The sequence below is a fragment of the Coffea arabica genome, chromosome 6c (genome assembly GCF_036785885.1).
Source record: "Coffea arabica cultivar ET-39 chromosome 6c, Coffea Arabica ET-39 HiFi, whole genome shotgun sequence".
Classification (NCBI taxonomy): Eukaryota; Viridiplantae; Streptophyta; class Magnoliopsida; order Gentianales; family Rubiaceae; genus Coffea; species Coffea arabica.
In genome coordinates this window covers 50,686,206-50,830,384 of record NC_092320.1, presented here as the reverse complement: position 1 = coordinate 50,830,384, position 144,179 = coordinate 50,686,206, and the positions used below count along the sequence as shown (strand labels likewise).

The window sequence follows — 144,179 nt, the reverse complement described above, 5'->3', positions numbered from 1 at the left end:
GTAGTATATGAATTCTATGCATGTTAGTGTCTATAAAAATCTTACAGGCCAATAAAATATATGTATGAATGGTTAAAAGATAAATGATTTAGTCAACATAGTTTTGGCAGGACTAGTTCTGCTTTTTGAACTTTTGGCTCCCTATTGAGTTACAGTAGCTAGGAATATGAATGTCTGGCCCCTTAGAGGGATAACATAGATAGAAAATGATTGTCTGGCCCCTCCGTAGGCTTTTATAGCCAGCATATGAATGTTTGTCTCCTTAGCATGTTATAACAGTTGGGATATGAACGTCTGTCCTCCCCAAAGAGTTAGAGAGATTAGGAATAGATCTCCTTGATTGCCTAAACAGAACTTGAGCCAATTATGAGCTTAAATGCAAATATGAAACAAATATATTCTGTGTATCAATGGTTGTTAAAGCAGTATTTCTTTCATATGCTTCATATGCGTCATGCCATTGATTGCTAACTTCTTAGTGAAGGAAGTTCGTTATTAAGAATGATATTGTTTTGACTAATTGATACGATCATATACTGTATGGTAAAATTCCTGAATGGCTAGAACTGTGCATGCATTGCTTGCTGAGCAATGCGCTTGCTCTCCTCACGTTGTTTGTCATTTTTACAGATTTGGAAATTTAACACTAGAGCTCAGCTAATAGGGAAATCTCTTGATCTTTGATTTGGTCCAGATTTGTCATTAGGATGTTTTTTTTCCTATGGTATTTCAGAGATAATAGTTAGTATTTTGATTATGCTACTTTGATTATCTATTCCAGGGAAGTTGGAGTCAAATATTGAAACAATTTTGTACTAAAGGCATTGTTTAGTTTACTCTCTGGCCTCTCAAGGCTCGCAGATTCAGGGCATGACTCCATCGTTGGTCCTACATCGTAGAATAGAAAGAACGTTCTACAAAGAGAGCTCATAAGTTTCGGAAGTGAATATTTCATCCCACTTCTGTTTCAATTGATAGTGATAGTTATACTTGTTCATCGGTGTCAGTGAGTGAGAAAGTAAGATAGGCCAATCCATGTCTTGTACGTCTAGCTGCTATGCATCTCATCACTTTGCTCCTATTTTAGAGGAGATGGAGAAGTGTTTGAAGAAGCTGGAAGTGCAATTTGAGAAAATGGAAATCAGTCATTACTCTTTTGTGGAGAAATTGGATTGCAGCATGTTCAAGGCTCTCAGGGATCATATTCAAACCTTACTAGTGGACTTCAATTTCTGGATAATGTTTCACGATATGGTAGGCAAATTGAGCTCTGGGCTTTGGATTGAGTTGAGATCCTCATTGCATAAAGTTGTAGCTACAATTAATGATATTGGAAAAGAACTTATGATTTCTCACCGTACTAACAAGGTTTCCAAACTCATCCTCACGTTTTCCAGCTTGATGAAAAAGATTGAGGTTTTGCAGCCAGAGATTGAAAAACCCTGCAACTACTTATTTGAGGTTGAGCATAAGGACCGTTGCTGGGTGCACTATGATCATTGGGATGGGTTCACTTTCACATTTGTTTGAGGGAATATAGACACTGTAGCAAGGAAAACCGATTTGCATATTGAGGAGCCTCTTCAAGGACAAATGCAAGCCTTCCTTAAGAATCTTAGTTCTCTCAGTCATTTCTTGGTTACTGTAATGATGTCTCATCCTCTAGAATGGAATCTCAAAGCTCTGATAATCATGCTGGAATTGTGACTATTTGTGCAGCAAATCTATCTTGTTTGCGTTGGCTCAAAATCAGGAGGAAGAAAATGGATCCAAGTATGACAGAAACAATGACTACTGCCTTTTCAGATCTACAAGACAAGCTGGATCCTGCTACTAGTCCACAGTTGCTTGGCATGATACTCCTGTCGGTGAAAACCAATAAGCTTCATTTGGATCATCACTCTACATTAGACAGATTTTTTGTTTTGTCTTCTCGATATGCAACAAACTGATAACCTCCATCGGGAGATTGTTGGCCTGATACAATTCTTTATTCAGGTACAAGAAGAATATGGCAAGGAAGCAGAACAGCTTCTCCCAGATATTGCGGCAGTAGTTAGGAAGGCAAGATCTCTCAAGGACTCATCAAACAAAGGAGTTGGACCTTATCTTGTGTATTCCAAGTTGGTTCCAATGATTTATCTTCTCACAGAAGAGCTTTTCTCCATTGGACAACTAAACTATAGCAGGTGGTGCATTTAGAGGAGTAAAGATGACGTGCTAGATATCTCAGTAGAACTGTCAAAGCTCAAATTGAATTCCTCCGTTCCAATTTAGAGTTGTTTACACTCAAATTTGAATATCAACCACAGAAAAAATGCAATACTCGGGACAAGTATTCACGTTCTTCAAACTAGCAGTTAAGGTGCTGGTATCGCTCAAAGACTCATTAGATGCCAGAAGAATCACAAGCAGTGAGACAAGGAATGTACTGTTCAAGTTGCTTGCAAGGATTTTGGTTTTCAAGGCAGAGGCATATTTACTGGATCTATTCAACAGTAATCAAACCTCAATTATCCTAGTCAAGGATCAACTTGAAGCCCTCAAATCCCTAATTGCAGCACTGACAATTATGCCCAGGAAACTTATCTTCACAGACCTTGGGAACATTCAAACGGATGAGAAATTAATCTTGATGAATTAATATTGAATTAGTAGTCAGGCAAGTGCTATCCTTCTGTCATTCCCTCAACGCTATTGAAGGGGTGAAAGAACTCGGCCACCTGCTCTATCAATTGATAGAGAAAACAAAGGAAATAATAGAGGAGTTTGATGTCCCAGTTCCAAAAATTAAGTTCCCCAAGACTATCGGAGCATCCTTTATTGATTTTCTCTTGCTAAAGCTAAGAGGGCAGTTTCTGACGTATAAATGTGGTCCACTTGTATGTGTTGAGCAACAAATTAATGAGATCTTACAAAACTTGATAATCTTGAGATCTTAAGTATCAAGAATTCATGGATCCAGCTTATATGGTGGAATTCATCATTGACTCAATCTTCTTGGCAATGGATGCAGATGGCACAACTTTTTATGGCTTTACCATGTATCGAAAAATATTGGATGTGTCAAGATTCTCTAGGAAACAGAATTTCTAGAGGCAGCCTGCAATGTGGAAGTCACTAATGCTATCCAGACTACAGACCGTCAGATCTGACAGCCTAGTACCTTTAATCCTGAGGTTGTATATCATGATCCTGAGGTTGTGTATTACTTCCATGTTCGTGCATGGTTCTGTGTTTCACAAGTGCACACAAAAAGAGACTTGAAATCTTACCGAGATAATTGAGCATAATGACAGTTGCCTAATTATCACCAATGAAGATTTGGAATTTGGTGTTGTATAAACAATTGAGGGGAAATCGCTATCTGATTACCATGGATGAATTGTGGAACATAGATGCATGGGATGACTTGAAGAGCTCATTTCCGGATGATGGAAATGGAAGCAAGATTCTGATAACCTGTAGCCCCAAAGACATGGTTTTGAAAGTCTCATAGCAAAGTAATCTTCTTAGTCTTTGTCTACTGTCCAATGATGAGAGTTGGGGATTACTAAAGATGAAGATATTTCGAAAGGAAGCATGCCCTGGGGAAATACTGGACGTTAGAAAGGAAATTGCTAGAAACTGTAAAGGACTACCTCTTTCTCTTGTTGCAATAGCTGGTCTTCTACAAAAGACAGGCTTGAAATCAGACATGTGGAAACAAATTGCTGAGAGTTCAAATGCAATACTTGTTAATGATCTACAAGCGAGGTGCATGGACATCTTAAAACTGAGTTACGAGAAATGGATTCCTGTGAGGAAATCGATATGGCAATGGATGGCTGAAGAGAGAAATGATTCAAAGAGCTTTCAGGATCTTGCATTGGATTACTTGAGAGATCTGATTGGTAGAAGCCCGATACAAGTTTCCAAGAGAAGATCTGATGGTGGGGTCAGAGTATGTTGGGTGCATGATATGGTACACAATCTTTGCTTGTTAAAAGCTAAAGAAGAAAACTTCTTAAGAATATTGGTAACTGGGGATGATGAACCTTGTTCTTCTTTGTATGGTAGCAATGATTTTTGTTAGAAATATACACTTGTTTTTAGTTGACCATGTTTGTTTGTTTTGTTCTACTTTAGTGGAGTTAGTGGAGTAGTTAGTCGAGTTAGTGGAGATAGTGGAGTTAGTGGAGTAGTTAGTGGATTTGTTTTGAATTCTATAAATAGAGCAGTTTCATGTTATGAGTTAAGTATCAGCTTTACAAAGAAATAAAGTCTAATTTTTGCTTCTCTTATTATTTTGCTCATTAATTGTATCAATTTTGATGATTTTGATCCTTCAAATTCCATTATGTAGAACAACAGTACAAGGAACATCGATTGTGCATTTCTGTGAGCCGGCAACACTTTGTTATCTCAAGACCTTTTGGCCCATATCTTCATTCTCTTCTGTTCTATGCCACCCCTGATGCCTATCCAAGATGCCCTTATAATGTCTCATTTATTTCCAAAAACTTTAAACTTCCTAAGGTGTTGGATTTGGAATCGATCAATATGGGCAGTCCCTTTGCTGATGGCATAGATTCCCTAATTCAATTTGATTTTTCTAGCTGTTGGTGGTGATATTGACTCTATTCCATCATCATTAGCTAATCTAAGGAATCTGGAAGCTCTTCTTTGTTGGATTTTGGGGCTCCCAACTTATGTGAAAAAGTTCAAAATTAATGGATAATTTTCTAGGCCCATTAAGGAGTTGTCTAGGTCAAATTTGTTTTATTCCAGCAGCAAAAAAGGGTGGCAAAAACGCTGAAATTTCTGCAGTTTCAGCAAGTTTCTGGTTTGAGTAGTTGTGATAAATCACCTGATTGACATAGCAAAGGTTGTCTGATTGGCCTGAAATCTTAATTGAAGGTAGAGGATACCTAGTTCTATGTTCTATACGGTAGAGATTGGATTTCAACAGTTCAATCTTTAGTTATAAATTTCAGACTGCTGCTGTATTCTGGTGAAGTTTTTCACAGCTTTTGTTCTTTATTTGGGATTTAGTGACTTTGTTGATTGGTTAAGGCCATATCTCAATTGTGTACTTGCTAAAAGTTGTACTCTACTTTTAATTGGTGATAGTGGAGTAATTTGTGATGGGCTCAAGACTCTCGTGATTTTTCCTCTTCACATTGGATAGGTTTTCCACGTAAAAATTCTTGTGTATTCTTGTGGTTGTTTCTTTTTTGTTTTTGTGGCTAATTTATCTTCCATTAGTTGCTGATTTTTTGTCTTGCTTAACGCTCCTAATATGCTCTAACGGATCGGGGAGGTTTTCGTTGCGTGTTGTGGTTACTTGAAATCCGGTAGCTCCCAATAGAGTGGTGTCATAGCTTATTCTGATTTGTTAGAATTATGGAGGTTAATACAAGCAAAGATGATGTCGTTGAATGGGTTGAATTATCACAAATGGAAAGATAAGATGAAAGACCTTTTATTTGTGAAAAGTATGCACCTGCTTGTGTTTGCTACGGAAAAGTCGGAATCCAAATCTAATGAAGAATGGGATTTTGAGCATCAACAAATGTGTGGCTATATCAGATATTGGGTGAAAGATAATGTTCTCAATCATATTGCAATGAGACACATGTCAGAACACTGTGGAATAAACTTGAACAACTCTATGCTTCCAAACTGGTAATAATAAATTATTTTTACTCAAGTAGCTGATGCAGGTGAGATACACGGAAGACACTCCTATCTTTGACCATGTGAATGAGTTTCAAGGTTTGTTGAATCAGCTATCTAATATTGCAGTAAAATTTGATGATGAGATTCTTGGACTGTGGTTGCTAAATATTTTGCTTGATTTGTGGGAGACATTTCGGGTCTCACATACCAATTTTACCCCTAATGGTATGATGACCATGGACTATGCTAAAAGTGGAATTTTGAATGAAGAGGTGAGAAGAAAAACTCAAGATTCATCTTCACAGACCGAGATTTTGGTTGCAGAACAGAGGAAGAGACAGAAGAACAGAGGTAATGACAAGGGCAGGAGTAGAAGCAAATCCAAGCCACAGTACAAGAACGTCGGCCCTGTTAAGGAAAACAAAGGGAAACGGGTAAGCTATATACTTAGTAAGTAAACAGGGTAAAAACATAAATTTCACATTAAGACAAACAATTACGCCACAAGGATGTCAAATCACAAATATAAAAGTAACAACACAGTTAAGGATACAGGTTGGCTCCAAAGCCAAGTCGTTTGCCATGTCTGACCTCCTATCGACACTCCATCGACCACATATAAGGGTCCGTAGAACTCCACTTGTACTCCCACCGTACACCTTATCACCCTCACTGGCCAATCACCTCACAAAATGGCTCGAGCAAACAAAACGAAATTGAACTTGATTTACAAGCTCGGTTCACAAACTTGGTTCACAGAACCACAAACTTGGTGACCTTAAGACTAGGTTGGACTGGCTTCGACCAAGCTCCGGCCCGCTCGAATAGTTTGTCTAGGTCTTGAGATCGGGCCCCACAAAAGTCACCCCAAACTACAAGTTCAAGGGGTTCAACACCAAAATAATTCATATATACACATCTCATAAAAGCATAGGTGCAAATTAGGGTTTAGATCGAGTGTGATCAAGTACACCTTCGCCTAAGTACCCTCTCATCCATACCAAAGCACATAAGCAAGTTATACACAAAAACGGTTTGAATACTTACACAAAACACAAAGATAGCACAAGGGTGAAAATCACTTTGCGTGTGATAGTTAGTAGGCCCCACCGGCTCCGTCTAACTCGCAACCGTTTGTAATAGAAGGTTGCACCACATTATTATACAAACCACTACTAAAGTACCTAAATCAAGCAAAACGGCAAAATGGGCACATGCACGCACAAAAACGGCAAACGAAAACGGAAACGTCCGGCAAACTGAAACGGGCAGATTTGGCACCTAGAACTGTTTTGATCAAATTTCAGGTTACGGTTATCGGATCGAAGTGCATGAGGTACCATTGAGAAGCTAAGAAGAAGGGCTGAAACTTTCATGAAGACACCTCAAGCCAGATCTCAATAGGACTAGGACAAAAATGCGCAAGGCAGTCCCAGCCGTTTCAATTCAAGTTATCGAGCAGGCCCTATTTGAATGACTATAACTCATTACTCAGAGATCGGAATCAAGAAATTCCAGAGGCATTGGAAAGCTCATTTATAAGGCTATAACGTTTGTGTTTTGACCAAAAGCTAAATCAATACAGAGCATAGGGAAAAATGGGTCCAAAATTCCTGTCAGAACTGTCCAACTTCAAAGGCAGTTCTGACACCCAATCTTGTTTTGGATATAACTAGAGCTACGGAACTCGGATTTGGACGCACTTTATACTGTTTTGAAGTTGAAACAAAGATCTACAAGTCTTATGGAGAACTCAACACCCAGTTCCTTCGTTATCAATGTGAACTGAGCACGGTCAGAAGCAAAATCAAGAAATGTAGCACAATTCAGAGTTTAGAACAGAAGAGAGGGTTTTGGCCATAACTCAGGCTACAAGATCCATTTGACCTAAAATTTTGTAGGCACAACAAGTACTTAAGAAGCTACAACTTTCATGTTTTGGGCAAACCATGAATCAGTACGTAGCACAAAGCAAAGCGTAGCCAAAGTTCAGATTCTGGACTGCCCTGTTTTCCAGTTTAACCGGTTTCGTACGTCGCAAACGCATGGTCCATTGCTATGGTTTTTATGCAAGTTTTCTAACCAATTTCATACCAATAAACACACATAAACCAGCTCCTACATCTTACACAACCGATCCAAAGATTCTTCATGGAATTCCACAAAAACTGTCCAAACACTAACCACAATTTCGAACCTAGCATTCTATACATTACTTAACCTAATCTAACCATTACTTAGCCAAACCCTATCCAACCAAACCCTAATCAAGCTAATACACCCTACCTTAACCTAGGGTTTCTTGATTCAAACCTGCCCTTGCTATCAACCAACCAAACAAATGAGGCAAATCATCAAACATATCACTTGCAAGTTAAACAACACAAGATTACAACTAATTCACATATGCATCATTAAACCCTAACTAGGGCAGCCATAACCAAAAGTCTTAGAGCAATTAACCACCAATATAATCCATGGAAACATCTCACCATCACTTCATAAACCATAATAAGGCTCAACAACAACCATACACTTCATTTTCAACCATCTCAAAAATCATTAACCAAACTTAAACTTGCAAGAGCTTTTTTACCTTCAAACAAGGTTGATATGGGTGCAAGCTACCACAACAAGCTTCCAAAGAGGTTCCTCCAAGCTCCAACTTCAAGATTGATGGACAAAAGTTGATGCATCAAAGAGATTTTTTCTTCTCCTCTCAAGCTTCAAGTGCCGGCCCTCTGTCCCTCTTTCTCCTTTGGTTTTTTGTTTTGTTTTTTCTTATGATTATCTAGGAAATCCTATGATATAAACTTAGTCAAAGTATTAGAAGATATTTTCCCTAACAACCAATCACATAAAAGCTTAAATTTTGCTCTTTAGCCCTTACACTCCAACTTTGCATGTGATCAACTCTTGCCCTTAAACATTTGAACTTCTTAAGTTTTACTCCATAGGATCTAAACTTAATCTAGTCCAAACTAATTAATCTTACTTAGTTTCTCTACTAATCACCCCACTAACTTAATCATCTATACTTAACCATGTATTAACATACACAAATACATTTAAACAACAAGCTTTTTGTCATGGAAAATATTAAGGGTTTAAAAACCCAACTTAGGATTCTAATAAATCATATCACTAGAAACTTTTTTCTAGTTTAGGGTTTTCTAACTTTTTAAACTCACTTAATCTATATAAATTGGATCAAATCCTATACTTACCTGTACTAAAACACACACTAGCATAACTAACTTTAACTACAACTCGAACTTATGATTAATACAAAAACTAGGGTTTCAATCCTAACCCAAATTAGGGATTTCTAATTAGCCCTAAAACCCAATTTTACCGCACAAATAATTCACCTCACCTACTATCAAACTTAAGGACTAATCGGGGTCTCACATTCACCAACAAATACACGAAGTAAACATGAATAAACACTTATATACATATGTTGGAACTTTACAAGTCAAAGGGTGATATTGATAAAAATACAATTAGGGTTTGTAAATATAAAGGAGCTTAACAAAAGAATAGCTAGAGCTCACTCTACTCCTTTCTTCAAAATCGCAGTTCAAATGTGTTGTTTCCTGTAAGGAAAACAAAGGATAACGGGAAGGGGGTGAGATGAAACTCAACGAGGTACAAAAAGTACAAGTAGTCACAAATCATGGCATTACACTTTTAAGACACATATACACAACATATAAGGAAATGAACAATCACTTCAAATGGAAAGGATACAGATGGCTCTCAAGAACCAAATTCCCTTTTTCTTTCCCAGTGCTTGATCAAATAGTAGTTGACACTCCGTCAATTTTCAAATAAAGTAACCAATTCCAGTAGAACACCACTTATCACCAAATTCCGTCCACAAAACATACCCCTTATCGGGTCCGAACACCTCAACAGGAACAGGAATGCTAATACTCGAGTATACCGAAAATCTAGAGTCTCAATTTCCTCTAGAGTCTCAACAGGAACAGGATTGTCAATTTCCTCGACCAAGCCCTTGCTGGCTCGATTCAATTAACTCTCCATGAGATTGAGCTCAGATTTAACAGGAAGGTCGTTGGATACACTTCCAAATGACATTATAACCGACACAGGTAACTGATTCAAGCTTATAACAGGTACAAGTAACAGATTCCAGTTTATACAGTAAACATTCACACAGGTCAGAGAACGAGTGTGATAAAGTACACCTTTATCTCATACAGAATAAACAGATGATACAATCATTCAAGTCACAATTTGCAAGTACATATAACCCAAGTTACGGAACAATTGAGGGGCATGGTACACTCACCAGTTCAAACAAGAATAACTTCAAAAGTTTCCTCCCAATGTATGCCTTTGATCATTGAGAAACCCTAAAATAACCAAGGTAAAACACTTATGGTTCCTACATCCATAAATCTCATAAACGGAATGCACAAATGAGACTTGACTACGAGTCATATGCTTATCCAAGCGAAATACTAATACAAAGAGATAAAAGGTGGCTTTGGAGTAAAAAGGTAACGGTTGGTCTTAATAACATGAACAACCCTAGAACCCTTCGTTTCTAGTCAGAATCAACCCAAACTCAAAGGAATCGAGTAACCCTAAAATTTTGGACAGCATACCATTTGTATTTACCTAATTTCTAGCCATTATGGCTTCATTATTTTTCTCAATTCAGCCCCAAAATCACACACAAATAATCTTATCACAATAGCTTTTCACTAGGCTCAATGTCATCCAATTACAAAATAATGCTAGCAATGCAACCGAAACTACTGTTCAAGACCAATAACAAAATAACAGGTTTGACATCTCTTGGCGTTTCGATCACAACCGCAGCTACGCTTATCGGATTGGGGTAAACTTTATACCAACTCAAAGCTAAAACAGCGAACTACATTTCTTGTGAAGGCCTCCAAAGCCAATTCATGCATAGTCATGGTCAAAAATTGAAATCTCAAAGAAAATAGAAAACTGTCCGTGAAACAGGGCTTGTGAGCAGTCAAGGGTATTTTGGTCATTTCACATACTACAGTACTTAGATTGTGCTGAAAGTTTTCAGACAGCTAGTTAACACTATTTCCTACAACTTTTATGTTTTGAACTAAGCCTGATTAGGCCTCTAACATGGACGAATTAAGTAAGTCAAAACAGAACAGGTTCATCCTTAAAGCTGGAAATTTGGAGCGAAGGCCAGAAATTTCTTTAGGCAAGTCCATCTAGCACACAATACACTAATTTATCACATAATTAAGCTAGCAAACCATGGCTAATCATTAAGCTTCATATGAGGGCAGAAGATTCACCAATAAAACTGAAAATTTCCATAAGACCACTTCAAACCATCATGTGTCTCACAAAACTACACATTCAACAACCTTAAACCACTAATATCCAATTATTGGAAGTAAAGATGGATTTCTAGAAAAAATTACCTTGTAACCTCAAGAAAAATGGTGGCTTAGAGATGCTGTTCGACTAGACAAAGACACTAAGTCAAACTTACTACGTACCTCTTTCGGAATCCCTTCGTGTTTCTTTTTCAGCTCTATGTTATTGTGCTGTAGCTCAATTTTCTCCGAATACTCCTGTTTCCATCGTCCTTCCCAGTGCTTAGCTAATCTCTTTTGGAACTCTATTTCCTTTCGAAGAATCTCTATCTCCTTATTCATATAAGCCAAATATGCCATCTTACCGATTCGCTCAAACTCAAGTGATAGCCTGCCAGACAAATTAGAAAATCAAAATAAGTAACTAAGAGGGACTTTAACCATATCACTGTTAGGTTCCCTCACTCCCAATCCAACCACGAAAAATTAAACTTAGATATTTCCAAATGAGGTAGACGAAAAAGTAGAACATAGTTATGACAATATCTTAATATACTATACCACTTATCACTTATATACATAACGAAACCCTAACCAGACTAGTACAAGAGTAGTCCATGAGAACACTTCCATATCAAACCCTATCGATCAGTCTAATTATTAGGTCCAATGTAAAATCTTCTGTGCCTTGGCCTTTGCCATCCAAAATTACCTTAAGTCCAATCAAGATACAGACCCTTCTTCTAGCGCTCTCCACCATTTAGTATTCAAGTACAAGAATCCACAATAAAATAATTCACAACTCGAGCAGGCTGGTCCCAAGAATAAATCATCCATATTAAAGATTCCTACCCGACATACATATTTATCCTTCCCCAAGCAGCATGATAAAGATTTTTACACTTATAACATGCATGGTTCATAGCTTACGCTTAGAAGAACACTTATACCTTTAGACACATTCACGAAATTAGGACGATAACACTGCTTGGCCCAAACTCACCCCGCGCAGAGACCACGCGAAACAGCTCTGATACCAACTGTGTAGCCCCACCTTCCCCTATGGCGTACCAAAGGGATTAGCGGACCGCCTGCCCAGATCTCGCCAAGACTACAGAGTCGAATCACACAAACCCTATATTACGCGCGATCGAATCCTAAGAAAACGAACAATTGAAGACCACCAAGCTCAAATATAACTTACCAAATCATACGGTGAAATGGGACATCGATTGAACCCTTCAATGATAAGAGAAACGAAAACAAGAAAACGAAGCGACATGGCCACGTCACAATCCGGTCGGGTTCTGGCCGGATTGGAGGCTGTAGCGAAACTCAAATGGGATCAAAATTCCCCGGCCAATCCGGCCAGCTATCCAGCCAAGAACTGGACAAATTTGCGGCCGGATTCTCTTGCAAAAATTTCTGCCAGAAATTCTTCTTTCTTCGTTCAAATTCCCTACTCGTTCGAATCCCAAAAAGATACAAGTAAAGTGCACATAAACCTACAGTACGTATATTCACTGTGACGCCCCCGCTTCTCCCAAGGACGAACCCTAGGGTATCGGTGGGACGCCTGCCTAACTCGAGCTAGAACTCAAAAATACAAAATAAAAATAACTATATAAATCAAAAGCGTACGATTCACAATATATATAACCCCAAAAGAGTTCTATTTACTTCTACAAAAGGAATTATTCAGACTACTACGTTATCCTGTGCTAGTATACAAAAGTAAAAAGTAGACCCAAAGAGGGGTCCTTATACAGATCACCAAAACAAGAAAAAACATCTTAGTTGTCTGGTTATTACAACCCAAGCCTAACTATTCTAGTGATAGTGCCAAAAGTTTCCCCCGCATCGGCCCTGTTAAGGAAAACAAAGGGAAACGGGTAAGTTATATGCTTAGTAAGTAAACATAGGTAAAAACACAAATTTCACATTAAGACAAACAATTACGTCACAAGGATGTCAAATCACAAATATAAAAGTAACAACACAGTTAAGGATACAGGTTGGCTCCAAAGCCAAGTCGTTTGCCATGTCTGACCTCCTGTCGACACTCCGTCGACTACATATAAGGGTCCGTAGAACTCCACTTGTACTTCCATCGTACACCTTATCACCCTCATTGGCCAATCACCTCACAAAATGGCTCGAGCAAACGAAACGAAATTGAACTTGATTTACAAGCTCGGTTCACAAACTTGGTTTACAGAACCACAAATTTGATGACCTTAAGACTAGGTTGGACTGGTTTCGACCAAACTCCGGCCGGCTCGAATAGTCCGTCTAAGTCTTGAGATCGGGCCCCGCAAAAGTCACCCCGAACTACAAGCTCAAGGGGTTCAACACCAAAATAATTCATATATACACATCTCATAAAAGCATAGGTGCAAATTAGGGTTTAGGTCGAGTGTGATCAAGTACACCCTCGCCTAAATACCCTCTTATCCATACCAAAGCACATAAGCAAGTTATACACAAAAATGGCCTGAATACTTACACAAAACACAAAGATAGCACAAGGGTGAAAATCACTTCGCGTGTGATAGCTAGTAGGCCCCACCGGTTCCGTCTATCTCGCCACTGTCTGTAATAGAAGGTTGCACCACATTATTACACAAACCACTACTAAAGTGCATAAATCAAGCAAAATGGCAAGACGGGCACATGCACGCACGGAAACGGCTGGCAAACGGAAACGGGTAGATTTGGCACCTAGAACTGTTTTGATCAAATTTCAGGCTACGATTATCAGATCGAAATGCATGAGGTACCATTACAAAGCTAAGAAGAAGGGCTGCAACTTTTTATGAAGACATCTCAAGCCAGATCTCAATAGGACTAGGACAAAAATGCACAAGACAGTCCCAGCCGTTTCAATTCAGGTTACCGAGCAGGCCCTATTTGAATGACTATAACTCATGACTCAGAGATCGGAATCAGGAAATTCTAGAGGCATTGAAAGGTCATTTATAAGGTTATAACGTTTGTGATTTGACCAAAAGCTGAATCAGTACAGAGCATAGGGAAAAATAGGTCCAAAATTCCTATAAGAACTGTCCAACTTCAAAGGCAGTTCTGACACCCGATCTTGTTTTGGATATAACTAGAGCTACAGAACTCGAATTTGGACGTACTTTATACCCTTTTGAATCTGAAACAAAGATCTACAAGTCTTATGAAGATCTTAACACCCAGTTCCTTCGTTATCAATGTTAATTGAGCACGATCAGAAGCAAAATCAAGAAACGTAGCACAATTCAGAGTTTAAAACAGAAGAGGGGGTTTTGGCCATAACTCAGGCTACACAGATCCATTTGACCTGAAATTTTGCAGGCACAACAAGCACTTAAGAAGCTACAACTTTCATGTTTTGGGCAAACCCTGAATCAGTACGTAGTACAAAGAAAAGTGTAGCCAAAGTTCAAATTCTGGACTGCCCTGTTTTCCAGTTTAACCGATTTCAGAACTAATTCACATATGCATCATTAAACCCTAACTAGGGCAGCCATAACCAAAAGTTTTAGAGCAATTAACCACCAATATAATCCATGGAATCATCTCACCATCACTTCATAAGCCATAATAAGACTCAACAACAACCATACACTTCATTTCCAACCATCTCAAAAATCATTAACCAAACTTAAACTTGCAAGAGCTTTTTTACCTTCAAACAAGGTTGATATGGGTGCAAGCTACTACAACAAGTTTCCAAAGAGGTTCCTCCAAGCTCCAACTTCAAGATTGATGGACAAAAGTTGATGAACCAAAGAGATTTTTTCTTCTCCTCTCAAGCTTCAAGTGCCGGCCCTCTCTCCCTCTTTCTCCTTTGGTTTTTTGTTTTGTTTATTTCTTATGATTATCTAGCAAATCCTATGATATAAACTTAGTCAAAGCATTAGAAGATATTTTTCCTAAACCACCAATCACATAAAAGTTTAAATTTTGCTCTTTAGCCCTTACACTCCAACTTTGCATGTGATCAACTCTTGCCCTTAAACATTTGAACTTCTTACGTTTTACTCCATAGGATCTAAACTTAATCTAGTCCAAACCAATTAATCTTACTTAGTTTCTCTACTAATCACCCCACTAACTTAATTATCTATATTTAACCATGTATTAACATACACAAATGCATTTAAACAACAAGCTTTTTGTCATGGAAAATATTAAGGGTTTAAAAACCCAACTTAGGATTCTAATAAATCATATCACTAGAAACTTTTTTCTAGTTTAGGGTATCTAACTTTTTAAACTCACTTAACCTATATAAATTGGATCAAATCCTATACTTACCTGTACTAAAACACACACTAGCATAACTAACTTTAACTACAACTCGAACTTATGATTAATACAAAAACTAGGGTTTCAATCCTAACCCAAATTAGGGATTTCTAATTAGCCCTAAAACCCAATTTTACCGCACAAATAATTCACCTCACCTACTATCAAACTTAAGGACTAATCGGGGTCTCACATTCACCAACAAATACACGAAGTAAACATGAATAAACACTTATATACATATGTTGGAACTTTACAAGTCAAAGGGTGATATTGATAAAAATACAATTAGGGTTTGTAAATATAAAGGAGCTTAACAAAAGAATAGCTAGAGCTCACTCTATTCCTTTCTTCAAAATCGCAGTTCAAAAGTGTTGTTTCCTGTAAGGAAAACAAAGGATAACGGGAAGGGGGTGAGATTAAACTCAACGAGGTACAAAAAGTACAAGTAGTCACAAATTCTGGCATTGCACTTTTAAGACACATATACACAACATATAAGGAAATGAACAATCACTTCAAATGGAAAGGATACAGATGGCTCTCAAGAACCAAATTCCCTTTTTCTTTCCCAGTGCTTGATCAAATAGTAGTTGACACTCCGTCAATTTTCAAATAAAGTAACCAATTCCAGTAGAACACCACTTATCACCAAATTCCGTCCACAAAACATACCCCTTATCGGGTCCGAACACCTCAACAGGAACAGGAATGCTAATACTCAAATATACCGGAAATCTAGAGTCTCAATTTCCTCTAGAGTCTCAACAGGAACAGGATTGTCAATTTCCTCGACCAAACCCTTGCTGGCTCGATTCAATTAACTCTCCATGAGGTTGAGCTCAGGTTTAACAGGAAGGTTGTTGGATATATTTCCAAACGACATTATAACAGGCACAGGTAACTGATTCAAGCTTATAACAGGTACAAGTAACAGATTCCAGTTTATATAGTAAAGATTCACACAGGGCAGAGAACGAGTGTGATAAAATACACTCTCGTCTCATACAGAATAAACAGATGATACAGTCATTCAAGTCACAATTTGCAAGTACATAAAAGCCAAGTTACGGAACAATTGAGGGGAGTGGTACACTCACCAGTTCAAACAAGGATAACTTCAAAAGTTTCCTCCCAATGTATGCCTTTGATCATTGAGAAACCCTAAAATAACCAAAGTAAAACACTTATGGTTCCTACATCCATAAATCTCATAAACGGAATGCACAAATGAGACTTGACTACGAGTCATATGCTTATCCAAGCGAACTACTAATACAAAGAGATAAAAGGTGGCTTTGGAGTAAAAAGGTAACGGTTGGTCTTAATAACATGAACAACCCTAGAACCCTTCGTTTCTAGTCAGAATCAACCCAAACTCAAAGGAATCGAGTAACCCTAAAATTTTGGACAGCATGCCATTTGTATTTACCTAATTTCTAGCCATTATGGCTTCATTATTTTTCTCAATTCAGCCCCAAAATCACACACAAATAATCTTATCACAATAGCTTTTCACTAGGCTCAATGTCATCCAATTACAAAATAATGCTAGCAATGCAACCGAAACTACTGTTCAAGACCAATAACAAAATAATAGGTTTGACATCTCTTGGCGTTTCGATCACAACCGAAGCTATGCTTATCGGATTGGGGTAAACTTTATACCAATTCGAAGCTAAAACAGAGAAATACATTTCTTGTGAAGACCTCCAAAGCCAATTCATGCATAGTCATGGTCAAAAATTGAAATCTCAGAGAAAATAGAAAACTATCCGTGAAACAGGGCTTGTGAGCAGTCAAGGGTATTTTGATCATTTCACATACTACAGTACTTAGATTGTGCTGAAATTTTTCAGACAGCTAGATAACACCAGTTCCTACAACTTTTATGTTTTGACCTAAGCCTGAATAGGCCTCTAACATGGACGAATTAAATAAGTCAGAACAGAACAGGTTCATCCTTAAAGCTGGAAATTTGGAGCGAAGGCTAAAAATTTCTTTAGGCAAGTCCATCTAGCACATAATACACTAATTTATCACATAATTAAGCTAGCAAACCATGGCTAATCATTAAGATTCATATGAGGGCAGAATATTGTGAGAACTCGAAAAATTTTCTTATTTTCTAGGCATTTATTTTAGTCTTTTGTGCCTAAATTCCATATTTTCTTTCTTATATGAATATTTTGAGAATTTTTATGAGAACATATGATTTTTAAATTATTTTTCCCTGTAAGTTATTTTCTGTGTTAATGGTGGTGTGCAGTGGATGTGGGACCCGCTGTGACGCCCCCACTTCTCCCTAAGGCGAACCAAAGTGTATCCGCGGGACGCCTGCCCAACTCTCACCAGGACTCAAGCAATTTCCGTCCAAGCTTAATACAATACTAGACGTTACGATTAAATATCATAAATACAATCAGTGCGTAAGCATTCAAGCTTATCAATATTCAACATCTGCCCAATCATTACATCGGAATCTCGAAATACATCAATATTCAAAAAATATATATATCAATCACAAGTCTAGCCCCAAAGTACAACGGAAACCCTAAAACTAGAGTACGCCAAGAGGGGTTTCTCCAACATTTCTCCAAGTCCAATCCTGTTAAGGAAAACAAATCTATAGGGTGAGCTAAACACTCGTGAGGCCAAGAACACACATGCAAGCACATTGTTCAAATAGCAATCCCAAATTTGTTGCATAAAATCATGATGTTTCAATAATCAACCATTCGAACAGGAAAAGTAATCAGAAACAATTCAAGGATATAGTAGCTCTCAGGAGCTAAGTTCCACTCGCTCTACCGATGTCATTCGTATACTTTCCCGCGTTGACCCTCCTATCAACCGGTTCGGTATTTCCATTTCCGTAGATCACCACTTATTTCCCCTCCGTCCACCGTACACCCCAAGGGCCCACAAGTCTATTATAAGGCGATACTCTACGAGTATGCCAAGCAAGACCTCTTAATAGGTCGAGCTTATATATCTCATGGCTCGCCTAGGTTCTGTGAGGCCCCAGTTCGTACTACGTTGATATATTCATTAATTTGGCGGTAACGTTTGGTTTTGAGAGTATTTCGAAAACCCTAAGTAGGGATTAAGATTTAAACCCTCAGTTCCGGTTAAGATTGAAAACCCGTTTTCCTACATTTTCTTTATTAGAAAATTCCCCAGATAATTTTTATTGAGTAACTAGAGTTTTTAGATGATTTTTCTAGTATTAGTTAGTTTTTGAGAAATTAAGAACGTATATCGGACGTGGGACCCACTAGTGCGAAAAGTTCGGAAAAATTCGGCCAATTAGGTTAAATTCCGGATACTGTGTAAAATTTATCGGATGTTAAGAGATAAGTAGAGTGTGTAAAATGATTGATGTGAGAGAGAAAAGAAAGGATAGAAATGCATTTAATGGAGTGACAAGTGTCACATTTCCATTGGTTGAAACCTAAGACAACTATTCACCTTTTTGACCTTTCTTACCCATGAAATAAATATCTCAAAAATTGACCAAAATTCACCATTTCTTCTCCTTCTTGTGGCCGACCAACATCAAGCAAAAGGAAGGGAAAAGCTCTTCAAATTTCATGCTCCAATCTTGCACAAATCAACAAACTAACCGATTAAACTTGAAACCTCTCCATAAAATCCCTTAAGTGAGTGATAGTGAGTTGTGTGGTGAAGTTGGTTGGAAGCTTAAGGTGCTAAGTGGTCTCTCTTCTTTGGTTCTAAGGTAAGTGACTATGGAGCCCCTCTCTTCTATCTAAAGATGCTTAATAAATGATTTGTGGTTGTTATAAGTGTGATTTTGTGGACTATTTCTTGATTTTAGTCAAGATTGATGAAGTTTTCTATTTATTTGGGATTTTTGCTGGTTGCATATGATTACTATGATGTGGCTAGGTATGATGATTGGAAATGATTGGGAATGAAGCTAGTTGGTGTGGATGGTAGTTAATTGCAGCAAATTTCTGGTTTGGAAGATAAATTAGCAAGTTAGGGTTTCATACCCTTCAATTCTGTCCGGTTTTGTATCTCTGGGTTAGAGGCCGAATTGGCATTGGCTTAAAACATGAAAGTTGTAGGTATTGATGTGTTTGAGGTGTCTGTAAAATTTCAGGTCATTTGGATTAGTGTAGAGTGAGATATGATGAAATTACTGTAGCTGTTCTGCTTTGATCAGAATGCTAAAACTGCGATAGTAATTGGCCATTTTGACTGGAATTGGTTTGGATTTTGGAGTTGGTGTCTTCTGATGAAATGTAGCTGGATGTCTTAGCTAATCTATGCCTTTGGAATTTCAGCATTTGGACTTGTATGGACTGAGATATACCGATTACAGTTTTCTGTGTTTTGCAAACCTGTTTTGGTAATTCTGGATTTGTATTTTGCATATTTGACCTAGTTGTGCTAGGATTTGGACTGAGTGGCCTTCTACATTGTTGTACTCCTGTTTTTTTAGCTTCGAAACGGTGGGTCTTACACCCCCATCCGATAACCGTAGTGAATTTGGTGCCATTACCGCATATTGAGGTCAAATACGGTTTGTGATTCTGGTACGTTTTTGGAAAGTTTATGGCTGGAACTTTGGCTTCACATTTGACTGAGTTACAAGCTGTTTGGGCTTCCGACCAAAACACCAAACTTATAGCCCTATATCAGAGCTTTCTAACGCCCTTGGAATTTCATGAATCGGATTTATAAAACCTGAGATATAGCCGAGCAAACAAGGCCTGCCCGTGAAAATGACCAGAAATCTGTTTTGGTCCTGATGACCAATTTCCGTTCCGAATTTGGATTGCCGACCTTCATGAAAGTTGTTCCATTTGGAATGAACTATCTAACTGCCAATTTTCAGCTCTTTTGACCATGTGTAGCATAGAAAACAGTTCGTACTCAAAACTAACCATTTGTGCATTGGCCAGATTTCGTAAGTGATTGTGTTTGGTTCATTTGGGACTGAAGCCTCCAGTTTCAGTTCTGGATGTCTTCATAACAGTTGTTGTTCATCCTTTAAGCTTCGATTTGGCATCTCATCCGCCTTAATCCGATATCCGTAGCTCAACTTATGGGTGAACTAGAAATGAGTATCAAATCTGCCGTTTGCCGTTTCCGCACGCGTGCGTGTGCCCTTTCCGTACTTGCGTGTGCCGATGTTGCTGTTTTATTTGTTTTGGGCACGTTAGTGGCCGTTTATGACATCATGTGATGCAATCTTCTATTTCAGATCGTGGTGAGCTAGGCGGAGCTGGTGGGCCCTACTAGCGAACACGCACGAAGTGATTTTCACGTTTGTACTACTTTTGTACTTTGTGTAAGTATTCAGGCCGGTTTGGTGTGTTTTCTTTGCTATGTGTTTGAGATATGTAAAAAGGGCACTTAGGCGAGGGTGTACTTTATCGCACTCGACCTAAACCCTAATTTGAATGTATAATTGTACTTGGCATATGTATATGAACCTTTTGGAACCAAAACCCTTGAGCTTGTGGCTCGGGGCGACTTTCGAATAAAGTTTGTGAAGTTTGCAAAGTTTGTGATTTTGAATAATTTTGTGAAGTTTGTGAGTTTGGGGCGAACTCTTGACCTGGTTGGACTATTCGAGCCGGTTAGGGCTTGGTCGAAGGCAATCCAACTTAGTCTGAGGTCACCAAGTTTGTAGGTTCATTTTATGAACCAATTTTGTGAATCCGGTTCACCGAGAAGGTGACCAAGTTTGTGACCCGAGCTTGTGACTCAAGCTCAAGTTTGTGATTTCGTTCGCCCGGGCAAGTTTGTGAGGTGACTGGCCAGTGAGGGTGATAAGGTGTCGGTGGGTGTACAAGTGAAGTTCTACGGACTATTATTTGCAGTCGACGGAGTGTCGGCAGGAGATCACGCATGGCACATGAGTTGGCTTTGGAGCCACCTGTATCCTTATTATGTGATGTTACTTTTCTGCTTTTGCTTTACTCTTATTGTGTAACTGTTACGTGAAATTTATGCTTTCGCCCCTGTTTACTTACTAAGCATATAACTTACCCCATTCCTTTTGTTTTCCTTAGCAGGGGCCGACGCGGGGACTTTTGGTTCGTATACTAGTATAGTTAGTTTGGCTTGTAATAGTTGAATAGTTAGGATGTTTGTTTTTGTTTTGGTGGTTTGTATAAGGACCCTTTTTAGGGTCTATCTTCTGCTGGTTGTGATTGTAGTATATTAGAGTGGTTTGACTCGAGACTTTTGAAGATGTGAATATAACTTTTGGGATTGTATATATTGTATTTAGTGCTCTTTCGAACTTTAAGTTTTGAGTCCTGGCGCGAGCTAGGCAGGCGGCCCGCCGATACCCTTGGGTTCGCCCTTGGGAGAAGTGGGGTCATCACAGGTTCCCGACCAAGCCCATTGCCGGCTCGAGTCCAAGGTCGGCCTATGAGTTTAGGCGTCCCCCATTCATTTGAAAGTCGAGGAGATTCACTCCAACGACACATGCATTCATGACATAACATTTCATTTCATTCATTCATTCAATACATTTCATTCATTCAATACACTTCAATCATTCATTTGAAATTAGAACGAGTGCGATAAAGTACGCACCCGCCCTTATTTTTTTAAAATTCCCAACAATTAAGCAAGTATCAAGAATTCACACACTTGACACTCACCGAGCAATTCAATAGGGATTATTCTTTGGAGATTCAAGTGTCCACAGTGAGATCCTCTTGAAGGTCTCCTTGTGCGCCTGGCAATTAATAGCGGATAATCACACAAATAACCCACTTATCAAGGAAGATTGTACTCTAGTACAATCTAAAGATTATTTCACAAAAGGAACCTCAATTACACGCAAATCGAGGTTCAACTAGCCTTTTATTATGTACAATATTATTTGAGTTTTTATCACGAAAAGCGAGGGCAAGACGTTTGAATAATACTAAGAGAATTAAGAATTTTGGAAAAACTCCTTTGCCTTGAAAATTGAGAAATTTCAGTTTTATCCTAAATGTTTGAAAAATCGTAACTCGCTCGGCATAAGTCGAGAATTGGAAAACTTTATACCGTTGGAAACCTCTTAGAAAGTACTATAAGTTCCTAGAAGACACTTTTCCATGAATCAAAGTGGAAAGTGTTCAAAAATGAGCTTGAAGATGCAGGATTGGTTTACAAGGCAGAATTAAGTTGGATTTCGGCCAACTTTGAAAATTCGGCACGATTCACACGTTGCAAACCAGCCTCTGAAATTTGTCACTCAATTAGAGTTGCAAGTGAGGTTTATAACAAAACAAGCGGATCAAGAATCGGAGTTTCGAGTACCGAGATACGGTAGCTCAAAGTTGGGGAAATTCAAGACTGGAGAATAATTTCCAGATTTGAACCTCTAACTTTAGTAATTTAATTGGGTATCGAAACAAACTTGGATTGGTACCAAAATTGGTAGTATTTTACTCCCATATGAAAGGTACCGCTCTATCAAATTTCAGGGAAAAATACCTTCGGAAAGATAGCTAATTAGTCAACCAAAGGTCAGGAAAAATTCTAAGGCAATCTGCCTTTTGACTTTCATGTCCCAATTTCCAATCGTTTAACCAAGAAAGCTATCCAACCATGGTTCATTGGTGAAATAAAGGTCTAAGACACATTCATGATACCTTTGGTAATGGTTTAACACCAAAATTTCAATTAATAAGATCACTCCCAAGTTTTTGTCCCAAATCAGTCCAAATACTACGTTTTTCCAAAATAGGGCAGTCCTCTTGTTTTAGTCACAATCCAATCAATTTAACTCGGAATCGAGCATGGCTTATGCCATTGGAAAATACATTCATAGGGCTAAAATACCACAGAAGAAATCGTTCCAAAATTCGGCACCCATCTGGTTCAAAATCGGGCATCAATTTGCTGCCTGAACACTTCATTCCAGATGAACGGAGCAACAGGACAGCGAACTTAAAACATTTGGTTTGGCTTGCTCACAAAGAATCAGAACGTGCATTATATACCAAATTAAATCCAGGAATGTCTAGTTTCAAACGCCACCAACGGCACATGATTTCGACATCCGAGGACAGAGTTATAGCCGAATTACTACCACTGGTCAGAGTCATACGCGAACATTTTTCCAGATTTGCTAGTTTCTTAAAAAAATTCATTAGCTCAATCAAACCTCAATATTTTCCAATGAAATTTTTCACACATCTAATACATCCTATAAACATCCAATTCAAGCCATTAGACCATTAAAAATTGGCCTCAAAATGGCCGAACATGGCAGGGGTAAAATCGGAAGTTTTTGCTTCTTACACCCAATGAAGTTTCTACTAATTACCCACCGCTAATGCATCAATTTAACCACTAAACCAACAATATAACCACCATCAATCATCAAATCAGCAACAACCCAAGTGTGGGAATCCATAGAGCCCACTTTTCAAATTTTCCAACAATATCAAGACACCCATACACATGCAATAGCTTAAAGATGCATTTCTACTATCATAATCCAAGTTTAAGGTGTAGGATGAGATTATACCTCCTTGTTGCTTTAAACCAGAAATTTCGGTCCTCAAGATGCTCCAAGAAACCGTGAGAAACTCCTCCTTTTACTAGCTAGATGATCTCTCCATGTGACAAGCTAAGTGTAGTTCAAATTTGGTGTGAATCCATGAAGTTTTTGTGCAAGAATTGAAGATGAAAATGACATCTTGGTGTTGTTTTTTTGCTGCTGATAATTCGGCCAAGAGAGAGACTAAGAGAGAGAGTGTTTGGTCCAAATTTAGCTTCTTAAGGAAGACACAATGTGTGGTGCAAAAATCATCCCCAAAGTCAACTCTCACTAGGGTGCGTTTGGGCGCGTTTCGGCTCTATTTCTCGCGCGTTTGGTTCACTAGTGCACTAAACCTCTAATGCACTTATATTCATGTAAATATTATTCACTCTTGATTGTCCCGAAATAAGGGTCTAAAGTCCCTCAAATAAAGTCGCGCGTGTGAAAACGCGTACCGTCAATTTTAACGCTATAACGCGAAACTTCCGAGAATTTCTTATAACGATTGTACTACTAACTATCACTTGAGTATTTATTCATAAGATTACCTATTTTAGGACCATAGTACAAGTCTCCAATATTCCAAGCTTATTGTGCTACTACGCGGATAAAATCTCCAAGCACTATTCACTATTTTTACTAAACGTACTCCAGGAAATTAATTCTTGAAACAAGTCACTTTAAAAATATAACGAAGCTATATTTCCACGTAATTAGGTTCAATAGGTCTAGAAAATAATACTCGGAATAAATGAACAAGTAAATAATTAAATAAGCTCAAATTAGGGTTTTAATAGGAGTTTTACGAGTCCTCACATGAGTCGAGTATTAACTCCTCAAATCTCCAATAAATTTGTATCCATGCGTCTTTTGGAAAACTATCCACGCGTGAGTAGTATATGCTCACTTAGAACTTATTCACCTTTAAGTCTCGATTAACTTTTCTTAATCTGCTATTGTCCGTTCTTAATTTCCCCAGGATAATCATACTCTCGAATACAATATCACCTTGAAACACTCGTGTTCATTATTTCTCACTCAAACAATCCTCCGAAAATTGAAGTTGTTAACGGGACGTTTTAAAAGCATAATGAAGACATTATTCCATACGAATGGATTTAAAATGGTCGTAATAAATTATTTAGGAAAAACAGGTGGATTAATACTTAATTAAACCATTAATATTCGATAAAAATAAGAAATTTTTTGGGTCCTCACATCCTCCCCTCCTTAATAGAATTTCGTCCTCGAAATTCACACCTGAGAAAATATCATTCCCTTCATGGTTAAGCCTATCTGATCGATCACCAACGTACGTTTTTCGAACTTACACTTGACAATTTCCATTCATTCGACTAGCAGTCAAACCTTGATTTTTTTTTCTTCAATAGGTATTTTAACTTCCAAGTCATAGAGCAACTTAATCGGCCTCATGTCTACCTCATATAGGCAATATCTTCACTTCTTTAAGGCAATTATTGTAGTTATTTACTCCCAATCAGGAGGTGGCTACTTCCTCTCGTAATATTTTAACTTCCTATAGGCATATACAATCACCTTATCATGTTTTATTAATATACATTCTAAACCATCCTTTGAATCATCTGTGTAAATCACAAAATTACCTCCTACACATGTACACCGATTAACATTCTGCATCTCAAGATTTTCCCTTACATATAGAACCTCAAATGGTTTGCCAAGTCTTGCACTCTTACAAAAGTCCTTGATAACCAAAGGAAGTATTCGGCTAAATCCGAGATTTCCAAACTTCAATATGCTTTTCTGGTCGTTTCCTCTTATACAATCTTTCATTTTAGTTGAGTCAATAATAATTCCTTCCTTAGATACTGTATAACCTAGAAAGGCTATTTCCTTCCAATCGAACTCACATTTGTCAAACTTAACGAAAGTTGGTGCATTCTCGGGGTTTGTAACACATCTCCAAGTATCTTTCATGATCTTCTCAAACCTTAGAATATACCGATATATCATCAATAAATGCCACCAAAGGTTAATCCAATTACGATCTAAACCCCAATGCATTCAGGTCATAGTTGCTACTAGTGCATTGGTCAACTCAATGGCGTAATTGAAAGTTCAAAGTGTCTCTATCTTGAATTGGAAGTGATTTTAAACACATCAGTTTTTAGAGTCCTCAACTGGTAATAACTCTACTTCAAATTCAACTGAAATAATATCACGGCTCCTTGCCATTGGTCGAAATTTCCGACTATGTGAGACAATGGAGCATTTGCTCTTAGTGGACACATCGTTCAAGTCTCGTTATTGTATATATATATATATATATATATATATATATACCCTCAAGCTTCCATTCCAAATGTGATATCCGACTCCTCAATCATTATACTCGGAAATCTACCAAAGATTTTCTTTCATTAACCCAAGTCTCACAGTATTAATATATCAAATTGGTAACCAAACATGGGATTCCAACTTCAACATCAAGCTCTCGATTTGGTCACGATCCCTAGTTGCCTCCAGACCTTAGGGCGGTCTATATTCTCAAGCACAATCTCGACTATGTCTAATACCGTTCGTGTCTTATTAAAAGTCTAAAAGTGTGGGCAAGATTTTGAATATACATGTAAGTCGTAAAACAAATCAAAAGCGGAGTAAAGTTTCATATGTCATAAGGACCATAATAGGTACATCAAGTGGGAATAGATTTATCAAATCATTTCAAAAGGAAAAGGGGAAACAATAAGGTCGTAACAAAACGTGCCAAATTACCAAGATACAAAACAAAAGACTTTTTTTTTCCCTTTTTCCACAAGGTGAAATGTCCAAAAGTGCTAGTCTATTCTAGGGTACTACAACCCCTATCCCTTGAGTGCAGTCAAAGCATCCTCACTCGCAAAACTTCCACTACTAGAACCCCCTTCATAACCATTAGTACTAATTACTTCCATCTGGCACTTGATTGCTTTATAGCAGCCTAGCTGGCTGCTGAGTATTTCCTCTTTTTGATAGGGTTACCAGGACAATTCGAAAACTTATGCTCGGTACTACCGCACTTAAAACATTTTCCTTACTTTCTCCATCACCCGGCTTCAGTGTGGTTAATCTTGCCACAATATCCACAAGTTACACGAGAAGTGACGGCCTGACTAGTTTGAGAATTTCCTTTGTGTTTCTTCTCCAGTTCTACGTTCTGGCGTAGCAACTCAGTTTTCTCCGCATATTCTTGTTTCCACCGTCCCTCCCAGTACTCAGCTAGTTTTCTTTGAAATTCTACCTCATTTCGAAGAATATCCATTTCCTTACGCATTTCGTCCAAGGTTGTCATCTCACCGGTTGGTTTAAGTCAAATGCTAGCCTGCCAGGTAGATCAGAGGATCAAAATAAGTAACTATTCATAATGGAAGCTCAAGTCATAGTACTCTTTCATTCTTTTGCTTATAGGTCACCCCGAAATATAAATCTTAGCTATTCTCTGCCGAACATGGATGAGTTCTTAAGTCTCCATAAAATCACTACCATTAATTCAAATTACAACCAGATACGGGGACTTTATTCCTTGATATAAAATTTTCCATGTCTTACTTCAATTTTCGATACTTGTCTATGAAGTGGTTTGAAAAGGGATCAAAATCTCGTAGTCCCATTAGTGCCTTATAGTATCCTTTCAAATCAATCTTACTGTTTCAAGGTTAGGTCCCTTGGGAAACCAAGATAGACGACCTTCAAGAATTATTTCATTTTCACACCTCTCCTGATTCTTAGGCTGGCTTATTGGTCCAGAGCTTTGGTATTTAACCAACCGTTCTAGGATATCAATCGTATGGTCAATGGTGGGAGCTATGTAGGTGTTTTCCTTCATTTCTAGGGTTTCGGTTCAATCCAGCAATCATTCCCTAATCATCCCCTGGAGCTTGGGGTGGTATAATCCTTCGCACTCGGCTCTTTTTTTTTTTTTGGCCACTCATAACTTTAACAGTCATCTAAACATGGCATAAAATGAATGCACATAAACGAAGTTTGAAAGGTGAGACTTTGATCATGCTAAACAAATACGAGAATAAAAGGAAAGACGCTAAGATAATCGCAAATACGTATAATCCCAATCATGGATTTGAGATCATAAAACAGTAAAGTCAAACATGTCGTGAGAAATGTTTAATTGCCTCAAAAGGTAGGAAACATATTGAAACAAGACACAAAATACAACGGCCTTTAAGCGAGCGTCACCCTGTCTATCTTTGGCAAAAACTATCAAAATAGTTTAAATCACTAATTTTGTGATTGGCGGAATCCAAAAGTCCTCACTACCTCCGTAGGATCAATTTCATTTTCAGCACTAGGAGTTTTAGATCTCATGTCCCTTATCGAATATCTTGTCGTTCTCCACTCATTCGACCAAGGTAACACACCCAGCCACCGACTCATCCATCCTGTCTTTAATTTCGAGCACTACTCTAACAAGTTGGTTTTTAGCTTTTGAAGCTTCTCACTAGGAGCCTTTGTCTTCCTCGCTCCTTAAATATCTCAATCTCCACTTCAGGAATCCTAGTAATCTAGACATCCGCAATCGCCATCGGTTCTCGATTATCCCCTTGAATCACCCTATTTTCCTCAAATAGCCACTTCCGATGATCGGCCACTATAAACACTCCATTACTTGGGCACGAGTAAGTCCTTTGGAAATAACATATCGTACTAGTTCGGCGAGTTGGATTACACTTCCAACGAGTCCTCCCCTAGGCCCTTCACGGCCATGGTTACCATAATGCGTCTCCAAGACGGTGCAATGCCACCATTACTTTCCGCAACTTACAATTAAGATTAAAAGCTTAAATGGGACCAAATACACCAAATAAACTGGATTTGATCATCCCATACTATCCCACATGTATCACACAAGATCAAGACTCCTTATCATCGACTAATTCAAACCTAAGTTCTAGTTTTCGTTCCCACGAGCAGTTACTTAACTTTCCAACCAGTTCCACAGTCCGGCATCCTAAACTTTTAGGCCTAGGACACACTACAAAGATCTGAAGCCTAGGCTCTGATACCAACTGTGACGCCCCCACTTCTCCCTAAGGCGAACCAAAGGATATCCGCGGGACGCCTGCCCAGCTCTCGCCAGGACTCAAGCAATTTTTGTCCAAACTTAATACAATACTAGACGTTACGATTAAATATCATAAATACAATCAGTGCGTAAGCATTCAAGCTTATCAATATTCAACATCTGCCCAATCATTACATCGGAATCTCGAAATACATCAATATTCAAAATATATATATATCAATCACAAGTCTAGCCCCAAAGTGCAACGGAAACCCTAAAACTAGAGTACGCCAAGAGGGGTTTCTCCAACATTTCTCCAAGTCCAATCCTGTTAAGGAAAACAAATCTATAGGGTGAGCTAAACGCTCGTGAGGCCAAGAACACACATGCAAGCACATTGTTCAAATAACAATCCCAAATTTATTGCATAAAATCATGATGTTTCAATAATCAACCATTCGAACAGGAAAAGTAATCAGAAACAATTCAAGGATATAGTAGCTCTCAGGAGCTAAGTTCCACTCGCTCTGCCGATGTCGTTCGTATACTTTCCCGCGTTGACCCTCCTGTCAACCGGGTCGGTATTTTCATTTCCGTAAATCACCACTTACTTCCCTCCGTCCACCGTACACCCCAAGGGCCCACAAGTCTATTATAAGGCGATACTCTACGAGTATGCCAAGCAAGACCTCTTAATAGGTCGAGCTTATATATCTCATGACTCGCCTAGGTTCCCGACCAAGCCCATTGCCGGCTCGAGTCCAAGGTCGGCCTATGAGTTTGGGCGTCCCCCATTCATTTGAAAGTCGAGGAGGTTCACTCCAACGACACATGCATTCATGACATAACATTTCATTTCATTCATTCATTCAATACATTTCATTCATTCAATACACTTCAATCATTCATTTGAAATTAGAACGAGTGCGATAAAGTACGCACCCGCCCTTATTTTTTTAAAATTCCCAACAATTACCACAATTAAGCAAGTATCAAGAATTCACACACTTGACACTCACCGAGCAATTCAATAGGGATTATTCTTTGGAGATTCAAGTGTCCACAGTGAGATCCTCTTGAAGGTCTCCTTGTGCGCCTGGCAATTAATAGCGGATAATCACACAAATAACCCACTTATCAAGGAAGATTGTACTCTAGTACAATCTAAAGATTATTTCACAAAAGGAACCTCAATTACACGCAAATCGAGGTTCAACTAGCCTTTTATTATGTACAATATTATTTGAGTTTTTATCACGAAAAGCGAGGGCAAGACGTTTGAATAATACTAAGAGAATTAAGAATTTTGAAAAAACTCCTTTGCCTTGAAAATTGAGAAATTTCAGTTTTATCCTAAATGTTTGAAAAATCGTAACTCGCTCGGCATAAGTAGAGAATTGGAAAACTTTATACCGTTGGAAACCTCTTAGAAAGTACTATAAGTTCCTAGAAGACACTTTTCCATGAATCAAAGTGGAAAGTGTTCAAAAATGAGCTTGAAGATGCAGGATTGGTTTACAAGGCAGAATTAAGTTGGATTTCGGCCAACTTTGAAAATTCGGCACGATTCACACGTTGCAAACCAGCCTCTGAAATTTGTCACTCAATTAGAGTTGCAAGTGAGGTTTATAACAAAACAAGCGGATCAAGAATCGGAGTTTCGAGTACCGAGATACGGTAGCTCAAAGTTGGGGAAATTCAAGACTGGAGAAGAATTTCCAGATTTGAACCTCTAACTTTAGTAATTTAATTGGGTATCGAAACAAACTTGGATTGGTACCAAAATTGGTAGTATTTTACTCCCATATGAAAGGTACCGCTCTATCAAATTTCAGGGAAAAATACCTTCGGAAAGATAGTTAATTAGTCAACCAAAGGTCAGGAAAAATTCTAAGGCAATCTGCCTTTTGACTTTCATTTCCCAATTTCCAATCGTTTAACCAAGAAAGCTATCCAACCATGGTTCATTGGTGAAATAAAGGTCTAAGACACATCCATGATACCTTTGGTAATGGTTTAACACCAAAATTTCAATTAATAAGATCACTCCCAAGTTTTTGTCCCAAATCAGTCCAAATACTACGTTTTTCCAAAATAGGGCAGTCCTCTTGTTTTAGTCCCAATTCAATCAATTTAACTCGGAATCGAGCATGGCTTATGCCGTTGGAAAATACATTCATAGGGTTAAAATACCACAGAAGAAATCGTTTCAAAATTCGGCACCCATCTGGTTCAAAATCGGGCATCAAGTTGCTGCCTGAACACTTCATTCCAGATGAACAGAGCAACAGGACAGCGAACTTAAAACATTTGGTTTGGCTTGCTCACAAAGAATCAGAACGTGCATTATATACCAAATTAAAGCCAGGAATGTCTAGTTTCAAACGCCACCAACGGCACATGATTTCGACATCCGAGGACAGAGTTATAGCCGAATTACTACCACTGGTCAGAGTCATACGCGAACAGTTTTCCAGATTTGCTAGTTTCTTAAAAAAATTCATTAGCTCAATCAAACCTCAATATTTTCCAATGAAATTTTTCACACATCTAATACATCCTATAAACATCCAATTCAAGCCGTTAGACCATTAAAAATTGGCCTCAAAATGGCCGAACATGGCAGGGGTAAAATCGGAAGTTTTTGCTTCTTACACCCAATGAAGTTTCTACTAATTACCCACCGCTAATGCATCAATTTAACCACTAAACCAACAATATAACCACCATCAATCATCAAATCAGCAACAACCCAAGTGTGGGAATCCATAGAGCCCACTTTTCAAATTTTCCAACAATATCAAGACACCCATACACATGCAATAGCTTAAAGATGCATTTCTACTATCATAATCCAATTTTAAGGTGTAGGATGAGGTTATACCTCCTTGTTGCTTTAAACCAGAAATTTCGGTCCTCAAGATGCTCCAAGAAACCGTGAGAAACTCCTCCTTTTACTAGCTAGATGATCTCTCCAAGTGACAAGCTAAGTGTAGTTCAAATTTGGTGTGAATCCATGAAGTTTTTGTGCAAGAATTGAAGATGAAAATGACATCTTGGTGTTGTTTTTTTGCTGCTGATAATTCAGCCAAGAGAAAGACTAAGAGAGAGAGTGTTTGGTCCAAATTTAGCTTCTTAAGGAAGACACAATGTGTGGTGCAAAAATCATCCCCAAAGTCAACTCTCACTAGGGTGCGTTTGGGCGCGTTTCGGCTCGATTTCTCGCGCGTTTGGTTCACTAGTGCACTAAACCTCTAATGCACTTATATTCATGTAAATATTATTCACTCTTGATTGTCCCGAAATAAGGGTCTAAAGTCCCTCAAATAAAGTCGCGCGTGTGAAAACGCGTACCGTCAATTTTAACGCTATAACACGAAACTTCCGAGAATTTCTTATAACGATTGTACTACTCTCTATCACTTGAGTATTTATTCATAAGATTATCTATTTTAGAACCATAGTACAAGTCTCCAATATTCCAAGCTTATTGTGCTACTACGCGGATAAAATCTCCAAGCACTATTCACTATTTTTACTAAACGTACTCCCGGAAATTAATTCTTGAAACAAGTCATTTTAAAAATATAACGAAGCTATATTTCCACGTAATTAGGTTCAATAGGTCTAGAAAATAATACTCGGAATAAATGAACAAGTAAATAATTAAATAAGCTCAAATTAGGGTTTTAATAGGAGTTTTACGAGTCCTCACATGAGTCGAGTATTAACTCCTCAAATCTCCAATAAATTTGTATCCATGCGTCTTTTGGAAAACTATCCACGCGTGAGTAGTATATGCTCACTTAGAACTTATTCACCTTTAATTCTCGATTAACTTTTCTTAATCTGCTATTGTCCGTTCTTAATTTCCCCAGGATAATCATACTCTCGAATACAATATCACCTTGAAACACTCGTGTTCATTATTTCTCACTCAAACAATCCTCCGAAAATTGAAGTTGTTAACGGGACGTTTTAAAAGCATAATGAAGACATTATTCCATACGAATGGATTTAAAATGGTCGTAATAAATTATTTGGGAAAAACAGGTGGATTAATACTTAATTAAACCATTAATATTCGATAAAAATAAGAAATTTTTCAGGTCCTCACACCCGCTAGTGCGATAAGTGCGGTAACTATGGTTAATTGGGAGAAGTTATATACAGGGATTATATTACATGGTATTGTGAGCTAATTAGAGGTTAGCTAGTTCATTAAGTACTGCAAGACAAGGAGTTGAGATAAGCTTAAAAAGGCCACTTGTTGCATTTTCATTGGATGGTGGACTTTTGACTAGTCTTCTTCACCTTTAGTAAAATAATTTTTGACCAAAAATCATCATTATTTCCTCCCTCTTAGCCGTGCATATTGGAGACAAGAAGAAAGAAAAGCTTCTTCAATTTTCCTTCCTTTCTTGCTTGAATCTTGCAAACCTACCGTTTAAATTCCAAATTCATTCACAAAAGTGAGTTGATAAGCTAGTTTAAGGCCTTTGGTGGTGTCATTTGTGAAGAACAAGCTCTAACTATCTTGTTTCTTGGAGTTGCAAAGGTAAGTTGTCAAGGAAATTCCCTTTTGTCCTTAATAATGTGGAATTGGAGGTTTATAGAGGTTGAATATGTTAGTTTGTGGACTATTTCATGACTTATGGTTGAGTTGTGCAAATTTTCCTATTTATTGAGGAATTTTCTGTTTTATATAGTATCTTGTGGTTGGCTATGAATTGATAGTCTTATATGAAGTAATTTGGAGCCTCTATGTGATTATTGTGGTTTATTGTGGAAATTTCCAGATTTTAGAGGGATTTTCGGTTTTAGGGTTTCCACTGACCCTGTTCTGCCCGGTTCATTTTAGCCATGATGGAGGCCAAATTAGCCTTAGATTAAAACATGAAAGTTATAGGAATTGATGTTTTATAGTTTCTTGTAAAATTTCAGCTTAATCCGAGCTCTGTATCCTGTGAAAAGACCGAAATACCTCTAACTACCATAGGTAGAGTTTGGTGGACAGGGTTGGCATTTCACCCAATCTGATCGTGTCTGTTCACCTTGATGTGTACTGATTTAGCCTTTGGTCAAAACACAGAAGTTGTAATGCTATTTCTTAGCTTTCCAACGGCCCTGACAATGCCTCAATTGGACTTCGGTAGCCTGAGTTGTTGTTGTTTAACCGTAACATGGTTAACTAATCTGATTATGAGACTTTGGTTTGGTAATTTGAAATTTTGACCTGGATACACTAGGAACTGGGTTAAGAGGTCTTCATCAAAGTTGTAGCCCCCTGTCTTAGCTTTGAAACGGTATAAGTTGCACCCCAATCTGGTAACCATAACTTCGGTTGTATCTGATACGCTAAATGACGTCAAAACTGTCTTTTGATTTTAGGGCATAAACTTCATTTCCGGACTCTCCCAAGCTTGATTATGCACTTATACGTTCTATTAGGCCTTATTTTTGATAGTGTGTGGATTTGATTTGACTCGTGTTCGAGTTTTAATTGTGATATTCTTGTTTTATAGGTCATGCCGGTGATCCGACACCTACGCCTGAAGCTAACTTGTGAATTTGCTTACTTACCTTGGTGAGTGTACCATTATATGATCTAATGCTTAGATGGTTATTTATACTTGTTATGTGAACTTGAATGGCTTGAATGAGACAAGAGTGTACTTTATCGCTCTCGATCTCTTATCTGTATTACTGTTATTGTCAAATGTGAAATTGTATACATGTGTGATTTGACATGGCTTAGGGCTTTGCCCGACAACTTAACTGTTCTATCTAAGCTCATACCCCATTGGTCTTTAATCGAGTCGAGTCGGCAAGGGCTTGGACGAATCGATAACGGACCTTGGGTTCACTGCAGTCGAGTGGAGTGTTAACTCCTCGACCTTATGGTATACTGGAGTACTACTCTCTCTGTTACTATGAGGTGTTCGGGCCCTGTAAGGAGGTGACCGGTGGAAGGGATATGGAGTAAAGTGGGGATCTATGGGATGTTTTTCTCTTTAAAGGTTGACGGGCAAGTGGAAAGTGGCTCTTGAGAGCCAATTGTATCCTTTTTATTGACTTGTTTTGTTTATGAGCTTTGAGATCACTATGTGATAAAAGGTGTTTACTGGTGTGTCTTGTTGGTACCTCACGAGCGTAAGCTCACCCTCGTTACTTTGTTTTCCTTACAGGGATCATTTTGGAACCGTATTAAAGAAATGGGTTGAGCTAGTTAGGCATTTTGTTCTTTTGCATAGTTCCTCGTTTTTGGGAAAACCTTAACTGTAACCAATCATACATTCTCTTTTGATTTGTGCTTGTAACCCTATACCTTTGAGAAGGTGTTTTGTTATGTTATATAATGTATAGTTTACATGATATGTTCCTACACTTTTAGTGATGATAAACTCTGTGTATGTTGGTCGGACTTTCGAACAAATACGAAGTTGCAAAAGAGGAAAACTCTTGACGTGGTACTGTTCATCGGCGGCAATTTTGTTTCTTCATTTTCCGAGTCCAGTTCCGCGTTCGAAGGCTGTAGTCTCCTTCATGATGATATCCCTAGTGTGTGAATGATTTATTAAGCTTCGATAGTTCGTTTTCTTTGATTTCTCTTGCGAATTAAATTATTATTGCATGTTTCGTCTCCGTAGTCCTGGCGAGAGTTGGGCAGGCGGTCCGTCAAACCCTTTGGTTCGCCTTAGGGTAAGGTGGAGCCGTCACAAATATTCACCAATAAAACTAAAAATTTTCATAAGACCACTTCAAACCATCATGTGTCTCACAAAACTACATATTCAACAACCTTAAACAACTAATATCCAATTATTGGAAGTAAAGATGGATTTCTTGAAAAAATTACCTGGTAACCTCAAGAAAAATGGTGGCTTAGTATTTCTTCTTCCAAAATAACTCCGCCAAGGCCTTTAATATCCCTTAGAGAGCAACTTCTATGGAGTAGTTTGAAATTCTAACGGTTGAAACTCAAGATTTGGACAAGAAAAGATACTGCAAGATGAAGTTCTCTTCCTCTCTTTTTTTTGTTCTAAACAGCCGGCCAAGAGAGAAAAATGAAGGAAATTATGGTCAAAATTAGTTTTAGTAAAGTGAAGAAAATTAGGTCAAAGTCCAACTATGAATCAGATCGCGACACTTGGCACTTTAAGGGTTTAATCTAATTCTCGTCTTCCAATGGTTAATCTATCCAGTTAACCTCTAATTATTTCCTAACACCTTGTAAAATAATATCCCTTAGTACAAAACTCCAACGAGTTGTCAAAAATATATCGCATTTACCGCACTAGCTGGTCCCACGTCCATAATACGTTCCAAACTTGAGATGAACTAATTTATACTAGGAAAATAATTTAAAACCTATATTCTCTTATAAAAATATCTAGAAAATTAATAATAAAGTAAAGTAAAGAAAATACACGCAAAGACAGGGAATAAATATAACCTAGTTTTCCAGGTTCTCACACAACCCAACATACTCCATTTAAAGCCAATACCCTTCTTGTCGTCAATCATTACTTGCGCTTATACAAGGACAAGGAAGGCATCAATTAGCGTTAGGAATGCGGATAAATTAACTGTGAGGAAGAAGGAAAAGTGTTAGGTGTCAAGCTTGTGTAATAATAAAACATACTCAAGAAAAATAAGAATTTGCACATAGTGGTGAGTAGAATCGTCTCCACAGGGATTGGAGAGAAATTTGTTTCTTTTTAGAGTAAGAATTATGGAGGGATTTTTGGAAAATCAAAATAAACAATTTACATAATTGAAAGAAATCAAACAAAAAAAATTAGAATTAAATCAATAATAAGCAAGCTCTAGCCAAAAAAGAAAACGTCAAAAGTGGTACATATAACTGCTCATTGATATAATGATTATTTCATTTATTCATTAACAAACAAGTTATAATTGCCAAACAAGCAATGATAATCAATTTTTCCATACCATATCCATAGTTAAGGTACGCCCATTAACTATTTTCCTAATCAAGAAATAACCCTAGATATTCCCATAAAATTTAATTTTCAAATTGCATTAAAAACTAGAAAAACCTTATTCTAACCAATAAACTCGTTACAAGAGTTTATAGCGAGTTTATTTAGATTAGATCATATGTTTTTCTAATAGATAAGCATCAATCATATGCACTATTCCTCCATATTTCAAATCTAGCGTCCATAGATATGCTTACCACCTTTCGTCAAAAGCCCATGAGTTAAAAAAAGGATAAAAAATAAAAAAGTTTCCTGTGGTAAATTTAATACACCTCCTTGTGATTTGAGATTCCATTTACGTGCACATTTGTGCTATTACCAAATTTGGGCTGTTCAATGCAAATTTTAAATGAACGGCCTAGATTAACTTAATTTCTTATGATAAATCTAGGCCATCAACTATTATTTGCAGTTGCACCATCAATCGCAGATCGCCTAAATTCCATTATGAAGCTTTATCTTGGTTTTCATATTCCTGTGAGTAAGTTAATCTCTCTCCTATTCCTTTTAGTTGCCTTGTCCAAGTTGTAAACTTGTCCTAACTTTTAGAGTTCTTTTTTTTTGGCATTAATAGAAGGTTTGTTAGATTTTACAAAATGAGGTATACAAAGCCCCTAAAATCATCATCAGATAGTTTTGAAATTGAAATGGGCTTACAACAGAACAAAATAAAGTTTTCCATCAGCAATGCCTTAGCCAAAAAGTCCACCTGTTGGTTCGCTTCTCTAAAAATGTGTCTAATAGAAGCCATCTGAAAACTCTGCAAAATGACCTTGGAATAAATTAATTAGAGGAAATTAAATTCATTTTTTCCTTTGAAAAGACAGCTTGCATTAATAGTAAAAGTTTATACAAAGCATGGGCAATGGCCAAAATGAGCTATGCCTCCTGTGCAATTCAACACAGAGGATCGGTCTTGATGCATTCCATGTCTAAATTATTGCCTAAGGCAAAATCACCAAGATTTTATACTAACATCATTTTTACCCTTATCAATTAAGCAGATGGAGCACATGATAAACAATGAACTCACAAAAGCATAAAAACATGCAAAAATCTTACACATTTTGTATTACCTAATAATAAAAGCATGCAAAAATTCTACACATTTTGTGTTACCCAATAATAAATTATACTAACTTCTTAAGAAACTGATTTTTACTTGTTATCGAATTACTCCTATGCACGTACATATATTGAATTTTTAGAACCTATCAAGGATAAATACAAAATTTTTCCAAAACTCAACACCTAAAACAGAATTTTTTTTTTTGTCAATGTGGGCACAATTACAAATTTAGTTAGGTAAAAATAAATTTTTTAAAAAAAATTTCATAACTAATTCAATCATTTTTTGTTTTGTTCAATGAGGGCATGTGCACACCCTGGCCAATACGCAGATCCAGCAGTGCCAATAGAAATTTCACTACTACATCTTGCACCAAGTTGTCTCATTCCTTTCCTTAATGCCCATCTTGTTCTGTGCTGGTTTGTATATCTATAGCAATAGTAGCTTGATAGCATCAATCTCTCCTTGATTGCTTGAGCAATTCTGCTCTTAGTGCTATTGTTCCTTGTGTGCACCCTACTCCTTGTATTTGCCTTCCTTATTGCATTGTCCTAATCGAGACAAACTGTAGTTGCTTTTTGGATCACCCTAAAAAAGCTCTTCTTGCTTTACAGTGAATTCCCAAGCATTCCTAGCTCTCCAGATCTGTTGCTATAAAATATCAATTGTAACTACTAATCGCTAGTTTTCCAAGCATCCTCTTATGTCTGAAACGCCATCCCACTGAAAAGGGGCTATGTTCCAAAGTTCTCAACTCTACTACACTCTGGCAACACATTATCAATAGTTTCTACACTTTCTCCACATCCAAAGCATATTTTATACATCACCTCTTTGAGTTCTCTTGTATATCAACTCTTTAACTGGCAAATAATCATATTGAAATTTCCATATGAATAACTTCAGCTCGTGCTTGATATTCAAGCTTCAGAGAACTGTCTTGAGTTTATTAGCAGAATGATTCAAGCTGATTCCTTATCCTCTTCCTACAACAGGTTAATCATCTTGAATTCTTGATCATCTTGATCTTTTTTAACAGGCCGTTAGACCGTCATTCAGATCAATAATCACTCAGACTTGACGGAGGATATTAATAGACTTTGTCAAATTAAGTCCATCTCTTGAGGCTCAAAGTTTAGCTGTATTGTTTGTGGCCCAACCCAAAATTCTCCCATTGGAGTGTATAGGTATTAGCCCATTAGTAAACACTTCTGATAAAAGGACTTCTAATTTGTTAATGCTTCTCCTTTAAGTACTTCTAATTTGTTAATACTTCTGATAAAAGGAATGCAATTTTATTGTCTGAGCAATGAGCATAGAGTACAACTTAATCAACATCTTGACCTCGATATTTTGTTCATTTCGTACATATGAGATTAAATTTTGATGTTTGGTTCCAAAGATTACCAAACACATGGCAACCATACTACTAGATTGGTGAGGTTTAGTCATTCAATGAACTTTTTTTTTTGGGATAATTTCACAAACCTCCCCTGAGGTTTATGATAATTTAACTGGGCTCCCCTCAGGTTTTACGAATTACACTGACCTCCCTTATCACAATAAAATGACTATAATGACCTTCACTTAATAAATAATTCATAGTATAATGAATGAAATTAAAAAAAAAAAGAAAAAGAAACTTAATCTCTTCGCCTATCCTATTTACAAGTTACAGCCAAAGACGATTATCTCTCATTTAATGTCACTCCGTTCTCATCCATCAACCCCTTCCTCCTATAACTCGTTCTCAAATTATCACTAACCATTGCCTATAACTGCAACTAATCACACCACAAGCGATCCCTCAAACTCTACTATATATTCCTATTCCTCCTTTCTTCTATTTGGAATTGTCAAATCACAAGTTTACTTGAGGGATTAGATTTAATGGTTAAAGTAAAATCTGATTTCATGGTCAAACTAAAAGAAGATGAAGAGACACAATAATAATGCAATCATTGGCCAAAAAAGGAAGAGGGATTGAAATTGAAAAATTTTGCTAATTTGTCTATCATCCATCCAAAAAATTTTTTAAGATGTTAATAAGTACATTTATATTTCTTTCTATACTTGACAATTTTTGGTTGTGGCTTCACTATAGAGATAGAGTTTCTTCTATGTATTTAAGACATTAACATGTTTGGAAATTTGATGGTAGGTTAGATTATTTTGTTTTTAGAAGGTGTGGGCTTTGGGTTTGAATTTGGGATGTGATTAGTTGTAAATAGAATTTTGATTTTTGGCAAAATGAATTTTTTGAAGATCTCTATAGTCATTACCTTTCCTTCTCTTAAACTTGATTAATCCCATCCATGCCTAAATCTCCCCTAAGGATTTTCTTCAAGGCATAATATGGCTATGTAGTAGGAGTTGAGCCACTTATATGGAACCAAACCATGGCATCCTATGTTGAAGATTAAGCAAACACAAGGGCGGTTGATTGTGAATTTAACCATTCCATGAAACCGTATGGTAAGAATATTTCTGAAGGATGGAACGAATCTTTAGAATTGAATGCATGATTTGGGAGAAGCAATTTTATAACTATGATAATGGAATTGCTTGAGTTTAGAATTTGGAATTAGACTATTTGTTAGGCTAGTTTGTTAGTATAGTGGGTTTGGTTGAAATATGGAAGAAAACAATTGGCAAAATAATTTTTGTTTTATTTTGGTACAAAAAGGGTATTTTAGGATTTTTGAGAACAATATAGCCTTTTGGGCCTATATTGTTCTATAAATAGTAAAAGCAAGGGTAGGTGTAATTTAATAAACTTGAAGGGAGGTCTCTGAAATTATCCCTTTTTCTTTTCTGGTAAAAACACGTCAAGGTTTGATTTTCACCTATGTATAATAAAGTACTTAAATAGTACTATTAAGTGACTTCTCTCAATGTGTCTCTCGATCTATAGAACATTTATCTTTTGATCATATTAACAATATTCTTCAAGACACTAGTCTACAAACTGTAATAACATTTAGACAGTCAAGGAGACTATGGACTAATGGCTAAAATTGAAACCCTGGGTTCACATTCCTCTGACCTCCACATAGTTAGATGGAATTGGAGGGTATTATTGTGACACCCAAAAGAAGAGAAAAAGGAAAATTTCTGGTGAATAGTAATCTTGACAAATCTGGCCGCAAATCAAGCCAGTTCTTGGCCGGATTGTTGGTGGATTTTGAAAAAAAAAAACTGCCTTGAATCCGGCCTGGAATCCGGCCGGATTGTGACATGTCGCAGGCGGCAGCCAAGTTTGACTAGCTATTTTTCTTCATTCTTATCTTGTTTCTTGGCTGAAATATCTTCCATTCTTGCTCCTTCTTGGGCCGTGCATCATAGAGAGAAAAAAGAGAGAAAGTTCTTCATTTTTCTAGCTTCAATCTTTACTCAAATCTTGATATTTCACCGATGGTTTTGGAAACTACTCCGTACAAGCGTGTACTAAGAAAGATTAAAGAAGTTGATGGAGTGATTTTTGAAAGGGAAGCTCTAAGTTGCTAGCTTTCTTGAGTTTTGAGGTAAGTGGGATAAGAAAGTTCTCTCTTTGCTTTAATAATGGTTAAGTAGTGGTTTGTAGAGGTTAGATATGTTATTGTGTGGATGATTTCATGATTTTAAGTAAAGTTGGACCAAATTCTGATTTATTGGGGAATTTTCTGATTTTATATGATTATTGTTAGTTGGTCATGGAATGATAGCTTGATATGGTGTGAAATGGGGCCTTTATGTGTTAATTGTGGTTATTTGCGGAAAATTTCAGAATTTGTGCGGAAATTCCAGTTTTAGGGTTTTAATTTGGGACTTTCTTATGGTTGGTTCTTGAGCTCTTAATTGGTTAAGATTTAAGGGTATTGTGGCCTTAACTAGGTATGTTTTATATTCTATGATTTGTATGTGTAATGGTGATTGAGTTGAGATGGTATTGGTGTTATTTATAGGATGGAAAATAAGGAAATTAAACAGAAATGATGTCCAATCTTTGAGAGCATTTGATACTTGTGTTATGTGAAATATTGATGTTATATGTGCTAGTTTCACTTGCCTCCGGAAATTCCAGCTTGTGTAGGTCAATATCCATGTTAGGGTTTCGAATTGGGGCTTAATTATGATTGGTTTTGGAGCTATCAATTGGCTCATATTGAAGGCGCATTGTGGCATAATTAGATATGTGGTATACCTTATGATTCGTATGTCTACTTGTGGTTATATACAAATGTTAGTTAGAAGTGTAATTTCAGTTTTACCTTGTTTCTAGACTCAACTTGGACTGCACATTTCTCCCTATTTTAGACCAAACCAGCTTTTGGATAAAACATGAAAGTTGTAGATGCATGAGTTAGTTAGCTACCTGCAAAATTTCAGATCGATTGGATTACTATAGCTTGTGAAATAACCAAAATACCCATGACTGCCCATAAGCCCTATTCATGGACAGTTTCCATTTTTCTCTAAGATTTCAGTTTTTAACCCTGAAAATGTATGATTTGGCTTTGGAGGTCTTCATAAGAAATGTTGGTATATGTCTTAGCTTCATAACGCCATAAGATTCGTTTCAATTGGATAAGTGTAGCGGCAATTGTGATTAAAATGCCAAAAGGTGATAGGAATTTGATGCTTTTAGAATTCCGTTTGTTTGACATGATAATTGTGATCTAGGGTTTGGACTCGAGCCAGACAATGATATATGATGGATGAGATTCATGAGCCATGATTGGTGAGTGATCCCCAAACTATTTCCAAAGTTACTTGTGAACTATTTCTTGCATTGGTTACTCGATTGCATATCATTTGTGTGCCATGACATGATTTGGCTCCATTGAGTTCTTGGAAAATCTCGTGCTTAGAACCAATGTCTCCCCCACTGTTTACGTGTTATTTGGAGCACCGATGGCTCCCATGTACTATTTGACTTACTAGATCTGTTTGAGCATTGAGGTTCTAAGTACAATGACTTCACTGGCTCACAAGAGCAACATACATACATTTGATCACTGCCTCAAGATATCATCTAAATGCCTTATTATGAAATGTACTTGATTATTGATTTTACTGGTCACTCGCTGAGCTTCTAGCTCACCCCAAAAATATATTTTCTCCCCATAGGGCTTGAGGTGAAAGAAGTGCTTGTATTAAGTTTTCCGTGTGACTGGCTGGATTACCTTCTGTACAGTTTGTTTTAGATTCACCTTATGTACCAGTTGGCATTGCATGAAAGTTTGGAATTAAATCGGATGTATGTGTACGTTCCACGCTTGAGAATTAGTATTTGCCTCGCTTGATATGTATATTCTTGGAGACTTTGATGTATTATTTGAGATGTCCCTTGTAAGTTATTTGAGGCTTTGGATTGGGAATGTAATTCGTAGAGCTTTTGAAGCTGTAATAATTGAGTTTTACCTTGTAATTTAATTGAGAACTGTAGTGAGTGAGTGAATCCCGGCGAGAGTTGGGCAGGCGGTCCGCCGAACCCTTTGGTTCGCCTCAGGGGGAGGTGGGACTGTCACAATTATTATTTGAAACCTAAGAAATAATCGTAATAGAACAGTTTTTGATGGCTCTTATAGGGATCCTCTCAATTTGATTTCCTTGTCTATGGCATTCCTAAAACCGTTCCATGGAGTAATTCTAATGATAAGATTAATATGCCTACCTCTCTCCAATCAAGGTCATAAATATATCATTAGATATAGCCTATCACAAGTTTTGTTAAGGCAAATTTTGGTAGGGCTGTCTATGGATGATGAATCGCCAGGGTTTGGTGTTGTAATTTGAGATGACAAAGGAAATTCTACTGCTGCAATGTCCAGAAAATTCTCATGACATTAGAACCAGAGGTGGTTGAATTATATGCAACTAAATATGCTATTCAATTGCTACATCATTTGGGTTTCAATAAGATTGTTCCAAAAGGAGATTTAGAAGAGTCATCAAAATGATTCAACATTTGGATCTGATGATTTGTCATGTGATTTGTTGATTGATGATGCCGTTGTCTTGATTCAAGACTTTATGTGTTAGGAAGTTTCATGAATTCCTAGATCATTTGATATTCCTGCTAGTAACTTTGCTAAGCATGCTATTTATCTTTTAGATTCTTGTGTATGGAGAGACTCTCCTTCATCTTTTATTAATTCTACACTTGTTGCAAATTTGGTTTCGTGATTAATAAAATCATTCTACTTTACTATGAAAAGAAGATATAAAAACAGTTGAAAAACAGCTTGTCCAATGCATAGTTTAGTCTAGTAAAAGCTTAACATTTTCAGCAATGAAGTCCATTGTTATAAATGAAATAGGCTATAAGTTTTCCATCAGTTATCATACTTTTTTTTTAAGTGGAAGTGTCTTGAACCCGAGACTTCTTATCTACACTCCCTTCTCCTACCACCCAACCCCTCCCCCCCCCCGGGGGCGCTTTCCCAATGGCACTTTTTACTTCTTGTACAAATAAGTTAATTAGTTTTTATACAGTTAAATTCAAGGGGCAGGCAAAAAAAAGTTCTTTAATTTCCAGTATATCGTAATTAAAATAAACATTACTTATGTAATTAAGGCTTTACAATCACAATTTCTTTCATAATAATTTCAGAATAGTTGGATCCCCATGAATGCCTCAATGTCTTCTTCTGCACCATCACAAATTCATTGAGTTACGTCCATCGTAAGAGTTTAATTCCTATGGATTCCTCTACAACTTAACGAATTCTTTTGCTGGCATGCGTTGGATGGGATTAGGGTTTTATGCAACTATTAGACCAATTACATGGTGTAATTGATAGTTAGAATGCATTTAATTTAAATTTGGATGGATGAGATTGATTGTATGACACGAATATCAATTTGTGATAAAACTTATTATGTTCTTTTTTTCCTTTTATAAATGGATGGAATCGATTGTATGACAAACTATCAGACAATAGTTGCATGTTTATCTTAGTGTCTATGTTTATTGTATTAACATCTATATATGTTTTAGTGTATCCATTGTATAGTGCAATTGAAAGTAGTAACTGCAGAAGACATGAATCACACGGATGCCTCGTTAGAAATTGAAGGGTCAAGGTTTGGTTAAAAAATCTCCAGGAGTGCCTTGAGGATGAACGAGACTTCACAATGGATAAAGCCTATCTGGAAAAGATTAGTTACCAATATTGCAATGACAAATAATATTACTCCATGTATAATTGTCTTCTTTTCTCCGTTGACATGCCCGTTTCTCTAGATAATGATCACAAGTAATCTCCAAAATATTCTATTCCAAGAATAATTTGCATTTTGGCCCCATTGGCCATAATCAAATGATTTGGATTATTCAGGAAAGGTATCCACTTTCCCACATGAAATCTATGCCACATGTGTACATGGACAAAATCCAACATTGGATCTCAATAAGTCTTTTCCTAATCAATAAATTTCATGAGTGGTTACACTCTTAGCGAATTGGTTTTGAGATGAAAATTGAGGGTAACGTTATGATATTCGGTTTGTCTAATGGGGGCCAATGCTCGTTAAAATATATTTCAAGTGTTATATTTTTTAAAATATAAGATTAATTAGAAAAAGTAAATAAATATAAGGAAGGGTAGACAAAATTAAATAGGAAAAGTATATAAATGCAAGAAAAGATAATAATTATTAGTATATATTTATGGTAGATTAGATGACTATTAAGTGGGTTAACGACACCTGTTAGAAAAACTCTGATATTTAAACTTGTAGACCTCAATCCAAAGTTCCATACGCACCTTTGGCCCTCTTAATTGCCTCTTACAACTCCATGGGCTTTGAGCAAGTTCCAATTTCCCAACAAATCCGAATCACATATGATAAGGAGTGTTAAGGAAAAACATCCTCATGAATTTCTGTAGGAATCTTATATTAAGGAATAAAGTTCATGAACCACTTTCTTTATATTTCCATTTGAGATGCCAACCACGTAAGAATAAGTCGCTTTCAGTTGTTATATAATAAAGAAAATCAGATTGCACTCCTGCAGTGTCTAGAGACATCAGGTCTTGAATGATGTTTACTTCAAGTACACGACCGACAATGTCCAAAGATGTAATTGACAAAATTTGGTTGGTTTCTGCACTGAGTTGAACGTTTAAATTAGATGATCTTAATAGCTTTTAGTGAACCTGAGCTTTTTTGTTCTGCTGATATGGAATTTTGGGTTCTTTTACCAACCCTGAAAGAAAGTCTCAGGTTGATATGAATGTAGAACTCTGATCCATGGAATACTTTCCAGCTGAATGCACATAAATGGAACCACTTTCTGCAGATGTAACTAAATGGTCTTCCCTAGGATCATGATTTACTTGGAAGTGTGTATCCGTCGAACACCTCTGGATAGTTGAGGCATGTATGGATATTTAGTTTAGGGTGTCCTTGTGTAGCGATTGCAGGTAGACCGTCTCATTTTGGCTATGATGATGTTGTCAGCTAGAATTTTTCTTGAAATGTTTCATTTGAATATTGGCCACATCTCTTTTGTCTGGAAAAGGTTGTTATTCTTTCATTAACTCTTATTGGATGCAATCTCTGGTTATAATTCTACAAATAAAGCCTGCAAAATCTGGGTAATAAATATGATCCTGTGCTATTTTTGGTAATTTGAATGCAATGGTGTCACATTAATTAATAGACCTGGTATATAATTCTTTCTGTCGTATATGTTCAGCTTTATTGTTAATCTAGAATGCAGTTATCCTCTCCTTGTTATTAACTTTTTCTCTGCTTATTAAACATAAGGAATTCCACAACCTGTCCAAAAAAAGGTCTTTTTCAAATGTATTTTTATATTTAGTAATGTGTATTTATCTCTTCATAATAGCAATTCAGGCTGTGAATTAGTTCCAATATCTTTGTAGCATGTTTTTTTGGAGCAATTATCCTAAGTTACAGTCTCCAAGTGTTTGCTTGTAAGTGGATGTTGACGGTAGTGTCAATGACATGTATAACCATTGGGAAGTGAATTCTAGGAAGAGGCAGTGAGCAAAGCCATGCTTTTCATAACTGGATTATGTTGTTTATGTGTTTGCATTCATCAAATTGTGTGGTTCATTTGTTTGTATTTGCATGTCCATGTGTTTTTAAAGCACAGTGTGTGCTGTTTCTCGTATAGATTCTGATTGTACCCTAATTCGAGATAAAAGGAAAAGGCTTTAAGCTCATATACGGGTACTATTACAGGGTGATGCCACCCTAAATGAGTGAATGTATGCTTTGTATGTGAGGTAGGTGTATGGGAATTTTGGATGTACCTTTCCTTTAAACCCCCCCCCTGGCCGCCCGGGGGGCGTTTAATTATGCCTTTTAGGGTGAAAAAGTTAGAAGCGGCCATTTTGAGTGAAATTGAAGATTTAGAAGCAGCCGAAATTTGATCTTCTTGGGTTCTATAAAGGATTTTTCTCTTATGTATACAGCGATATGCACACCATTTTTGTCAACTTGATCAATTATAATTCTGGCTTATGCTTTTAATGTTCTTCATTTCCCTCTCGTGTGCAACACCTCCTGCCTCTGCCCTTATGAGTTTGCAAAAAGCTTTCTATTTCTAAATGTGCAGCAACTGTTGCTTATGGATAACCCTGTACTCCGCTGTCTCAGCTGATCTCATTTCTTAGATTGCTATAATTTCAAATTATGGACATTAGTTTTTATAATATGGTGCCTATCTAGAAGTGTAGTTCCAGTTTTAACACCAGTGCTCATTGCTTCAATTTTGGTAACGTGTAGGTTCTAACACAATTCCCAAGAAGAAGAAGCCAGTCATTGCTGTGAAGATGGTTTTTGAATTGAAGACTACAAGGCCTATTGTGCTCATGTTTTGTTCTAGATGGGAATCGTGCTCATATTTTTGTATAGAACTTTACTACTCTCTATTGTGGATGGGAAATCACTAGTATTGTAACTGAATGGCTTATTTTGGATGGTGCATGGTTTATGACTCATTTGAGGCAACATTTATATATATATGTATTTGGGTTGATCTTCTATTGGAAATGAATGTTGGTTTTCTTTTCGTATGTTGGCTTTTTTTTTTCTCCTTGCTACTCAATGAACGTTTTGTGATTGTTGGCAGCTATGTTGCGTAATTAACATTAGCTTATTGCTTTTTACAAAAAAATAAATGACAATAAAAAAGTTGTCACTGCCAACAAGTTTTACTAGTGACACTACAAAGTCGCCACTTTTTATGGATGGAAAACAATGACAACAAAAGTCGTCACTGAACGGAAGCATAATGTGACAACTCCAAGGGTTGACTATGACAAGAATTTAGCCAGTTTAGTGACAATAAAAGTCGTCACACAATGTACAACAATGAGTGACGACAAGAGTCATCACAAAAACGAAATCGTTTGTGACGACTTTCAACAGTCGTCACATGGACCCCCTTTTGTGACATAGAACTAGTGACAGCTCTGTGACAGCAATAAAAGTCGTCACTGAATTTTTTTGTGACGACTTCTGAATTTTTAGTGACGACTTTCGCCTGTCACAGAAACGCAATTTTCTTGTAGTGACGTGTGTGTGTGTTTAAATGCAATGGACACAATGATTGTGATGATAATACACAGTAAGTTACCTATAATTAAAACATGCTCACGAATGCACCCAAAAAAAAATCTATACATATATATATATATATATATATATATATATATATATATATGTTTACACACACATGCATGCATGCATACATACACACACACACACACACATATATATATATATATATATATATATATATATATCAAAATTAGTAGGCGTGCAACAAGTTGAATCAATTTAATATTTATATCATTACTGGGGGGAGTACCTGCGCATCGCGCAGGTGTTTGGTGCTTGTGGTTAGAGATGATTTTTCATTAGATAAATAAGAATACATTTTGGAAAGAAATAGTCATCAAATATGACAAACCTAATAATAGTACATTTTAATTGCAACACAAATTGTATACTTTGTGTTTATCAATACTTTTATAGTTTTACTATTACCAAAAGGCCCCTATAAATGTTAGTTGAAAATCATCCAAGAGCAGATATAAGTTGTTTCAGGTAAAAGAATATCTTCCAACGGCTAGTTATAGCAACGTATTAATTACGCAACATGTTAATATATTTTTGTATTAATTGCACAACAAAAGTCACATTTTAATTAAGTGTGTCTATAACACCATTTCAATAATTATACCAATACATGAGCTTATATGAATTGTATTTGATTCGAAAACGATTGCAAAATAATTACATATTCCAGAAAATATTCAAATGTCTCCACAAATCAAAACTTTAAATGTACCAAAATAAGGGCATTTTAGGAAATATATCTAAACACATGCTGCCCTTAATTGTATCAAAAGTTTTTAAAAACTGCACATATTTCACATTTCCAAAAAAATTCTATCCATGTGGTTGAAATTCAAATCCCCTTTGACCACAATTCACTCTTATATAGTATAAGAAATTTGTGTTGCAATTTTGTAATCAATCGTGTTCAAATTCTAGCTAAAATTATGTAAATTAGTAACATGAAACTCTCATTTCCTGTACAATTTTTCTTTTTGCGAGTGCATGTTCATGCCTTGGCTATGACTTCCCTCTCTATTATGGCACGTAAATTTGGATGCCATGCACAACACAATTACAAATGTTACAAGCACAGTACAAAATAATTCCCTTATTCTTTATCAAAAGTAGCTCAATGAGAATATCTATCAAAAGCATTATCAGCACGCAAAGATGTCAAACTTCCCACTTATATATAGTTGATCCTTGTGTGCTTTAATTCACAGGTTGAAGAAATACATTTACCAGCATAATGATAATCCAAAAGAATTTACATGAAGAGGAGGAGAGTGGATTGCAACCAAGGATGATCTGCTGGGAATCACTACTAAATTATAAGACTTTAGTTTTAGTCCTTCCCCCCGGCAGATTGTCCTTGGCTAAATTTCGCTTTCTTTCTCTCATGTAACTCTTTTGAGACCTTGAGTTGTGCTCTATTAAGTATTCAACTTTAAGGCCAAACTCTGTCATTGTTCTTGAATAGGTATATTGTCTTATGTTTTTCATATTTTTATCCATGTAAGTTTCAACATCCCTTATTTTTAATCTTGAGCAGAAATTTAAAAAAAAAAGGGGGAATGAGGTGTGCTCGGTATAACTTACTCAATCATTCATGCCCTTAATCCAAACAATTAATATTTTTTTATGTAATTCAAACAATTTATATTTGTTGGTAACACCAATAACATATTATTATATTTTAGTCCTTTGTGACACACCAAATATAATTTTTAGATTTTTTTTAGGCCTGTAAATGTTAACTTCCCTCATTTGCATTATTTCTATTGGTTGGTAATAGCGATAAACTAGTAGTAGGTTTCAAATTTAAATATGTTTTTTCCTCAAAAACTTAATCATGATTTAGTCCTTTGTGACATTTCATATTACCTTTCATTTTGTGTGCATTGTTCAATGTACTATTATTCTTCTCATTGTCTTTTCTGTTTTGATTCAATAGATAGCACGACACTTGGTTGAAACGTTCCCTGTTAGCCTCAAGGACCGAGCTAAACCCTAATTGAGAGGATTCTTATCTCTATGATTTGGGTCAGGTCAGCCTTTGCAGTGAAATGAAGCTTAAGTTACACCAATTAGAGAAGGCCAGATGAGGTTTTATCACAAAAACACGAGACAAGTTGGAGGAAAAAACATGGGCACCTTGATCCTTGGATTACATTCAACACATATAAAGTCTCCAGCCCAAGTGGTCGGAGGGAACACCAGCAGAGGGTTGGGTTGAATGATAAAATTAGAGCGATTATAAGTAAGAGATCCTGAATTCAAAATCTTTCCATTTACAAAAAAAAAAAAAAAAAAAAAAAAAAAAGTTCTCTAACCCAAGCCTTATACTTCCCCGCCCTTTTACAGTTCCCTCAGTCTATCTCGCGAATTTCAGATGGCGGCAAAAAGCCAAGGCAAGGGCTGTGAACTTTACTTCATTTCTATGTTTGCTGGCTACAGGGCTTTTTTCTATACTGAACTGAAAGATGATATTATTGTATTAATATCTCCTTCATTAAAAAGAATCAATCACATCGGAAACCTCTTTAGAGAGCTACGAACCCTTAGTTTCGAGTAGACCAAATAAACCTCAGGCAAGAGTCCATAGTTCTTATTATCTCTAATAATAGAAAGAATCTACTTTCTTAATCTACAAAAGTAGTCGTTTCCAAGGCTGACCTTAACCTTCAGAAGTTATGTAACTATACTATAGATGGATGCCGCTAAGGGCTTTCTTGCCTAGTATAGTAGCTGTGTTTTGGTACATCCTACGATCTGCAGTAAATACCTAGTGTAGATCTTAGTTTAATTAGAATTTCCTTTTGCACAATGTTTAAGATTTACAGAAAGTTGCACTTTAATTCTTATCAAAATTCTAGTTGTCAAAATTCCTAAAAAAAGTTGCGTAGTAAAATATTCTAATTAACATCTTTTAGATTTTGATACTAACATTAGGCATTATAGGTGGCAATTGGATATGTTGGATTAACTTTAGGTGTTTCAATAACGGGTTTAGTCAAAATGGGTTATAATGGGTTTAGTCAAACTTGTTTCAAAATCTATCACCAAATAAATTTCTATATTACTATTTTCACAATTTCTCAAGTTCTCATATTTACTTCGAATATAAAAGTTCGTTGCTTTCAAGCTATGAAGATTTCAAACAATCATAAAACTTCAGTTGCATGGACTAGTTTTTAGCTCTCTAAGCTTTATAAACTTGCAAATATCCTATACATATGTGAAAAGGAGTTTGTAGGTGATTGTTGAGAAACTTTCATCCACCATCTTTGGCGGCATTTTAGGCAGGGAAAAACGTAAATACAAATGGTTAATCCAAATGAACAACATTGTGATGTGCAGGTAAGTAGAGTTTGACTATTATGTCCTCCCATATGCAATTAGTTTGTATTGCACATTATTATCAGACTTTTAAATGGTGTTTATAGATGCAAAATGACTAGCTTCTCTTCTAAGCTAATCATCAACTTCTGCATTAATACAAACAAAATTTTCATTAGATTACAAACCACTAGAAACCCTCAGATGTGCAATTGAGCTTCTATAACAGATGGGACTCATTGAATTTAGTAATTAAGTCACATTTAAGGTAGTTTTAACACATTATAGGCAAAAAATTAGCATTGCAACTACTTAAAAGTGTAATTGCAGTACTCTTCCTCTTCATCTATAATTGTAGGGCAATTTTTTTAAGTGCATTAATGAAGACTCTTAATGTTGAAGATGATTGGTTCAGGAAACTCTTAATACTCGAAACTCTTGGTTCAATTGGTTCTGTTTCATATTTTGGTGTACCTGTTTGGAGAGGTGTTTTCATTCAAGTCAACAATTGATTTATGTTTAAGGGAATTTTAATGTACAATAGGTGAAGTATCAATTTTTAATCCATTACAAGTATAATTACAATGCTCTTGAACTTTCTAGCAACAATAGAGGCTTTTAAAATTGAAGATTGTTGGTTCAGGTGTTTATGCTCCATATTTTGTTACAAGTGTTTCGACAAGCATACTCATTTGTTTTCTCTCATTTTCTACAATTGTTGGTGTTTAACTGATAGAGCAAAAATTGTGAGTTTTCTACAATAATATTTTCTCAAGATCTTTTGTATGAAACCGAAAATTTTATTATAGTATACATGATACCTGTGACTATATCATTGGAACTTTCTTACATCTTTTAACTGTATTTGTAAAATCTGATGTTCGTAATTGCATGTGATTAAACTGTGAGCAAAGGTTATCTATCAACTGCAATTTCGTAATCAAGGTAGGATCTAAATGTGGCCTCACAGTTGATACATGTTAATTGTGATTGCTGATTGGATGTTAATTGTTGTTTGAGAAAATTTTTGATAGTTTCTTTAGTAGAAAATAGTTTGTTGTAAATTTGGCTTGCACAATCATTTGAATAAATATTTCACCACATAGATTAAAACTCCCGTGCTGAATGCAAGCTTCCCCCAAGTTGTATAAAGTAGAATTAGCATAACTTTATTCTCCCATAGGGCGCAGAAAAGAGTTTCTTTCTCATTTTGATTCTTTTGCATTTTTCTTTTCATGCTTGCCTGTAGCCTTCTACGTGCCATCATTTTGACCTACTCTTGGAACATATTTAAAGATTATTTAGATTAAACCACAACCTTCGATCCACCCACTCAACCTTACATGGTTTTCAACGAACTTATTCACATTTTTGTTTATGCAATAGATAAATTTTATTTATTTGCTTATTTATTTTTTGAAAAAACCCAAACATCATTTCCATGAATCCCTATTACACCTAATATAACCATTACATTCAAACCCTAGCTCATAATCTCTAGCCTAGCTATAAAGTTCCAATCCACTTTACATACATATCAACTAAAAACAGTAATCGTCCTTTAAATTCCATTGATAAACAAGGAGCTATTACTTCAGTTTCAACAAGAGATGGCATTGCTGTATCCTAAAATCAATGTAAGGCGGCATTTCTTCGTAGGAAGAAAGAAAGGAGTTGCAAAGTAACATAATGAAATTCTCGTTCTCTTTAAAATTGTGCTTATAGCTTACATTATCGGTCGAAAAAACCAAAACTGAAAATCAACCCTGGATGTACGCAACCACCTAACTTTCATCAGAGAGGAAATGAAATAGTATCAGACCGGTACATTTCAAAGTTCAGTCAGTTATGGTCAATAGCTAATTCTGACAAAAGAAAAAGAAAAGAAACAAAGAATAATCAGATCAGGGATGTTCTCAGATCAAGAGCTACAGATGTTATTATTTCGTACAAGAATTCTCCCAGAACTAGTTTTGATGCTATTTGAGACATTGCGTAGCTGCAGAACAAAGCAGAAAACTGTCCCATAACAGACTGGAGGAGTTGTTCTATGACAGATCATCCATCTGTGATTCCCCAGGGGTGTGATATTCGGTAACATAGAGCAGTTGTTTTCCCATTTCTGGAGGCACGGCTAAAGAATTTCTAACAGAATACAAAAACACCCTTCTCTGATGTAATCATTCTTTTTGCAGATGCAGAACCAACAATTCTTTCAAGCTGAAACCATAAAAAAGTACGCATCACAGGAACTTTAAAAGAAAGTAAAATTCATGTGACACAAGGACAAAGGTAATTTGAGAGAGAAAGCAAAAAAAAAAAAAAAAAGGCATATACAGGCTTATAATCTTTTGAGTATTACAACCAAGGCAACGAGTCGGAGAAAAGGGAAGGAAAAGCTGGCATTATCATCTATATGACCACTAAATTAACAGATTTGTAATCCCATCCATTGTCCTATGCCTTCAATTCCAATAAATATCTAACAATTTCAAAAATCGAAGGATCCTTGAAATTAACTGCTATAAATTCTGAGTAGCAAATATACTTTCCAAACGCGAACAATCTCAAGATTCTTAAGCAACATAAAAGCCAAGGAGCCAGAAGGTTTGATTACAACCTCAATGCAGTGTAAGCCATTCTTAGGGGAGAGTCATGTCAATTCAAGATTAAGAAAGAAAATTACCTTCATTGGAATTAGAAACTTTCAAGAAATTCAAAGAGAAAGTTTCCTAGACGATGGTACTTGCCTTAGTGACAGAAGGTAATTTCAAGAAAGATCTGACCGAAAAAGGGGAAAAAGAGGAGAAAGGGGGGGGGGGGGGGGGGGGGTACAGCTTGATGCTTGACAAAATGCAGATAAGTCTACTATAACCATTACTGCATCAATATTCAAGAGTAAGCCCTCCAATTTCTGGTCTCAAACAAGTCAGACTTGCTTAATAAACTAAAAGTTCTATATCAAAATTTTAACATCAGAAAAGGAAAAAGAAGTTAGTAATAGTCCAAGCAATGTCCCTGAGTGCTTTCTTCTATACCCTGATTTTGCACAAAATGTGTCTTTTAACATATCCAACCCATGATAAAGAGTTTCGAGTTTAGTTCTCTCACAAGTCAAAATTGCTCAAGTTGAATTACTGGAAAGCACTGCTAGTAAGAACGTGACAAAAAGTAAGATAAAACAAGGAAAGTCCTCCATGAAACATGATTACACTGAGGTTCTGTGAACTTGAGAGCATACTTGATATTACTATCCCCTTAAATGTTTGTTTGTGAAGCAAATCTGTTTGTGCATTTTTTTTTTTGGTGAAGCAAATCTTGTTGTTGTTGTTGTTGCCACTTTAACTAGTAAATAGGGAAGAATTTCCTCACAGGACTCTGAAGGACCTAATCAAATTTCAATCTCTATGAACTTTGTCTATTCTAAAGAAACCTATCAGAGAGAATATGAATAGAAAATTTTCAAGGGACACTTTCATTTCATTGCATGCTCGAAAAGATCTTACCCGGAACTGATCAAAACGAGAAAATAGCACGGTACAAGACATGTTTTGAGATCCTTCGAGCATATTTACTATCTGAAATACACGACAATGGTACTTCAATCAAAATTCCTCAATAGACAGGAGAAAAGGAAACATGTGCTTACAGAATAAATTGTACCTCAGGGTAAAATTCTTTCCTCTCCGGAAGAGAATAAATGATCAATTTCTGAATAGCACGGATCTATACACAAGAAACTTAGGATCAAAATAATGTCATATGTTCAATCTGAAAGCTTGTTAAAACTATTAGGAAAACAATGAAATCCTAACCTCTGAGGTCAACTCTCATGGTACAACATTTCAATCTAGAAAACTTAGAGACAAACACACTGTGTATGGCTATGAACGGTGAGAAAGCCATGAACATATAGGACAAATATTAAGAGAATGACTTCTAAAATAAGATTAAATATTATGAGAATGACTTCTAAAATAAGATTAAACTTCACTAATCTACTTGTATCTTGATTTCCCTTCTTTAATTCTGAAACATCAAAGTTAGATTTTTGGATATACATGTAATTTGCCTCAAATATGAAAGTATCAAGAGGATGAAATGCATAGGAGAGATGCTGTTATCAGCAGTATTATGCATCATTGCAATTATAAACAAATAGACCAGAAGATTCTCATCAATTATATTAATTCAGGTCCAGTTTTTGATATCTCATCAATACAGCAAAGCCTTGTAATCCTAAAGCACTTATTTCTTATTTAAGTAAACGTTTTAGCCATATGTAATTTTAAGAATTCAACTAGAAGATAGCGTCATTTTAAAGTTCTGTGAAACAAAGTCAAATCACTGTGCCAGAAATAACATTGATCACCAATAGACCATGGTTTCTCCCTTTTCTTCATCAGTTTTGTTGTCAAAAAAAAAAAAAATCATGCAGCAGCATAAATGATCTAATATCTATTTTCTCAACTAGTTTTACAGCCCACCAATCTTAATTGACTTAAGAGTACAATAAAGGTGGTAGTAGGAAACACCAGAAAGAAGACAAAAAAGAAACTAAGAACCTTGTATCTGTGGTAGAAGTGAGCTCTCTCAGTGTATAGCATGATTTTCCGCTGTCCTTGGAAGAACCAAACTCGCCCACGAGATATATCACTTTGTTTGGTGTACCTAAATAGGACAAAGAAATTGCTATCAAACGTGGAGATAGTCAACCGTTTGCATCAAACTCAAATATTGTGCTGAAGAAAATGTGAATTAAACCAGCACAATCTAAAAAATAAAAAATAAAAAAAAATAAAGAAAAAAGTGATTGCTCCTTACTCTCCAAGAAGGCAGAACGATGCTTCTTGAGATTTCAAAAAATTTCGGAGTCGAACAAACTCGAAATAAGAACTAATACATAGCATAATTCCACCCTGCATAAATGGAAAGGTTCATAAATGTTCAATATGATCTTAAGACCAGATGTTCTCAGAAAATTATCAACCAATTCAAACAAGAAATAAATACCTGGATAGAGTCTTTTATTTTGGGAAACACCTGCAATGAGAATAAGTTGCATCTGGATAAACTTAGCATAAGAGAACAATGCTTCCCGAGAAAAAGACTAACCATGAGAGTTATGATTAACTTAACCATGCAAAAAGATCCTCTCAATTAAGTCTCAAGTAGAATTACATACCATAAACTGAATTCATAATTTTTAACTCCAATTTACAAGGGGCAGAGATCATTTCAATGCAGTTAGCAAAGGTAGTAAACAGTAAGAATGCAAAATGAAGCAGATGAAGATGGTGATGCATCCAAAAGAAGCTTCAGAATTGCTTCAATCACAGGCAAATGACACAAATGTAATTGATATTGTACTTCAATTCCCTAAATCTAGTCTAGAAATTCGGCCCTTAATGATGTTAGTCCCATAGTCCTCCTCTGTTTTCAAAACTCCTGAAAAGCCTAATAACGTCTTTTAAATGTTATTTCAGATTGGCAATTAGTGTTTACCATCTCTGGAACCATGAAAGTTTCAAAATACCATTCTCTCTGGTCCTTCTATGCCTTTCCTTCCAGTAGTCTCTTTTTTTTTTTTTTTTTTTTTTTTTTACCTTTCAAACTCTTGTATGCAACTTCCCGGTGTCTATTCTGATTTCAATTTCATCACCTACAAGCTCAAGTGATTATCATGTTCACAATTGAAACAGAAGTCAATATGATATGTTCAGACTTAGTTCTGCCTGTTTAAGCAGGAAAGACAACATATGGACTCCGAAGAGCGAGTGCAGAACTGTGATCCCATCAGATAATTCATCTTTTCTCTCAACTATTTACTCACTTCGAGAATGCAAACTGTCTCTGGTACAACACTGACTGAAGCTTAGACATTGTTGAGTTCAACACTATATGTGAAATATTGGAAACCAAATTGTCTAAGATGATAGATGCCAAGTCCTGTATATTTTTACATGCACCCAACTTATGAAACCTGACTTTATTTTCCCTTTTCTTTTGGATAGAATTCCCCAATCTAAGGGTACTTTAAATAGCTCATTATGAAATGCAGTTGGTTTTCAGGTTTATTTCAACTAGGGAAAGCACATGCATTGCATACATTTTCTGATAATAGACAAAGACCATTCATTTCACCATTTACAGAAGTTCAGCAGAAAAGTGAGGAAGCTCATTGAGGACATACTCCCTGGAAATAAAAAATTTCTTGCATTCATGACAAAATGTTTTCTAATTCAGATTAAATGCATTCTTACAGAGGGCCTGATAATGCTTTCTTACTGATCTCATCTCTTTTTGGGCCAACATGTCTCCTTTCCTATGTTGCATGCATAGTTGCCATACTGAAAACACCTTCATCTGAGTTCTAACCCTGCATTTGTTTTCCGTAGAGTTGGGAAAAGACCTATAATCCCACTTGCTACAATTTTCTTAATCTAACCCAGAACGGGAAGTTCCACTTCCCTACCCTCTGCAATATAATCATGCACTTGGATTTTTTCTCTTTTTTGGTCAACGTGCTGTAAGTGTGAATACGTGACATTGCATCTTGGTGAAATTCTAATCAATTTCTTGATCATGTATATTTCACAAAGGACAAACTGGAAACATAGATATAAAAATGCACTGTACTGAAACTTTAACGCTGGCCACTGACCCAACTCTATCAAAGCAAACGAGTCACCAATGTGAATGATTATCTGTAATATCTAAAAATAAACTACATAGGTCCAAATGGAAATAATATGCTGCAGCAACTTTGTTGTCAATATATATTGCACCATCTAAAGTGACAATCCAGCTATCAAACAAACCTTCTTACAAAAATACTGGAAACGAGCATCATCAACATCTGCAATCGAGTCTGCTTCAAACCGCTCGTATATCTGTCATGTTCAAATAAGGGACAAAACAAACAAGAAGACTAGATGAAGGTTCTTCTACGAGTTGATTGATATACAAGAAATATTAGGTGGTAATCCAAAATAAAAGTTTAACAGCAATCTTGCTGGAAAAAAAAAAAGCAAATCCTAAACATCTAAATTTTGCTTAAACACACATTAATACTACAACCCACAAGTATATATGGAAAATTAGCAGTTGCGGTCATTAGCAAAGATTTCTTTTCAACAATATTATCATGTAATAATTGGTCTACCATACAAGCAAAAGCCTATCCCCTGAAGACTAACTGACCTGCCGTACAGGGATCAATACTTTTGGAAGAACACCTTTATAGAGGCACACCAACTTGACCTGCACAAAGACCTCAATCACTGTAACTTGCTACAAGGACATAGACTATGAGCCTGTTTTTATGTTAAGCAAGAAGATCATACACATTATTTACCATCAAGTCATGTTCAATCACATTTCCTTTTAAAGAGAAAACACGAAACAGTTATGCAATGTTTTGCCCCTAACATGTTGGATGATGGGGGTGGAAGCATATTAGAGATTCCTTTACAGTTGAGGGAAATGCATAAGCATCCATACTTCAGACCTCTTGCAATTAGTCACGGAAAGTTAATATAGGAGGATGAGGTTATTATTGAAGTTTAATGAAGAAAATTGGCCACTTTGCCTCACACTTCCCAATCTAAAATCTTCTTGTAAGACGCATTGCATGAGAAAAATGAAACAAAGTAAATCAGACTCATGTTAGGCTCATGTTAGCGCTTCAGTCCAATATAGCAAGTAAATTTCAAGCAGAGGAATTTCACCAAAATTTCCTCATTCCTCCCCAAAATTGGTGATACTTCATTTTGGAGCTAAGGGGAAAAAATAATGCAACTGGAGCAGGCAACCAGCATTGGCAAGAGCCCCAAAATTTAACCTACATATCTTCACCAACAAGATGATAAGCATTCCACCCATAGCATCAGCAGCTATAATACTGCCAAATTAGTAATCTGGAAATGAGAATTAGAGTGGGCAATTTGAACAAATCAAAACTCTCAGGCTTAACTGTTCGAAAAGAAAGAAAATGAAATTTATAGAATGAAAGACTGCAGAAGTGATAAAAAAAAAGTTTCAGTTACAACTATACTGAACTGTATTCATTTACTTCTCCCTTCACAAGGTTGGTGTAAACAAATATAAGGCAAGGGCTCACACTTGGGTAGACATCTTCAAAGACCCAATGGCCCAAATTGGGGTCTTTGAAGACTGGGTCTACACAAGTTTTGGCCTTTTAATATTCATGGATAGTTAAAATCAAAATAGTCAACTAAACATGCCAATAATATCTACATGCACTTAAAGTTATGAATTTGGGCAAACCTTTCCCTCGTAGTTAAGGCAGTGCCGATTGAACAGTGAATTGACGTCTGAAAAAGAGAATGGCAGAGTGAAGCGTCAAAAGAATTATCAGCTCCAACTGTTGTCTAAGTATCTTATGAGGAATTTTAAAGTTCAAATGCATTGGTTTGCATGAACAGTCTCAATTCCATACATCCAAAGAAACAGTTCATCTTTTATGACACATAAAACAAAGAAAGCACAAAATAGTCTTTAGAATGCACATTTTATGTGTAAAAGTAGCCTGCGTAATATATAAAGATGAGGATCAGAAAAAGGATTCCTGTGGAGCATTATAGGATCTTTTTGTTTTCTTTTTATATTTTTTATCTGCAAAGTGGGTGTGCACTTCTTATCTTCTCTTTTGTTATGGGCATTGGCTAGTTGTTTTGTGGGTGGGGGTAATGCATGAGGTGGTTAGTTTACTATTCTATTTGGACGAAAGGCCTAAATGCATGAGGTGGTACTAGTTTACTTTCATCCCCACCCACATACCAACATTAAGCATGATCAAGAAGAGAAAAATTTATAAAAAGCGCAAAAAAAAAAAATAAAAAGAAGAAAAGAAAACAGAAAATCCTATATACTTGGTGCAACATATATCTTCAGAGGTTAAATTGGAGTCAAAAAGCATTTAGCTAAAAAGTCCACATTGCTGTTTAAGGGAACTAGTTAACAGCTGAGGCTATTGTTTAGATGTTGGATTTAGGTTTACAGTTACAAAATAACATTCTTCAAAATCCAGAAGTAATGGAATTATTTCCTTCGCGTTTGGCCTTATGATCCACTCTTAGAGAGGTCAAATCAAACATCTCATAAACTGCATTTGGCAGTCCAAAACATAAAATGTTATATACATGCAACAACTATTCTTAAAGCAACAGTTACACATAATGAAATTAACAATGTGCAAGTAATTACCTGGGTTTAAGTGAGAACCTAGAATTATTGTTTGTCGATAGAATTGCGCTTGTCCATCTAGGTACCTAGAAGCAAGAAAGCAAAAGTTTACGTGGTGTCACACAAATTTAAGAGATCAGATGTTATGAAGGATGATCATTTTTATTGCAAAACAGAGTTATTCCCGCTTGCCTTACCTTTTCAAAAGCTGCTTAAGAAAAAGTTAATCCTTCAAATGTTGTGTGAAAATAAAAGATATATTTGTCCTATAAGTTTTGAAAAGGAAAAGGACATTTACAAATCAGCCTTTTGGGCTCAAAATAAAAAGGCAGAAGTCAAAGGCAAATGAGAACACCTGAAAACAACTTAAAACCTAAAAACAGCTAGAATCAACTAATATTAAAGTAACAAGAATACACAATCCTTGACTCAGATATTTAAAAATAAATTATTAATATTCCAGAAGCTAGGAAATGTAGCAGAAAGAAGACCGAGTATGACAGGAAATACATAGGGCTCATCGAAAGGTGGATGTTTGCCCATAGAGAAAGGTAGGAATAAAAATATACCATGGTCGTATGCGCATTATATCAGTTCCATGCTGCTTCACAGGTAACCGGTTTAATTGTTCAACTACTGTGTTCACATGAGACCAATTCTGCAGATCAAATGAGGACAACAAAAAAGTAAACAAAAAGTTATTAGGAAATGTGCACTTTGTATCAGTTTCAAGCTGCTTGGCACCACATTATCGTTTCAACAACTGTATATAGCTGGGACTCATTCTTAAAGGCCATACACCTAAAACAAGGAAGGGAAGTAGTATCCATTCTCCTCCTTTTATATGAGCCCGGTTGGAGGGGAAGTGTGGGAGAAGGGAGAAATGACTACTTAACTTGAATAAAGGAACCAACAAAACAAAACTCTACCAGAAAATAAAGTCACCTGCATTAGTATGACATCTGCGTGGTCAATAATCAAAACCTGGAAGATGCAAAAGCCCTCAATTAATTGAAGCGAAACAATTAAAGAATTTATTAAGATAAATATTGAATCATCATGGTAGTGATTAAGTTCAACCAATAAAACGTTCTTTTCAGCCCAAATGCACACAAACCCAAACACACACACACTTATATACGTAAATATTAAATGGAAATTACATGGCTTAGAACTAAATAGTTTACCTCTATGGAGGAAAGATAATCAATATCCTTTTCTTTCTCTACTTCTGCCGCGCCAATTTTCTGTAAATTGCCAAATAGAACAAATCATTATGCATATCACACTTTAAGAGAGAAAGGAGGTGATTGAAAAGTCATCTGTTCTCGGCAAACCACCCCAAAATTAGAGAGAGATTGAAAACCAAAAAAACAAGATTCTCTTTAGTCATAATGACATTTTTGAGCCATAGAAAACAAAATGACCATCTCTATTGAATCATAATTTGGAAAAAATACAGACCTTTTAGTGATTATGGTTTTTCAAAGCTCAATCAGTAAACTAAAGTAGAGGTCTAATCTCATCAGTAAAATCAAGGTCACCTTATGCTTTAAAAAAAATACTACACTACTGAATCCTGACAGGGCTAAGAATTGATTTCCACTCTCGGAGTCTAGCCAAACTTTTAATTTATTGAAAACAACAATTTTTGGGTTTTAATCAAATCTGTTAAATCCCACCTTGTTGCACTATCCTAAAATATATTGATCTGCATTCTTTTTTTCTTTAACAGAATATCAAGAACTACTTCAACTTATATTAGATTTAAAATTCCCAGATGATAGAACATGTTACAAAGCCATATTGGTTAGCTATTATGAAAGAATATGTTCCACAAAATTTGGGCTTCATTGTGTTCTACAAAACTAGGGTTTCACTTGAATACAGCCTGTTCCCGGCTGTACGCTTTACTCCATGTGCTTATTTTTCTGATGATCTTTTAAGAGAACCCTTCGATTATTTTAACCAAATTTACAGGCAAGTTAATAATCCCCACTCCCTTTATTGCAGGAAAAAGGAAAAGGTAGTTGAGTTTTGATGGTCATAGAAATGGAGCGCATTTTAAAATCCAATAAGCCCTAACTCTGACCCCCACGATAACAATCTCAAAAGGCATACTGCTCCACATTATTATGATCTATACTTGAAACCTCGTTACAAACCTCAATGTCCTAATATGATTTTTTAGAGCAAAATTGAACATTTTATTGATAAGAATAGTAAGCTTGTACACAGAATGTAGAATTTCTACTGCATCAATAGTACTCTATGCTATACAATACTAGTCATCTAAAACAAGTCAGAGGTAGTCCTGACTCTACAGCCAATTCCCAGCTTGCCTTGTTTACTGGAAATTTTCCACAACCCGCCACTACATCTCTTACAGCAGTCAGCACTTCATGAACAATGTCCTCTTCTTTTACAGGCATGTGTTTGAATAAAGCTTGGTTTCTAGCCTTCCAGATTTTTTAAGCTTGTTAGATGCAACAGTTTGGGTCCTAGTTTAGGTTTGGACTTTTGAGGGTTTACAAGCCTCATAACAGTTGCTAAGGCAGTGGATCCACGACTAGAGATGACACACCTAAACAACAAATAAATAAATGAAGGCCTAAAAATCATTTCAAGACTTGAAGGCTGGTAACTGGTAGAGGTGCTCTAAATATAGGTCAAAAAGTTACAGAATAAAAGTACAATCTATCAATCCTTTAAATACGTATTATACAGTTCCTTCTAAATTTACTACTGTCATGTAAACATTTCCGTTGAATGCGACTATTAGTTTCTTGTATTACATAAAAAATGTGGAGTAACTCAGCCAACTGGATGGTTGAATTGTACTGCTAAAATTTCTTGGTTAAAATTAAAAGTTGGACCAAAAATTGGGTTGGACTACACCTCTTTATGATGCCCAATTGAACCACATAATTTTTTGTTAACTGGTTAACACTAAAAACCTACATAAATTTCCAAAAAATCTGAAAACTGGTCATAATCACCGCTAACAAACACAGTATAGATAGCAAAAAGATAATACACAGTAAACAAGCAGCCAAGGGAGCAATCCATGATGAGGAGTTTATAGTTTACTGGCAAGATTTTCAACCTATAGCAATCCAAAACTCAAAACATGCTCGATGCAGATAAAAGAGATCACATGGCATAGTATGCATAGCATTAAGAACCAAATCACCGTGACCAGTTAAAGACTCACAGTGATCAAACCAAGAGGGGAAGCAACTATTATGTCTGAGGAATAAAAATCAGCATATAACTTGATCTTCCTCCTGCCAATAAACAATCAAATGAAGAAATATTATTAGAAGCAAAACACCAAAGCTTAATAATCAGAATAATGAAGACACCTCAGGGCTTTTCCAAATCTTCAAGAACAACACGATTAATAAGGAACCAGAGCTTGAAAAGAATATGTGATTTCAAAACAGAACAAATTACTATTGTGCATCAGAGAAAGAATAAAGAAGTTATTTCACAGCTAAAAACTAGTATGCATGATTTCTCAATGGACTATACAATTCTTTCGGATTCATACATATAACAATAAATCCAACTTAACCCTCAAATTGTGCCTAATCACCATTTTGTCATTATCAACAATTCCCTAGCTCATCTTATGAAGAATCTCTTTTGAAGTCTCTACAGATTTTTTCCACTCATGAAAATGACCTTACTTCAATCAGAAGAACTAAAACTCACTACTTGGTAAATTTTTAAAGCAATACTACTAGGCCAATCGCTCTAAGCATGCACCAAGAGCCCTTTGGTGGTTAGTGGTTACTGGTAAATTAGGTCTGATGCCTGGATGTTGAAGTATTTTAGCCTGCCGAGGGGAATTGAGGGATGGAAGTTCCTGTCCCATCAACACCTCCACAAGCAATGGTGATAGGGAAGACTTTTCTTGAGAACCAGGAAGAAGCTTCAAACCAATATGTTAAAATAAAATAAAAGGAACCATGTTATGCAATCATGTCCTGTTATATTAAACATTAAACAAACTCACACACTTCCCACAAAACATATCATGTGATGCTTAGACTGCAGAAAGTCACCGTCAGCTCTTTCCAAAAAAGAAATCTCTTGACAAAGTTCAAAACCTCCTTTTATTTGATGCTAACCCAGCCAATCATTTCAAACCATCTATTTCCTTGGTACTAAGAAACGACAAAGTCGATACTCCTAGAATGCAAGCCTTCCCAGTCAAAGACATTTAAAGAATATAATTTCATATAACTAAGTTCTGTCACAATGCCAAGGGTCATGGAGGGAACTGTGTTAGAGCATGAGTAGTCAGAATTTTCAAGGTTACTTATTCAACTGATTGCTATAGTTTTGGCAACTGGTCCAAATCAGTACATTATTAAATCATATACCATAAAATTGCACAATGGGATAAAAAGCATGAATTACTTTGCAGCCTTTAGATGTCCTCATCAAGTTAATGAAGAGTGACAACTTAATACGAGAAAAAAGCTAAACATATGAAAACAAATGACTGTAATGTTAGACTTGGCTTAGTCACAACGGACAGCCAAAAGCCCAAATGATTTTATTTCTCCAAGAAATTACAATCAATATAAAAAAATACAAGCATTGCTCCATTCATCTTTTCAGAAAACACCCAATGAATGCGTAAGAATTGACATGCAATAGAAAAAGGAGCTCCCTAAAGAAGTCTGCTCAAACAGAGTCAAATAATTAAGAATCTCTCAATAGTCAACAAGTCAAGATCAGATATTTTACCCCATATACTTGATGCCTATCATGAAATGATCATTGTTATTCCCACCAAACAATGACTGAAAGTCAGAAGGTTTAGAGGACTTCTTTCTTTTTGAGTTCTCAACATCCTCATCCTCCTCCTCACTTTCAACTCCTCCACTCCCAAACTCCTCAGTAAAGCGATCCATGTGTTCAATATTAACCTGGGGAATAGGACAATGCAGAAAATGCATTGAAGAGACTGTTCATTTTAATGACAATCAATAACTATAGCAACAAAAGACTGATTAACTCCACACAGATGACCTATGCAAATGCCCAAATAATGACAAGAAGCAAAGATTATAAGACATCATATTTGCAGCTACCACAGTCAATTTAGTCCCTTTAAGTTCTAAGCATCACAATTATCCAGACTCCACAAGAACTCGATTGGAGAACTTAGAATGCTCGTCTCCTCTTCTACTCAGTCCATGTAGAATCTACTGTTTAGTTGGAAAAGTGGAGATCCATAACCAGTCTAGGAGGACCATTTGCCAGTCTCCCGCATGTCAGCATGAACATTACACCACACACATTCAAAAACACATTAAAATCTCCTTAATTTCTTCCCATGGAAGCAATAAGAAATATATGCCATCGTTGTTCCTACTTCTTGAGCATAGTTGAAATTTTTAGTCACAATCAGTAATTATCACAGAAGACTGGCTTTTCTTTTTGGTCACTAGCATGCGAATGTGCATCTTGACATGCATTGCATTCTTTTGCCCAAGTCAATGGAAAGTCATATCTGGGCGTAAGACCATGTATGTGCTCCAGTCCATAAAGTATCACTGTCCATCAGGCAAGTTGTATTAAGTGCAGAAGACTGAAAAGTCATTGTCGACTACACAACAGATACATTTGAGTTTTCGATAAGAAGTTATGCAAGAATAGTGCTAAACAAGAAGATAACCAGCCTCAGTGGGCTCTTATGCACAAAAACTCGTTGACCTTTCCTACCAGTGCTCTAGTACAGTGCAGCAATACCTTATGCTTTGAAGGGGTTAACTGGATCAACCTCTTTACTACCCAAAATGCAATGCTTGCTAAAGGCAAAAGGATCAAGACCTGAAAATTAAAACAAAAACAAGGGCAAAAGCTTATCTTCTGAAAGTGTCAACATTAAAGCAATTAAGAATCTTAAGAGTGTGCCCAGGACATCAAAACTAAAATGTATAAGAAAGTTGTCAGACACATAAAACAAATATGAAAGAAACTTTAAGCATCCTTCAATCCTCCCTTAATTTCAAACTTGAGTCAGTTGCTTCTGCATCCTGTTAGTCTCTTTCCCAAGTGGATTTTCAGACATGTATAGAGTGTCTACAATGTAGGTATAAACTTCCGAGGTGAGAAAATTAACAGGAAGAAGTTCATTACATTAACCTAAATAAATCAGCTACAAGTGACCAAAAAAGCAGGGAAATCTGTACATCTTGTGGGTTAAGATAGTAGCACATGATTGGTGAAAGATCTTGGCAATGAAACAGAGATGCCAAGTTGTCCATGCAGGCACCTCCGATCAATACTTTCCAATCTTTGGCACCATGGTTTTGGAACTCAAGAACAAGCTCTGCTCTATGATAATCACTTAACAAAGGCGTCAAGTAGTTCACGTGAAAAGAAAGGCAAACTTTCAGAATCTTTTCCCTTTTCAAATATCCATTCCCTTGGATCGGTCACTGTCTGTATCAGATATAAGAGGGTCCGAAAACTGCAGCACTTTTGAAATTCAAGGGCAAGGTAGCACCAAAGCAAATATTGACAAAACCAGAAAGCCTACGAAGTGAAGTTCAAATTTGCCAGGAGAAGGCACAGCTCTTTCTGACCTTAAGTCTACCTAACAATTACTAATAGATGGAGAAACTTGCGCATACATTAGGTTTACCAATTTATAGTAACTGTTCATTGAGCAAAAGATAGCCACTTAGATGAAAAATAAATTGATTACGTGACAAAGGGGGAAAAAGATCATAAGAACAACACCAGACTAGTAAGAACGGAATAGATAAACAGCCAATTAAGACAACCAGAATAAATAAACAGACGCATGGAAGAAAATTTTGTGCATAACCTTTCTTATGTGCAGAATTACACCTAGAGCAAGCACTATGAATACCTTAGGACGAGTAAACCCATGGTCCAGGAAACCATCACCATTGAGAATGCTCCCTTGTCCTTGAGCATCAGCCACTTTTGCATCATTTTTACTGATCAAATCCCTTGTTCTCAAAACATGATTTAACTGCATACCACTGTTTTATCAGCAGTTTGAAATGCACAATGTTGTTTCGCTTCTCATTACAAAATGATGCTATAACAATTAAAAATCCATATAGAGAAAGTTGGAAAGGAAATGCCAATTCAAAACACAAAGGTAATGACCAAAATACAAGTATAAAACCATATACATACAGTGTGCAAAACATAAGCATCCAGGATACTCGAGTCCTCTTGACCTTTAAGATAAAAAGGCTTCTTGTTATGGTGTAATACATCCCGATAGCTGTTGCCTACAGAAATAGTGTGATTGGAAGATTATATGTACAACTTTTAACTGATGAATATAACCCCATTGAACAAGCAAGAGTTTATCATAAAGCAACAATCATCTCAATTCTCTAGAATGTGTCAAAAAGTGATTGACTATCAATTGTTAACGCAAAATAAGCTCAGAGTGACAAAAAAGGGAAAATATTATAGCAAATATAAGCTGAATAATAAGGCTCAATCCCAAACTGCACTTTAAAAAGGACCACTTCATGTTAAATAACTTATATTCTAGTTGCTGATCTTTGATAAGTTAAACAACTATTGCAGAAAGGGGGTCAAGCATGGAAGAAAATCGAAAATAAAGTCCAAAGGCATCTCAGAGAATCACAAGGTTTTCAGTCATTTTATATCATCTACACTGAGAAGCATATATATATCTTGCTCGTGGTTGACTCTGATTCCCTAGAATAAAATAATGGACAGCTTAGACGTTAAAAGGAATCTCATAGTTGCCCCTAAACTTTGCCTTTTAAATAGATAAATAAACATTTGGTTTGCAGAAATATACATTCTTTAAAAAAAAAAAAAAAAAAAAAGAATGCACTATGAAGACCATCTAAACATACACGGGGCATTGACACCTTTCCGCCTACCAAAGAAAAAGGGGAAAAGCAAAAGTACTCTTAATGTAAAAAATATACACCTGTATGCTTTTAACATTTGTTATGCAATACATGCTCAATAACATGCCAGTTTGTCAACATTAAATCTGTTCATCAATGTTTGATGCAAAATGAAACCCAACTAAAGAATCACATAATTGAACCTGAAGTAATACACAGCAAGCATCAATTAGATTGAATTTAGAAGCAATACCAATTAAACCAAACAAAGATGACCAAGAAAATTGCGTTAACACCAATTAATTTCTTATGTCTTTTGCTGAGTATTCCAGCATTGTTAAGATATGTCATCCAGGGTAATAAAAAACCTAGCCTTTTCCAATCAACTGCTTGTAAATAACATTGTAACCCCTAGACCTAGTCTTTAAAAGTTTCTGATGCAAAGTGCAGAATGAAAGTACAACCTGACAAAGCCACTTTTGTTTTTTGAGATATAAATTTGGGACTCTCAAGAAACCAAACTCAACCAGGAAGGGCAACTATAATAAATAATTATGCAAAATGCAATTCTCAAGAAAATTATACAAAAATTAAGCCAACTGAAGGAGTCAAAAAGAATTTTATATTTATGTGGATAAATCCATATTGCCTTCGTTATTATGAAATCTGAACACAATGATTGAAGAACTTAGGAGGAATAGAAACTAATATAGTTAAATTTTCCTTGAATGTTTCTAGAACTAAATCTCGCTAACAAGAATTTCTTCTTCAGAGTAAGTATGATTCATTCTTTCACATGTATCAGACTGCTACTGGTTCATCCACAATTTCTGGTGCCAAGTGATAGGGCCAAAGTAAATTCAGTAACAGCACAAAAATAAACTAACAAACAGGATAGACCTAAAGGTTTATAAGCACTTTTAAACATGCCAAGCATGCTATAAGTTGTTCCACACAAAAGTTAACACCACAAAATTCCTGTTCCAAGGTGACAGCAAATGCTACAATCTAATTCAACGTCACATTGATGAAAACCATCACCACTATTAATCATAAGTAACATAAGAAGTTTGAGTGGCAGAAAGGTGTGGCCAAGTTTGTTAGATCACTTACAGATGGAGAAAAAGAATCTCTGCTCAGATGATTGAAAATCAGTGCCGCCAGATCCTTGGTAGACATCTACCCAATGCTTATACAATCTTGGCTTGAGGCCACACATTTCATTCATGTCAATGTCCTGCATAAACAGTCATCAATTACTTGTCCTGCTACTCTCGGAACTATACTCAAGTCCTTTTAAATAGAGTCTATAAAGGAGATCAAAAAGATCTCAAAAGGCAACAACAGACAAAGTGCAGGGTGCACCAATAAAGACTCCATTAATTTCCCTTTGCTGCAACATCAACGACTTCTAACTAGCGTAACATTTTTACACAGTCCACACAGCACTAGAATGCGGAACCAAATCACAGAAACACATAACAGAAAGGAAGAAAGAAAGTTGTAAATAGAGGAGAAAGCACTCTCCTCCAATATCAAAACAAAAGGCATAGAAGATAGTTTAAATTTCATAAGCTACCTTAAAAAAAAAAAAATTAAACCTATCCAAGATCATCAGATGATACCAAGTGGGTGAAGTTAAATAACAGCAAAATTTAATCTATAAACACCAAGTTGTACATCTTTATCTTTCAATGATTTGTAGAGATAAACATACTAATGCAACAAGAAATATGAATGAACTCAAAACATTCATGACTCCTAGATAAATAGCGAAATGAGCTCAGGGCTCAAGCATATTGATTGATGATCATATGGTTGTGGAAAAGATAAGGGCAAAATTGGCTTTAAAAAGTCAAGAACTATGATACATTAAAAAAAATGCTCCAAAAGAATAAAAGTAAACGACTACCTTCCCATAAAATCCTCAGCTAATGCAACATGAACACAGGCAATAAATCATGTATTGAGCTTAGTCATGCCACCATCTAAGAACTAGATCATGAAATACAATGATAGATGATGTTCAAAGATACTCTAAATGATAAGCACTGCCATACCACACTGCAAACAGGACTTAACCTGCAAAATTCTCTCCCAGTGCTAACAAACAAAGAGTATTTGGCGCTAAAAGACCAAATAGTAGGATATTACCCTAAAATCTTCCTTATCCACCCACAAAAAACAGGTCATGAATATTAAAAGAGTTGTTTTGCTTCAGGAGAAACTGATTTTTTGTATGCTTGTGGGAGGGAGGGTCCAACTGCAGCATCGTATGCCCAAAACTTGAAGTAAATAAACACAATGGGCTATTAGATCCACACAAATCCGCATCAATCAACCACTAGGCTAAAGGAACCAGAATTACAAGACGATAACTATTACAACAGTTAGAGCTCTTTGCATGCAGAAACTCACCATATCAACCAACAGTTATAATTAAAGAGATCTACCTTCAAAAAACAGTCTCCAGTTCCTCTCCACTTGCAATTGGGTGCACGAAGAGCAGGAACTTCCCATTTGTAATTCCATTTCCTCTTGAATAAGTTGTCAACCTCTCCTTGAGATAATTTATATTCCAAGTGACTGCTGAATGTACTACAAGTTCAGAAACCTCAAGTTAGGTATATAGACAGTTCTTGTGTCCCATATATTTTCGGTGGGGGTAGAACATCGTATTAGAATGCAGAACAGTTGTTGCACTGGTTCCAAAAGGAATAGGAAAACATGTTAAAAATGTTAAAGACCATCTACATTGAAAAACATGTAAAAGATCGCCCATGAAATTCTATACTTGTGTTCGATTAATTTCTTAGTCAGGTATAAATTCCTTGCAATCATTCAAACTAGGAAATTACAAGGTTTCTCGTACAGTGCAAAGTTTACAACAAAATATATATATAATATAAGAAAAGTCTCGTCATAGAAACGCGAATAGGAAAAGCACAACTTCAAAACAAATTTATCACTTTCCTTGGAGATTTAAATTTATAAAACAAAACTGGCATAACGCACAGTAAAGAAGCACCTACATATCATACCCTCTCTCTTTTGCAGTAACTAGTCAAACTAGGTACATGTTCATTAAATGAATACGCCATCACAAATTCCATTAAGAAGGGCAACAAAATAAAGATCAATGATCCAAAGGAAGAATAAAAAGAAGTCAATGAGCAAATTTGATAATGACAACAAAAAGACTCCAAAATGCTCGCATTTCAGTGCCATAATGTATCTATCATTTCCTTGGTGATAAAAATTAGATTATAGACAACCAAAGTTTGTCCTTGCTTTTTTAAAAACATAAGTTGATTTCCTTTTCGCTTTCCACCTTTGTCCTTTTCGCTTTCCACCTTTGTTTGTTTTATAAGAAAAAATGGAATCCCAAAAGCGATAATAGAAAAACCAATGCAATTTATGTCATGTAAGAATACCTTCTGCTGGTAATGGATTCAACATTTGTTCTCGAATCATGTTCTTCGTCTGAGTCAGAGGCACCAATCTCTCCATCATCTGATCCAGAATCTTCACTCTTTTCTGTAGAACCCGGCACACCACTTTCTTTGGCACCATTTATCATTTCAATTCTTCTAGGAGACTCATCAATACTCCCTAATTCAAAAAAATAAATAAATAAATCAATATTCAACAGTCAACTACCCAAGCAGCTCACATTACAAAATGACATAACAAGTTGATTGCATCACTACTCTTACCACACCATAAATTATCAACATATCAGCTTTAGGCAAGATTACTAATTTTTTTATTTGGAAAAATATAAAAGCAACGCCGATAGGGTTGTAGTAATCAATTGAGCAATTAAAGATCATGCCTTCCATAGTTTTTCTTATTGTTTGTATTGTTATGGTTGCTTGTTTGAAAAGTTGTGCTTCTGAGGTGATTTCAGACTATAAGCAATTGCTTATAACTTGAAAATTTATCTAATTTTTCAACTGAATATTTTGGTGATAAAAGATATGCCCAAGTAATTAATGATATCTAACCATTCACTTTAACTTGATAACTTCCGATATATGAACAGACTTCGACATGTTGTACAGGAAAAAAGAACAAAAATCCATTTTAACCCATGTGTATCAATAAATAAAAAATACTAATTCCAAGACACAAAAAGTGTTTTATCCCTCCGATGATGTAAAGATGTTTAAATTTTACATCAAGGAAAGATTATTAACTTTTATTTTCCATCTCATCTATGCACCCAAGGCAGTAGGATTAAAGAATACTAGTTGAACTTTTCTCCAAAATTATTATTATGCCCAGTTTTAAATATAACAAGTTTAACACTTTAGCCCCCACAGAATCTGAAACATGACATAATTCCAATCCTTCACATAAGTAAGCTAATGTGAGCATTAATGATCAAAACTTGTGCTCTAAAAAATTTTCAAGCTACAGTAACTAGCGTGCAAGCTCATCACCACATGCTTTCACCTAAATAACATAGTGGACTATGTGCTCAATACATTCTATCCAAATTATCATAGTGCTTGAAACTAATAAACAAGCCGATTAACTGAAAACATGGAACCAAGAAACCCAGTACAATCTATGATGGAGGTAATAATCAACATGTAAACTTACGGGTCAACTAGGCAAAAGTTCAGCAAAAGCATTAAAGGATATAACAATAATAATATGATGCATTGAAGTTTACATTTAATGAGAAGAGAATGAAAGGCATTATACTTCCTTGTAGCCAAATGAAGCAACAAAATACAAATTCTACAACTGATTCATAAAGAGCATATTGTCTACCTTCATTGTCATCTTCAACCTCACTTTCTGATTCATCATCTTCTGTATCACTTTTCCCTTCTTCTCCTCTTTTTCTATTCACAGGAGAAACACTTTTCTTATGTAAGTTTTCACAGACTAAATAAATTGACATCATGAATTGAGTTTCTTCTTCTCTTTTTCTATTCACAGGAGAGACACTTTTCTTATGTAAGTTTTCACAGGACTAAATAAATCAACATCATGAATTCATTCAATGCAACTAGAATAGTAAAAAAAAATTAGCCAAGTGTCTACAGAAACATGGAGAATTACTTTTGAGAATAACAATGATTGATTTGACTGACCTCCTAACCATGAAAAAAGTTATGCATGAGAAAACTAACAATTCTTATGCAGTGAAACACATCAGTTACACTATAACGGTGACAAAACTTATTCCAAGAACCATCTGCGTGCCTCATCATGACAAGAACAGCTTTCAAGGACTTGTATTTTTTAACTTTCATTTCTCATAATCAACATTAAACAGTTCACCCTACACTAATCACCAGTTTGACTAGATACTTGAAATCAAACTTACTGAAATAATTTCCATCCTCTGTAACTCATTTAAGCTTTCCATAATTTTTTTCATCTTTGTTAAAGCACGGGCTCTGATTACCAGGAAAACAAAACCATATATCTTCCATAAGCAAAGAAAAAATGTTCATATACCTTTTACAAACAAAATTAATTAAGGATTAGCACCTATTGTTTCAGGGAAAGAGATTAAAGACATCACTACATCTGTTTCTCCACCTCTTTCATCACAATTTTTTGCCATTACCAATGATCATCAAACAATGTAAAATACTGATTAATGGAGAAGCAATTGATGCTTTTAACATTAACAAAATCCCAAAAAAATGTCATTTGACACTTCAATTCCACAATAACAAAGCAATTATGATTATCTTACAAAAGAAAACTTAACAAACCCCAAAAACACTAGGGGAATATGCTACACTGCACCTCAATGCCCTAGTTCTTGGGAGCCCACCAACCTCCACTCATAGCACTATTTCAAACATGTATTCCTTTTATCCATAGAGCAAATCAAATTTATTTCTAGAATGACAATTAGCAACCTCAAGCAATGCATTACATATACCAAAACAACACTTTCTACATTAAATTGCCAATCATCCAAGTCACAGTTTCCCAATGATAGGCTTTCAAAACCAACTAAAGTCCCACAGGTTCAATCAGCAAATTTTAAACGCATGAAACCATCAATATGTAATAATTAACCCGCAAAATCAAAAGGGAGTATGATAAAAATAAAAACATGTAATACATATAACAAACGATAGACTTTCAAAACCAACGAAAGTCCCACAGGTTCAATCAGCAAATTTTAAACGCATTAAACAATCAATATGTAATAATTAACCAGCAAAATCAAAAGGGGGCATACTACGCAGATAAAAATAAAAACATGTAATACATAACAAACTCTTATAACATGTATTCCTTTATTCGCAGAGTACACTGAATTTATTTCCAGACTGGCCATTATAAAACTCAAGCAAACATTCAAAGCAATGAAAACAGCACTTTCTACATTGAAAATTCCAATATCATCATCAAGACATTATCCAAATGATCGACTATGGTCAATCAGCAAATTTTAAACACATAAAACCATCAAGAAGTAAATAATTCACCATCACAATCAAAAGGGGGTATATTTCACAGATTAAGAAAAAGGGGGACACAGATTTTGTAGCACCAGAGCACTACCTTTGCTTAATCGCATTTGCAATTAATTGACTACTTGATCCCAACCTCTTCAATAAATTGTCATACATTGTTGGCTTTCTGTTAAAAACAATATCCTCTTCTACTTCTTCTTTTTCTTTGGTTTCTAATTCAGCCTCAGAATTTTCATCAGACCAATCCTCTAGAACATTTAAAAAAGACAAAAAAAAATCACTAATAACAAAAAAAATCCTTAAAAGAAAACTAAAATGTAATACTGGCTCACCTGAGTCATTTTCTAGAGGTTGCTTAGGTACAAGTTTTTCTGCTCCAGGATCTAGCTTCAGATTTTTGAACTTCTTAAATGGCTTTGAACTGTTCACTCTCTTCAATCCTATATACGATGTACCTATTAATAAGTATAAACGAACATTACGAAGCAAACTAAAGGAAATTTTACCTCTTTTTCTTGCAAATCCTGGTTTTCCCATTGAAACTTAATTCTTCAAGCTTTGTTGGAGCTCTGGGACGTTAATAAGTTAAAGAAGGAGAGAAACCCTAAACAAAATCAAAACCACAAATTAAAAAAAGGGTGTTATACATTGAAGGAAAGATAAAGCTCAGGGACTAATTTGAAATTGTAGCAGGGACCACATTGAAAGTATTTATAAATGTTTTGGGATCAAATTATGAAGTCCTAAAAACTTTGGGGTTAAATTACAAAGAAGGAAAAGATGGAGGGGCTGAAATTATAAATTAAACAAATAATCATCTTCTCCTGACGGGTTCTACATCAGAGTCAGACGGCCATTTCCGTCCTTCTTTGCAATCAGAGCCATACCGAAAGTCAATTTCAAAACTAGCCATTCCAATAGACAACGAAATCCACAAACAAAAACTCCCTCTCCTCACATTAATTTGAATTCATACAAAAGGGGACAACATGAAACGGCAAAACAGAAAAAGGTGCCGCACACAAGCCCCTCAGGATCAAAACTATCCTTTCTACCATGAAAATCAGATTTTATGTTTTGACAAAACATTGAACTTACTGTCTTTTCATTTTCTTAACACGCAAAGTGCAGATGAATCATCCATCAAGTAGAACTTTCAATTAGACAATTCATCGAACAACAAATGGGCATTAAAAACTAGTGATTCCCTACTCCAATGAAATCACGGCTAGCCTCAAAATTGTCAAAAAAAAAAAAAACCAGAAATTTCAACCCAATCAACAAATAAAGCAGTAATCTTTCACCAAGAAATTGCGATAAAGAAACGTAGGCAGCCCACCAAGAAATTGTGATAAAAAAAAAACACCAGAGAGCTTCAAACGTCCATGCTTAAAAAATTGAAATTTGAAGGAAGAAGACAGCTTACAAAACTTGCTTGATGAAAATTCGCAGGTGATGATGGTGGGTTCGGTGAGGTGGTGGCGGCTATGAGCGGCGGCGGTTCCGGCAGCTCTTCAGATGAACCTTCCTTGCTCTGTTTTTTCGCAGCTTTCCTCCTCTGCTTTTCCTTGCCTCTGGTTTCTTCTAGCCGCCACCCCTTGCTCTTGTTTTTCCTCAGCCGTTTTCCACTAGTTTCCTACCCTCAGCCCGTAGCTTTCTCCTTCCAGCCGAGCTTGTTTCTTTTGTTTGATTTCTTGTTTTTTTTTCTAGATTTTCTTTTCCTCTCTACCTCTCTTCTCGTTTCTTTCTTTTCAGCTTGCCCGAGGCCTCTCTCCTTTCTCCCTCACCGGAATCTCTCTTTTCCTCTCTTGTCTTCCTTTTTTGTTTCTTTCTTGCTTTTTTTTATATTTTTTTCACTCAAATTTCCTTAAGCCTTCGTGTGTCCTAACACGAAATAAATAAACACTTATCCCTATTGCATGTGCTTCATTTATTGCATGTGCTTCATTTATCTAACATCTCCCTAATACACTGTCTAATAATCCCTTATCACACTTGTCTTGTTTTATATATATATATTCAAAAACAAATTGGGTAAACCAAACAAAAAACGTTAACTCTTAATTGCAAATATATTGCATAATTTTCATTTACCTTAAAGAAATTAAAACTAAAAGGATTAAAAACCAAATTTTTTGAAATTTTTGTGAGAATTTTTCCTTTTTTAGAAATTAAATGCAAAAATATGTTAAGAATAAAAATAATGAACCTAGTTAAAAAAAATAAACACTAACTAGCTAAAATAAATAAAAAAACAAGAATAAAGCTAAAATTGAATAAAATAAACTAAGAAAGCCAAAATTGAATGAATAAAGCTAAAAAATTGAATTAATTAAATAAATAAACCTTAAAATTGAATTAATGAAATTTTGGTGTCTACAGTGTCATGTCAAATACTTTATCAAGACAAAAAAGGTGAGAGTCAAGATAATATATCACAAACTAACTATTAATGCTTATAATTTTGCATTCTTTTAAATTGAAAAAATCGAAATGTCAAATTAGAACAACTATTAAGGCATTGGGGATGAATGTGAGGAAAATTTAAAGCAGCTTACGAACAAAATGACGTAGTTTTGCTCAAAAAGAAACAAGTGTGATAATGCGGCAAATGAAAAAATAGTCTGGCTCTTCTTCTCTTCTAAAAAATTAGGGCTCCGTTTGGATTTGAGAGTTTTTCAAAAACTTATTTTTCATCTACAATGCTACAGTAAAAGTTTTACAAAAACAACTTCAAAAACATCATATCCAAACAAATATTTTAAAAACAACTCCAAATATACAAAAAATATATTAATATATATATTTATATATAAATATTACATACAAAAAATATTTTGTTTAATAAATATATAAATACATATATAAATATTAATACAAAAATTAATATACAAAATATTTATATATATAAATATTATATACAAAAAATATATTTTGTTTAATAAATATATATTTATATATAAATATTAATACAAAAATTAATATTTATAATTTGTTTAAAATAAATATATATATTTATACAATTAATAAAATATATACAAAAAATTAATAAATATATTTATATATAAATATTAATATATTATGTTTAAAATATATTAATATATATTTATAATATATATTCAAGTGGATTTCAGTAGTAGAACAAATAAAACATTTTCATAATCCCTTATGGAAAGCATTTCATAACATTCATGAAGCAGTAGAATTTGCCAGGCAAAGTATAGGATTAACATTTCATGTGGATCCTAAAGCTAGTATGGATAGTATGAGGGTGCCAGTATATCAAAATACAGATGCCCTGTGACGGCCCCACCTCCCCCTAGGGCGTACCCCAGAGTTTAGCGGTCCGTCTACCCAACTCTCGCCAGAACTCACTCACTCATATCAAATAAAATAGGGTGCAATCTCAATAATAAACGAAATAACAGTTCCCAAATTTGGAACGTACAAATACATTCATTTCTGTCTCAACCATCGATACAATCCCAAATACATCAAAAGATTTAATTTCTCAATACATTCAACCCTAATCGAGCGACTAGTGCGGGTACAATTACAAAAGTCAAAATAACTAGACTACGCTAATCTGTATACGTCTCACGCCTCGCTCGTACCCCCTATAAGGAAAACAAATGGCATGGAATGATTTAAAAGTCCAATGAGGTTCCAAATAGCAAGTTGACCAATATTGAAAAGTACAAATATCACGTAGCAAAATAGCGAGCATAACAAATTCATAAAAGTGAGCAATAATACTTCAAATAGCAAATGTCAAAATGAGCGAGTGAAAACTCTTTTTGTTTTCCAAAAGAACAATAACACTTCGAATAACAATCAATGTATAAGGATACAAATGTCTCTCAGGAGTCAAATTCCCATTTCTTCACTAGAGTTTGATTGACACTCCGTCAACTTTCAAGTAAAGTAATCAATCCAGTAGTACTTTGTTTAACTCCAATCCGTCCACCATTCAACGCCCTTATCGGGCCCGAATACCAACTAAATACTGGTGGTAATACTCGAGTATACCGATTAGTCGGGAAGATAACATTCCATTAAAGACAACATTAGATACCCATGATTCGTTATCTAATCGACCAATTCCTTGCCGGTTCGACTCGATTAACTAGCCAATGGGGTTTGGGTCCCCAAAAAGTCGATGAGATAACACTCCAATCGACTGAATCAAGATACCAGTACGGAGACGGGAAGAAGAGGCACCTCCCACTCGAATTGAGTATGGTACATGCGACTGCTCAACACTTATAAGTCAAGTACAAGTATATCAACTCAATTGCAACAATAAACAAATATATATCATGTGAGGGCAAGTGCGATAAAGTACACTCTTACCCGATCAAACAAATTACATATTATTAAATCACATTGGTCAAATATTGAAAATAAATGCCCAGTTCAATCAGGTATTTGGAAGCACTCACCAAAGGTCTAGTGCCTCTCAAAAGTCATATTCAGGTCCAACTCCTTAGTTGGAGTCCAAATCTACGATACAATATCATTTACGAATGTAAAATTCTCTAGAGTTCGAAACATAGGAGTTTCGCTTCAAGAAAATCAAGTAAATGCAACTCGTTTAAATAATATTCAAGATACTTATCAAAGTCCGAAAAATTCATGCTCGCTCGTTTAATTATGATCAAGAAGTGGTTTCGATATTTGAAGTTACACTTGGTATAAAAAATCGGAAAAAATCGTATTTTGAAAGGGTCGTTATTTTCACTTTTCAAGGGTACGAGTTCTGGCAAAATTTTAGATCCAAAAAAACTCGAATACCATAGGCGATCCAAGTCCAACTTGACCTCAAATCCTTACTCAAGTCGCAACTATATCTACCTAGCCCTTAAGTGAAAATTTGGGCAGTACGTCATTTGTGTTTATCTATTTTCTAGTCATTTATGACTTCATTGTTTTTCTTAATTCAGCCCCAAAATACATACAAAAAATCAATCTCATCACAATAGCCATTCAATGGTTCAAAATCATCCAAGTATAACACAAGCATAATAATCCAATAGGAAATCAAGTTTTGAAGGCAAAAGACTAAATGGCAGATTCGACATCTTATCACATTTTAGTCAAAACTAGAGTTACGTTTATCAGATTGGTGTGAACTTTATACCATTTCGAAGTTAAGACAAAGGGTTACAACTTTCATGAAAATCACTCAATCCAGTTCACAATTGATCTAAGTCAAAAGTACATATTACAGAACCAAAAGGTCCTTGTCAGTATGGTTGTCAGTATTGAATTCAAATGACAATAACTCAGGCTACACAATTCCGTTTGAGGTATTTTTGAATGCGTTGGAAAGTTGAAACTTAGGCTAAAGGTTTCATATTTTGGCCAAAGGCTAATTTGATACTGATCAAGGTGAAAAAATATAGGCAGAATGATGAAATATCAAAACTGTTCGCAAAACTATACCTACGGCAGTCAAGGGTATTTTTGTCATTTCATATGCTACAGTATTTAGATTGAACTTAAATTTTACAGGCAGTTATAAAACATCATTTTCTACAACTTTTATGTTTTAACCTAAGCCCAATTCGGCTTCCATCATACACGAATAGAACTGGTTAGAACAGAGCATTTGAAATCCTTAAATTTGGAATTTAATGCATTCAAGGTATAAACTTCACATTTTTAGCTTGAACCACTACTTCAACTTCCTATACAAGATTATAGACATCATATGCTCTCTAAACAACAAGGAATACAACTGAACCATCCAAACCCTAACTCAAAATCCATAAAAAATCATCAAAACTACTTAGATAATTAGCATTAGTCAAGAATTTAAGTTGTCATACAAACTTAAACAAGTTTAAGGGATAGAAATAGGATGGACAGCCATAATACCTCACTAAGATGCTTGCAAGAGATATCCACCACCTCTCCTTGTAAACTTTTAGCACACCAAACTTCCCAAGTGCTCAAAGAAAGGATTAATCGGTTTAGATTCTTGATTTTTCACTCAACTAAGCTAGGAATCAAGATTGAAATGAAGTGGTCTTCACTCTTTTCTTCTTCCTCTCATAAGTCACGACCAAGATGAAGGAAAATGAATAAAAATAAGCCAAGAAGAAAGATTAGAAGAAAGGAAAATGTCTTGGTCAAAACCTTGATTGGATTTTTGACAAACAACTTAATCACAAATATTTCCACCAAAATATCTCTCTTTTCCTTAGTCAATAATGGTGGCTGACTTAAAGGCTAATTAAGAGCTAATTAGCTCAACTAAAACAAGGAGATTAAAGTAATAAACTGGTGTGTTCAATCGATAGTGAACGGTACACGTCAGTTCACACCGTTTTTCCTTAAATCGAGTATACTAGGATTTTATCTTATAATTCACTAACTTATTATTATCACTTCTAATCACACACTTAATATCATCTAAAACTCGCTCTTAATCACCAAATTTGATACACAATCAGTACCGAATAGTCACACTACGAAAAGACGTAAAAATCCTAGTTTACCTTAACGATGGAAGTAAAGGGAAAACCCTTGGTTCTGTGATTAATTATAACTATTGAGGAAGTGAATGAGTAGTAAAGTTATTGTAAAATAACAGATTCCAAATAAAAGGGAATTTTTAAGAAAATATGAGAGATTTTTCAAGTTCTCACAATCACACTACCAAAATGCACACAAAAACACACACCAAAACCCTAGTATGCACAAAAACCCTAACTTATGCCCTTCCTTTAGAAAAATTATAACTTGAGTTATAAATATAAAAAATTTATATAACTTGGCTTGTTAAAAACTAGATTTTAAATACTAAGAATGTTTAGAAGACATCTCAAAGAGATTTAGTTCAGAAGTTGGTCCAAATTGAGCCATAAACTACTACAATATTTCTATGTTTACTTGTGCAGGGCAGAATTTTTTAGTCAATTTTGCCAATTTTCAAGAATTTATGGACAATGAATCAAACCCTGAATTTTACACCGTAAGAAGCTCTCTGTGTCTAGTTTCAAACGCAATAAACAGAACTCAATTCCGACTTTTCTATACAAAGTTATAACCAATTTCCCAAAGCTGCGCAGAGCCTCTTGCGAAAATTTCTAGATTTTCTAACTACTTGCGATTATGAAACTTTTCTTAACAAAATTCACTCCCTTGACTTAAATTCAACCATTAAAGCAACCAAGAATTAAAGGTAAGTGAGTTCACATAAGGGTTATAAAGAAAAGTAAAATTTTGGGGTCTCACACTCTCTCCCCGTTAAAAGAATTTCGTTCTCGAAATTCTAACGTTTGCTCGCACAAAACTTGATGTTATAGAATTTTCCTCCAACTCTCAAGTGACTTTCTCTTTCTCATAATACAACCACAACTTACTTAGAGCCATAGAAACCCTAGCGAGACATGCACGAAACCAATCCATGATGACACTTATTGATCCACTCTCCTTGATCAGTTCAATCTCAAATCCAATACTAGAATCTTTCACACCTTGACGTTTACCATCCAAATTTATCACTAGTTCAATCGAGATATAGACTCTTATTCGAGTGCTTTCCACTTTTAGTACTCGGGTACAAGAATCTGAAACTAGAAGAATTCACATCTCAGGCCGTACGCTCCCAAGTGCAATTCATCCAAGTTAAGATTCCTACCTGATATACATATCTAGATTTCTCAAGTATCGTGATAAAGGTTTTACGCCTATAACCTTCATGATTCATAACTTACGCTCAGGAAGAGCACTAAGTCCTCTATACTTATTCATATAATGGGACCATATTACCACTTGATCCAAACTCACCCCATGCAGAAACCACGCGAAATAACTCTGATACTACCTGTGACGGCCCCACCTCCCCCTAAGGGGTACCCTAGAGTTTAGCAGTCCGCCTGCCCGCTCTCGCCAGGACTCACTCATATCAAATAAAATAGGGTGCAAGCTCAATAATAAATGAAATAACAGTTCCCAAATTTGGAACGTACAAATACATTCATTTCTATCTTAACCATCGATACAATCCCAAATACATCAAAAAATTTAAGTTCTCATTACATTCAACCCTAATCGAGCGACTAGTGCGAGTACAATTACAAAAGTCAAAACAACTAGACTACGCAAATCTGTACACGTCTCATGCCTCGCTCATACCCCCTGTAAGAAAAGCAAATGGCGTGGAATGCGCTAAAAGTCCAGTGAGGTTCCAAATAGTAAGTTGACCAATATTGAAAAGTACAAATATCATGTAACAAAATAGCGAGCACAACAAGTTCATGAAAGTGAGCAATAACACTTCAAATAGCAAATGTCAAAATGAGCGAGTGAAAACCCTTTTTGTTTTCCAAAAGAACAATAACACTTCGAATAACAATCAATGTATGAGGATACAGATGGCTCTCGGGAGCCAAATTTCCATTTCTTCACCAGAGCTTGATCAAGTATTAGTTGACACTCCGTCAACTTTCAAGTAAAGTAACCAATCCAATAGTACTTCGCTTAACTCCAATCCGTCCACCATTCAACCCCCATATTGGGCCTGAACACCAACTAAGCACTGGTCGTAATACTCGAGTATACCGATTAGTCGAGAAGATAACACTCCACTCTACAACACTAAATACCCATGATTCGATATCTAATCGATCAAACCCTTGCCGGATCGACTCGATTAACTAGCCAATGGGGTTTAGGTCCCCAAAAAGTCGATGAGATAACACTACAATCGATTGAATCAAGATAAAATTACGGAGACGGGAAGGAGAAGCACCTCCCAGTCAAATTGAGTGTGGTACATGCAGCCGCTCAGCATTTATAAGTCAAGTACAAGTATATCAAGTCAATTGCTACAATAAACAAGTATATATCATGTTAGGGCAAGTGCGATAAAGTACACTCTTACCCGATCGAACAAATTACATATCATTAAATCACATTGATCAAGTATTGAAAACAAGTGTCCAGTTCAACCAGGTATTTGGAAGCACTCACCAAAGGTCTAGTGCCTCTCAAAAGTCATGTTCAGGTCCAACTCCTTGGTTGGAGTCCAAATCTGCGATAAAATATCATTTACGAATGTAAAACTTTCTAGAGTTCGAAACATAGGAGTTTCGCTTCAAAAAAATCAAGTAAATACAACTCGTTAAAGTAGTATTCAAGATATTTATCAAAATCCGAAAAATTCATGCTCGCTCGTTTAATTATGATCAAGAAGTGGTTTCGACATTAGAAGTTACACTTGGTATAAAAAATCGGGAAAAATCATATTTTGAGATGGTCGTTACTTTCACTTTTCAAGGGTACGAGTTCCGGCAAAATTTTAGATCCAAGAAAACTCGAATACCATAGGCGATCCAAGTCCAACTTGACCTCAAATCCCAAGTCGCAATTATATCAACCTTCATGATTCATAACTTACGCTCATGAAGAGCACTAAATCCCTTATACTTATTCATATAATGGGACCATATCACTACTTGGTCCAAACTCATCCCGCGCAGAAAATCATGCGAAATAGCTCTGATACCACCAGTGATGGCCACACCTCCCACTAGGGCGTACCCCAGAGTTTAGCGGTCTGCCTGCCCAACTCTCGTCAGGACTCACTCACTCACATCAAATAAAATAGGGTGCAACCTCAATAATAAACGAAATAACAGTTCCCAAGTTTGGAACGTACAAATACATTCATTTGAATCTCAACCATCCATACAATCCCAAATACATCACAAGATTTAAATTCTCAATACATTCAACCCTAATTGAGTGACTAGTGCGAGTACAATTATAAAACTCAAAACAACTAGACTACGCTAATCTGTACACGTTTCACGTCTCGCTTGTACTCCCTGTAAAGAAAACAAATGGCATGAAATGAGTTAAAAGCCTAGTGAGATTCCAAATAGTAAGTTGATCAATATTGAAAAGTACAAATATCACGTAGCAAAATAGCGAACATAACAAGTTCATGAAAATGAGCAATAACACTTCAACTAGCAAATGTCAAAATGAGTGATTGAAAACTCTTGTTGTTTTTCAAAAGAACAATAACACTTCGAATAACAATCAATGTATGAGAATACAGATGGCTCTCAGGAGCCAAATTCCCATTTCTTCACCTGAACTTGATCAAGTATTAGTTGATAATCCGTCAACTTTCATGTAAAGTAACCAATCCAGTAGTTCTTCGCTTAACTCCAATCCGTCCACCATTCAACCCCCTTACTGGGTCCGAACACCAACTAAACACTGGTAAAAATATTCGATTATACCGATTAGTCGAGAAAATAACACTCCACTCGACAACACTAGATACCCATGGTTCGTTATCTAATCGACCAAATCCTTGCCGGCTCGACTCGATTAACTAGCCAATGGGGTTTGAGTCCCCAACAAATCGATGAGATAACACTCCAATCGACTGAATCAAGATAAAAGTACGGAGACGGAAAGGAGAGGCACCTCCCACTCGGATTGAGTGTGATACATGCGGCCGCTCAACACTTATAAGTCAAGTACAAGTATATCAAGTCAATTGCAGCAATAAACAAGCATATATCATGCTAGGACAGGTGCGATAAAATACACTCTTGCCCGATCGAACAAATTACATATCATTAAATCACATTGGTTAAGTATTGAAAACAATTGTCCAGTTCAAGCAGGTATATGGAAGCACCCACCACCAAAGGTCTAGTGCCTCTCAAAAGTCACGTTCAAGTCCAACTCGTTGGTTGGAATCCAAATCTGCGATAAAATATCATTTACGAATGTAAAACTCACTAGAGTTCGAAACATAGGAGTTTCGCTTCAAGAAAATCAAGTAAATGCAACTCATTTAAATAGTATTCAAGATACTTATCAAAGTCCGAAAAATTCATGCTCGCTCGTTTAGTTATGATCAAGAAGTGGTTTCGACATTAGAAGTTACACTTGGTATAAAAAATCGAAAAAAATCGTATTTTGAAAGGGTCGCTACCTTCACTTTTCAAGGGTACGAGTTCCGGCAAAATTTTAAACTCAAGAAAACTCGAATACCATAGGCGATCCAAGTCCAACTTGACCTCAAATCCCAAGTCGCAATTATATCAATCTAGCCCTTAAGTGAAAATTTGGGCAGTACGCTCTTTGTGTTTACCTTTTTTTCATCAATTTATGGCTTCATTATTTTTCTTAATTCATCCCCAAAACACATACAAATAATCAATCTCATCACAATAGCCGTTCAATGGCTCAAAATCATTCAAGTACAACACAAGTATAATAATCCAATCGGAAATCAAGTTTTGAAGGCAAAAGGCTAAAAGGCAGATTCGACATCCTATAACATTTTAGTTAAAACTAGAGTTATGTTTATCGAATTGGTGTGAACTTTATACCATTTCGAAGCTAAGACAAAGGGTTACAACTTTCATGAAGACCATTCAATCCAGTTCACAATTGATCTAGGTCAAAAGTACTGATTACAGAACCATAAGATTCTTATCAGTATGGTTGTCAGTACTGAATTCAAATGATAATAACTCAGGCAATAGAATTCCATTCGAGGTATTTTTGGATGCGTTGGAAAGCTGAAACATAGGCTAAAGGTTTCATGTCTTGGCCAAAGGCTAATTTGATACGGATCAAGGTAAAAAAAACACAGCCAGAATGATGAAATGTCAAAACTATCCGCAAAACTATGCCTACGGCAGTCAAGGGTATTTTCATCATTTCATATGCTACAGTACTCAAATTGAATTTAAATTTTACAGGCAGCTATAAAATATCATTTTCTACAACTTTCATGTTTTAACCTAAACCCAATTCGGCCTCCATCATACACGAATAGAACCGGTCAGAACAGAGCATTTGAAATCTTTAAATCAGGAATTTAATGCATTCAAGGTATAAACTTCATATTTCTAGCTTGAACCACTACTTCAACTTCCTATACAAGATTATAGGCATCATATGCTCTCTAAAACAACAAGGAATACAACTGAACCATCCAAATCCTAACTCAAAATCCATCAAAAATCATCAAAACTACTTAGATAATTAGCATTAGCCAAGAATTTAAGTTGTTATACAAACTTAAACAAGTTTAAATGATAGAAATAGGATGGACAGCCATAATACCTCATTAAGATGCTTGAAAGAGATATCCACCATCTCTCCTTGTAAACTTTTAGCACACCAAACCTCCCAAGTGTTCAAAGAAATGATTAATCGGTTTAGATTCTTGATTTTTCACTCAACTAAGTTAGGAATCAAGATTGAAATGAAGTGGTCTTCACTCTTTTCTTTTTCCTCTCATAAGTCACGACCAAGTTGAAGGAAAATGAAGAAAAATAATCCAAGAAGAAAGATAAGAAGAAAGGACAATGTCTTGGTCAAGGCCTTGGTTGGATTTTTGACAAATGGCTTAATCACAAATATTTCCACCAAAATATCTCTCTTTTCCTTAGTCAATAATGGTGGCTGACTTAAAGGCTAATTAAGAGCTAATTAGCTCAACTAAAACAAGGAGATTAAAGTAATAAACTGGTGTGTTCAATCGATAGTGAACGGTACACGTCAGTTCACACCGTTTTTCCTTAAATAGCGTATACTAGGATTTTATCTTATAATTCACTAACTTATTATTATCACTTCTAATCACACACTTAATATCATCTAAAACTCGCTCTTAATCACCAAATTTGATACACAATCAGTACCGAATAGTCACACTACGAAAAGACGTAAAAATCCTAGTTTACCTTAACGATGGAAATAAAGGGAAAATCCTTGGTTCTGTGATTAATTGTAACTGTTGAGGAAGTGAATGAGTAGTAAACCTATTGTAAAATATTAGATTCCAAATAAAAGAGAATTTTTATGAAAATATGAGAGATTTTTCAAGTCCTCACAATCACACTACCAAAATGCACACAAAAACACACACCAAAACCTTAGTATGCACAAAAACCCTAACTTATGCCCTTCTTTTAGAAAAATTATAATTTGAGTTGTAAATATAAAAAATTTATATAACTTGGCTTGTTAAAAACTAGAATTCAAATACTAAGAATCTTTAGAAGACACCTCAAAGAGATTTAGTTCAGAAGTTGGTTCAAATTAAGCCATAAACAACTACAACATTCCTATGCTTACTTGTGCAAGGTAGAATTTTTTAGTCAACTTTGCCAATTTTCTAGAATTTATAGACATTGAATCAAACGCTAAATTTTACACCGTAGGAAGGTTTCTGAGTCTAGTTTCAAACTCAACAAACGGAATTCAATTCTGACTTTCCTATACAAAGTTATAGCCAATTTCCTGAAGCTGTGCAGAACCTCCTGCGAAAATTTCTAGATTTTCTAACAACTTGCGATTATGAAACTTTTCTCAACAAAATTCACTCCCTTGACTCAAATTCAACCATTAAAGCAACCAAAAATCAAAGATAAGTGAGTTCACATAAGGGTTATAAAGAAAAGTAAAATTTTGGGGTCTCACACTCTCTCCCCCTTAAAAGAATTTCGTTCTCGAAATTCTAACGTTTGCTCGCATAAAACTTGATGTTATAGAATTTTCCTCCAACTCTCAAGTGACTTTCTCTTTCTCATAGTACAACCACAACTTACTTAGAGCCATAGAAACCCTAGCGAGATATGCACGAAACCAATCCATGACGACACTTATTGATTCACTCTCCTTGATCAGTTCAATCTCAAATCCAATACTAGAATCTTTCACACCTTGACGTTTACTATCCAAATTTATCACTAGTTCAATAGAGATATAGACCCTTATTCGAGTGTTTTCCACTTTTGGTACTCGGGTAAAAGAAACCGAAACTATAAGAATTCACATCTCAGGCCGTACACTCCCAAGTGCAATTCATCCTAGTTAAGATTCCTACCCGACATACATATCAAGATTTTTCAAGTATCGTGATAATGGTTTTACGCCTATAACCTTCATGATTCACAACTTACGCTCATGAAAAGCACTAAGTCCTTTATACTTATTCATATAATGGGACCATATCACCACTTGGCCCAAACTTACCCCGCGCAGAGACCACGCGAAATAGCTCTGATACCACGTGTGACGACTCCACCTCCCACTAGGGCGTACCCCAGAGTTTAGCGGTCCGCCTGCCCAACTCTCGTCAGGACTCACTCACTCACATCAAATAAAATAGGGTGCAACCTCAATAATAAATGAAATAACAGTTCCCAAGTTTGGAACGTACAAATACATTCATTTCTATCTCAACCATCCATATAATTCCAAATACAACAAAAGATTTAAATTCTCAATACATTCAACCCTAATCGAGCGACTAGTGCGAGTACAATTACAAAAGTCAAAACAACTCGACTACGCTAATCTGTACACGTCTCACGCCTCGCTCGTACCCCCTGTAAGGAAAACAAATGGCGTGGAATGATCTAAAAGCCCAGTGAGGTTCCAAATAGCAAGTTGACCAATATTGAAAAGTATAAATATCACGTAGCAAAATAGCGAGTATAACAAGTTCATGAAAGTGAGCAATAACTCTTCAAATAGCAAATGTCAAAATGAGCAAGTGAAAACTCTTTTTGTTTTCCAAAAGAACAATAACACATCGAATAACAATCAATATATGAGGATACAGATGGCTCTCAGGAGCCAAATTCCCATATCTTTACCAAAACTTGATCAAGTATTAGTTGACACTCCGTCAACTTTCAAGTAAAGTAACCAACCAATAGTACTTCGCTTAACTCCAATCCGTCCACCATTCAACCCCGTAACCGGGCCCGAACACCAACTAAACACTGGTGGTAATACTCGAGTATACCGATTAGTTGAGGAGATAACACTCCATTCGACAACACTAGATACCCATGGCTCGTTATCTAATCGACCAAACCCTTGCCGGCTCGACTCGATTAACTAGCCAATGGGGTTTGGATCCCCAAAAAGTCGATAAGATAACATTCCACCCGACTGAATGGAAATAAAAGTACGGAGACGGGAAGGAGAGGCACCTCCCACTCGGATTGAGCGTGGTACATGCAGCCGCTCAGCACTTATAATTCAAGTACAAGTATATCAAGTCAATTGCAATATGAAACAAGTAAATATCATGTTAGGGCAAGTGCGATAAAATACATTCTTGCCCGATCAAACAAATTACATATCATTAAATCACATTGATCAAGTATTGAAAACAAGTGTCCAGTGCAACCAGGTATTTGGAAGCACTCACCAAAGGTCTAGTGCCTCTCAAAAGTCACGTTCAGGTCCAACTCCTTGGTTGGAGTCCAAATCTGCGATAAAATATCATTTACAAATGTAAAACTCTCTAGAGTTCGAAACTTAGGAGTTTCGCTTCAAGAAAATCAAGTAAATGCAACTCATTTAAATAGTATTCAAGATACTTATCAAAGTCCAAAAAATTCATGCTTGCTTGTTTAGTTATGATCAAGAAGTGATTTCGACATTAGAAGTTACACTTGTTGTAGACACCAAATTTTTATTATTTTTAATTTCATTTTTATCATTTATTATTTATTTATTAATTGGGTTAGATTCATCATTTTCATTTTGTAAGATGTTAAAAGTGGCTTTAATTCTCTTAAATTTGGTTTGAAAATTGTTAACTTATTTTTAATTGATTTTTGAAGAAAAATGAAAATGACAAAAAATAAGGGAAAATGTGTGGATGGGTGGAAGTGTGCATGTTGAACAAGTGTACAAAATAATCATTATACAAGTGTCTAAGGAATTATAGGACAAGTGTATAGGAGGTAGGTGTTAAGGACACTTGGAGGTTAAGGGGGGAAGAGGAAAAAGTCTTCGGTTGGAGGGGTTTTGAGAGAATAGGGAGCAAGGCCGAAAAGGGGGAAAGGGGGAGGAATCAGAAAAACAGAGGCGGACGGACGAGGAGAAGGGACAGAGGGCTGGGTCTAAGGAAAAGGAAAAAAGAACAGAAAAAGAAAAGGGGGGCCGAGGATGAAAAAAGGTTAACAACGAAGAGGACCGAAAAGAGAGAAAAGAAAGGGAGCCGAAAAACAGAGAACAAGAGGAGGTCAGCGGCGGATGAGAAAAGAGGGCGGTGAAGCAACAGAAAAAAAAAGGCTAAAAAAAAGAAGAAGAAGCTTTCAGGCAGAAGGAGAAAGTAGAGCTTGTGCAGAGAGTGAGGGGGGAGGAAAAAGAGAAAAAAAAAACAGGGCTGGAAAAAGGAAAAACTGAAGGAAGAGGCTACGGGCTGGTGGCAGGTTCGAAGGAAGAAAATGGCTGCTGAGAAGGGCGGTGAGCAGAGGCAAACTGAGGAAGCAAAGGGCCATGTCAAGTGGTTCAATGACCAAAAGGGCTCTGGATTCATCACTCCTACTGACGGCGGCAAAGGTTTGTCCGTCCACCACTCTGGAATTGGCCGGCAGTGGCGGGTTTCGCAGTTTGGGCGAGGATGAAGCCGTCGAGTTTGAAGTGGAGCAAAGTGGTGATGGCCGTACCAAGGCCACCAACGTCACTGGCCCAGATGAGGGACCTGTTCAGGGAGGAAATGAAGAACGAACAAAGGGCAAGAAGTAAAGGAAAAGAGGCAAATCTGGGCGGAGGAATTGTAGCTCACTGTAAAACCATCACCGGCGAGCCTTCACCTAGAGAGGATTTACGGTAAGCTGCCCCTTTCCTTTAAGTCTCAATTCTCTTCAAACTCTCGAAGCCTGTCTCTCTGTGATTTGGGTTTATGGCAGTTTTCTTGATTTGGGTTATTCACGATTGTGGAATATGCATATGTATACCTTATATGTTGATTGGACTGCATTTCTTTGTGTTTCTGACAAAATTTTTTGGGCTAATTATAGCATCAATCGAACAAAGGTTCGTTAAAATTTTTCATGCCTAGACGCTGTTCGATAAAATGCTTGATTGAAATCAGTATTTTTTATCCCTTTCTGATGTTTCCGTGTGTACATGTGAAGCGAATGATTTTGTTGTGTATGAGCAAATTTGATGGAGATGCTGTTGATTTTGGGGTTGCTACTTCACGGTTTGAGGAATTAATTAGATTTTGTAAGGCCGCTGACTTGTCTGATAAATGGTCTTTGTAAAAGCTTCAATCCAAGGAAACAAATTTGGAAAGATGACTGGCCTGCATTTTTGCTCGTGAATAAAACCTGGTTGCGTTTTCAGATGAAAATAGAGGCTGAATATCGCGAGGAAGACGAGCTGGGTTGGAAGATGTTTATGAATTTGCAAATTGACCTGAGACCTTTGGCGAAATCACATTAAAGCCCACATAACTTCCAGATCTTATTCAATTAAGTCATGATTTAAACATAAATTGACCCCTGGACGTTACTTTTCTTTAATTTCGACCCCAAAGTCTTCATGATTCCTCCAATTAAGTCCCTATTTTGTTGTGATTGAACCCCAAGTTCCCCCCTTATTCTGATATGGCACAAAATCTAGGAAAATTGAACTAATTTTACCCTTTTAAGTTTAATCCTCTGTTTGCATATTTTATGTGACTTTTTGGATAGATTAATTCTTGATTTTAGGCCATAATTGTGGCTTAATAATTTTAGTTGATTTGTTTATCTTTTGGGGTTTAGTGAAATAAGTGTTTTGGATTAAGAAGTTTTTTGTTTGGGTTTAAGGAAGTGGTTTAGTTTATTTTGTTGGGTTTCTGACTTGGGCTTAGGAAGATAGAGCCCAACATTTTGGTTGGGGGTTTTAGGATTGGGTTTGTGATTAATTTAATGGGGTTCAATTGGTAAGAACAATTAGGCTAGCCCATCTGTTTGCTTGGGTTTCGATTGGGCTGGGGAAGGTTTTGGCCCAAGTAAATAAATAAAATAGCCCAGTGGCTTGATCCATTAAGAAGCCAGAGAACAAATTTACAGATCAGTCCCTGTACTTTTCTTTAATTTCACTATGCCCCTACAAACTTTCAATGCTTTCAATTGGGTCCCTAATTTAATTGCAAATAGGTCCCTAAAGTTTATTTTTTCTATAATTTTGACCCCAAAGCTTTGTTAATTTCTGCAATCAAGTCCTTTCTTCTTTTGACTTCTTAAATGTGGGTTGTCTACATGATTTAATTGATTCAATTTCATGTTTATTTTTTTTATCTTTTGTGATTACTTATTAATTAAAGTGGTGTCTTGACCCTTTCTTTGTTTTTGGAGGGTAAATAAGTAGTTCCACTCCATTAGGGCTCCAACTCAAGGGAGGTACATCCTAACTCTTTTTCTCACTTTATTTGACCCTACGTGCCCTATGTGACTTTATGTGTTTTAATTGCATGCTCTTGAATGTTGTTTATTATTATTATTTATTTATTTCATTTATTCATTCGCTTTATTGGCTTTAGTTTTTGTATATTTATTTTTAGTTCAATTTTGATCATTTGAAAGGCACTTGAATTCTAAAGTTGTAATAGTTAGGTTTTATTTTATTTAATTCATTCCCCTTTAGATTGTAGTAGGGGTCTCCAAATGTAATAGTTAGGGTTTTATTTGTTTCATTGAGTGTTGTGTGATTTGCATGCTTGCGTGCTATGTGTTACCGCTTTCTTAGGGCCTTGCATCTAGATATTATGCTCATGTGCTATGTGTTATGTGTGATTTAGGTGTTTACTTGCTTTATTATGTTTTTATGTGATTATAAATAAATGAATGATGTCACCACACTAGTCCAACGTTAGTTGTGGTACCTTTTCTCATTTTCTCACTAGTCCAACACTAGTTGAGACATTCTTTTCCGATTTCTCACTAGTCCAATGCTAGTGAGTACTCATAGATAAAGAGCTAGTCCAACGCTAGACCCAATAGGGCCGCCCCTCGCTAGTACATATTCGCATGCCCTCAATACATCTTCATTCATTTTTTTCTTTTAGTTTTACACTTTTGCATGACCCTTCACTCCCTTTCCCTTGCACATTTAGGATTGCATTTTCATTTAGACTAGTTCATTTGCTTGTATAGGTTAGGGAGTTACCCTTTTGGTAAGGGGGATGGACGAGTTTGGCTACACATAGCCTTAGCACGCTTATTCTTTTTCTAACCAAAAGGAAAATTAAAAGTCACGACTTAGGGTCTCCCCGTACCCATTTTGCATTCCTCTAGGGCTCATGCATTTTATTTTGCACATGATCACCTTCACCATTCTCACTTCACACACCACTGCTTTTTACATTATTCATTCTTCACGTTATCCACTATCACACTTACCCTTTATACACTATTCCTTTTTCCACATTTTCACTTCACACAACTCTTATTTTGCCCATTTTCACTTTATCGCTTATACTATTACTATCACTTGCACACATGCATTTCATACTATCACTTTACATACCTCACCTTGCACACCCATTTGCACAACTTCCACTCACACACTACTATCTTTTATTACTTTTTTCACTTCACAAACTCATGTTTTTCACATTGCATACATTCATTTCACTCATTCTTACATCATTAGCATTATTCGTGACCTCTTGGAGGGCTTATCCTTGACTATCACGACTCATGTGATTAGTTCAATCGAGCCTCTAAGAGATATTTGTCCCATTCGATTCATCACTAGATTTAGGATTGCATCCATGTTAGTTACATCCACATTACACAACTTCCACTCACACACTACTATCTTTTATTACTTTTTTCACTTCACAAACTCATGTTTTTCACATTGCATACATTCATTTCACTCATTCTTACATCATTAGCATTATTCGTGACCTCTTGGACGGCTTATCCTTGACTATCACGACTCATGTGATTAGTTCAATCGAGCCTCTAAGAGATATTTGTCCCATTCGATTCATCACTAGATTTAGGATTGCATCCATGTTAGTTACATCCACATGCGATACATCTTTAGGTTAAAACAAGAAAATCTTTGACTAAATCACGCAACTAGCCTTGGCTAGGTCGAAGGGGTGCCTTGAATTTCATCCTTGCCTTCCCCTTCGTCAAATGTGACTCCCGAACCTTTTTCTTTGATTTACGTAGACTAGGAGTCGTTTAAAAGGGATTTTTTCTACTTTTTCCTTTGAAAACTCATTTTAGGTGACTTGGTACACCTTAACTCTATACCAAGTGGCGACTCCATTTTTCATTCAATAAACCCTTTTTAAACTATATTTTGGGTCAAATCGTCGCATTTTCATGTCCCATTTAGACCCATATTTTTCATTTTCTTTTTCAAATAAAAAATTCACTTTTTTTTAAATCAATTCCTTTATTTTTTAAAAAATGGGGCGCGACAGCTGGCGACTCCACTGGGGACTTAGAGAGTCCGAGCAAATTTGATTTAATCAATCTTTTTCTTCTTTTAACCTTTTCATATATCGCATTTGGATGTTTAGGGTTGCATTTTTTTTTTAGGATTTTTTGCATTTCGCGCGTATCAACTCACTCTCTCACACATTTGCATACGATTGATTTGATGGATGAATGATTTATGTGATGTGATCTCGTGCTTTGCATTGCATTTGGGTGGGGGGAATTTTACCCTAGAGCCTCGCGTTGGTTCTCGATCCCTCCCTTCCAAACGAAGCACTTCATACGTGCATGTATAGTTTTATACCTCATTTTTTTTCTTTTTCGTGGGCGTTTCCCACACCTCGTAGGATTAGGATCGATTGCCTTGGGTAGGCGGATGGTGTGCTCTGCGCCCATAGCGCTACCTAAGGGATCACTCGAGCCACCGATCAAAAGCCCTGGAAGTGATGACCCTTCGCCTTTAGGTCTGAAGGCTTGGGAGCCGAAGCTTTATCGAGTCTAGATGCATCAGTAAGCCAAACCTCATGCATCCATTTTAGAATTGCCTATGGTAGAGTCGACCTTACCCTAAATTAGGAACACTATTCACGAGGGGAGGGGTCTCACCCTTCTTTCCTTATTTATCTTTGTTGCTTTTTATATTATCTAATTGTCCAACGTGTTATGTGATTATGTGTTGAACTCACGTTTCCTTGTCTCTTGTTTTTTGCATTCACAAACGTTAGGAAATAAGAGGTCTGGCATGATTTTCTTTTAGGACCCACCTTTGTAGATAGGCTATCGCACGTTTAAAAAAATTGTGGTATATTTCATTCATAAATTAATAATGCCATACCATTTTAGGCCTACCCTGGCGTATAAAGGGTTCCTTAGGTCATATTTCATTTCAAATTGCATGTTTTATTGCTTTAATACACTGGCATCATACATCCACCTTAGAGGGAATGCCATTTAAGGGATCCCATGCCAGGATTAAACCGCCCTATGTCTCGGATATATAATCCAATGAGACTTGCACGTTTACATTTCCTGTACTGTCCGAAGGGGTAGTGCACGAGGTAAGGTAAGATTGAGTGAAAACTCATACAAAGAGCATGCCGCCCAAATTTCCTAGAAAACTCATACTCGCGAGTACACACGCCTAACCTTCGAGTGAAAATTTGGGCGGCATGCTCTTTGTATTTAGCTATTTTTTCAACCATTTATGACTTCATTATTTTTTTCAATTCAGCCCAAAGTCACACGTGAGCAACGTTAATGCAATAGCCGTTGAACTAGACTCAATGTCATTCAACTACAAGACAATTCTAACAATGCGACTGGAAACTAATTTTAAAGATGAATAACAAAATAGCAGGTTTGATGTCTCTTGGAGTTTCGGTCACAACTGAAGCTACGTTTATCGAATTGGGATACACGTTATGCCGTTTCGAAGCTAAAATATAGAACTACATTTCCCATAAAGGCATCAATATCTAGTTCATGCATTTTCAGTGTTAAAATGTGCAATCTCAGAGAAAACAGAAAGCTGCCTGTGAAATAGGGTTTTTGGCAGTCAGGGGTATTTTAGTCATTTCACACTTTATAGTACTCCAATTGAGTTGAAAATTTTCAAACAAATAGTTAATTCCATTTTCTACAACTTTCACGTTTTGATCTAGATCTGATTCGGCCTCTAACATAGACGAACATACAGGTCAAAAACAGGGTAGATTCATCATTAAGGCTGGAAATTTGATGATTCAATGCTTAAAAATAACATTCATGTCTTGAATCACTACCCCAAATCCCTATCCAAGCTCATCAACATCATATACTATGTAAACAACAATAAACACAATTGAAAATTTCAAACCCTAGCTCAACATTTCACCATATCATTCAAAACTAACTAATTAACCATCATAAGTCAAGAACATAAGCTTTTATCCAAATTTTAACATGATTAAGTACAAGAAAAGGAAAGGTAACCATGATACCTTACAAAGGCTGCTTGTAGGTGAAATCCACAATCTTTTTTTCCAAAACTTTACCACACAAAGCTTCCTAAGTTTCCAAGTGAAAGTTTAATCGGTTTAGATTTTGGATTCAATTCAAACAAGGCCAAAAATCAAGATTGGAGTGGAAGTGTTTCTTCTCTCTTTTCTCTCCTTAACTCTCGGCCACCCTGGAGGATAATGAGGAAAAAATGAAGCTCAAGGAAAGATAAGAAGATAGGAATTGGTTTGGTCAAAATTGGGTGAATGGCCTCCAAGTGTCACCTTAGGATCAAATCTCAAAATTTTTTCCTTTTTCCCTCTTTTTTGGGGTCAACAATTTCGGCCCTCTTGAGGATAATGAAGGCTGATATTTCTGAAATAATAGTAAGGATATTAATGTAATCAAGTAGTGTTCAAGTGGTATATTCAATCGGTAGCGAACGGTACACATCAGTTCAAACCGTTTTTCCTTAACTCACGCGTACTAGTGTTTTAACTTATGATCACTAGCTTATTATTATCACTTCTAATCACACACTTTCCTTTATCTGAAACTCACTCTTAACCATCAAATTTAGTACATACTTCTTACCAATTAATCTCACTACCAAAAGACGCAAAAATCCTAGTTTACACTAACTATAAAAGTCAATGAAAAATTCTTAATTTTATTCTTTATTCCAACCATTGGGGAAGTAAATGAGTAGTAATGCTATTGTAGAGTAATAGATTCCAAATAAAAGAAAATTTTAAGTAAATATGAGGGATTTTACAAGTCCTCACAGCTGTCCACGTAGCCTGATGCTCAAAGACGGCTTGTGGTTTCTATTCTCCCAAGCTTCATCTGTTGGCACATCTGGAAGGCGAGAAATAAAGCAATATGGGAGAGCATTAGACTGTCACGTGGGGAGATTTATCATGGCATTCTCCAGGACGTCACCATGATGGTTGTGAACAAGTTCAACAAGTTGACTCTCCCACTGACTTTTGGTCAATTTTTTGCAAGCCTTTCCCAACCCTCATCCCCGCTTCAGTGCAGGCTTGTCCAGTGGCGGGCAGTATGTGCGGGGATAGTGACACTTAATACAAACGGGTGCTCTAAGGGCAACCCAGGTGCAAGTGGCGGGGGTGGTGTACTCCGAGCTTCAGATGGTTGAGTATTGGTAGGGTATTCAGCTTACCTGGGGGTTAGTACAAGTTTGCTCACTGAGGTCTTGGCTCTGTTAATGGGCCTTCGACTCTGCGGTAAAAAAGGCTATACACAGGTTCAAGTACAGTCAAACTCGTTGGTGTTAGTAGGCATATTGCAACGGCGTTTCTGGTGTCCGTGGCAGATTCATAGAGAGGTAACTCAAATATGGTAGTTGGCTGAGGATCCAGGGCAATTCTCTCATTGCTTTAGAGAAGCAAACGCAGTGGTAGACATACTAGCTAATGTAGGTCTCTTGCACCCACATGACCCGGTTAGGGTTTATGACCAACCAAGTACCCTACCACGGCTAGCTAGAGGGGCGGTCAGGTTGGACAGATTAGGTTTTCCTTCTCTTCGGCTTATTAAAGGACCGTCTGCGTGACTGGCCTATGCTCAGTTTGTAAGTTTGTGTTACAGGCAATAAAATAACCATATTCATTTAAAAAAAAAGATTAGTCAAACTGAATGTCTATGTGTTATTATATGGTATGGCAACTTGTTTATGATTTGTGTGTGTAGTAGTTTTCTAATATTTTACAAAATTTCTATTTTTTTGTGAAGCTTATTGGAGCATATTTGTTTGATTGTTACAAGTATGGATAAGAGTTGGATGGATTTTCAAAGGCAAAGTGAGAAGCATGATATAGGCCTTACGATGTTCTTAAAGTTTGCATTTTCAAAATTAAGTCCTACTGGAAAGATCTTATGTCCTTGTGTCAAATGCTGCATGCGTATTTCTATGAATAAAACCGAAGCTTATACTTATTTGAAAGTTGATGGATTTATCAAATGTTATACAAATTGGATAGCACATGCGGAAACTTTACATAACAATTCATCTATGTGTAATTTAGAAATTCTCCTAATAGGGTTCCAAATAGATATAGTGACATGCAAGACTTAGTGCATGACTTATTTGGGGATTCACAATATGAGGATGCAAATGAATATGAATAGTTTCAAACAGATAGAGGGATTTCTATTTCTGAAGCTGCCAAATTTTATAAATTAATTGATGATTCTCAAAGAGAATTGTACAGTGGATGCAAAAGTTTCTAAAAAATTGGCCTTTATCATTCGTCTACTTCATTTGAAATGTCTTGGTAAATGAAGTAATAAAATTTTTGATATGCTATTGAATTTGTTAAAAGAAGCATTTTTCAGAAGCCATGACTGGTCTGCCATCTTCTTATTATGAAACTGAAAAGTTGTTGAATCAATTAGATCTCGGGTATGACAAGTATGATGTTTGTCCAAATGATTGCACTCTTTTATTGGGGTGCTGATAAAGAAAGAACCTTTTGTGAAACATGTAAAAAGTCTAGGTAGGTTGTTTCAAAAAATGATCCAATAGGAGATAAAAGAAAAATTGCTCATAAACTATTGTGGCATTTTCCCCTCAAAGCTAGGCTGTAAAGGTTGTTTATGTCCTCTAAAACTGCCATTGATATGAGATGGCATGAAGAAGAACGTGTAAAGAATGGTTATATGAGACATCCAGCAGATTCTCCTGCTTGGCAAACATTTGACCATTGCCATTCAGACTTTGCTAAGGATTGTCGAAATATTAGATTGGGGTTAGTGTCGGATAGATTTAATCCATTTAAAAGTATGAATCCTCCTCATAGTACTTGGCTGGTCATCTTGATTCCTTGCAACTTGCATCCATGGATGTGCATGAAATATATTTCATATTTCATGCTATCCTTATTGATACCTGGTCCATATTCTCCTAGGAATAATATTGATATTTATCTACAATCTCTAATCAAAGAATTGATAGAGTTGTGGGATATAGGCGTTCAAACCTATGATGCTTCAAAAAAATAAAAATTTCAATTGTATGCAACCTTAATGTGGATAATTAGTGATTTTCCAGAATATGAAATGCTATCAGGGTGTAGTACCAAAGTTGAATATGCATGTCCTATTGTCACAAGTTTACTCATGCACGCTGGCTAAGGCATGGTCCTTGAAATCTTCTACTGTTATTGTGACTAAAGCATACCATTTTTGAAATGTTATTTTTTCTATTACATTTAAATATTGTTGTTCATTTTGTGATTCTTCTAAAATAATTTAGGATGAGGAAGACATAAACATGGTAATGATTCAAAAAATTCCAAGAACCCCTGAAAAATCCAATGAAAATCCATATTTCACCAAACCATTTACTCAACACATTACTTTGACCAGATTTCAAGAAGTTCCTCTTTATAATACTCTCAATTCCTTTACTCAAAGATTTTTTCCTTCAAAATGTTTTTGGCAACCAGATGACCCATCAAAAAATTTAGATTATTATGAATTAATTCTCACAGATACTCAATCTGTGGAAATTTTTCGTATTCCAGATAAAAAGAACCCCGAAATAATTAGCCATTCAAAATGCATCATAAAGAAAGTTTGTTCTCCCAATGAATGGACTTCTCTTTATTCCAAGAAATCCTTCTCAGTAAGATTCATTCTAGATGGATTCACTTATCAAGATTACAAAATGGCATGGTATCGTGCTTTTTTGTATAGACCTTTCAATCATTCATGGTTTTTTACATTCAAAGAAAGTTGCAGCAGAGAATTTCCAATTTGGTTCAATCATTGGTGGCAATGGTTTGGGCCTCAAAAAGATATTCTACCTCCAAACATTTTAATGGGATTTCAAACCTATCTCAAAAAAGGTGTTGTGACCAATATTCAAAATAGATAAAGGAATTTGTTCGTAATATAATCATACCAATATTCAAATTTAAAATTATACAAATTAAACAAAAATTTTAATCAAAGTCAACTTTGGTCAACTCTGGTCAAAACGTGGTCAAATCTAGTCAAACCAGTCAATTGGATCAAGACTTATTGGACCAAAAGTCTATATCCGTAATTTGACCCAAAATTATCATGCAAGCCCAAAAATTTTCTTGAAATCCATAATATCTTATAAAACTATATATTTAGTGGACCAAACATGTGGACTTTATAGGGTTTAAATGTTTTATTTAATTTTATTAAGGTTCAATTAAATTAAAGAAATCCTAATATCCTTAATATAAATATAGGCATATTTATTCTTAAACTAAGAAACATGTCAAAGAATTCAAGTATTAACCAAATTAATATTATGGACAGAACATTGAAACTCAGAATGTTTTCTTGTCAATTTTAATTCCTAAAAGTAGGGAAAAGAATGAATGACTTCCCGAAACCGGAATCCAAATTAGCTTACATTATCAAAAGCATGCGGATCCCACGAAACATCATTTATGCTAACCGATTAAGAGTTTCACAGAATCGCATTCATGCATTCTTTCTTATCAATTTTAATCCTTAAAAATAGGAAAATTAAAAAAAACCCCAAGTCTGCTAGCTAAAGTTTGACCAAAATGGGATCCACTAAATTATATGAACCCGAAATAATGAATCAACGTAACTAACATCATAGTAGCCAAAACATGCAAATTGAAAACATAACTAAAGAAACCATGTAGCATGCACCCTATCTTGACTTTATATTATTTGGCAAATACGACAAGAAGCATGAAACATGAAGCCGAAATACAAAGTCATATATTGTGAATGAAAAGGTGAACAATAATGACAACTAGTGAACAATCGGTCATTATGTTTAAGAGCCGATAACCATATAACCAAAAACCGGATTTGCAAGACACATATATATATATATATATATATATATATGTAATCAATACTAGCAAAATTATAATAAGTTTGAATACATTGGATGGTAATCTCTCGAAGGCAACGGCAAATGATTTCCTAATAAAGAAGATGATGCAAAATCCAGAAATGCTTAAAGAATATTTGAATTACTTGCAGAAACAAGACAAAGAAGACAAAAAGGATGAGTCAGTAGGATCATCATCTACTTTTGATCCTTTCGGTGGCCCTTGTTCACAAGACCCGACAGACTTTTAATAAAGTTGTCGGCCAGATTTCAAAAATAAGATTTCAAGGATAAGAATCTCAAAAGCAACCAATCCAAAGAAGATAAGGTGTCAAACGAAAAAGCAAATGAAATTCAAATGAAAGTGTCGGCAATCAAATGGAGATGAAATTCAAAGTCAGAAACCTCTATAAATAGAATTCAAAATCAAACATAGAGGCATCGAGTTTTTTTAGCTGTTCTAAGAAACTCTCTGTAAACCTCCTACTTCCAGTTCTTAAATCCCTCTGTACTCATATTTCTATATTTGAATTCAAATAACATCTAAACAAGAATGGCTGTGGAGTTGGATGAAAAACAAATGCATTTTGTTGGAAAAGAAACCATCTTGTTGAGCCATATGAACACTGGAAGTTTACCACTTGGTTTGTGAAAATGTTGTCAAATATTGTAACTATTCATTGGACTTTTGGGTAAGATTTTCTGGTTGAGCATGTCATACGTCTTATATGATGATTGGATGATGTTGCATGTTGTTTTTTAGGGGAGAAAAGCTGATTGTTGTTGGTTAATAAACCTAGTTTCAAAGCTAGGTATTTGCTGGAATTTTCAGCAATAAATTATAAATGAGATTGAAAATTTTCAACTTGAGGATTGAGTTTTGATAAACCTAAGATGGAAGCTATGATTTCAAGTTTTAATCTAGAAGCTTGGGTGGTTACACGTGAGATGCATTTAGTCTGGATCAAGGAACTTGGTGGAAATATTACCTCACTTCATACATCCTAGGATAAATGTTAATTTTTTTCCTCTAACTTAAAAAGTAAGATACGCTTATTTTAGTTATTGGTTTAATTATTTTGATCAAATGTAATTGGTAATGATTATTTTAGTTAAATTAGATAAAAACACTTTTAAATGTTAAGTCATTGATTTAAATTCTAAAGAGGAAAATTATTATCTCATGGGCCGAAGTCGAGCAAGAAAGAGGTTTTGAGGCCAAAGCGTAATTTTTTGATAATTGGTGAGTGTTTTCCTTGTATGTGTATGTTCTTACCACTTGACATTATTAAATGTGATTTGCGTGTCTATTTGTGTTAATAACTCATGCCTTATTGAGTTATCGTAAATTGAATGTCAATTGTCCCTCGCTCACAAAGGCAAGTATGTACTTTATCGCACTTGACCTAATGGGACTTGAAGGTTGATAATTGACGAAGTGCTATTGTAATTGTGCATGAATGTAAGCCGAATGCATACTTCACCGCTTCAGCTGAACTGGGCCCCAAAACCCTTTGTTAGCTCACCTATTCGAGCTAGCAAAGGGTTTGGTTGGATTGGTCGGTAGCTTTGAGTAAGTGATGGTATACTCAAGTACTACCTTGGAGTGAAATAAAAGTGAAATGGCCATCAAGTGTACAGTGTTATAAAAGTGGCTCCTCGTGAGCACTGTATCCTTTTAGTAAATGTGAACTATATTATGATTGGAGTGTTACGTGATAAAGTGTTGAAGTGTTTCATCTGAAATACATGATTTTTGAAAACCTCACTGGGCAATAACTCAAACCCTTTAGTTGTTTTTCCTTACAGGAGTGGAAGACGAGTGTGAGAAGTAGCCAGAAGTATAAGTTCAAGACTTGAAGTTGTACTTTGGCAAATCTTTTGTAATTAACGTTAAAGTTATGTAGACTTTATGATTTTAAGGAATGCACATAGTAAATGATGTAGGTTTAGACAACTCTTACTTTGGTTGGGATATGTACTTAAGTGTGAATGGACTATTAATAGATTAGTCTAAGTAAATGTTATCTCTCAAGTTAATATGAGTGAGTTCTGGCGAGAGTAGGGCAGGCAGTCCGCTAAACTTAATGTGGGCCCGAGGGCCGATCCAGGCCGTTACAACTTCAGCATTGGAAATTTTGTACTTTTCGTACACTTGCAGAACTAGACTCATTCTAGGAATGTCATGATTGAAGATTATTCCCTCAATCTTTGATCCCTTTTAATAAGAATGAAATTTAAATAAAGTTAAGAAAGCAACAGATCGTCTAATCAAACGATTGATTTTGAAAGTGAGCAGAAACTTTGACTAACCTTTGCATCATAGAAGATGAGCTTTCGTTTCTTCGTTGATGTTCCCATTGAGTTAGTGGCCTATTGCATTTCCCAGACAGTGGCAATACAGCTCCAGTTTCTCATGTGTGAAATGATGTCTCTAATTGGCAATTTGTTTGACATCCTGTACATAGATAAAATCATGGATATGTGTATAGAAATAAAGATAATAAAAAAGATGATAATTTAATAACAGCAAAACTTCTAAAGTACCTTATTTTATCATTTACTGAATAGGAAAATAGTTTACTACTGAGTTAATTCAAAAATTTCATTGAACACTATATTCCTAGTTTTGCCGTCAATCAAATGTTCCTAGAACAATAAGAATTTTAAGATCAGCAGCGGTCCTAGCTCTTGACAAAGCAACATACAATTGGCCGTGGAGAAAACTAGTTCACGCAAGTAGATGCCAACAAAGTCAAGAGTTTGTCCTTGGGACTTATTAATGGTAAGTGTGAAGCAAAGTCGGACGGGAAATTGGGTTCTTATGAACGGCATGTCATTCTTCTCATTATTAGTCATTTGAAGTGGTATTTTTGGAACAAGAACTCTTTTTCCTCGATGCTGACCAAATACAATTTCAACACAAATAGTGTGCTACTTAAGTTCTCTACAAATCAGCCTTTTTGCCATTACAAAGGCCTTCTATAGGATTTAAGTTCCTCATAAGCATAATTGAATAGTTTTCCTTCAATAGTAACCTATGAGGAAGGAGACCTTTTGGATTTTGAGAGTTGAGAATGTACTCATAATTGCCTTGATGCCTTTTATCAATAGTCTTGTTTGAGCTAATATAAGTTTGAAGATTTCTAGGAAATCTTCTAATCATTATGTCATTTAGTTTATGATCGAGGTATTCTTTGGAGTAAGAATACACCTATTTATCATACTATAAGGATCCTGAGAATAGAGCTCTAGATCTGAAAAACACTCTGTATTAACCTGTTTAGAAGTAATCTCTAAAATAGAGTTGTAAAAGAAGGCATCAGATACATAAAACATGATTATATGTAACTCGCTAACCAATTTAAAGACTTCTCTTTATCATGGTAAGGAATAACCATATCTGTTGACAAGATCACAACACTATACAGATCAACAGGTTCTTTTCTCTCGCCCACTCTCAATAAGAATTCCGAAAATCCTAGATTGAACATAGCTCTCATATTTTCTGTCAACATCAATTATGTAATTTAGGCCATAGGGGAGAATTCGGAAAGCTTGATTCTATCAAGACTTCTTTTGGTGCCTGCTGGATAACCAGTATAGTTTGTCGAAAATCCCCGCCAAAAATGACAATTTTTCCTTCAAAAGGTAAATCTAAGTCCATTACATCTCTCAACAGTTCATCAAAAGCCTCAATTGTTTATGTGGTTTTAAGTGGAGGATTTTACACGAGCTTTATCTAGTTGTTAGTTAAAAAAAGTTAGGTATGAATCCACTCCAGTTTCATGTACTATGTGAACCAAAATCATGCGTTCCAAGTATTTGAAAAAATGCCAATATAAGGGTTGTTTTTTGTTCATTTAAGGCCAGAGGTGCACTTTAGAATCCATAAGGTTTGTTTTGGTGTAGATTTTGAGAATTTTAGTGTTGATTTAAGTGATTTTTTAAAAATAAAATTGTAGCTGTAAATTCACATTTCAAGCACTTTTTATTCATTTTTGTAAAAGAGAGGTGTAGTGGAGTTTATGTGAAAATTCGAGTGGAGAGGTGTATTTTGGTAAAAAAATCGAGATTGTTTGTATTGAGCTCAAAATTAGAAACAAATTTTGTAATCTAGTCCCTAATCTTTTGAGTAATTTTACTGTGGCATAAAAAATTTTTATTTCTTTCATTTCGGCCCTTAATTTAACTGTATTTTGGCTCTTAAACTTTATCTTTATTTAATTTTGGGCCCTAATTTTTGTAAAATATATTTTGATCCCAAAAATTTTCTAATTTTTGTAATTTAGTCTCTAGTGGCTTTTTATTTTTTCTATTATGATTGTTTCTTTTCTTTAATAGCTAATTATGTTGCTATTGAGTGCATTTAACTTGTAATTCTTAGATGTTCTTAAGTTTTTTCATATGTTTGACATAAAATGAGAATTTAGTATATTTTTATATATTTTTTAATATTTTCAAATAAATTGGTGCCGTGATCCTTTTGTTAATTTTGAGTATAGATAGGGTAACTTTATCTCATTTAGTAACCACTTTAAAAGGAAGGTATCCCTACTATCCTTTAGATTCTAATTATGTAATCTTATGTGCTCCTATGTGCTTATATGTATTTATATGTTTCCTTTTATTCATTTATTTTAAATTTCTATTCAATTTTTTTATGTTTGTTTAATCTAAATTTTATAATTATTTGGGAGGTACTTAAATACCTCGATACATAATAGATAGTAATATTTTCTTTTTCTTTTTTTCTTGCTTTTACAAAAATTGTAATTAGATAAACAAATATAATAGATAGGTTTATTTTATTATATTTCCCCATTTTAGATTGTAGTTAGGTTCTTAAGTATAATAGATAGGTTGGATAGATTTCTTTTCTCATGCTTCCCTTTTAGATTGTGGTTAGGCCCCCCTCCCAACTGTAATAGATAGGTTTTTGTGTACTTATGTGTCTTATCTGCTTTTCTTATGATTTTGAATCTAGACATTGTGTTTACATGCTATGTGCTTTAAGTAATCCTATATGTTGATTTGTTTTATTTTATATTTTATATGCTTTATTTTCAAATGATGAATGCATGGCATCACCACACTAGTCCAATGCTAGTTGTGATTTTTCCTTCCGCTTCCTTACTAATTCAATGCTAGTGAGAATTTCTATAAATAGATTAGTCTAACGCTAGACCCTTAGGTCGTTCAGGCATTAGATTCATCTTTTGTGTGATATTCATTGTATTTTCATACATTTTCCCTATTTTTAGGATACTTTTTTATTTGTATGATATTTTCCTTTATATTATTCTCTTATCCCTATATGTGTTAGTCATATCATTTAGATTCACATTTCATTTAGGAAATTAGAAAAATAAGTTAGTTCATTTGTCTGTTTATGTTAGAAAAGTCACTTTTCGAATGTGAGAAATAGGTGATTACAACTCTTTAGTTTAAATATCCCATTAACCCCTTTATAAGAAAAATTGTGTTATGAGCTTTCATTTTCCATACCCATTATGTTGCATTCCCTTTCCTTTGATTACTTATACCTATGTATATAATTTAATTTTCTTTTCTTCGAATTTTATCTTTGCATACTTGTGATCCTTTCAAGAGATTATTTTGGCCTTCATAATTAATGTGATTGATACCAATTAAATCTTGAATGGACATTTTGCCCCTTTCAACATCTTTAAACCCCAGAAAAATCCAATGAAAATTCTAAATTTTACGAAACATTTACTCAACATATTACTCTAACTAGATTCCAAGAAATGCCTCTTTACAATGCACTTAACTCTTTTACTCAAAGACTTTTCCCTTCAAAATGTTTCTGGCAACTAGATAATTCATCATAATAATGGATTTTAATGAAAAAAATATTCCTACTTTCCACATTTATAACAAACAATCTTCTTTTTGTAAAATTTTTTATTTTTATTTTTCTCATAATTTTCATCTTTATTAAATTTTTTATATCTTAGATATTTTTTGTCCTTTTTACTTTTCTTTTTATATGCTGATGGTGATTTAATTCTTTTTATACCAAATGCTTCACAAAATGATCCTACTTCTTTTGTTTTTGAACCATACTTAATTTGAAGTTTTAATTTTGAACATAATATTAATCCTTCTTTTTTCACAAAAGCAAATAATTATAAATTAAAAGAAAAAATAAATGAAATCTGTGCAAAAGAAGAAGATATAAAGAATAAATTAATAAATTTATTAATAAATGAAAAAGAACAAAGTACAGAAGATGATTATTACAATGATATAAGTAGTTCAGAAAGTGAAGAAAATTGTAATTGTCACGACAGTCCAAAGTATATAAATGTAATTACAAAAAAGGAAGATAAAGAATTTTTATTAAACATAATAGAAAAAATTGATGATCCCTTGGCTAAAAAGGAATATTTAGAAAGATTAAAGAGTTTAATCATTCAAGAAGATAAGATGCCAAAAATAATCGAACCATTTAGCATTTCAAAATTACTAGATAAATATCCTAATATAAACAATATGAAAAAAGAAACTACTAAAGATCTTCAATCAGAAATTAATCATTTAAAGAATCAAGTAAAACAATTACAAAAAGAAATAATAGAATTAGAAACTAAAGATTTGGAAATAGAAGCAAGAATGACATTAATAGAAAATCAATCTTCTACTTCAAAAACATTAACTTCAGAAGAAATAGTTATTTCAGAAAGACCAGTGGATGAAAAGCAATATTTAAATACAATGGAGAAAATAATATTCCAAAAATGGTATACTCTAGTTACAATAACGGTAGAAGATTTCAAACAAACATATGTAACTCTGTTAGATAGTGGAGCAGATTCAAGCTGTATAAAAGAGGGAATTATTCCCACTAAATATTGTGAAAGAACAAATGAAACTTTAATGGCAGCAAATGGAGAAAATTTACAAGTAAAATATAAATTTGCAAAAGGATCGATATGTAATAATAATTATTGTATTAGACATAATTTTTTAATTGTAAAAAATATAAGTAATGATATAATTTTAGGAATACCCTTTTTAATTCAAATATATCCATTTTTAGTAGGATATGAAGGAATTTCTACTAATATTATGGGAAAAACTATTACTTTTAAATTTTTAACTCCAATCAAACAAAAAGAATTACAAATACTACAATCAAATTCCATTTATAAAATAATAAATACTATTACTAAGGCAAAACAATACATAGATTATATAAAGGAAGAAAAATCCTACTTAAAAATTGAAGAAAAATTAAAAGAAACAAAAATGCAAAAAAGAGTTTTAGAATTGGAAGAATTAATTAAAAAGGAAGTTTGTGCTGACATTCCAAATGCCTTTTGGGATAGAAAACAACATATGATAAAATTACCCTATGAAAAAGATTTTAATGAAAAAAATATTCCAACTAAAGCAAGACCTATTCAAATGAATAGCGAATTACTAGAATTTTGTAAAAAAGAAATACAAACACTAATAGAAAAAGGATTAATAACACCTTCAAAATCACCTTGGAGTTGTGCCGCTTTCTATGTTATGAATCAAGGTGAAAAAGAAAGAGGAGTTCCAAGATTATTTATTAACTATAAACCATTAAATAAAGTTTTACAATGGATTAGATATCCAATTCCAAACAAAAAGGATTTATTGAATAGGTTATATAATGCAAAAATATTTTTAAAATTCGATTTAAAATCAGGATATTGGCAAATAATAACAGCTGCTGAAGATAGATATAAGACAACATTCACAACACCTTTTGGTCATTATGAATGAAAAATAATGCCATTTGGATTAAAAAATGCACCTTTAGAATTTCAAAATATAATGAATGATATATTCAACCCTTATAGTTCATTCAGCATAGTCTATATTGATGATGTGTTAATATTTTCAGAATCATTAGAACAACATTTTAAACATTTAAATATATTTTTAAAAATAGTTAAGAAAATGGATTGGTAGTGTCAGCATCTAAAATGAACCTATTCCAAACTAAAATAAGATTTTTAGGACATGATATAGAAAAAGGAATAATAAAGCCAATAAATAGAGCTTTAGAATTTGCAAATAAATTTTCAGATGAAATAAAAGAGAAAAATCAATTGCAAAGATTTTTAGGATGTTTAAACTATATTGCATACTTCTTTCCTAAACTAAGACAAGAATGTTCTATATTATTTAATAGATTAAAGGAAAATCCAAAACCATGGACAGAAGAACATACTCAAAAAATTAGATATCTTAAAGAAAAAATTGAATCATTACCATGTTTATGCCTTCCTCATACTAAAACTTTTATGATTGTTGAAACAAATGCATCAGAATTAGGATATGGAGGAATATTAAAACAAAGAGTAAATGATTTAAAAGAAGAATTAGTAAGATTTCATTCAGGAACATGGTCGACTCCACAAAAGAATTGCTCTACTATTAAAAAAGAAATTCTATCTATAATATTATGTATATCGAAATTTCAAGATGATTTATACAACAAAAAATTCTTGTTAAGAATAGAATGCAAATCAGCAAAGGAAGTTTTACAAAAAGATGTTCAAAATATAGTTTCAAAACAAATTTTTGCTAGATGACAAGCAATTTTATCAGTATTTGATTTTGAAATAGAATTTATTAAAGGAGAAAACAATTCTCTTCCTGATTTTTTGACAAGAGAGTTTTTACAGGGAAATGGAGCAAATTAGGAAATTGATCAAAGCAATTCAAAAAAGATACAATGATAGAAACAATACGAGGAGATACCTTCATATTATGTCAAGAGATACAACACATTATGTAATTCAAGGAGAAAATTTTAAGAGAATTGAAGTCTTTGATATTCCCAAGTATGATGAAGTGAGAGTAAGATCCTCAAGAGCTATCATTAGCCTTAAAGAAAGATGTTTTGCAAGAAGGAGAATGATAGATAGTGATATATTACAAAGAAATTGGGCTATAAAAGTCTTTCAAGAAGACAAAGAAAGGATAGAAAGATATAATTATGTGATCAAGGAGAAGAAGAAAAACTTAAGTTCTATTATTTGTTAATTTTGCAGGATCATGGATTCAAAAGCAGGAAATTCTAGACCTAAGACTCCTCAAGATTATGAGATGAGTCTTACTCCTGCAACTCAAAATAGATTCCAATTATTGCAAGATTTTCCAGCATTGCCTTATAGTCAAGCTGCTCGTACTCCAACTTCTTCTCAAATAAGACCCATTCAACAAATTTCAAGAACCCCAAAAAAATCCAATGAAAATTCTTATTTTACGAAACCATTTACTCAACATATTACTCTAACCAGATTCCAAAAAGTGCCTCTTTACAATGTACTTAACTTTTTTACTCAAAGACTTTTCCCTTCAAAATGTTTCTGGCAACCAGATGATTCATCAAAAAATCTGGATTATTATGAATTAATTCTCACAGATACTCAATCTGTTGAGATTTTTCCTATTCCAAATAAAAAGAATCCAGAGATAATTAGCCATTCAAAATGCATTATAAAGAAAGTTTGTTCTCCCAATGAATGGACTTCTCTTCATTCAAAGAAATCCTTCTCAGTCAGATTCATTCCAAATGGATTTACTTATCAAGATTACAAAATGGCATGGTATCGTGCTTTTTTGTACAGACCATTCAACCATTCATGATTTTTTACATTCAAAGAAAGTTGTTGCAGAGAATTCCCAATTTGGTTCAATCATTGGTGGCAATGATTTGGTCCTCAAAAGGAAATTCTACCTCCAAATGTACTCATGAGATTTCAAACATATCTCAAAAAAGCAAGGGGGGAAGAGTATACAAGGCCAATACTATTCCACATGGAATTCAAAGTACCATGGATTTTTTGCTGGAGTTTCAAAGTTCATCAAGAACTTGAAAAACCACTTCCAATGTCACTAGTTCGAGAATTCAAGATCAAATGGTGGATAGGATTCAATCAAGAATTCTGTGACCAGAAGAATGTTTTAAGATTTTTAAAGACAGGAGAGAAGCTCAAATGGACAAATCCAAATCAGCAAAACACCAAAGGAGTTAACATTCCAACAACGCCACAGAAGAAAGAAAAAGAAAAAAGTTGCTCAACAATGGATACAGTTGCAAATGACTTCTTGTTGAAAAAGATAATGCAAAATCCAGAAATGCTCAAAGAATATCTATATTATTTGCAAAATCAAGACAAAAAAGAAGAAGACAAAAAAGACGAGTCAGCTGGATCGTCATCAGAATCTACTTTTGATCCTTTCGGTGGTCCATGTGTGTGACGCCCCCACTTCTCCCAAGGGCGAACCCAAGGGTATCGGCGGGACGCCTGCCCAATTCTCGTCGGGACTCAGTACAATCCATCATTCAAAATTAGGGATACTTCAAATAATTTCAATACATAATTAAAGTACTCCAAAATATCTCACACTTACAATTAGTTAGCTTTCAAACTTAAATACAACCCAGCGGAATATGTACTATAACCATCCGTTATAATACAACTTAAAGTTTTCAAAAGAAAACAATCTAGTACTATTCACGAGTACTCTTGGTTTCAAACCCTGTTAAGGAAAACAAAAATATGGGTTGAGCTACACAGCCAAATGAGGTTCTAAGACACTCTAGCAGTTCTAATAAGTCAAGTAATTTGAGCATACCACATGTATGGTTCAAGATTACATATTGGCATATTAGCATGAAACAGTTATCATTATGCAAAATAAACACACATTGAAGGATACGGTGTTCCAGTGTAACCATTTCGGTCAACTGCACCTTATAACTTCAGAACCCCTCGATTTGTCTAGCCATCACTTTATCCCTCCAGTGGTAGTACTCGAGTATATCGAAACGGTGGCCCAGGGTTCCAACCTACCCGACCGAGTCCAATCCTGACTCGAGTAGGTCAGAACCAAGGGTAGGGCCTAGTTCAGTTTAGAATTTATAACATGCACAAGTAATCAAATAAATCAGTGAACGGTAAAAATTTATTATTTTAGTAGGTCAAATGAGATAAAGTACACACTTGCCTTAACATGGTGGATAATTTCATATGACCACTTATTAGTAACATTTAACACATAAACACGTAAGCAATATACGGTAATTTCATATGAACATATAATTTATGGTAATCAAGTAATCAAGTAGTCGGGTAATCAAGTAAGCAGGTAATCACGTAGGTAGGTAATCAAGTAAGTTGGTAAACGGTAAGTAATTACGGTTAATTGGCAGATATTTGTCATTTTAATAGGCCGTCATTTGCTATTTCTCACTTTTACCACTTAAGAGTCGAGGAGATTCACTCCAACCGACTTATGCAGCCATAGTATAATTAATCATTTAAACACTTCACGTAAATATGCAATTCAAGTATTTCATGTCGAGTAATTCAAGTATACCTTACTTCAATATGCATGAGTGTGGTAATTACTTCAGTTGGACGTTGAAATAGACTTGGAATGACACAAAATTTGGTAGCATTATTCTAACATATAAGGGTTATTCCTCTATCAAATTTCATATAAAAATTCGTTCGGAAAGTTAGTTAACAAAACCATTAAAGTTCCAAGAATTTCCAAGGTAATTCTGCCTTATACTTCAATTTTCCTTTTTAAAAGCTTTGTTCCACACAATCAACTTCAATTAATTCAAATATTGAAACTAATGTTCCATAAACATCCAATAAGTAATTTAGAAGTATTTGACATCAAGGTTTTCGAAATATAACTCCTCAAATCAGATTTGACCATTTGGCCAAGAGAAAAGGAAAAGTTTTCCAGATTCGAAGAGCAACTTTGGAACATCGTTTGTACATCGAAATCATCTTAGATTGACACCAAAATTGGTACAATTCAACTTTCATATGAGAAATACTCCTCTACCAAATTTCATTTGAAAATTCACACGGGAAGGTAGTGAACTAAACTACCAAAGTTCAAGAAAATCCCAAGACCAATCTGTCTTTTGCTTCCTTCTTCATTTTCAAACATTTTGCCCAGTGAAAACGATTCAAATCTGGCCCATTTATGAAACAAAGGTCTAAGAAATATCCAAGAAACATTTCATAGGTGATTGACACCAAAATTTTCAAAATAACAAGTCCCAAACAAGATAGGCCATTGATCAGTCCAAAATGAGGGTTTTTCATCACTGAGTCAGTTTCGAAGTTCAGCCACAACTCACTCAATATAACTTGGAATTAATCATGGTTAATGGCGTTGAAAACTAGATTCATAAAACTAAAATTTCTTAGAAGAAATCATTTTCAAAATCTGTCCATAGCTAGCTCATATTTGAGTATCAATTCGCTGCTCAAAACAGAGCTCCCAGTGTAGACGTGAAACAGGACAGTCATGTTCAAATGATTGGTAGAAACAGGACAGTCATGTTGAAATGATTGGTATGGACTCCTCAGGTAGAACTAGGATGTATATTTTATACCGTTGGAAAGATGGGAATGTATAGTTTTCAGTTCCACAAACGGCACTTGATTTCGACATCGGAGCAAAACGTTATAGTCGTTTGAAAAACACTGCCAGAGCAGTTACGGGAAAATTTCCAGTTTTGCTAGACTTCCGAAATCACCACATTTGGCCAAGCAAATCACGAAATGTTTTGATGAAACTTTGTACACAACCTATATTACACATATACATCAGAAACAAGTCATTAGAACCACCAAAAAATGCACTAAAGGTCACAGGAATGACAGGGGCATAAATGGAAAAATTTCCCTCTACACATCCTTTGAGTTTCCACCAACAACACAATATTATTCCACTAGATTAAGCACTAAACTAACATTAATAACATCATAACTCATCAAATCAGTATATCCAACCATAGTGGGAGTTCATAGAGCCCACACATCAACTTTCCAATATAAATAAAGCTACCCACATGCATGCATGAGCTTATATGTGCAATAGAACTTCCATAAATCAAGATTTTCAAGGTTGATCATCACTTACTTTTGTTGGTGACTTCAAGCAGAAATTTCGGTCCAAAGATGTTCAAGAAAAGCTGAGGAAATGAAGCTCTTTTGGTAGCTTAAGATGATCACCAAGTACTTAGCAAAGTGTGGTTAAATTTTGGTGTGATTTGGTGGAGATTTGATGAAGAAATGAAGAAGAAATTTTTGGTTCTTTTCCTTCCTTGATGCATGGCTGTTTTGAGGAGAAAAAGAGAGTGTTGCAGCGCCACTTGAGGTGATAAAGAGAAGGGTTTTGATCTGGTGTGATGCTCCCATGAGAAGCTTAAGAATGTTTGGCCAAAATTGCTCCAAAAGTCAACTAAGAATAGTGCGCGTATGCGCGCGTTTCGTGCTCGATTCCTCTCGAGTTTGTTTCACTTGTGCACTAAACCTCTAATGCACTTCTATTCATACTATTGTTATTCACTCTTAATAGTCTAAAAATAAAGGTTTAAAGTCTCTCAATTAAATCGCGCATGTGAAAACGCGTATTTCCAATTTAAGCGCGATAGAATGGAATTTATAATAAATTCTTATAACGATAAGTTAACTAACTAACACTTGAGCACTTAAACATAAAAATACTTATTTTAAGACAAATGTATAAGTCTCCAATTTTCCAAGTTTATTGTATTCTCGAATCGATTATTGTCTCCAAATGCGTATTCACTATTCTTACTAAACGAGCTTACCAAAAATTAATTTTTGTAACAAGTCATTTTAAAAATACATGTAAGCCATAGTTCCATGTAAATAAGTTTAAAATGGTTGAAATAAATTATTCAGAGAAAACGGGCGAGTAAATAATTAATTAAGCCAGAAAAATAAAATAAAATATGAAAATTTCGGGTCCTCACAATGTGCTCAAGACCTGATAGACTTTTGATAAAGTTGTCGGCCAACTCCAAGATGCTAATTTCAAGATAAGATAAGAATCTCAAAAATGACCAATCAAAAGAGGATAAGGTGTCGGCAAGAATAGAAAATGAAATTCAAATAAAAGTGTCGGCATGCAAATGCAAATGAAATTCAAAGATAGAAGTCTCTATAAATAGAATTCAAGAACAGAAGAAGGGGATCAAGTTTTCTAGCCATCTTAGAACTCTCTCTGTAAAACTCTTCTCAGTTTTAAATTTTCCATGTACGCACTTTCATTCAACAAGTTCAATAAAGATTCAAAGTCTGATTTGGTTTCAAGAAGCTTTTGCATCAAAAGAGTACTCTGATTATCTGTAAGTTTTATATGCTTATTTTATGCCTGGGTTGGTTATGACAAAGGTCTGTAATACAATTTATAAATTACAGCAAAATTTTTTGTATGTTTTTCAAATTCATCAGATTCCAAAGCTTACAAAGAGAAGTCTGGTCATGAACATCCATTAGTTTTGTGATCCCTATCCACCATAAATTTTTAGATTTCAACAAAAATGTGTATATTGACAAAAATATTAAATATTAAAAAATTACGCAAATCGCTAAAAAGGCTATGCATATGTAATACATACAATACCTTTCTTTTTATATTTACTCGCTTCTTTATTAATTTCCTCAAAAATGTATATATTAACAAAAATATTAAATATCAAAAAATTGTGCAAATTGGTAGAAATCTTACATACATCTAATATATGTAAATAAATAAAAATTCTATGTATATTCAATTAATATATATAAATCAATTATATTGTTTCATATTAATACAAATCAATGAAAATCATGTATACTTAACGTCTATCTGATATATATAAACTTCAAAATAAATCAATCCAATATTTATTGATTTAAAAAACAATTATTTGATCAATTAGTACAAATATAATTTCCAAATTTATAATATTAGATTATTAAAAATTCTTAATTTGTATACATTATATTTATGAATTTATATTCTTCACTATATTTCTTTTCTTTGTCTTTCTTATACTAAATTCTACCATCTAATCTTCATTTAATGTGCCCATGTGCCTATTTACTATTTACATTACTTTATCACCAAGTATCATTCATCTACTTACATGGTCACTATTTGTGTTCATTCTATTCACATCAATTCTTTTCACCATCTAATCAACATTAAATACACCCACATGTTTAATTGGTACATAGATTATCTTATCACCATTCATTATGCTTGATTCTGATCCTGATGCTTCCCTGTCCGTTGGATCTTTACTGCCATCAACTACCTCTTTCTATTAGCTATATAATTATTTTACTTATTCGCTTGACTCCGGTTCCTATCTTAGCTTTGCTTTACTGAAGTTCAGTTTCACTGTTACTTTTTCTTAGTCAACTGCATCTTCTCTACTTAAGCTCCTGCCTGGTAACTTACTCTCTATACCTTACTTTCGATTTTAACAATGTTCCTTTCCATTTTGTAGTCATTTTAGATTTACCTCTATCATCTATGTATCCAATACTTTTCTTATGTTAACGCTTTGCTTTGTTTTTTTTGCATCACCTGCTATCATGAGACATGCATGTTTTATTATTATGGCCTATTTTCCTTTATATTTATGAAGATGCATTTATATCTCTCCTGACTGGCTTTTCCCTCTTAATAGATCCTTTGCTTTTTAGTCGTGTCTTGTTTTCAGCAATTTTGTGCCTAGCTGTTATTCTCTTGCTTCTTTCCCGTTAATAGCCTTCTACGTTCTGACTTCTATCAATTCTTTCATTCCAACATCTGATTGTCTTTGATACTGTTTCTGTTTTCATTTACTCTATCGTAGCAAACAAAGATTCCTTTGTGTTTGTCCATTTTTCTTACCTTTTCTTTATATTTTATGTTCCTATTTATTCCATGCTCAATCTTGATGCCTGATACATATCATAATTGTTTGATATCAACTTTTTCTTCCCTTGCATGCATGTGCATGAATGATGCTTTCACATTTAACAGTCCATTATAATGAATTACTTTTTCAGTTATTGTGATTATTATTATTATATTTTTTTATCTCTTTCTCACTGACTTTCCTACAGTCTACATTTTAATTCCAGGCTTTTTTCCATTTCTCTCGCTAGTCCATTCCATTCTACTTTCTGCTTATCAAATTAAAGGTAATGTATTCCATTTTCTATTCCGTCTGCTCTATGTTTATGTTTACATACTATAAATTTTACTATTTTATAACTGCATAGTAGTTCTAAGTTCTATAATTTCACATTACTAATACCAACTGAATTCATTTTTTCATTGTTATATCCAATCATACCTATCATTAATCATAATGTGTACTTCTATATGGCCATTAATTTTATTTAGTATGCCTCGAAAGCGTAAATTTTCTTCTCAAGATGAATGCCATATCCAAAAAAATCAACGACGCTGAGACAGATACGCTGCAGAAATAGCCAGACGATGCGAGCAGCCTGCACAAATAGACAACCAAAACACAGCCTCTGTTACACTTGATGAATCTAGCACTCCTAACGTTGCAGATGTTTCATCTGCACATGAAGACCATTTAGTTGATGTCCCTATTTATAGTACTGGAACAGCAACTATCAGCTCCTTCCCTTATACACCTTCTGATACTTTTTGCCAATCTTCACCTTTTGTTCCAAGTCCTTCATCCTATTTTCCTTTTCCTGTCATGCCAATTCCTCAGATATTGGACAGCTTATTTACATCAGCTATATCTGCAATTGATCCATGTATTTATTTACTTCTAATCTTTTTCCATATACTTTTCTCACATTTTTATTCCTTATTTCAATGACGCGTAAAATGCTTATACATATACATATATATATATATATATATATATATATATATATATATATATATGTATAGATTATCTTCCTGCAGCAAATGATCCAGTCTTAGAAAATACTTTGAATTCCCCTTCATCTGATGCTCTCACTCGATGGTTCACCTATCCAATCTATGTTTGTACGTTCCTTGTTTACTTCAATAATATCAATAAACACTTAACCATATATTATTATAGCAAATATCTAAAATACATTCTAACCTTTGCATCAATACCATAACTGAAATCAGAATAACCAATTTTTAGCACAGTCAACAGTAGTAGCAGAAGCATCAAGTTCCTCTGCACTTGTCCAAAATCGAATTGGTGCGACAAAAACCTTCATACTATTTTTATTCATTTAGTCTCCTAATAGATACCATACACTTTATGTACCTTTCTATTATAACTCATTTAGATTCATACTTAACACTGTTAGCTCAAGCACGACGCACACAAAATATACTATTGCTCCAGCAAATACCATTACAACAAGCTATCCTCCCATCTGTTCCTGATTGTCCGCATTGTCATGCTAAACGTTTCTATATGGAACCACCAAGATTTTGTTGTGCATCAGGAGAAATTTGTCTGGCAAAGACAAAAATGCCAGATAAACTTGTGGAACTTTATAGAGGAAATGCTCCTGAAGCTATTGAATTCAGACAATGTATCAGGAGTTACAACAATATGTTTGCTTTTACATCACTAGGAGTTCACTATGACAAGGATCTCAGCAAAAGAAATAGAGGCATCTATACATTTTGAGTCCAAGGGCAAATTTATCATTTTGTCAATCCATTAAAACCTTCTGATGGTGAAAAGGCATCAAATCTGCAACTCTATTTTTATGATACAGAACATGAGGTGCAGAACAGAATGGCTTTATCCAGCAAATTCATGGAGTCAATTGTTCAACAGCTAACATCCATTCTTGATGAGAACCCTTATTCTGTATTTATCCGCAGATTAGCAGACATGGAAGATTTAGATAAATACAGAATTTTTCTTAAATCTGATCCAGGATTAAATCAACGTGTTTTGAATGTTCCTTCAGTCTCCCAAGTGGCAGCAATCTGGTCAGACAATGATAATACAAATGGAGACAGCGCAAGAGAAATTGAAATCTGTACAAAAACAGGAGGCAAAAAATACTTAAACAGCATTACGATTGCTATGACACATTACAGTATCAACTAATATTTGCTTGTGGAGAAACTGGATGGTATCCTGGAATCCTTCGGAAGACAAAAACTCAGATTTATAACCAGCCTGATCAGACATGTGAAAGCAAAAATCTGGTTTCTGTTCATCAGTGTAATGATGTAGAACAAATTTTTGATGCAGAACAGACAGGTATATCTACAAACGCTTATATTTCTTACACTTTATTGACTATAATATAAAATGTCTAATTGTTACATTTTTGTTATCTTAACAGTTGCTAAAAAGAAAAAAAAAGGACCAACAATTTCATGCCTGTAGACACCAAATTTTTGGTGTTTTATTATTTATTTACTATTCGTTTTTTATTTGTTCTATTTTTATTTGTCACAATTAGTTTTATTTACTTTTACTTTTAGTTATTTTAGCCATTTTAGCGTAGAATTTCTCAAAGGAAAAAGAAAAAGCGTTCAAAAAAATATGTTTTAGTTGTTTTAGATTTAGTTTCATTATTTAAAAATGAAAATGAAAAAAATGAATGAAAAATTGAAAAATGAAAAAAAGGAAAAAGAAGAAAAGAAAAAGAGGAAAATCTTAGATTTTTATTTTTTATCTTTTGGTTATTAATTTTGTACATTTTATTTAAGTTTAATCTTGTTTGAATTATTATCAATTTTGTTTTAATTAATTTAAAAAAAAAGAGAAATCGAGGCATGCAAGCTGCATGTTTTCGCAGATTGCAAGAAAGGGGCTTGGGCAGCCCTTTGGCTGCAAATATAGAAGAAAGGACTGAGGGTTTGAGGTAGGGGGCCGGTATAAAAAGAAAGAGACGCAAGAGGGAGAGGGGGATTTGACAGCCGCAAATGGAGAGAGGGTTTTGGAACAGCAAGAAAGAAAAACAGCGGCTAAGGAAGCAACGAAAGAGAGAGGCGGAAAAACAGAGAGAAAATCAGAAAGCTACGGGATTTCATCGAAGGACTGGGGAGCTGGAAAAGAAACAGCGGAGGGAAGAAAGATTGAAGTTGACGGCTGAGAGTTGAGATCGAGAGAGAGTAGGGGGGGTTGGCTGAAGAAAGAAAAGGAAAAAAGGGCTATCGGGCTGAGAAGAAAACGAGAAAAAAGGTTGGCGGCTAGGGAAGAAAGGAAGAGCATGAAGGCTACGGGGGCTTCTGGAGAGCAAGAGAGTGGGAACGGCTGCGCAGGAGAAAAACCGAGAGAGGGAGAAACCAGAAGAGGAAGGACTGAATGACGGCTGGGGTTTTGAGGGAAAGAAACCTACGGGCTGAACAGGAGAGAGCTGAGAGTGAGCGAGGGTTTTCTGGCTGAGAGGGAAGTGAGATTGAGGAAGAAAAGGAAAGCCAGAAAGAGCGAGAGAGAAACAAAGAGGGGCTGGCGGCGGAGCTTGTGAGGAGGAGAGCAGGAAAGGGAAGAGCTTCGGTGAGCAAGGAAAAGGAAAACGCAGGGACTTCCTCTGCGAAACCCGCGAAAAGGCTGATCTTTCGGCCTGCCTTCACAAGGATTTTTCTTCCCCGACCCAGCTTTATTCGTGAAGCCATCAATTTCTGCTCCATCTACGAAGGGAAAGGAACGGTTTTTGTTCAGATATCTTGAAGGAAAAACAACTGCAAGATTGCTGAACCTGTTCGTGAAAGAGCTGCCCTGCCTCCACCACACCAATTTCGATTTCGAACGAAAGCACAGCAGAAACTCTTGCTTCGGCCCAGCAATTCAGGTGATCAGTTTTGCTTCTCCCTTTCTTGCTTTAACGCTGTATTCACGAGAACCCGAGTCCAAAAGTCTTGAATCTTGTGACATTTTGTTTGGCTCCTTGGTTTTTATCATGATTGCTATCTTAATGTCTCGCTGGTTGCTGTTTGTTGGGTTGACGAAATTCTGATTGTTAGGTTTTAGCGATAAGAGGTGTAATTCTCACATTTTGCTAGCTTGGGGGTTGGTATGATTTAAAAATTTGTTCATGAAACCCAGCGTGCGAGAGCCTAGTAGAAGCAACAAAAGATGTTTTCCTGTCTTTGCAAATCTGTTTGGGAGGAGGGATGTTGAATCTTTGTTCTCATATCATTGCCTGATCTTTGTTGAGTTGCATTTACAGGATTAGTAGATAGGTTTGTAAGTTTCATTTGAGTTAATATTCATGACTGTCATATGGACCCAATCGCATGAAATAAGTTGCGTAGTTCACAGCAGAAATTCTGCTGCAGTTTTATCTATTCGGCCAGATTGCATTTTCCTTCTTCTTGCCGTTGTTTGTTTTTGAACTACCTTGGCTGTGGCTGTTCTGTTTAGGAAATGTCCAGATTTGTTTGAGTTTTGCATGCCAATACATTTGAACTAAGATAAGAGAAGTAAAGGCTGCTGCATTCGGTCTTACTCTTTGCTGTTTTCTTTCCTGCAAATTGTTCACCAAATTTCGGCTATCCAACTTGATGTCTGATCTTATGTGGAGAGAAGAATTGGCTGGGTGAAGATTGTTTTCAGTTGGCATGTTTGGATTCTTAAAACCTTTGAATCATGTTCCAATGCTTTGCTGCAAAATGAACAACCAAATTGCTGAACCACCCTTGTATATTTTCCAGAATTTTTGCATGATCTTGTCCTAAGTCTTCTGCTTGTTTTGATAGTGGTGGTTATGTGTTTTGCTTAGTCTAAAGTTGTAGGTTTGGTTTTTGAAATATATAATCTCAGTTGTGATTAAGAAAGCTGCATTTGGAAACGTAAATTGCAGCGAGTTTGTTTTGATTGCAGCAATCTTCTTCCCTCTTGCATAAAGGCTTCATAAGTATTTGTATAATTTCTTTTCATGTTTTGCTTGTTAGATGTGGAACTTGTTTGTTTTGTTGCTTAATCCAAAGATTGGATAGATGAAAGGGTTAGTCAAAGCTGCTTAGAATTTGTTTATGAGATGGAAATGCAGCCAGCGGTTGTTTTAATTTCAGAAGATGTTCATTGCAGAAAATTGTGTTTCCTACGTATGCATGCATGGAAAAATTCTGAGTTTTGCATTTTGACCCTCCAAGTCTCCCCTCGTTCTACTATGACCCAATCAATTGAAGAATTTCGTCAATTTGGTCCTTGGCAACTTCAATTTTTCAACTCAATTGCTTGTTTGTTTCAATTAACTACCATGCTTTGTTTAAATTGCACTTCATGCATGAATTTAAGAGCTTTATGACCATGTGAGCCCGTGTTTGCATGTTTTCTTTAATTTTCCCAAATAAATTGGTACCTTGACCATTTCTTTTATTTTGGAGGATAAATAAGTGACTCCACCCCATTAGAGCTCCATTTCAAGGGAGGTATAACTTCTTTTATCCTTTTTTGTCTCTCCCCTATGTGATCCAACGTGCTAAGTGAGAATTGCATGCCTACTTTACTTGCTTTCCTTGTTTTTCCTTAATTCATTTCATTTACTTTTGCTTTTATTAAGTCATTCTTTTATGGGGTATGTGTACACCTCTTGGCTTGTAATAGATAGGGCTTGGAAAGCACTTTGATGAAGACCTATTGAAGACGTGTGCCTACCTAGCAAATGTAATAGGTTCATTAGCTTGATTGCTTGCTTTTATTGCTATATGTTAATTTGCTTTATTAGGCTTTTGCATCTAGTCGAACATGCTAAGTGTTATGTGCTATGTGTTTATGAGTGTTTAGCATGTCTACTTGCTTTTTATAGTCGTAGATGAATGTGATGGATGAATGTACGTTTCCACTAGTCCAACGCTAGTAGGAATTCATAGAAAGGGCTAGTCCAATGCTAGACCTAATAGGCCGTCCCTCTTTCGTTAGTGCATACTTGCATGTTCACTACATGTCATGCATTTTTTTTAGTTTTATCATTTGGCATGCTCCTCGAACCCCTTTTCCCTTCATTTTAGGATTTTTGCACCTCATGCTAGTTACATTTGCTTGAGAGTCCCCTTTCGATAAGGGAAACGAGCGAGTGTGGCTACAAAATAGCCTTAGCACGCTAGTTCTCCTTTCTAATCAAAAGGAAAATTGAAGTCACAAAGTTAGGACTCCCGTTCCCGTCTTGATGCATTCCTATAGGATTCATGCATTTTACTCATTCACTATCACATACACTTCTACTTTATATTCTATCCTTTTTCCCTATTCTCACTTCACACGACTTTAATTTTGCACGTTTTCACTCAACTATTTACACATTATAAATATCACTCGCACACAAGCACTTTATGTATAATACATTGTCACATCACTATTTTTTACTCAGCTTACCTTGTAAATCCATTTTACACACTTCCACTTATTCCCTTTTGTTTTTATCACTTTTCTCACTTCACACAAATTTACATTTTTTACATGGCATGCATTCTTTTCACTCATTTTCATGTCTTTTATTATGTGTGACCTTTCCAAAGGATCATTATTGGGTTTCACAATTAATGTGATTGGCACCACTCAACTTTTGAAGAGAAATTTCCCCCATCTCCCCCTAGGTCTAGGTTTTTTCATTCATATAGTCGTATTCAACACGCGATACATACCTTGGGTAGAAAAGTAGGAAACTTGGGGCTAAATCACGCAATTAGCTTTGGCTAGGGTAAGGGAATGCCTTAGGCTCCGCCTTTGCCTTCTCCCTTACCAAACGTGACCCCCGATCCCTTTCTTTGGTTACGTAGACCTAAAAGTTTTCAAAAAGGGTTTATTTACTTTTTCATTCAAAAATAAAAATTATTTTTGGGTGACTTGGTATACCCTAACTCTATACCAAGTGGCGACTCCATTTTTCATACATAAAACCCTTTTGAATTTTACTTGACCAAAACCGTCGCATTTTACAATCCCACGGTCTTTGCTTTCACTTCTACACACGTTCACACACACCACACACACTTCCACACACCATATCAAAAAGTGGGGCGCGACAACTTGGCGACTCCACTGGGGACATCCTAAGTGGGTCCAAGTATTTGATTTAGCCATTCTTTTCCTTTTTCTACCCCTTTTATGCATTGCATTTTGGATATTAGGGTTGTATTTTCCTTTTTAGGATCCTTTGCCTCCCTCGCTCACGAATGTATGATTGGTTGATTGGATGTATGTTTACTTGTTTATCTCGCGCTTGCATTGCATTTGGGTGGGGGACATCACCTTAGAGCCTCGCGTTGGTTCTCGATCCCTCCCTTCCAAACGAGCACTAGCATACGTGCATCCGTTTATTTATTTATCCCTCTTTTATTTTTCTTTTAGTGGCTTGTCACGCCACTCCACCCTATTAGGATTTTAGGCGACCCATTTGGACATGTGATCACGACACGATGTGTGTGTAGTATGATCCAATGGGTCACTCAATCTTCCGCTTTAGGTTTTGGGTTGATAGCCTTTAGCTTTTAGTCGAAGGTTGAGGATTTTTGATAGATTCACTCAAACACGTAGCCGTGACACGATGTGTGCGTAGCGGTGTTTGGGGAATCGCTCGAGCCACCGACAAAGAACCTTGGGATTGATGACCCTTGGTTTCTAAGTCTGAAGGCTCGGGGACCTGAGCTTATCGAGTTTAGATGCATTAGCGAACCCCAACCTCATGCATCCATATTAGAATTGCCTAGGGTAGAGTCGACCTTACCCTAAATTAGGAAATACTATTCACGAGGGGAGGGGTCCCACCCCTCTTTCCTTGTCTATCTTTGTTGCTTTTTATATTATCTATTTGTCCAAACGTGTTATGTGATTATGTGTTGAACTCACGTTTCCTTGTTTTTTGTCTTTTGCATTCACAAACATTAAGGGATAAAAGGTCTGGCATGACCTCCTTTTAGGACCTACCCTTGTAGATAGGTTATTGCACGTTTGAAAATTGTGGTATATTTTGTTCATAAATTAATAATGTCATATCATTTTAGGTTTACCCTGGCAAATAAAGGGTCCTTTAGGTCATGTTTCATTTCAAATTGCATATTTTACTGCTTTAATAAACGGCATTATGCATAACCCTAGAAAGGGAATGCTATTTAGGGGATCCTGTATCAGGAATAAATCACCTTGTGTCTCGGATACTTAATCCAAAGAGACTTGCACGTTTACATTTTGTACCATCCAAAAGGGGTAGTGCACAAGGTAAGGTAGGATCCGATCGTCTTCATAAGAGCGATTTGTGGAATATGAGCGTCTAATAATCACTTTTTGGCCATTTTATCAAAGTTGGTAAAAATCCCTTGTGCAAAGGACATTAATTTGAAGAAATTCACAAATGATTCCTCCTATTGAGACGATAAATAAATTGAGACCAAAATTTGATTTTAAAAGGCACATAGGCCAATGCCTCGTAATAATTTTTTGAAACTATCAGTGGATAGCTTGAGTTTTTTTTAATAAGCTTCCAATTCCATTCAATCCATTGGATCATTTCATTCATCAATTTCATCCAGTCCGTTTTATCAATTTGTTCATTTTTAGGGCAATCTAGTCGATTTTTGAATAAATCACCAATTTCATTCAATTCATTTTGATTAGTTAGGGCAATTTTGTCGATTTTCAATAAATCATCAATTTCGTCTGATTCATTTGACCAATTTACCCTTTTAGGGCAATCTGGTCAATTTTGAATAAATTCTCGATTTCATTCGATTCATTTGACCAATTTCATTTTTTATGATGATCCGGTCCATTTTGAATAAAATTCTCAATTTCATTCGATCAAGTTCCTTTTTAGGATGATTCGGTCAATTTTGAGTAAGTTGTTAAATTTCACTCAATTCATTTGACCCGTTCCCTTTTTAGGGTAATCCGATCGATTTTAAATAAATGGTCATTTTCATTCAATCCATTTGACCAATTAGGGTTTCAATGTCGAATTTCAAATTGGGAAACCTAATCGATTTTGAGAAAAACATCCATTGCATCCAGACATTTGATCAGGTGGGGTTTTTGACCCGCGCTTTACTGAGAAAAATTTGTCAACGAATTCCAATCTTTTCGATAGGAAGTTCGTCAAAGTCAAACCCGTGCGTTTTTGCAAATTCTTGTATCAATCAAAAGTAATCAATCCCTTCGGATGAGGTCCTCATTTTGACAAACGTCTCTTCTCATTCCAATGGGCCAAATTTTTCAAATTATTTTTCACTCCATAAGCTGATCGGATCCATCAGGTATTGTATAGTGCCTACTCTAGCGGATTGCATTTTCATGTTAGGCCTACCCTTGGCATAAAAGGGTTCCCCCATAGGACATGCATACCGATTTTGCAGTTTTGCCTACTAACTCGGGGTATTTTTCTTTTGTTTTCCCCCTCCCTTGCATTCATAAAAATGTTTCAATAAAGGGAAAATATTTTCCTATATCTGATGGCACCTCCGATCTAATAAAGTGTCAAAATTGCAAGTGTTATTTAATTCTTTGGCAGATCCTATAATGAAAACATAAATGATCTATCTGGAAGCTCTACGCTAAAGCCTCTGAGAGATTTTGTATTTGTTTTCCAAAGGGAAATTCTATTTATTTGATTTGTTCATACATTTTGTTCCAAAAGAAAAGGAGACAAAAAGTGTATATGTGGAGCTCTTTACAAGTTTCTCTCTTCTCATTTGTATCATAATTGAATGAGAAATTTTGTTTCAAACTTTTTCAGCAATAAAATTTTTGGACAATTTTTGTTTTGTGTATATTTATGTATATTTCATTTTTTATTCTTATTCATTGGAGATTTCATGATGAATTTTGAGAAATAAGACCAAATTGTGATTTTTCAATCTATAGCCTGAATTTCACAAGTGTATACTCTCTAAAATCCTCATGTACACTAGATTGGTGATCCGAGCTCTACAATAAGAGTGCTCAGAAAAAGGTGAACGGTCATTCAAAAGTCCCAATAAGATACCTTTTCTCCTTCACTTAACCCCGAAATTAAATCAGTCACACTGATTGATAAATTGTAAATTGGGGCCATCTTTGCTTGAAAAATGTCCATTGTGTCTAATTAGATTCAGTCCACATCTCAGTGAAAGCAAAAGGGGCATTATTCTTATTTGTTTTGAAAATTTGGAATGATACTTCAAGCGTTCGTTTCTCTATCTATACAGATTTTATCATTTGCTCTCCCATTTGAGCCTGTAAAAGAATAATTTTGTTTCAAATAAATGCCTTGACGATCACTACCCTGCATTGGAAATTTTCAAAAATCAAAAGGGGAATGGATTCTCAATGAGCATTGCGTTACTTTGGTTGTCATGAAGCGTAAGAATGATACTTTGGCCGTCGTTTCTACAACCTAAACACTATTTACCCATTGCATCCTCATTTGAGCTAAAATTGGTGGTTCTTTTTGAAGCACTTATGATCGCATCCCACATTGGGGAGGGAGATTGGAAATTTTTCAAAAAAAAAAAAAAGAGAAAAGCAAAAATGCTGAAATTAAAAGAAAAGTGAGAATTGCAAGTTTGAGGGAATTTAATTCTACCTGGGCTTCAACTTTGAAAAGAGAGAAAAGAGAGACAGAGAAAAGAAGAAAGAGATTTGTCCGCACGGACCACCTATGTTTCACAGATATGGATGAGCAGGAGTCTTCCTCAGTCAGTTAATTCAGATACATGCCAGAAATTGCGCATTAATGAAAGTTTCCTCTCAGAGTTATTGTAAGGAGTGGAATACAAGTCAGGCCATCTTCTTTTTCCCATCAAACATTCTATCCTTAGTTATCCCTTTTGAGCCTTCAGAATAAAATATTTCGTTTGACAACCCCTGAGAATCGCAAACCCCACACTGGGGTAAGTTTGAGTTGAAAAAGAAAAAGTTTCAAGAAGTGAAAAGTGATAATGCAACAAAATCAAAAGCAAAAGAAGAAAAGAGAACCTCAGTTCACAAATAAACTGGAGCAAATTTTGTGAAAGTTCAAAAATGGCAGAAGGCCGAAAAATCGAAAGAAAATGAAAGAGAAAAAGCCTCAATTGAGCACAAGTTCTGGCAAATTTTGATTTAACCCTAAAATAGGGTTGGCACAACAATGCGATCTTAGATTACTTAAACCACTCTTGAAATCTGCCTTCAAGCCTTAACTTTTCTAAACACCCCACCAGACCCCATTACAAAAGCCGAAAGTCCTGATTTCTGTTCTTTGCAATGGCCCTGTCAAGAAAATTTCTGATGCCGGAAAATTTTAGCTGTATTTCTGAATTGCCTGGGTATGGGGTTGACGCTACTCACCATGCGAAAATCCACCAAGTTGAGGGAAAGGAAAAAAGAGGCAAAAAGAAAAAGCAAGGAAAATAAATGCAAGGAAAAATACAAAAAGATTCGATGCTGAAAGTCCCTGTTGAGTGATAAAAGTCAAACAAAGTTCAGGATCTTCGAGTTCAGAATAGGGGCAATTTTGGGAAAAGAGCGATCTTCAGTGCAATGTCCTTGAAAATCTTATTTCTTTAACTATCGTTTTCAAGCTACATTACAAGTTAACAAAGTCCATCGTTGACTTATTCCTTCATGACAATCCAAAGTGAGGATTATGCTTGTAAGAAATCCATCAATCATTTGTGATCATGGGGGTATAACCAATTTTCACAGGTTTAGCTATCGTTATCCATATGGTTGCAAGCCTATAAAGCTCATATGTGGACTACGTTTTCTTAAGAAATAAGGGTGACAAACTATTTGCTTTCACTAAGATGTGGTATTGAAGGGATTACATACAATTTGGAAAAAAAAAAAAAGAAGACAAATCTTGGCCTCCCATTTCCTTCAGCCACTTTCAAATCAGAAATAGCGCCCACTTGATTGGTCTTGGAAGATGAGCCAACCAGAAATAGTGACCCGTTACCCTAAGCACCAATGCTAAAAGTGAGGAAGAAATCTTCTTGAATTTGGTGTTACTTCGAGGAATTCATCATGAAATTTCTGCATGAGTTCAAACTTGACGTTTAAAGTTTCTTCACATTGTTGTATATGTGCATTCTTTTCTAAATTTTAGAAAGTGCGGTTTTACTTTGTTCAAATAAACGGAGAGGCATCCAAACCAATTTTTGCAATCAAATGGGCCCACACTGGGACAAAATTTTTATTTGCAAGATTTCGCAAAATAAGCCCACACTGGGGCAAAATTTTTATAGTTCATTTGAGGATTTCGTCAAAGATTCAAGCAAGACTTTCAAATCAATCACGCTACTCTTTCCATGAGTAGTAGTTGTATTGATTTTCTAAAAATAATTCAAGTGCATGCCATACTTTGGCAAGCCCCCTGTGCAAGAATTCATAGTTGAAATCAACGAAAGAGCATCTGGTGATGTGGAAGGCTGATGCCGAAGAAAGAGAAGAAAAAAGGGAAAAGGGCCCTATACTGGGGGCAAATTATTTTTGAAAAAGATTTTCTCGAAAAATCAGAAAAATTCAAAAGTCAAAAATCAAAAATCAAGTCCAAATTTTTGTTTCTTGGAAAATCAGATTTAATTGCTTGTTTTTTTTTTTGACAAATCAAATTCCATTTCTTGACCAATTGGACGGCAGGATCGGGTTTTATCCCGCTGACCGTTCATACTTCGTTGGGATCGGGTTTCATCCCGCCAATCTCGGCAGGATCGGGTTTTATCCAGCTGACCGCTTACTTCGTTGGGACCGGGTTTTATCCCGCCAACCTCGGCAGGACCGGGTTTTATCCCGTCAACCTCGGCAGGACCGGGTTTTATCCCGTTGATCGCTTACTTCGGCAGGACCGGGTTTTATCCCGCTGACCGCTTACTTCGTTGGAGCTGGATTTTATCCCGCCAACCTCGGCAGGACCGGATTTTATCCCACTGACCGTTCATACTTCGTTGGGACCGGGTTTTATCCCGCTAACCTCGACAGGATCGGGTTTTATCCCGCTGAACGCTTACTTCGTTGGGACCGGGTTTTATCCCGCCAACCTCGGTAGGACCGGGTTCTATCCCGCTGACCGTCCACACCCCATCAGGCTCAGATGTTATCCCACTGACTAATTCATCACACTGGGGCAAATTATTTCGACAAGTTTAAAAAAAAAATCAAAAAATCAAAAAATCAAAAATCAAAAAAATCAAAAAATCAAATCAAGTTCATCATGGCAGGCTCGGGTTTGATCCCATTGTCCGATTGTCAAGACATTTCATTTACATCGCTACTGGAGCGTGAGGTTAGTCCCGCCAGTGTGCATTTCATTTTCGTTAGCCACTAGCCGTGGGTCAGTCCCACTAATGAGCATTTCATTTTTGTTCTGCCACTAGCCGTGGGTCAGTCCCACTAGTGAGCATTTCATTTTCGTTAGCCACTAGCCGTGGGTCAGTCCCACTAGTGCGCATTTTATTTTTGTTCTGCCACTAGCCGTGGGTCAGTCCCACTAGTGTGCATTTCATTTTCGTCTGCCACTAGCCGTGGGTCAGTCCCACTAGTGAGCATTTCATTTTCGTTAGCCACTAGCCGTGGGTCAGTCCCACTAGTGAGCATTTCCTTTTATTTCGCCACTAGCCGTGGGTCAGTCCCACTAGTGAGCATTTCCTTTTATTCCGCCACTAGCCGTGGGTCAGTCCCACTAGTGAGCATTTCCTTTTATTCCGCCAGTCCCACTAGTGAGCATTTCCTTTTATTCCGCCACTAGCCGTGGGTCAGTCCCACTAGTGAGCATTTTCTTGTTTTTTCTGCCACTAGCCGTGGGTCAGTCCCACTAGTGAGCACTCCCCGATTGTAAATTTTCTGTTTGGGTCTATCCCATTTAAATTTCTGTTCGGGTCTATCCCGTGGGTTTATCCCATTTAAATTTCTGTCCGGGTCTATCCCATTTACATTTCTGTTCGGGTCTATCCCGTTTACATTTCTGTCCGGCTCTATCCCGTGGGTCTATCCCATTTACATTTCTATCCGGGTCTATCCCGTTTACATTTCTGTCCAGGTCTATCCCATTTACATTTCTGTTCGGGTCAGTCCCGTTTAAATTTCTGTTCGGGTCAGTCCCGTTTAAATTCCTGTTCGGGTTAGTCCCGTTTTAAATTTCTGTTCGGGTCAGTTCCGTTTTAAATTCCTGTTCGGACCAGTCCCGTTTTAAAATTCCTGTCTCGGGTCAGTCCCGATTAAATTTCTGTTTAATTTTCTTGTCTGGGTCAATCCCATTTCACAGTTTGATAAAGGGGTCAGTCCCCGTTTCTAAAGCGTCCATTTGTTTGAGACGTTTTCATCGCCAAATAACACAGGTAAGTATTTGGTGTCTACTTTTTTGTCTCAAGTTTTTTCAAAATTCAGACAAAGAGGGGCAAACTGTAGACACCAAATTTTTGGTGTTTTATTATTTATTTACTATTCATTTTTTATTTGTTCTATTTATATTTGTCACAATTAGTTTTATTTACTTTTACTTTTAGTTATTTTAGCCATTTTAGCGTAGAATTTCTCAAAGGAAAAAGAAAAAGCGTTCAAAAAAATATGTTTTAGTTGTTTTAGATTTAGTTTCATTATTTAAAAATGAAAATGAAAAAATGAATGAAAAATTGAAAAATGAAAAAAAAAGGAAAAAGAAGAAAAGAAAAAGAGGAAAATCTTAGATTTTTATTTTTTATCTTTTGGTTATTAATTTTGTACATTTTATTTAAGTTTAAGCTTGTTTGAATTATTATCAATTTTGTTTTAATTAATTTTTTTTTTTTAAAAAAAGAGAAATCGCGGCATGCAAGCTGCATGTTTTCGCAGATTACAAGAAAGGGGCTTGGGCAGCCCTTTGGCTGCAAAATATAGAAGAAAGGACTGAGGGTTTAAGGTAGGGGGCCGGTATAAAAAGAAAGAGACGCAAGAGGGAGAGGGGGATTTGACAGCTGCAAATGGAGAGAGGGTTTTGGAACAGCAAGAAAGAAAAACAGCGACTAAGGAAGCAACGAAAGAGAGAGGCGGAAAAACAGAGAGAAAAGCAGAAAGCTACGAGATTTCATCGAAGGACTGGGGAGCTGGAAAAGAAACAGCGGAGGGAAGAAAGATTGAAGTTGACGGCTGAGAGTTGAGATCGAGAGAGAGTAGGGGGGTTGGCTGAAGAAAGAAAAGGAAAAAAGGGCTATCGGGCTGAGAAGAAAATGAGAAAAAAGGTTGGCGGCTAGGGAAGAAAGGAAGAGCATGAAGGCTACGGGGGTTTCTGGAGAGCAAGAGAGTGGGAACGGCTGCGCAGGAGAAAAACCGAGAGAGGGAGAAACCAGAAGAGGAAGGACTGAATGACGGCTGGGGTTTTGAGGGAAAGAAACCTACGGGCTGAACAGGAGAGAGCTGAGAGTGAGCGAGGGTTTTCTGGCTGAGAGGGAAGTGAGATTGAGGAAGAAAAGGAAAGCCAGAAAGAGCGAGAGAGAAACAAATAGGGGCTGGCGGCGGAGCTTGTGAGGAGGAGAGCAGGAAAGGGAAGAGCTTCGGTGAGCAAGGAAAAGGAAAATGCAGGGACTTCCTCTGCGAAGCCCGCGAAAAGGCTGATCTTTCGGCCTGCCTTCACAAGGATTTTTCTTCCCCGACCCAGCTTTATTCGTGAAGCCATCAATTTCTGCTCCATCTACGAAGGGAAAGGAACGGTTTTTGTTCAGAAGTCTTGAATCTTGTGACATTTTGTTTGGCTCCTTGGTTTTTATCATGATTGCTGTCTTAATGTCTCGCTGGTTGCTGTTTGTTGGGTTGACGAAATTCTGATTGTTAGGTTTTAGCGATAAGAGGTGTAATTCTCACATTTTGCTAGCTTGGGGGTTGGTATGATTTAAAAATTTGTTCATGAAACCCAGCGTGCGAGAGCCTAGTAGAAGCAACAAAAGATGTTTTCCTGTCTTTGCAAATCTGTTTGGGAGGAGGGATGTTGAATCTTTGTTCTTATATCATTGCCTGATCTTTGTTGAGTTGCATTTACAGGATTAGTAGATAGGTTTGTAAGTTTCATTTGAGTTAATATTCATGACTGTCATATGGACCCAATCGCATGAAATAAGTTGCGTAGTTCACAGCAGAAATTCTGCTGCAGTTTTATCTATTCGGCCAGATTGCATTTTCCTTCTTCTTGCCGTTGTTTGTTTTTGAACTACCTTGGCTGTGGCTGTTCTGTTTTGGAAATGTCCAGATTTGTTTGAGTTTTGCATGCCAATACATTTGAACTAAGATAAGAGAAGTAAAGGCTGCTGCATTCGGTCTTACTCTTTGCTGTTTTCTTTCCTGCAAATTGTTCACCAAATTTCGGCTATCCAACTTGATGTCTGATCTTATGTGGAGAGAAGAATTGGCTGGGTGAAGATTGTTTTCAGTTGGCATGTTTGGGTTCTTAAAACCTTTGAATCATGTTCCAATGCTTTGCTGCAAAATGAACAACCAAATTGCTGAACCACCCTTGTATATTTTCCAGAATTTTTGCATGATCTTGTCCTAAGTCTTCTGCTTGTTTTGATAGTGGTGGTTATGTGTTTTGCTTAGTCTAAAGTTGTAGGTTTGGTTTTTGAAATATATAATCTCAGTTGTGATTAAGAAAGCTGCATTTGGAAACGTAAATTGCAGCGAGTTTGTTTTGATTGCAGCAATCTTCTTCCCTCTTGCATAAAGGCTTCATAAGTATTTGTATAATTTCTTTTCATGTTTTGCTTGTTAGATGTGGAACTTGTTTGTTTTGTTGCTTAATCCAAAGATTGGATAGATGAAAGGGTTAGTCAAAGCTGCTTAGAATTTGTTTATGAGATGGAAATGCAGCCAGCGGTTGTTTTAATTTCAGAAGATGTTCATTGCAGAAAATTGTGTTTCCTACGTATGCATGCATGGAAAAATTCTGAGTTTTGCATTTTGACCCTCCAAGTCTCCCCTCGTTCTACTATGACCCAATCAATTGAAGAATTTCGTCAATTTGGTCCTTGGCAACTTCAATTTTTCAACTCAATTGCTTGTTTGTTTCAATTAACTACCATGCTTTGTTTAAATTGCACTTCATGCATGAATTTAAGAGCTTTATGACCATGTGAGCCCGTGTTTGCATGTTTTCTTTAATTTTCCCAAATAAATTGGTACCTTGACCATTTCTTTTATTTTGGAGGATAAATAAGTGACTCCACCCCATTAGAGCTCCATTTCAAGGGAGGTATAACTTCTTTTATCTTTTTTTGTCTCTCCCCTATGTGATCCAACGTGCTAAGTGAGAATTGCATGCCTACTTTACTTGCTTTCCTTGTTTTTCCTTAATTCATTTCATTTACTTTTGCTTTTATTAAGTAATTCTTTTATGGGGTATGTGTACACCTCTTGGCTTGTAATAGATAGGGATTGGAATGCACTTTGATGAAGACCTATTGAAGACGTGTGCCTACCTAGCAAATGTAATAGGTTCATTAGCTTGATTGCTTGCTTTTATTGCTATGTGTTAATTTGCTTTATTAGGCTTTTGCATCTAGTCGAGCATGCTAAGTGTTATGTGCTATGTGTTTATGAGTGTTTAGCATGTCTACTTGCTTTCTATAGTCGTAGATGAATGTGATGGATGAATGTACGTTTCCACTAGTCCAACGCTAGTAGGAATTCATAGAAAGGGCTAGTCCAATGCTAGACCCAATAGGCCGTCCCCCTTTCGTTAGTGCATACTTGCATGTTCATTACATGTCATGCATTTTTCTTAATTTTATCATTTGGCATGCTCTTCGAACCCCTTTTCCCTTCATTTTAGGATTTTTGCACCTCATGCTAGTTATATTTGCTTGAGAGTCCCCTTTCGATAAGGGAAACGAGCGAGTGTGGCTACAAAATAGCCTTAGCACGCTAGTTCCCCTTTCTAATCAAAGGGAAAATTGAAGTCACAAAGTTAGGACTCCCGTTCCCGTCTTGATGCATTCCTATAGGATTCATGCATTTTACTCATTCACTATCACATACACTTCTACTTTATATTCTATCCTTTTTTCCTATTCTCACTTCACACGACTTTAATTTTGCACGTTTTCACTCAACTATTTACACTTTATAAATATCACTCGCACACATGCACTTTATGTATAATACATTGTCACATCACCATTTTTTACTCACCTTACCTTGTAAATCCATTTTACACACTTCCACTTATGCCCTTTTGTTTTTATCACTTTTCTCACTTCACACAAATTTACATTTTTTACATGGCATGCATTCTTTTCACTCATTTTCATGTCTTTTATTATGTGTGACCTCTCCAAAGGATCATTATTGGGATTCACAATTAATGTGATTGGCACCACTCAACCTTTGAAGAGAAATTTCCCCCATCTCCCCCTAGGTCTAGGTTTTTGCATTCATATAGTCGTATCCAACACGCGATACATACCTTGGGTAGAAAAGTAGGAAACGTGGGGCTAAGTCACGCAACTAGCTTTGGCTAGGGTAAGGGAGTGCCTTAGGCTCCGCCTTTGCCTTCTCCCTTACCAAACGTGACCCCCGATCCCTTTTTTTGGTTACGTAGACCTAAAAGTTTTCAAAAAGGGTTCGTTTACTTTTTCATTCAAAAACAAAAATCATTTTTAGGTGACTTGGTACACCCTAACTCTATACCAAGTGGCGACTCCATTTTTCATACATAAAACCCTTTTGAATTTTACTTGACCAAAACCGTCGCATTTTACAATCCCACGGTTTTTGCTTTCACTTCTACACACGTTCACACACACCACACACACTTCCACACACCATATCAAAAAGTGGGGCGCGACAATGCCGAGAATATTATACTTACAAGTTTCAAATGCGAGATATGGATCGATCGCATTTGTTGCATATTGGCCGTTTGCTGCCGCAATATTCTGTTGATAGTTATGTTAAACTAGAGACATCACGTCTTGAATTTCACAGAAACAAGCAAAATAGACTAAGGACATAAGCATATCAAGGATTGCTTAATATCATACCAAAAGGCCAGACAAATGCATCAGATGTAGGAAAATGTATCATTCGGCCGGCAAGTTTTATAGGAGGACCAAGGGATATGAGACGGCGATATATGGATCCTATGACCCTTGTCCAACATTATGGAAAGCCAGATATTTTCCTTGCAATGACCTATAATCCCTCTTGGCCTGAAATAAAGAACCATCTTAAAGGAAGTTGAACAGTTGAAGGAAGATCTTTTCAAGAAGCATCTTTTGGTCATGTTGCTGCTTATACTTATGTTATTGAATTCCAGAAAAGAGGTTTGCCACATACTCATTTCTTGATCATCTTAAAAGAGCATTCAAAGATGTTTTCGCCAGAAGAGTATGACAAGATTGTTTCTGCAGAGCTTCCTGATATATCCAAGTCGCCTTACTTATATTCTCTGGTTATAAAACATATGATTCATGGGCCATGTGGATCAATGAATCCAACTAATTCTTATATGCGACAAAATCACAAGTGCAGAACAAGTATCCGAAGGATTTCTCAGCATATACCAAACATGGAAAAAATTTCTATCCTATATACAAAAGACAAGATAATGGCAGCAAAGTGTATATCAGAGAACATGAGCTAGACAACCGATGGATTGTCCCTTATAATCTATATATTCTTGCTAAATATGATTGTCACATCAATGTGTAAATATGTTTTGCTATTGAGGCTGTGAAGTATATATACAAATATATATATAAAGGCCATGACAAAGTGATGTATCAATTGACAGCAGAACAAGCAGATAGAATCATTGATGAGATAAAAATTTTCAATCTGCCAGATGGGTATGTGCTCCTGAAGCCAGGTGGAGAATTTATGCTTTCGATTTTAGTGCTATTACTCCATCAATCATTTTACTTCATCTGCACCTCAAAAACTACCAGCCTATGTCTTTTGATGAAAATCAGTCTTTAACAGAAGTAATTGCAGATGACAGGCTTGCACGAACAATGCTTGTAGACACCAAATTTTAATTTAGCTTTATTTATCATTTATTTTAATTTTTATTGATAATTATCTGGTTTTACTTTTTTAATCTAATAGTTTTTGTTTTAGACATTTTTTATTTTTTTATTTTAGTTTATTTTTTAATTTTATTATTTCACTTTATTTATTATTCTTATTTTTATAGATTAAATGATTTTTGCTCATTAGTCTCTTAATTTTATTAGATTTTGTCGAAAAAATATATATATACTCTAATTTTTAGATTCAATTATGGGTTTTGTTGCAAATTAGCTTCAATTATAAATTAATGCGGTTTGTTCACTTAATTTAATTGAATCTTAGTTCATAAAAAAAAAAGCTGGGAAACAACGTGCACGCGCGCTGCATTCCATTTAGTTTCGTACGAAGCAGCGAAGCAGCAAGAAGGCTCGGCGTTTTTTCCATTTTTTTCTTCCATTTTTCTCCCATTTTTAGCTCCGTTAGATGGTATTGATACAGGCCATCTGGCTTTTATCTTGAGCCTCAATTTCATGAGGAACGAAGGCCATCAGATGGTTCCCCAAAATGCCGGTGGTTTCATCTAAACCGTTGTTGAGAGGGTTTAGTTTCTGGGGTGCCGTATAAAAGGATGAGGAGGGTTTAAGAGAAGGGTAGAGGGTTGAGAGGAGGAAGGGGCAGCTGCATAGCTAAGTGAAACAAAACAAAAGGGAAAAAGTGAGATAGAAAGCAAGAAAGAAAGGGAGAAAACTGAGACAAATCGAGAGAGAGCGGGGAGAGAGAGTAACGTCTGATGAAAAATAAGAGGCGGCTAGGGTTAGAGAGATAGAAGAGAGATAGAAATCAGAGAGAAAAACTGCAAAAGGAAACAGAGAAATCCAAGAGCGGAATTAGAGCTGTCTTCCTTGCTGTCACCATTGTTGCCGTCTAACTTCGCCGAACAAACCGCTCTCAAAGCTGTCCCTTTTTGTTGTTCATCTGCGTTTAGGTATGTTGGGGTTGCTTACTCTCCCCAGAATTTGTTTAGTTGCCTTTCCTAGAGTTTGTTCTTATGATGTACTGTGCTTGTTGGTTGTTCGATTGACATGTTAAGGCATGAATTCATTGCAAGTTTCTTTCTTTGTGTCTCTGTAGCATTTCTTATCTTCTATTGTATGTTGCAGCCGTTGGTAATAAGTGGTTGCGTTAAGATAATCTTAATAACATTAGGTAGCTATAACATCTGGGTTTTCTGGGTTTTGGGTAATGAATTAGTAGGTTTTGTGGAAGTTATTGCATAAATATGTTTAGCCGAGTGAGAAAATGTAGAAAGTTTCCAACTTTACAAGCTTTTATTCTGTCTTTTCTTGGGCATGATTAGATATAGGGATGGGTCCTGTTTCAATTTGATTCTCAGGCAAAAACATGGAATTTTTTTTTTCTATCTTGACACATTAGTAGAAAGTTTGGATTAGGTTCATGATTCACGGTCAATTGCTCTGTTTTGCTTAACCTGTGTGACGTTTGCTGAGTTTGAACTCAGAAAGACAGCGGAGCTTCACGAGTTAGCCGTCTTTTGTTGTTGTCCATGCTACTTTAGTTTTTGGTTGTACATGTTGCATGCTCTTTGTTAGTTTGGAGACTGTTTTGTGTAGCCTGTGAACTTGTCTTGTAAACCCAGGAGATTGGAGGAAAGTTCAATCTGTTCGTGTCTTTCTGCTGTAATTTTTATGGATTATAAGCTCCAAATTCTGCTATGTTTGAATGTGGTTAGATATTAGGTCTAAGTAATCACATTTGGTTAAGACTACCAAGATAAACAATTGTTTCCTAATCCAAACTTGGATGTTTGTCGGCTGTTTTGTGCTTTGGTAAAATGAAATGAAGTCACGGATGGTTGAATAAGAGAGTTTTCGAACCATTTTCCATGAATGTTCCCCAGAATTTGCATAATCTCCTTCTAAGTTCCCTTTGCTTATTCGGATATTGAAGTTGTGTGTTTTGTTGCTTAGTTAAAGTCTTGATGTTTGATTGAAAAATTCTTGCTCAACGTTATATATTTGGGTCTGAAATCTGCGTTTGGAAATGAAAGTGCAGCAAGTTTTGTTGCAGCAGTTTCATCCGTAAAGCCTGCATGAAAGTTTTTAAGAGTTTGCATGGTTTCCTTTTATGCTTGTTGCTTGTTTGGATTATGGTAGTGTTGTAGCTGTTTCCTAGTCCAAAGCTTTGATGTTTGGTTGAAAAATACCTAACTCATTCTCGGTTGCCGAAGCTTCATAGCATAGGAAGGTAATTACACGAACTTGTTTCATTCATGACTTTTGCATGGTTTTTTGCATGCAAAATAACTTCTAAAATTGCAAATCAACCTCACATGTTTCTCCTCATTCTATAAAGGCCCAATTATGTTCTGATTTCTTGCAATTATATCCTAAAGTAATTGCAATTTCAACCATTGCTTGACCCTTTCTTTGCTCTTGGACCCTTGAATTTCCTAAAATGTTTAAATTGGGCTTGAGAGATTGGTTAGTATTTGCAATTAGGTCCTTGGTAGTTTTTCTATTTTAGAAATTTGATCAATAATTTACTTTCTTGGGAATTATGCATTATTTGATTTCATTTAAATTGCAATTGGGAGGGATTTGGTGATTTTGTTTATACTTTACTATTTAATTGGTGCCTTGACCCTTTTATTGTTTCGAAGCTAATATTTCCTTCATTTCATTACCATTGCAAGGGAGGTAACCTCTATCTCCTTGATTTTATTTCTCCTACGTGCTCCTACGTGTTTTGTGTGAATATGCATGTTTTAATTCGCTTTTCATTTTATGTTTAATTGCTTATTTCGCTTTCTTTTTATTTCGCCTTTTTAATTGGCAAGTCATTTGAGGGCATTTGATCCCCAATTTATAATAGTTAGGTTTAGGCTCCTCTCTTGAAGACATGTTTTAGCTAGCCAATGTAATAGTTAGGATTTACTTTTCTAAGTCTTCCCCCTTTAGATTGTAGTAGGCAACCCCCTTTTGTAATAGATAGGGCTTGTGTGCTATGTGTTTGTGTGTGCCTATATGCCTATGTGTTTAATCGCTTTCCCTAGGATTCTGCATCTAGACAAGCATGCTTATGTGTTACGTGCTATGTGAAACTATGTGTTTTGCATGCCTATTTGCTTTTAGTATTATATCTAATTATGTGGATGGAATGTACGTTACCATGGCTAGTTCAATGCTAGTCATGGTCTTCCCTTTGAGCTCTTGCAAGTCCAACGCTTGTGAGAGAACGTTAGTTAAGGGCTAGTCCAACGCTAGACCCTTAGGAACCATCCGCACGTTATATCATGATTGTGTGATAAAATCACTTCATCTCATGCATATTTTCACTTTTTAGGGTCTTTTATCATTTTTTGCATGACATCCCTCCTTATACGTATATCCCTTCCCCCATATTTTCCCTTATATGTATATTACTTACCCCTTTGTATGAAACATGACATTAGACTTGCAGTTCATCTAAGCATTAGAATTAGGTTAGATCACATGCTTGATTAGATAGGACAAACCCCTTGGATATGGGATATGGACGAGTTTGGCTTTCTAGTCTTAGCACGCTTGTATTCCCTCTATTAAAGGGAACATTGAAAGTCACGAGTATAAGTCCCCCGCACCTATTATGATGCATTCCTTTAGCTCATACACATTTGTATATTATTATTTTCTTTACTTTTTCTTTCTTTCGAGTCTCATGACTTGCATTATTCGTGACTTCTTCGAAGAGTCTTTATTGGGCGTCACAATTAATGTGATTGGTACCAAGTAAGTTTTGAAAATACATTTCGACCTTCCGACGTCCTCCTAGGTCTCGGGTATGCATTCATATAGTACATCTAAATGTGATAAATTTTAAGGGTAAAATAAGAAAATCTTTGACTAAATCACGCAACTAGCCTTGGCTAGGTTGAAAGAGTGCCTTGGATTCTTATTCTTGCCTTCCCTTTCTTCAAATGTGACTCCCGAATCTTTTTCTCTAATTTTCGTAGACTTGGAGTCATTTAAAAAGAATTTTCTATTTTTTTTAAGAACTCATTTTTGGGTGACTTAGTACACCTTAACTCTATACCAAGTGGTGACTCCATGTTTCATTCAAAAAACCCTTTTGAAACTATATTTTGGGTCAAATCGTCGCATTTTCATGTCCCATTTAGACTCATGTTTTTTGTTTTTTTTAAATCAAAAATTCATTTTTCAATAAAAAATTGAATCAAAAGCCATTTTTCTAAACTTGTCTTTTATTTTTCTTTATTAAAATGGGGCGCGACAATGCTAACAGAGTTCTTTACAATGAATCGAACAAACAAGCAAGCACAAGATCTTAACCTTCTATACAAGGAATTTCCTCAGTATTTTGTTTGGGATCAAGATGATAGAATCTAGTGTAGTAGGAAATGAGGTTAGATCATTGGCCGTGTAATAACAGCACATCCAATTGAGGGTGAAAGATATTATCTCAGAATATTGCTCATGCATGTTCGAAAGCCTACTTCCTTTGATGATATTAAAACAGTCAATGGTTATCTCGCATCTTCATTTAAAGAAGCGGCAGAACTCAGAGGATTCCTTCAAATAGACAAAGGAGCTGAAGAATGCTTATCAGAGGCTGTTATCTATGGAATGCCACAATGTTTAAGACAGCTATTTGTAGTAATTTTAGTCCATTGTCTACCATCTAATCCGCAACAACTATGGACAAAATTTCAGCCATTCTTATCAAAAGACATTGCAGTAGATTCATCCTTAACAGAGAATACAGTTATCACATGAGTCCTTAGGTTAGTTGATGTATACTTGCAGATAATGGGAAAAAGCATAAAAGACTTTGGCTTCACAGACTTTGTTCCAAATGTTCAATTTAACAATCTTGGAAAAGAAATAGAAGCTGAACTTGCAATACCTGCGTCCAAAGAAGATTTAGCAGCAGTATCTATGTTGAATGCTGGTCAGAAATCTGCATTTCAGAGAATAATCGAAGCATTCAATACAAATACATCGGCTGCATTCTTTATTGATGGACCTGGTGGCACAGGCAAATCCTTTCTATACAAAGCTCTCCTCGCAACAATTAGATCGAAAGGTCAGAATGCATTAGCAACCGCAACATCAGGAGCAGTTGCATCGATACTTCCAGGAGGACGTACTGCTCATTCACGTTTCAAAATTCCACTCCACCATGAAAGCAATACCACGTGCAATCTTTCTAAACAAAGTGCCATCTCTCAGCTGATCAAAGCTGCAAAGTTAATAATATGGGATGAAGCAGCAATGGCAAAAAAATATGCGATTGAATCCTTTGACAGATTACTTCGAGATCTCCTCAATTCTGATCACATCTTTTGGTGGAAAAATTATTGTTTTCGGTGGAGATTTTCGACAAACTCTACCAATTGTCAGGAAAGGTCAGAAAGAAGATTACATTTCTGCATCACTCATCAACTCATATATCTGGCCACAACTTCAAAAGGTTCGACTGACTGAGAATATGAGAGCATCTTTAGATCCATCATTTTCAGAACTTCTACTCAACATTGGAAATGGCACACAGGCATCCTTTGCAGATGACAAAATAAACCTGCCTTCTTCCATGATAACCCCTTTCATTAATGATCAAGAATCTTTACACGCTCTCATAGACACAGTTTATCCATCTCTGTCCGCCTTTTTGCCTAGCAATTCTCCTCTCATTAACAGGACCATTCTCAGTACAACAAATGATATTGTGCATGAAATCAATCAGATTTTAATTCAGAAGTTTCCTGGAGAAGAAGTCAAGTATATCAGCTTTGATCAAACAATAGATCCAACCAAACAAGCTGATTATGGTGACTTCTTGAATACTATTCACCCTCCAGGATTACCTCCACGTCAATTGATTCTGAAGCAAAATTGTCCAGTTATTCTCCTAAGAAATCTCAATCCAGCACAAGG

The 144,179-nt window shown here is 35.7% G+C and overlaps 1 protein-coding gene and 1 long non-coding RNA gene across 6 annotated transcripts; one reads left to right on the top strand and one right to left on the bottom strand.

Moving 5' to 3' along the window:
• The first annotated feature begins 40,948 nt into the window (after window positions 1-40,948).
• On the top strand, window positions 40,949-47,893 carry LOC140008905 (uncharacterized). Of its 3 annotated transcripts, none has more exons than XR_011816179.1 (3): window positions 40,949-41,472; window positions 42,611-42,668; window positions 47,693-47,893. It is a non-coding gene; the product is annotated as an uncharacterized lncRNA (long non-coding RNA). The 3 variants fall into 3 exon arrangements; XR_011816178.1 differs by lacking the exon at window positions 47,693-47,893 and adding an exon at window positions 44,931-45,196; XR_011816177.1 differs by lacking the exon at window positions 47,693-47,893 and adding an exon at window positions 43,058-44,118.
• Window positions 47,894-53,644: 5,751 nt separating this feature from the next.
• LOC113692468 (protein NUCLEOLAR FACTOR 1-like) lies at window positions 53,645-77,246 on the bottom strand. Of its 3 annotated transcripts, XM_027210879.2 has the most exons (26): window positions 76,858-77,246; window positions 75,938-76,035; window positions 75,764-75,871; window positions 75,520-75,679; window positions 73,756-73,829; window positions 72,408-72,585; window positions 71,427-71,571; window positions 70,087-70,210; window positions 68,273-68,370; window positions 67,977-68,102; window positions 66,848-66,928; window positions 65,840-66,021; window positions 64,293-64,365; window positions 62,266-62,325; window positions 62,024-62,062; window positions 61,648-61,736; window positions 61,100-61,164; window positions 60,161-60,207; window positions 59,075-59,134; window positions 58,693-58,764; window positions 56,885-56,914; window positions 56,696-56,790; window positions 56,437-56,542; window positions 55,535-55,597; window positions 55,378-55,449; window positions 53,645-54,091 (listed from the first exon to the last, which is right to left on the bottom strand). In XM_027210879.2, exons 2-26 carry the CDS (start codon window positions 75,966-75,968, stop codon window positions 54,017-54,019), a joined length of 2,253 nt encoding a protein of 750 aa, XP_027066680.2. In that variant the 5' UTR covers window positions 75,969-76,035; window positions 76,858-77,246; the 3' UTR covers window positions 53,645-54,016. The 3 variants fall into 3 exon arrangements, 2 of the variants coding, with proteins under 2 accessions (XP_027066680.2, XP_071909933.1); XM_072053832.1 differs by lacking the exon at window positions 75,520-75,679 and having other exon boundaries at window positions 76,858-77,204; XR_011816176.1 differs by lacking the exons at window positions 53,645-54,091; window positions 55,378-55,449; window positions 55,535-55,597 and having other exon boundaries at window positions 56,885-56,936.
• Window positions 77,247-144,179: the final 66,933 nt, after the last annotated feature.

What these genes read in the sequence shown, in the direction of transcription:
- LOC113692468 (XM_027210879.2), bottom strand. Translation starts at nt 75,968, where the DNA reads ATGGGAAAACCAGGATTTGCAAGAAAAAGAG. An exon ending in AGGATTTGCAAGAAAAAGAG is followed by an intron (nt 75,872 to 75,937) that starts GTAAAATTTCCT and finishes CATCGTATATAG; the next exon opens with GATTGAAGAGAGTGAACAGT. An exon ending in GCAAATGCGATTAAGCAAAG is followed by an intron (nt 73,830 to 75,519) that starts GTAGTGCTCTGG and finishes TCCTGTGAATAG; the next exon opens with AAAAAGAGGAGAAGAAGGGA.